Source organism: Garra rufa, chromosome 24, assembly GCF_049309525.1.
Source record: "Garra rufa chromosome 24, GarRuf1.0, whole genome shotgun sequence".
Lineage (NCBI taxonomy): Eukaryota > Metazoa > Chordata > Actinopteri > Cypriniformes > Cyprinidae > Garra > Garra rufa.
This window is the reverse complement of record NC_133384.1, coordinates 38,399,629-38,540,118: the sequence shown is the minus strand read 5'-3', so window position 1 is coordinate 38,540,118 and position 140,490 is coordinate 38,399,629. Positions and strand designations below refer to the sequence as shown.

Sequence of the window (140,490 nt, the reverse complement as noted above, 5' to 3'; positions counted from 1 at the left end):
ACAAAACGACATATTTTAAAGGCATTTAAAAAATAAAAACACTCCAGCGACTGAACAGTAATAGTAGATTAGTGTATTGAAAACGTTAAAATGCTTGCCTATTTGTGCTGCATTTTTGTGGAAACGAATAAGCTAGTAAAGCCTGTTTCATATGGTCTCATCGTTTGAACCACGTTAGTTCAACAAAGTACGGCTGTTGTTAAAGACCTCACCAACTAATAACTTATGCTATTTAACGGATTAGAGTTCTCAAAAAATGCAACTGTATTGAACATAGCACCTAATCACTCATTTCATATTTTTTTGTTCCCTGTCATTTCGCTGTATTTTATGTTTGATTTAGCACAGGTGCCCTCTTACGTCATACTCCGAAAGTCCCCTTAGGCATTTGTGCGCATGCGCACTACTCATAAATGGTGCTTTATAGAGGACGCACAAAAATACTGAATAAAATCATTTATATTTAGGTTAAACGTAGGTTATAGCTTCTACTGCATGTTAGCTTGCAAATTATGCCCAAGAACATAATTTATTAAGCCATATGTCTTGCTAACAAGAAACAATGCCTCTAACCACAGGTCACGTACGAAAAATAACGCCCCATTCCACTCCACTGAAGGGGTGGAGCGGAAAATGAAAATAAATACGGCCTTTTAAAATTTAAATGCTCCAGCGATTTCATTCCGTCAACCCCTTAGAACACACCAAGAGCTAAATTCAGGTGCTTGCGAGTAGTTTTATTTAAAGCGGAGAGGGCTGCCTTCAGCCAGTGTTTTCTGTTGTACTGACATGAGAGTCAAGGCTCCGAGCTCTCGGTCTGCGAACTACATCACCGAGCCTCTTTTAAAAGCATTTAAATAAAAACACTCCAGCGACTGTACGCAATGTAAACATAATATCATTTTAAAGAGCTATATTAAGCGCATATGAGCTGCTTTATATGGTTTACGGATGAGCTTCAGGGCTGGCGTTTCTTCGTCCGTGTTCACAAAACGACATATTTTAAAGGCATTTAAAAAATAAAAACACTCCAGCGACTGAACAGTAATAGTAGATTAGTGTATTGAAAACGTTAAAATGCTTGCCTATTTGTGCTGCATTTTTGTGGAAACGAATAAGCTAGTAAAGCCTGTTTCATATGGTCTCATCGTTTGAACCACGTTAGTTCAACAAAGTACGGCTGTTGTTAAAGACCTCACCAACTAATAACTTATGCTATTTAACGGATTAGAGTTCTCAAAAAATGCAACTGTATTGAACATAGCACCTAATCACTCATTTCATATTTTTTTGTTCCCTGCCATTTCGCTGTATTTTATGTTTGATTTAGCACAGGTGCCCTCTTACGTCATACTCCGAAAGTCCCCTTAGGCATTTGTGCGCATGCGCACTACTCATAAATGGTGCTTTATAGAGGACGCACAAAAATACTGAATAAAATCATTTATATTTAGGTTAAACGTAGGTTATAGCTTCTACTGCATGTTAGCTTGCAAATTATGCCCAAGAACATAATTTATTAAGCCATATGTCTTGCTAACAAGAAACAATGCCTCTAACCACAGGTCACGTACGAAAAATAACGCCCCATTCCACTCCACTGAAGGGGTGGAGCGGAAAATGAAAATAAATACGGCCTTTTAAAATTTAAATGCTCCAGCGATTTCATTCCGTCAACCCCTTAGAACACACCAAGAGCTAAATTCAGGTGCTTGCGAGTAGTTTTATTTAAAGCGGAGAGGGCTGCCTTCAGCCAGTGTTTTCTGTTGTACTGACATGAGAGTCAAGGCTCCGAGCTCTCGGTCTGCGAACTACATCACCGAGCCTCTTTTAAAAGCATTTAAATAAAAACACTCCAGCGACTGTACGCAATGTAAACATAATATCATTTTAAAGAGCTATATTAAGCGCATATGAGCTGCTTTATATGGTTTACGGATGAGCTTCAGGGCTGGCGTTTCTTCGTCCGTGTTCACAAAACGACATATTTTAAAGGCATTTAAAAAATAAAAACACTCCAGCGACTGAACAGTAATAGTAGATTAGTGTATTGAAAACGTTAAAATGCTTGCCTATTTGTGCTGCATTTTTGTGGAAACGAATAAGCTAGTAAAGCCTGTTTCATATGGTCTCATCGTTTGAACCACGTTAGTTCAACAAAGTACGGCTGTTGTTAAAGACCTCACCAACTAATAACTTATGCTATTTAACGGATTAGAGTTCTCAAAAAATGCAACTGTATTGAACATAGCACCTAATCACTCATTTCATATTTTTTTGTTCCCTGCCATTTCGCTGTATTTTATGTTTGATTTAGCACAGGTGCCCTCTTACGTCATACTCCGAAAGTCCCCTTAGGCATTTGTGCGCATGCGCACTACTCATAAATGGTGCTTTATAGAGGACGCACAAAAATACTGAATAAAATCATTTATATTTAGGTTAAACGTAGGTTATAGCTTCTACTGCATGTTAGCTTGCAAATTATGCCCAAGAACATAATTTATTAAGCCATATGTCTTGCTAACAAGAAACAATGCCTCTAACCACAGGTCACGTACGAAAAATAACGCCCCATTCCACTCCACTGAAGGGGTGGAGCGGAAAATGAAAATAAATACGGCCTTTTAAAATTTAAATGCTCCAGCGATTTCATTCCGTCAACCCCTTAGAACACACCAAGAGCTAAATTCAGGTGCTTGCGAGTAGTTTTATTTAAAGCGGAGAGGGCTGCCTTCAGCCAGTGTTTTCTGTTGTACTGACATGAGAGTCAAGGCTCCGAGCTCTCGGTCTGCGAACTACATCACCGAGCCTCTTTTAAAAGCATTTAAATAAAAACACTCCAGCGACTGTACGCAATGTAAACATAATATCATTTTAAAGAGCTATATTAAGCGCATATGAGCTGCTTTATATGGTTTACGGATGAGCTTCAGGGCTGGCGTTTCTTCGTCCGTGTTCACAAAACGACATATTTTAAAGGCATTTAAAAAATAAAAACACTCCAGCGACTGAACAGTAATAGTAGATTAGTGTATTGAAAACGTTAAAATGCTTGCCTATTTGTGCTGCATTTTTGTGGAAACGAATAAGCTAGTAAAGCCTGTTTCATATGGTCTCATCGTTTGAACCACGTTAGTTCAACAAAGTACGGCTGTTGTTAAAGACCTCACCAACTAATAACTTATGCTATTTAACGGATTAGAGTTCTCAAAAAATGCAACTGTATTGAACATAGCACCTAATCACTCATTTCATATTTTTTTGTTCCCTGCCATTTCGCTGTATTTTATGTTTGATTTAGCACAGGTGCCCTCTTACGTCATACTCCGAAAGTCCCCTTAGGCATTTGTGCGCATGCGCACTACTCATAAATGGTGCTTTATAGAGGACGCACAAAAATACTGAATAAAATCATTTATATTTAGGTTAAACGTAGGTTATAGCTTCTACTGCATGTTAGCTTGCAAATTATGCCCAAGAACATAATTTATTAAGCCATATGTCTTGCTAACAAGAAACAATGCCTCTAACCACAGGTCACGTACGAAAAATAACGCCCCATTCCACTCCACTGAAGGGGTGGAGCGGAAAATGAAAATAAATACGGCCTTTTAAAATTTAAATGCTCCAGCGATTTCATTCCGTCAACCCCTTAGAACACACCAAGAGCTAAATTCAGGTGCTTGCGAGTAGTTTTATTTAAAGCGGAGAGGGCTGCCTTCAGCCAGTGTTTTCTGTTGTACTGACATGAGAGTCAAGGCTCCGAGCTCTCGGTCTGCGAACTACATCACCGAGCCTCTTTTAAAAGCATTTAAATAAAAACACTCCAGCGACTGTACGCAATGTAAACATAATATCATTTTAAAGAGCTATATTAAGCGCATATGAGCTGCTTTATATGGTTTACGGATGAGCTTCAGGGCTGGCGTTTCTTCGTCCGTGTTCACAAAACGACATATTTTAAAGGCATTTAAAAAATAAAAACACTCCAGCGACTGAACAGTAATAGTAGATTAGTGTATTGAAAACGTTAAAATGCTTGCCTATTTGTGCTGCATTTTTGTGGAAACGAATAAGCTAGTAAAGCCTGTTTCATATGGTCTCATCGTTTGAACCACGTTAGTTCAACAAAGTACGGCTGTTGTTAAAGACCTCACCAACTAATAACTTATGCTATTTAACGGATTAGAGTTCTCAAAAAATGCAACTGTATTGAACATAGCACCTAATCACTCATTTCATATTTTTTTGTTCCCTGCCATTTCGCTGTATTTTATGTTTGATTTAGCACAGGTGCCCTCTTACGTCATACTCCGAAAGTCCCCTTAGGCATTTGTGCGCATGCGCACTACTCATAAATGGTGCTTTATAGAGGACGCACAAAAATACTGAATAAAATCATTTATATTTAGGTTAAACGTAGGTTATAGCTTCTACTGCATGTTAGCTTGCAAATTATGCCCAAGAACATAATTTATTAAGCCATATGTCTTGCTAACAAGAAACAATGCCTCTAACCACAGGTCACGTACGAAAAATAACGCCCCATTCCACTCCACTGAAGGGGTGGAGCGGAAAATGAAAATAAATACGGCCTTTTAAAATTTAAATGCTCCAGCGATTTCATTCCGTCAACCCCTTAGAACACACCAAGAGCTAAATTCAGGTGCTTGCGAGTAGTTTTATTTAAAGCGGAGAGGGCTGCCTTCAGCCAGTGTTTTCTGTTGTACTGACATGAGAGTCAAGGCTCCGAGCTCTCGGTCTGCGAACTACATCACCGAGCCTCTTTTAAAAGCATTTAAATAAAAACACTCCAGCGACTGTACGCAATGTAAACATAATATCATTTTAAAGAGCTATATTAAGCGCATATGAGCTGCTTTATATGGTTTACGGATGAGCTTCAGGGCTGGCGTTTCTTCGTCCGTGTTCACAAAACGACATATTTTAAAGGCATTTAAAAAATAAAAACACTCCAGCGACTGAACAGTAATAGTAGATTAGTGTATTGAAAACGTTAAAATGCTTGCTTATTTGTGCTGCATTTTTGTGGAAACGAATAAGCTAGTAAAGCCTGTTTCATATGGTCTCATCGTTTGAACCACGTTAGTTCAACAAAGTACGGCTGTTGTTAAAGACCTCACCAACTAATAACTTATGCTATTTAACGGATTAGAGTTCTCAAAAAATTGCAACTGTATTGAACATAGCACCTAATCACTCATTTCATATTTTTTTGTTCCCTGTCATTTCGCTGTATTTTATGTTTGATTTAGCACAGGTGCCCTCTTACGTCATACTCCGAAAGTCCCCTTAGGCATTTGTGCGCATGCGCACTACTCATAAATGGTGCTTTATAGAGGACGCACAAAAATACTGAATAAAATCATTTATATTTAGGTTAAACGTAGGTTATAGCTTCTACTGCATGTTAGCTTGCAAATTATGCCCAAGAACATAATTTATTAAGCCATATGTCTTGCTAACAAGAAACAATGCCTCTAACCACAGGTCACGTACGAAAAATAACGCCCCATTCCACTCCACTGAAGGGGTGGAGCGGAAAATGAAAATAAATACGGCCTTTTAAAATTTAAATGCTCCAGCGATTTCATTCCGTCAACCCCTTAGAACACACCAAGAGCTAAATTCAGGTGCTTGCGAGTAGTTTTATTTAAAGCGGAGAGGGCTGCCTTCAGCCAGTGTTTTCTGTTGTACTGACATGAGAGTCAAGGCTCCGAGCTCTCGGTCTGCGAACTACATCACCGAGCCTCTTTTAAAAGCATTTAAATAAAAACACTCCAGCGACTGTACGCAATGTAAACATAATATCATTTTAAAGAGCTATATTAAGCGCATATGAGCTGCTTTATATGGTTTACGGATGAGCTTCAGGGCTGGCGTTTCTTCGTCCGTGTTCACAAAACGACATATTTTAAAGGCATTTAAAAAATAAAAACACTCCAGCGACTGAACAGTAATAGTAGATTAGTGTATTGAAAACGTTAAAATGCTTGCTTATTTGTGCTGCATTTTTGTGGAAACGAATAAGCTAGTAAAGCCTGTTTCATATGTACGGTGACGCATTGCTGCCGCACACTTATTTTTTTTCCCACTCAGCTATGTCGTTATAACGAGATCTTTTCTCGTAAAAACGACATCTTTTCTCGTAAAAACGACATAATTTTCTCGTTAAAACGACATCTTTTCTCGTAAAAACGACATAATTTTCTCGTTAAAACGACATCTTTTCTCGTTAAAACGACATCTTTTTCTCGTAATAACGACATAATATGTCATAAAAACGATCTGATGTTCCTGTTATAGATGATATGATTATGTTATGTGAGGGAGCTAAGCGTTTGTCCGCGCTGCCTTCGCCACAGTCCTGACCTAAAGGAGGATGCACGCTGCTGGAGTTATATAGAAATACACTGTTTTAATCATTTTAATGTAATGGTTTCAATTGTAGCAGCTGTTTATTAGGATTAATCTCCATACTAATTTGCCCTTAGACCCAGAGGATTTAAGATGATCAGATCAAAAGTGTTATTTCTGACTCTGAGCTTGGAATATTATTTGGATGAAAGTTTGATTTTACAAAAAATTTAAATAGTATCAGAAAATAAATTTAAAAAATGACACACGGTTTGATCGTGTTATGATTATGATGATTTCGTTCTGTTTAAAAAATGAAAATAAATAAATAAAGCCATTCAGATTTTTGTTCATGAAAAGAGTGCTTATGCTTTAATATTTGTGCGTGAGCAGCCCGGAAAAGCCACTTTTCGACTCAGCCTGTCTTTACGGTCTGTCCCATCATGCAGAATAATGTTCGTCTGATGTACCGCTCTGCAAATTAGTCACAATAACGTTTCTTTGCAAGTCTCATATATAAAGCGCACTGCACTTCTCGGGTCGGCGGTACCAGCGCGATCCCTTACATTGTGATTACAGAGCAAAGAAATATAAATGTCTGCTTTATTTTATGTACTTCCACAATAACAACAAAACGTTACAAATTGCCTTTGTAAAAATACAGGGTGCGCTCTCGCAATTTATGTCTCTCTATGCAGCTTGAAAGGTCTACTTCAATAAAAGAATCGAAAACAAAATTGTGTTTATTTAATTCGTATAAATCCAACAAGAGGTAGGTAGTAATGTACAGTCTTTCCCGTGTGAGTTCATTATCTGTAACCATTGTGCTTACACTCAGAGCCAGCGCAGCATATTTCCACAGTATAATCCAGATGAAAAACCGGATTCGTGGCTTGATTCAGCTAAAGATAAAATTTAATAATATATAATAAATAATGTATACTGTGTATATAATCATACTAAGTATCAAGACAGCCCAGGCATGTTAAATTAATATTCAAGCAATAAGCTCATGTGTTTTACCCATGAACAAAAATACGAAGAATCAAGCTTTTCGTTTTTCCGTTTCTCAAACAAAATGAAATAATAATAATAATAATAATAGGCTACTCAAATTGTAGCCTACTCAAATTGTTATTATGCTTATTATTATAATATTATTATTAATATTAATAACTCAAATAACTCAAATTGTTATTGTGCTTATTATTATTAGGCGTATTATTTTTTTATTATAAAATCTTATTTAAGATAATCAAAACTATTAATTCTGAATAATCACATTTTTGATTGATTTAACAGCAAATCGAAATACGAGCAGAAATAAATAAATAGAATTCATAATAAGAAAAATATAATAATAGGCCTAATAATAATTATAGTAATAATAATAATAGGTTATTATAATAATAGATTATTATATTAATCTATTATTAATATAATAATAGATTATTATTATTAATATTATAATAATTATTATTATTATTATTATTATTATTATTATTATTATTTCGTTTTGTTTGAGAAACAGAAAAACGAAATTAAGCTAGATTTGTTTGTATTTTTGTATTTGTATTTATTCTGCATGAGTTGAAAAATGGCTTTTCATTGCCGCCCACTTATAATTAAAGCATAGCTCTCTTTTTACCCACGGACAAAAATACTAAAAGGTAGTTATTTTTAAACTTAATTTTTTTTTTCATTCATTTTGTCCATTTTTGAAACAGAACGAAATTATTATTATCATAATACAATCAAACCGTTTGTCATTTCTATTTTATTTCTTTATAATCGTAGGCCCTATTTCAATTTTCTGTGAAATCAAACTTTCATCCAAATAATATTCCAAGCTCAGAGTTGATTATTCAGAAATAACAGTTTTGATCTGATCATCTTAAATCCTCTGGGTCTGAGGGCAGATTGGAGATTAATCCTAATAAACATGCCGCTACAACTGAAACCATTACATTAAAATTATTAAAACAGTTTATTTCTATATATAGCTGCTAGTGTATTCTAACTCCAGCAGCGTGCATCCTCCTTTATGTCAGGACTGTGGTAAAGGCAGCGCGGACAAACGCTTATAACATAACATCTCATAACATAATCAATGATTGTTATTATTAATCATATCAGATCGTATGACATAATATGTCGTTATTACGAGAAAAAGATGTCGTTTTAACGAGAAAATTATGTCGTTTTTACGAGAAAAGATCTCGTTATTACGAGAAAAGATGTCGTTTTAACGAGAAAATTATGTCGTTTTTACGAGAAAAGATGTCGTTTTTACGAGAAAAGATGTCGTTTTTACGAGAAAAGATGTCGTTATAACGACATAGCTGAGTGGGAAAAAAAATAAGTGTGCGGCAGCAATGCGTCACCGTAAATTTGCTATTTAATTTATATATATATATATATATATATATATATATACACTGTGAGGTCAATAAGTATTTGATCACCCTGTGATTTTGCAAGTTCTCTTACTTAGAAATCATGGAAGGGTCTACAATTTTCAGCATAGTTGCATTTCCACTGTGAGAGACAGAATCTAGAAATAAAAATACGGAAATCACATTGTATGATTTTTTTTTTTTAAACAATTTATTTGTGAATTACTGTGTCAAATAAGTATTTGATCACTTGCTTATCAGCCAGATTTCTGACCCTCAAAGACCTGTTATTTTGCTTTTTCACTGGGCAAACATGGGCAAAACCAAAGAGCCGTCAAAAGACACAAGAGACAAAATTGTAGACCTTCACAAAGCTGGAAAGGGCTACAGGGCAATTGCCAAGCAGCTTGGTGAAAAAAGAACAACTGTTGGAGCAATTGTCAGAAAATGGAAGAGGCTAATGATGACTGTCAATGTCCCTCGGACTGAGGCCCCTCGGAAGATCTCTCCTCGTGGGGTATCAATGATGCTAAGAATGGTGAAGAATCAGCCCAGAACTATACGAGAAGAGCTGGTCAATGCCGTGAAGAGAGCTGGGACCATAGTTTCCAAGGCTACTATCAGTAATACACTAAGACGTCACGGTTTAAAATCTTGCATCGCACGGAAGGTTCCCCTGCTTAAGTCAGCCCATGTCCAGGCCCGTCTGAAGTTTGCCAGGGACCATCTGGATGATCCAAAGGAGTCATGGGAGAAAGTCCTGTGGTCAGATGAGACCGAAGTTTTTGGTCTTAACTCCATTCGCCGTGTTCGGAGGAAGAAGAATGATGAGTATCATCCCAATAATACCATACCTACAGTGAAGCATGGGGCTGGAAGCATCATGCTCTGGGGGTGTTTTTCTGCACAGGGGACAGGACGACTGCACTGTATTAAGGAGAGGATGAACGGAGCCATGTATTGTGACATATTGGGCAAAAACCTCCTTTCCTCAGTCAGAGCATTAAAGATGGGTCGTGGCTGGGTCTTCCAACATGACAATGACCCAAAGCACACAGCCAGGAAAACCAAGGAGTGGCTTCGTAAGAATCATATCAAGGTTCTGGAGTGGCCTAGCCAGTCTCCAGATCTAAATCCAATAGAAAACCTTTGGAGGGAGCTGAAACTCTGTGTTACTCAGTGACAGCCCCGAAACCTGACAGATCTAGAGAAGGTCTGTATGGAGGAGTGGGCCAAAATCCCTCCTGCAGTGTGTTCAAACCTGCTGAAGAACTACAGGAACCGTTTGACCTCTGTAATTGTTAATAAAGGCTTCTGTACCAAATATTAAATTTTTTTGACTCAAGATCGAATACTTATTTGACACAGTAATTGACAAATAAATTGTTAAAAAATCATACAATGTGATTTCCGGATTTTTATTTTAAGATTTTATCTCTCACAGTGGAAATGCACCTATGCTGAAAATTGTAGACCCTTCCATGATTTATATATATATATAATTTTAAAACTTGGAAATTTAAAAACTTTATTTTAATTTTAAATTCAGAGATTTGTTTTTTTACATTTCTAGCATTTTGCAGATTTCCTATTTTTGTGTATTTTCTTTTAATTCAGATGTGTATTTATTTCTTTTTTATTTTTGCAGATTTTCTTTTTTTTTTTTTTACTTTAATTATATATTTACTTGTTGACTTCAACAGGCACTTATTCTTTATATATTTATTTTTGTACATTAAATAAAATATATAATATTACCTATTTTATAAATTTCTTTTATCCCTCAATTTATTTAAAACATTGACATTTAATTTCATTTTCAAAAATTCTCTGAATTTTATTTTTTTACATTAAGATATTTTTATTTATTTAAAGCTATATCAGCTTGTAATACATAAAAAATATATATACAGTATAGCAATTAAATGTCGATTAATATATATTTATATAATTATATAAAATATAACTATACACTTTTATTGTAATTTTATGCTATTTATTTACATATAACATTTATAACATAACATTTATAACATTTTAATTTTAAATTCAGAGATTTGATTTTTTACATTTCTAACATTTTTCAGATTTCCTATTTTTTATGCATTTTTTAATTCAGAGATGTGTTTTTATTTTTTCAGATTTCCTTTATTTATTTATTTATCTATCTGTAATCTTTAAAAAACAGTATATATTTATATTTTTACACCTATATACTTAAATGCATTATTTTACACATAAGTTTTATATACTTACTTGGTTACGTAACTATTTTTTAAATTAATAAGTTTTTTTATTTTTACTTTTATCTCATTTTATTTGTCAGATTGCTTCCAATATTGTTAACTAACGTCAGCTGTTATATCCAAATATATAATGTCCCAAAGATCTTCCATAAGATGTTCAGCAGTTTGTTCGATGGAGATGTTTTATCGGGTCATTTTGTAGAAACCTTGATGTTCAATCAAGAAAAGCAATCATGTTCAGCTCTATATTTACTCCGTTAAAGCAGGAGCTACTCCAGGACTTAATTAGTTGTTTCTAGCAGCCGCTGAGCTCCTAAATAGAGTTTCTGTTGTTGAAACATGGATCTGCTTCACAACTAAAAACTGAAATAAACATGTAAAAAACTATATACATACATACAAAATGCAAAAATTATAAAACAACCCAACAAAATGACTAAAACTTAATTTAAAATGACACAAAAATAAAATATAAATCAAAATATTAGTAAAACATAGTAATAGTTATAATGTATTTTTTTATATAAGTTTCTAATGCTTATTGAGGCTGTTCATTTAATCAAAAATACAGAAAAATTTTATGTTGTGAATATTATTATGATGTAAAATAACGTTCTTCTGTTTTAATATACATTAAAAATCGAATTTATTTCTGTGATCAAAGCTGAATTTTCAGCATCATTACTCCAGTATTCAATGTCACATGATCCTTCAGAAATCATTCTAGTATGCTAATAAACAGATTGATACTTTTATTTTAGGACTTCTTAATAAATACAAAGTTTAGAAGAACATTTTGTAACAATATAAACTTCCATTTAAAAGTTTTGGGTCAGTATTTTTTTTTTTTTTAAAGAAATCGTTACTTTTATTCAGCAAGGATGTGTTAAATTGATGGCAAAGACTTACATTGTTAGAAAAGATTGTATAAATGCTGTTCTTTTTAACATGTTATTCATCAAAGAATCCTGAAAAAAGATTAACTGGCTTTAAAAAATATTTAGGCAGCACTGTCTCCAACATTTGATAATAAAATTAATCATAAATAAAATCATTATTAGAATGATATTTGAAGGACCGTGTGACTCTGAAGACTGGAGTAATGGCTAATAAAAATTCAGCTTAGCATCACAGAAATAAATTATATTTTGAAAATATATTAATATAGAACGCCTTTATTTTAAACTGTAATACTATATTGCAATATTACTATTTTTTTCTGTATTTTTGATTGAATAAATGCAGCCTTGAGGAGCATAATTCTTAAAAACCCAATAAAAATCTTACTGTATTATAACCTCTACTGACAAAGTTAGTCTGTTTTTAGCATGATTAACATGTTATTAACGTCTTGCTAGCATGATTAGCAAGTTGTTGGCATGTTGCTAGCATGATTAGCATGTTAATAACGTCTTGCTAGCATGATTAATAAGTTGTTGGCATGTTGCTAGCATGATTAGCATGTTATTAGCATGCTGCTAGCATGATTGGCAAGTTGTTGACATGTTACTAGTATGAACAGCATGTTATTAACATGTTAGCATAAGCATGTTGTTAGCATGATTAGCTAGTTACTAGCATGTTGCTAGTCTTTTTTTAGCATGATTATCTTATTATCATCTTACTAGCATGATTAGCATGTTACTAGCATGTTGCTAACATTATTAGTTAGTTACTAACGTTTCTAATCTGTTTTTAGTATGATTAACACGTTACTAGCATGTTGTTAGCATGATTAACATGTTACTAGCATCCTGTTAGCATGATTAGCAAGTTAACATGTTTTTAGCATGAACAGCATGTTATTAACATTTTAGCATAAATAGCTAGTTACTAGCATGTTGCTAGTCTGTTTTTAGCATGATTAGCATGTTATTATCATCTTGCTAGCATGATTAACATGTTTCTAGCATGAACAGCATGTTATTAACATTTAAGCATAAGAATGTTGCTAGCATAATTAGCTAGTTACTACCATGTTGCTAATCTGTTTTTAGCATTATTAACATGTTATTAGCATGTTGTTAGCATGATTAGCATGTTGTTAACATGTTTCTAGTTTGAACAGCATGTTAACATTTTAGCATTATAAGCATGTTGCTAGCATGATTAGCATGTTATGTTAGCATATTGTTAGCATATTTCTAGCATGAACAGCATGTTATTAATATGTTAGCATGTTTAGCATGTTTTTAGCATGTTATTAATATGTTAGCATGATTAGCATGTTGTTAGCATGTTTCTTGCATGAACAGCATGTTATTAATATGTTAGCATGTTTCTAGCATGAACAACGTGTTATTAATATGTTAGCATGTTTAGCATGTTGTTAGCATGTTTTTTGCGTGTTATTAATATGTTAGCATGATTAGCATGTTGTTAGCATGTTTCTAGCATGAACAGCGTGTTATTAATATGTTAGCATGATTAGCATGTTTTCTAGCATGAACAGCGTGTTATTAATATGTTAGCATGATTAGCATATTTAAACCAGCTAAAACCAGTTGATTCAGCTAAAAACAGCTAAAACCAGCCTAGGCTGGTTATCTAGTCTTAGCTGGTTTAAGTATGGCTGGTCTTTTAACAGTTCTCCCAGCTTGACAAACTCAGACTAGTCTGACTAGCTTAACATTGGCCAAAACCACTTTAAAACCAGTCTGGGAGATCAGCTTAGGCTGGTTTTGTGTTTTTGTTGGGCTTTGCTGCAGCAATAAACAGTTTAAATACACCTTTACACTCACTGGACAAAAGTTTTCACCCCCTCAATGAAAGTCTATGGGATTTTTGGTGCTTTTCATAATCTTGTTTTACGAAAACCATAAGCCGGATCAGTTAGAGAAGATATAGCAGCCCGAGTCAGACCGGTCTAAAGGTTTGGACCAAGTTTAGTGGTTGTAGCTTAAAAACTCTTTAAAATTTAGTCTCAGAAGAAAAAGTTTAAATAGTAGATCAGTGGATTGTCTTTACATGTGAATCAGATGGAGGGCGTGTCTTGAGCAGAATAAGGTACATAGAAGTCAAGCGTGTGACTCTATAACTCAAGTTCTGGGAGAAGTTGCTGATTTAAAGGTCAGGATCAATAAAATATGTTCTTTATAAATCTGTGCCTTTCAGTAAAGAAGCTCACCTGCAGAACACCAGATCATTCCTCTCCAGAAACGCCGTCCTCCTTCATTAATGATGGCGATGCTCATTTGAACAAAGCTGCATTAATTATGCATGAGACTCATTTCAGGCCGGTAAATTAATTAGCCGCTTCTGTTCGGCGGCTCCGCCGTATCTTCTCAGGTTCAGCGAGAGAGGAGCGGAAATGATGATGAGGAAAAAATGACCAATTTATGTTTTGAGCGGCTCATTGGAGACGACGATTAGCCAGGGTTAAAGTCATTGGAAGAGGCTGATGAGCTTCAGACACCTTCATTAAGATCTTCAGTTCATTCCCGACATAATCACTTTGTGTTGCATGGCGTTTGAGTTGTCGAATATTACTTTTTTTTAGATTATGTTAGTAAAATGGGATGTTAATATTAATAGCTGAGGCACTTATTTGAAATAGTTATTAGGGGTTAAAGATCAAAAGAAATTTACAAAAGTGATTTTATGTACATAGAAAGCACATTAAATGCAAGTAAAGTGTCTACTTTTAAGGTTTCAAATAAGTTTTTGAAGAATAAAATGTCAAAATTTGGTTGAAATAATGTTAGATTGTCATTCAGTGTAACACAATATTTATGTCAAAATTCAAACAACATGCCTATTCTGAAATATATAAAAGAAAGAGGGAGCATATTAAATTTTATTGTGTTTTAAATGAGTGAAAAACCTAGTAGATAGTTACTACTTTTTATACACTTGTCTCTTCACTTTATTCATTTATTTATTTAAAACTTCTTTTATCTTTTGAATTTTCTCCAAAAAAATACCTTGTTTTCATTTTTATATCTTTTGTTTATTTTATTTATTACATTGATATTTCATTTTCTCCTATTTTTTTTAATTATATAGATAGTAATAGATTTAATTCATTAATAGATTTAATTTTTTTTAATTATGTTAATCACTGCATTAAGATGAACAACTGATGCATGCACTTGAAACATTTATAAATATGTAAGATTGTATTTTGTATTTTTTATGTACTTATTTATATTTAAAACTTGTTGAAATTTGATATAATATATTTTATCTTATTTATATTTCAGTATACATTTTTGTATTTAAAAAAAAATATTTTTGTAATCAGATTTGATAATAGTTGTAATTTTACTTTTTGTACATTTGTCTCTCCACTTTATTTATTTTTTAAAACCTGTTAAAATTTCTTTACAATTTTCTCCAAAAAAGTCCTTCATTTTATACCTTTTGTTTTTCATTTTTATACCTTTTGTTTATTTTATTTATTACATCGATATTTAATTTTCTCCTATTTTTTAAAATTAGATTTTAATTTTTTTATAAATAAATATGTAATATTTCTTTATTTAAAACTTTTTCTTTAAAAAAAAAAAATCATAAAAGTAATAATTTTACTACTTTTTGTACATTTGTCCCTCCACTTTATTTATTTGAAACTTTAAAAATTCTTTACATTTTTTTTCCAAACAATAATTCCATTTCCTCAAAGAAATGTGCAGCAAAATCTTCACCGATGTAATTGAGTATGTGAATCTGCTGCTGAAGTTTCTTTGTCTTAAACTTCACACTTGCACAGCTGGAAGGGTTTTTGCACTGAACTTTGACTTTGACCCTTGACCCTTAGTATCCTATCTGCCTAGTTGCCAAGGCAACCGTCTTTGAACATCTTACGTCTTTGAACATCTTACAGCTCTACAGGTCTCTTCTTCCCCTCGTATTATTTTCCTGCAGTTATTTCAGCCGAACATGTAAATGGTGCATCATTTACTCGCCCTCATGTCGTTACAAACCGACATGTTTGTTGTTTTTTATCTTTCCGCTCCGCTGGTGTTTGCTGTTCTTCATATTTTAAATAAGCATTGCTGTAATGAATTCATACAGAAACGCATTCAACAAATCATCTCTTTATTTCTGTGCAAAGCCAATAAGTAGCTCTGCTGGTGGAATTCTATTAGATTTAAACATCAGCAGTGATTAAATGGGTTTTATTTCAAACGTAAGTGGATGATATTATTTCACACATGACACCGAGAACAGGCCAGAAGAGGAAACGCGATCTGCACTTTGTTTGCACAAAGCCACTATCAAATAATTAAAGTTTAATTGCCTTGTTTATCTGTTTAGCAATCTCGCACTAATTGATGGAGCACCGTCGCTTAATGAACTTGACTTTGATTAGGCCGATAAGGATTTCAGCGATCCGTCGTACGATGAAATCCATTAGGATGCGTCTCTGGAGGGTAACTTCTCCTCAGATAGCGTCTGTTTTCATTAGAAACCTCAGAGGAAAAGCAACCCAAAGCAAAAGAATGGACTAAACGGTCTTAAATGTGTGGTTTCAGACGCCCGCAGGCTGTTTATTCAAACCAGTGTAATCGAGAACAAAGTTCTGCTGAAGATCTTGGTGTTTCTTCAGCCAACTAGTGAGTTGTTAGTGAAGACACTGTAATGACTTTCCTCAAACATTCTGTTTAATGGTGTTTATGTCAGTTATCATCACTAGATAGTGCTCATGGTCATTTAAACCTAACCCTAACCCTAACTTCAGAGATATCAGAATCAGAAACTCAAATATTTCTCGTTAAAATGTTCTGAGATGTTATTCATGTTCATTTTATAGCTCTTTTATAGATTTTTTTGAAGCATTCAATTCATAGTAAAAACTAAAATTTTACCAAAATGTCTTTTTAATATAATTAATAAAAAATGCTAATATTTTTTATCACTAATTATGTATATAAAGATGTAGATGAAATGTATTTTAAAGTAGTATAATATAATTTTGGTTGATTAACTTATTTGTGACCCTGGACCACAAAACCAGTCATAAGGTTAAATTTGACAAAACTGAGATTTATACATCATATGAAAGCTCAATAAATAAGCTTTCTATTGATGTTTGGTTTGTTAGGATAGGACAATATTTGGCCGAGATACATCTATTTGAAATCAGAAATCTGAGGAGGCAAAAAAATCAAAAAGACTGAGAAAATCACCTTTAAAGTTGTCCAAATTAGGTTCTTAACAATGCATATTACACATCAAAAATTACATTTTGATATGTTTACAGTAGGAATTTTACAAAAAAATCTTCATGGAACATGAACTTTACTTAATTTCTTAATGATTTTTGGCATAAAAGAAAATTCAAAAATTTTGACCCATGCAATGTATTTTTGGCTATTGCTACAAATATACCCCAGCGACTTAAGACTGGTTTTGTGGTCCAGGGTCACATTTATAAACATTTCTTTGTGTTTTACAGTTTAATATAATTTCTGTGTGTATGTATGTGTATGTGTATGTGTATGTGTGTATATATATATATATATATATATATATAATTTTTTTTTTTTTTTAATTTATTAAAAAATGTTTTGTCCTGAGCAATAAATAACAATGGGTTCTATTTACACTATGTTGCAATAGCAGGATTCTATATTTATAATAGGCTACTTAATAGATGCAAACAGATGCAATTATCTGCAGTAATTACGTACTGAGTGTAAATTAGTTTTAATTAAATGTATTAAATGGTACTGCCTTATTGGGCCAATAGGCCCTCCCTACACCTACCCTTTTTAAGTTTTCAATTCATAGTAAAAACTTAGCAAAATGTCTTTTTAATGGAATTTTTCTAAAAAAAAAATACTATTTTTTTTTATCACTAATTATGTATAAAAAGATGTCAATAAAATTTATTTAAAATTGAATAATATATTTTTTGTTCATATACTTATTTATAAAAATTTTTTTGTATTTTACATTTTAATATAATTTATGTATTATATATATTTATTGTTTTCTGAATTTTTTCAAAAATGTTTTGTCCTAAACAATTAAAACACCTTATGAGCAATAACATTTGGCAGCGGCTATTTGCACTAAGTGTAAATAACAATAGATGCTATTTACACTAAGGACAAGTAGCTATAGATTCTATTTACACTATGTTGAAATAGCAGGATTTTCTGATATTTATAATAGGCTACTTATTGCAAATAGATGTAATTATGTACTGAGTGTAAATTATAGTTTGAATTCAATTTATTAAATGGTACTGCCTTATTGGGCCAATAAGCCCTCCCTACACCTACCCTAAACAATACTTTATTTTCAACTTTTCAAATAAATGCCTTTCTGATATGAAATGAGACTTGAAAAGGGAGAAAAAAGTTTGCCAGACGGGGGATTCGAACCCGGATCAATTGCGTCGAAAAGAGTGAAAAACATGATTTATCCTCTGCACCACTGGAGCCGATTAATGGACATCTTTTGTAGTGTTGACTATTTCAATCACACTGTGGTGCCAACAAGGCGGGCTATTTGCACTTATTGTAAATAGACACTCCGATAATATTTTTCTCTTTTAGATCTCTTCATTTGTTTCATAGGAACATAAATGTTGAAAATGACCACAGGGCATTTTATTCCTGCTTTCTCTCCATTCACTAGACTGGAAATCCTATATCAATCGAAATCGATTGCATCTAGGCCTGATGAAATAGCTTTTTCCTGACAGATCAAAGATGTTGCTGCATCAGGAGTGAAGTGCATTAATGGCCTTATCAATGCAAATGAACACAAATCAATCAGCACGACTCAATGCTGATGACTGCACTGATGAGTTTGTTCACTAATGAAGGCTTGTTTTTATGAATCCAGTCCAGAACTGAAGGAAAGAATTAAACTAATACTTACTGAATGTTCTGTCCTTCCCATTTCTCCAGCTGAAGCCGTGTGGTCACGAGTTGATGTCCAGGAGAGCATTTTATAAACTGTTGAGCCGGGCAGGAGGAGGTGAGAAGCTTTGGGTTGGGCCATTAGAGAACAGAAAAGAACAGAACATCAGCGTCTGATGATTGAAGCAGACCATAAATCCTTCCCTGGATTACTTCAGTGAAACAGCAGCTGTGAGACGCACTGTATATTTACAAACACACACATAATCAACATATTCACATATGCAAACCAGATGAATGCAAAATGTGAGTTGTAGTTCATGTCTATGGTTTAAGGTCCATGTATATTGTTCTGCATTTAATATGGATATATTAACAGTGCCCAGATGATCAGCGGCGTCTCTCAATTGAAAAGAAAAGCACCACACATGTTTGTTTGTTTTTTCGCCATGATGGACTAATGATCCCTTTATCGTTCTGCTTTTTTGTTGTTTTCAGAATTAGATTTTGTTTTGGAAAAGTCACCACCACTACAAAAGTAAAAGAAAACTTGAACGAAGACTATATCCCACCACTCCCTTTTGGGACCAGTCTGTGACTTGCTCATTCACCTGGACCCAACACAGTGCTTTAGAGGCTCTAAACTGCTCTTGTCTGCTTTGGAGGTTAGCACAAGTCTCCAACAGCTGCCATCACCAGCTCCTTTGCGTACCAGATATAAGGTTCAACTTGCCCCCGAGGATTCAGGGCTCACTCCACTCTGAGTATCATCACCTCCTGGGCTTTGGTACGTGGCACCTCTCTAGTTACTCTCACTTTAATCAGACTTTTCCTCTGTCCAGCTGGTCCTGTCCAACTTCCCTCTCCTACCTCCTCTAAATCATGAACTGTGTGTCTACCCAAGCCATGTTGTTTTGTGCTAGTTCTTCGGTACTTCCTCAGAATTTGGTCTAGCCCTCAGCTATTCTTGCTATCCAGTCCTTGCTGTCTCCCATCAGCCCCTCTGTTCCTCAGGTGTCGTGGATCTATCTTGGGCTTTCTGTGAGCCAGCTCCTCCTGGCTGCGTGCATCCCCTGGCTCCACCACCAGCTGCTGATCACTCCACCTCGGACTCCTCCGCCGTTGCTCCTTCCTCCTTTGGCTCCACATGGGGCCATCTGGCTTACAGCTCCACCGGCTCTAACTTTGTCAGACTTCGCCCTTCCTATGCCATCCGCTAGACCCCGTTTCTCCACCCCTACAACCCTGTCTGACTTTGCCCTTCCTCCTACCTCTATTTCAACTCGGGGACTAGTCATTACAGCTCCTTCGTGGCCTTCAAAGCCTATGGTGTCGTTCCGGTCCATTTTGCATTAAAGACTTCCGAAACTTTTATCTTCCTCCTACTGTGTTTGTATACAGCGCAGTTGTAACAGACCTACAATGGGTAACCTAATTGGTGTTACTAACTACAGTTTTCATTATAATCTGAAATCAGTAACAGACGACAAGTTGTTAGCAATCTACCCAGCACTGCGTAACTGTGGATGGTGGCTAGTCACATGACCTGTAGTAATCCTGTAGCAATCAGGAAGCAGTATTACTGCCTTTTTAAGACTGTTGTCCTGCTTCTCTCTATTTTTTGTTTGTCTCAGACTGACATATAGTAGACATTTAATCACAGACATACTTGTTTTACACACGTCAGTCAAACACATAACAGGAAACCGGAAACACACAACCAAAGAGAAAGTGAAAGTGTGGTTGAGCTGTTGTGTGTTTGTGTCTCTGTATTCATGCAGTAAAATGGCAGAAGCCAAATTTTCTCAGGATGAGTTAATGTGTCAAGTGTGTCTAGATCTTCTGAAGGATCCAGTGAGCATCCAGTGTGGACACAGTTACTGTAAGAGCTGTATTACAGACTTCTGGAATAAGGAGGATCAGATGAGAGTCTACAGCTGCCCTCAGTGCAGACAGACCTTCAGTCCAAGATCTACTTTAGCTACAAACACCATGCTGGCTGAACTGGTGGAGACACTAAAGACAACCAAACTTCCTGCTGACTGTGACGCTGGAGCTGGAGATGTTCAGTGTGATGTCTGTACTGGAAGAAAATACAAAGCCATCAAGTCCTGTCTGGTGTGTCAGGAATCTTACTGTCAAACTCATTTTGACCATCATGAGGAATTTCATTCACGTAAGCCACACAAAGTGATCGATGCCACTGGACGACTGCAGGAGATGATCTGCCAGAAACATGAGAAACATCTGGAAATGTACTGTATTACTGACCAACAATGCATTTGTGAGCTGTGTACAAAATATGAACATAAAAACCACAACACTGTATCAGCTGCAGCACAGAGGACAGAGAAACAGGTATTTCAAACTAGCAATCAAGTTAATACTCAGTGTAGTGATCCAGTAGTTTATTTTCTGTGTGATGCAGAAACACATTCAATTTGAAGCTCTACATCGGTGTCAGTTACACTTATAATAATTTAATTTGTAGTGTGAAACAGGCCTGAATCTTTTCAATTCAAGTACACATGGTGATTTAGTCCCAGTAGTTTTCTGTGATATTTACTGTCATCTGTTTGTCCTGCAGAAGATGTTTCAGCAGAGAATCCAGCAGAGAGAGAAAGATCTTCAGCAGCTGAGAGAGACTGTGGAGTCTCATAAGGTGAGTCTGGAGAAGAAGAGAAGTTTGTCTCAGTCTCAGTTCAGACTCTCTTGTCTCTTTCAGTCCCACTGAAGCCTGAATCACTGTGTGTCCTAACAGCGCTCTGCACAGACAGCAGTGGAGGACAGTGAGAGGATCTTTACTGAGCTCATCCGCTCCATTGAGAGAAGCCGCTCTGAGCTGATACGGCTGATCAGAGATCAGGAAAAGACTGCAGTGAGTCGAGCTGAAGAACGACTGGAGCGACTGGAGCAGGAGATCAATGATCTGAGGAGGAGAGACGATGAGCTGGAGCTGCTTTCACACACACAGGATCACATCCAGTTCCTGCAGGTAACAGAGATCTAGAAGAACAGGACCATAGTGGACTTGAGCCAGATCCCAAACATGAAGTGTTGTATATTACCTGTATATTAGCAATTAGTCCCACAAGGATTTCAGGCAAAAATGTGAGTGGCTGCAAAATGCAGTGTTTTCTTTATTTTACAATAAATTTGGCAATGAGAGAATCATGAAATCCTGGAGTGACTGAGTACTGCTTTAGCATATTGAAACCAAACAAAACCTGATCGAACATGAAACATTAAAGGGATAGTTCCCAAAAATGGTATTAACCCCTTTGGGGTCAACAAACATGCCGGCGTATTTTATGTTTTGCATTTTGTCCTGATAATGCTGATGGGAACTTGAATCTATAAAGGGTCTACTTTTTTGTATGCACTCATAATTACAACAAAACTCTGTGCTTTCGTAAAGTAAAGGAAACAAACAGGGTGCACCTTCTGTCTTCTCTGTCTCCTTGAACTTCTTTCAGAAATGCATCACAAAAATGAATCAAAACTCAGGGAATACTTGACACACAGACATGAGAGATATATCTAGAGAAAGCATCTACTTTTAAATGTAAGTCATAACAAAAACAAATACATGAAAATGAAATATTCTTTGATTAAGTAATCTGTATTAAACCATCGCAAGATACAATTTTACGGTCATTGCTTGTAATGTGGTCATGCCCATGAGCACCTCGGCTATTGATATGACAATCGTCCCTGTGAAAATATAAATGCACACATCACCTCTTTAAACAAAACTTCAAGTTAATTTCGGCTACTTTTCTATTTTGGAAGAAGACATGCTGAGAAGAATAAGCCAAAATTGACCTCCAAAAAACAATACGATGCGACGCATGGCTCATTTCTTACATGTCTCACAGTTACACTGAAGCATTGTTTAGTCACTTCAGAAATTTGTGATTCTGCAATTGCGCAATTTTGTGCAAAATCAAACACTATATTTTTTGTGGCACCTTGCATTTTTGTATGAAATCCCGATGAGACTGATTGATAATATACAGTGTCATGTTTTTAAAGTTTCAGTGTCTCTAACCATTCTAAAGTTATAAATAATGGTCAATCTAATCATTGCCTTTGAGCTGTTTTTTTATTATTATTATTATTTTTTTTTTTTTTAGCAAATCTACTCAACCCTACACTGAGACTCTATTATGTTCTTAAGCTGTTAGATGGACATTTATCTTCTTAGCAGATGTTTTATCATCCAACTACTTTCTAGAAAGTTCACATAGAGTGGCAAATACTAGAATCTGTATCTCTAATGTGATAAAATGAATAAGAGAAGAATGAATGAAGTTGATGCTGTGAAAGTGCTGGATTGAGGTGAATTACTAAAGATCAGTCAAGTCAACAAGAGCCGCACAAATCTGATGTTCCCGCAGGTTATTGAGTGAAGTGTGGAGCTGATGAGTTTTGATTTCTGTTTTCTGTAGAGTTCCCAGTCTCTCTCAGCACCTCCTGAATCTCCAGACATAAGTTATGATCCATTCAGTTCTCTGTTCTCTTTTGGTGGCCTAAAAGAATCTGTCCGTCAGCTGAGAGACAAGCTAGAGGATTTCTGCAAAGAGGAGCTCAAGAAGATCTCAGACAGAGGTAAAGTCCAGGAGATTCATCTGCTTTCAGAATTGAGTCCATCATCATCTCATATCATGGACAACATCATCTTAGAAATGTCTTAGGAATGGATGCAGGATCATGAGAATCACACTGTTCATGTCTGTTGATTTCCACAGTCACATCCACCAACATTGTTCCCAGGACCAGGAACGACTTCCTACAATGTAAGTCACTGATGATGCACTGAACATGAAGAGTTCATAAACAGATTCCTAATTCCTAATTCTGATGTGTTTTGTCTCCATCAGATTCCCATCAACTCACTCTGAATCTGAACACAGTGTTTAAACGCCTTCATCTGTCTGAGAGCAACAGAGTGATTACTGGCACTGACACAGTCCAGTCGTATCCTGATCATCCAGACAGATTTGATGAGTGTCGTCAGGTGTTGTGTAGACAGAGTGTGTGTGGACGCTGTTACTGGGAGCTGGAGTGGAGTGGAGGTGAATATGGTGTACGTATATCAGTGTCATATAAGAGCATCAGCAGGAAGGGACATCGTAATGAATGTTTGTTTGGATATAATGATCAGTCCTGGAGTTTGCACTGCAATCCCCCCAGTTACTCATTTATACACAATAACATAAAGACTGATCTCCCTGTAGATTCTGTCAGCAGTAGAATAGGAGTGTATGTGGATCACAGTGCAGGAACTCTGTCCTTCTACAGCGTCTCTGACACAATGAGCCTCATCCACACAGTCCAGACCACATTCATTCAGCCGCTCTATCCTGGGTTTAGGGTTTCAAGGGGATCAACAGTGAAACTGTGTTGATAAATCAAAATAGATTCTACCCATAATGCTTTGAGCTACATGATAAATCAGTAACAGTAAGATGTTATAGACTCTCTTCGTTTCTCTTCATGACATTAATAATGCAGCTGAAGTTCTGTCATTGAAATAACATGTCTGAATGTAAATGTATAATAAATCCCATATATACAGTAAAATCTCTGTGTGTGTGTGTGTGTGTGTGGAAGAGGAGGGTCCTGCTGATTTTGTTGACTGAAATCAATCATTTAGTTTGTAGTGTCAAGTCAGTTATTTACATTAAAAAAATAGTTATTACTCACTTACTTTTCAAATGATCACTCAGTAAATGATTAGTCAGTAAATCATGATTCGTTTAAATTATTATTATTTTCTCTCTTTTAATCATCCCTTTACATTTTTTCTACATTGTATCATACTGTTCAGATTGGACAAAATTTACAAATGTTGTGTAAATAAATGTGTAAATAATGCTTCTAAATTTGGGGGGAAGCACCTTTCAAGCAATTAGACCGTGTATGAGACAAATAATTTCATTTACGTTAAAATCGGATGAAGTGAATATTTTCTGTTTACTACAGATGATGCTGAGTCATTAAGTCGTGACAAAATAAATGATAGTAACTGATATACTTTTTCAGGAGTCTGCAATTTAGAGTTTTTAATGCTACCTAGCTTGTTTGACGAGAATAAAAAATACACATATGTAAATATAAATTGAGAAATTTACTGAAAATATGTGGTATGTACAGTTGTGCTATAGATGATAGAGGGGAATAGGTTAGAATAGAAAGAGATGCAGGGATATATTAGGGTGGAGGTGGTAGCAAATAAATATAAGGTTATTGCACATATTTTTATTGCACAATAGGAGGAACATTTTAACTGTTCATAAGATGGATTGCCTGGAGGAAGAAACTGTTCTTGTGCCTGAACAAGCTGAGCTCTTTTCCTCACTCTGGATGTATACAGTTCTTGAAGGCAGTCTGAACCGTTCTCTGTCTGGGTTTGTAGCTGAGCTAGTCAGTTATTGATGTGCACAGAACAGACTTGATGATGGCTAAGTAGAACTGTTTCAGCAACTCCTGTGGTAGGTTGAACTTCTTCAGCTGGTGAAGGAAGTACAACCTTTGTTGAGCCTTTTTTACAATGGAGTTGATGTTAGTGTCCCACTTCAGGTCCTGGGAGATGAAAGATCCCAGGAACTTGAATGTCTTTCCACTGTAGCCACTGAAGTCCACTATCATCTCTACAGTTTTGAGCGTGTTCAGATCCAGGTTGTTGTGACTGCACCAGACAGCCAGCTCTTTAACCTCCTGTCTGTAGGCAGACTCATCAATTCAATTCAATTCAAGTTTATTTGTATAGCGCTTTTCACAATACGAATCCTTGCAAAGCGCTGTACAAAAGTTTAGGCTACTACAATATATTTAGTAATTTTAATATTTAGTGGTGAATACTGTATGTCAAGTCGATGTACATATGAAATAAATGTTAAAATCAGTAACTGTGTAATCAAACAGATGATGAACACTAATTGCAATGATTATGTGCTGTGATCAAACTTGTAGGAAAATTATGTAGTGCTGAATGTTGTTTCAAGGCTGGCATCATCTGCGGTCCTCTGAGGGGTCGGCATCATCTCTTCTTCTGAATCCAGACTGAATCTTGTGTAAATCCTAGTTACCACGGGATGGAAATCCCGTGGCAGAAACAGAGAAACAAATAGAGAAATAATTAGCGTAGCTGCTGTTCCAACTTCCAACCAAACAAAAATGATGTGTTTAGCCCAAGCTGAAGAATATTAATGTGCATTTGATCAGATGTAACTGAAGTACAACGTTATGAGATACATTATGTGAATGCTTGGCTAAAGAGATGAGTCTTTAATCTAGATTTAAACATAGAGAGTGTGTCTGAACCCCGAACGTTATCAGGAAGGCTATTCCAGAGTTTGGGAGCCAAATGAGAAAAGGCTCTCCCTCCTTTAGTGGACTTTGCTATCCTAGGTACTACTAAAAGTCCAGAGTTTTGCGACCTTAGGGAGCGTGAGGGATTGTAGCGTAGTAGGAGACTAGTTAGGTATGCAGGAGCTAAACAATTAAGGGCCTTATAGGTAAGAAGTATTATTTTGTAAGTGATACGGAACCTAATAGGTAGCCAGTGTAGAGACTGTAAAACTGGGGTAATATGATCATATTTTCTTGATCTGGTAAGGACTCTAGCAGCTGCATTTTGGACTACCTGTAGCTTATTTATTGAAGAAGCAGGACAACCACCTAGTAGTGCATTACAATAGTCCAGTCTAGACGTCATGAATGCATGAACTAACTTTTCTGCATCAGAAACAGGTAACATGTTCCGTAGCTTAGCAATGTTTCTAAGATGGAAGAATGCTGTTTTAGTAACATAGGAAATATGATTTTCAAAAGACAGGTTGCTGTCTAATATAACACCCAGATTTTTGACTGTAGAGGAAATAACAGTACATCCGTCTAGTTGCAAGTTGCAGTTTAAGAGATTCTGTGTACTGTTTTTTGGTCCAATAAGTAATATCTCAGTCTTATCTGAATTTAACAGTAGAAAATTATTGGTCATCCAGTCTTTATCATTTTTAACACACTCTGTTAACTTTGCTAAGTTAGAAGTTTCATCTGGTCTTGTTGAAATATATAGTTGAGTGTCATCAGCATAACAATGGAAACTAATCCCATATTTCCTAATAATATTACCAAGGGGTAACATGTAAATTGAAAATAGTAGAGGACCTAGGACAGATCCTTGTGGCACTCCATACTTTACTGGTGTTAGCTGCGATGACTCCCCATTTAAATACACAAAGTGATAGCGATCGGACAGGTATGATCTGAACCATCTTAAAGCCTGCCCTTGAATACCTGTATAGTTTTGTAATCGATCTATGAGTATGTCATGATCTGTAGTGTCGAACGCAGCACTAAGATCAAGTAAAACTAGCAATGAGACGCAGCCTTGATCTGACGCAAGTAGCAAGTCGTTTGTGATTTTTACAAGTGCAGTCCTAAATGAGGCCGATGAGCGTGGCGTCGTCTGCAAACTTCAGGAGCTTGACAGAGGGGTCTTCAGAGGTGCAATCGTTGGTGTAGAAGGAGAAGAGCAGTGGGGAGAGAACACAACCTTGAGGGGCACCAGTGTTGGTGTTGCGGCTGCTTGACATAAATTTTCCCAGTCTGCAGGGAGTCCAGTAAGGGTCCGGTGATGTCCTTCAGATAAGCCAGAACCAGTCTTTCAAATAACTTCATGACCACAGACGTTAGCGCCACAAATCTATCGTCGTTAATTGCTGTTATCTTGGGTTTCTTTGGAACAGGGATGATGATGGAGCATTTAAAGCAGGCAGGAACTTCACACAACTCCAGAGACCTGTTGAAGATCAGTTAAAAGATGGGGGCCAGCTCGTCAGCACATATTTTCAGACAGGCTGGTGTCACGCCGTCTGGGCCTGTTGCTTTTTGTCTTTTGTTCTTTCTGAAGACCTGGCGCTCATCAGCTCTATTGATTTGAAATGGAGGAGGGGGGTTGCTGGAGGTGTTAATGTTTGTAAACTGGTCGTCAGAACGGGTGTGGGAGGTTTTGAATCTACAATAAACCTCATTCAGGTCTTCAGCAAGTCATTGATTCACCTCAGTGCTTGGGGATGGTGTCTTGTAGTTTGTGATGGCTTTCAGACCTTTCCACACTGAAGTTGGAACATTCGAAGTGAACTGATCTTCTAACATTTTTGCATAGGTCCTTTTAGCCATTCTAATCTCATTATTCAGGGTGTTCCTGGCCTGATTGTACAAGACTCTATCCCCTTTTCTGTATGCATCCTCTTTGGCCTGACAAAGATGTCTGAGATTTGTTGTAAACCATGGCTTATTATTGTTGTATGTTTAATAAGTTCTGGTAGGAAACTGATGTATGAATTTATAGTCCCTGTGAGTTCATCACTGGCCGCAGATGAACCAGACAGTAGTCAGAGAGCCCCAAAACTGCCTGTGGGACAGAGTAATATGCTTCTTTAGTTGTTGTGTAACAGTGATCCAACATATTACTGTCTCTGGTGGAACATGTAACATTCTGTATGTATTTTGGCAGTTCACTGGAGAGATTTGCTTTGTTAAAGTCCCCAAGAATGATTAAAACAGAGTCCAGGTGTTTTTTTTCCTCCCTCGGTCTCTCTGATCTGATCAGTGAGTTTCTGTAATGCCAGGCTCACATGTGCTTGCAGTGGAATGTAGACGTTCACAAAAATAAGCAAAATACTCACGGCGAATTGAACAGCTTACAGTTAATGAAAAGCACTTCTAGATCAGAACATCATGTAAAAATGTCCCCCATTATGACAATTTTCCAGCAGCCACATCTGTCCTGGAAGAAGAGTCTGAGGTCCTGGCTGACTAGGTGTGTGAGCTGGCTATATCGTCTGTACCAGTGGGGATTTTATAGGAACTGGATGTGCAAATGTAGTTAATTGACTGGGAAATGGAGGTAGTGCTTCCACCTTGTTTACCCACGAACCTTCCTCCTGTGTGTTTTTGTCAATGCTGATTACACTCAGCTTACAGTCTTTGTCACTAGTCACATCCAGAGTCTTCGTTGTCACTGATCTTGCTGTGTTCAGAGTCTTTGCTGCTACCAGACCCATCCAGCACATCTCTCACCCATCCCTCAGTCTTCCTCTCCTGTATACTCCACTAAAGCCAGCCATTCCGTCAGCTCCATCATCAGCCTCTGCCATGTATCCCTTATTTGCCTTGAGGCTTCCATGCCCCCAGCTTGAGGAGTCCATTAGTGCCCCCAGTTCCACCTTGGCCCATCAACCTATCAGCTCTGGCACTGTTTCAGTGGTTGGTGGCTGGTCACATGATCTGTAGTAATCCTGTAATAATTAGGATTTTTTTTAAAGGCTGTTGTCCTGCTTCTCTGTAACTTGTATTTTTGAGAGTTTGTCTAAGACTAATATCTAGTAGACATTTCATGATTTAAAGACTGATAGACTTATTTTACACATCACTCAAAACACGGAAACAGGAAACCGGAAACGTGACTTTAGAGAAAAAGAAAGTGATAGTGTAGTTGAGCTACACTATCTCTAACTTGTGTTTTGAATGTTTGTCTGAGACTAACATCTAGTAGACATTTCATGATTTGAAGACTCACTGACACATTTTTATTTACTCACATCACTCAAACAGTAACAGGAAACCGGAAACAGAAAACGTGACTTAAGAGAAAAAGAAACTGATAGTGTAGTTGAGCTGTTGTGTGCTTGTGTCTCTGTATTCATACAGTAAAATGGCAGAAGCCAGATTTTCTCAAGATCAGTTGACGTGTCCAGTCTGTCTGGATCTCCTGAAGGATCCAGTGAGCATCCAGTGTGGACACAGTTACTGTGAGAGCTGTATTACAGGCTGCTGGGATCGGGAGGATCAGATGAGAGTCTACAGCTGCCCTCAGTGCAGACAGACCTTCAGTCCAAGACCTGCTTTAGCTACAAACACCATGCTGGCTGAACTGGTGGAGACACTGAAGAAGACCAAACTTCCTGCTGACTGTTACGCTGGAGCTGGAGATGTTCAGTGTGATGTCTGTACTGGAAGAAAATACAAAGCTGTCAAGTCCTGTCTGATGTGTCAGGAATCTTACTGTCAAAGTCATTTTGACCGTCATGAGGAATTTCATTCACGTAAGTCACACAAAGTGATCAATGCCACTGGACGACTGCAGGAGATGATCTGCCAGAAACATGAGAAACATCTGGAAATGTACTGTATTACTGACCAGCAATGCATTTGTGTGCTGTGTCCAAAATATGAACATGAAAACCACAACACCATATCAGCTGCAGCACAGAGGACAGAGAAACAGGTATTTCAAACTAGAGCTTACACTTGTAGTGTGAAACAAGCTTTAATCTTCATGTTAATTCATGTGCAATGGTGGTAAACAATCAGTAATCCTTTCTGGAATTTACAGCCATTACTTATCAGTTTGACTTTTACTGGATTCATACATTCATACATGATGATTTATTGCAGGTAACTTTCTGTAATATTTACTTTCATTACTGCAGAAGCAGCTGAAAGAGATGCAGAAGACATTCCAGCAGAGAATCCAGCAGAGAGAGAAAGATGTTCAGCAGCTGAGAGAGGCTGTGGAGTCTCATAAGGTGAGTCTGGAGAAGAAGAGAAGTTTGTCTCAGTCTCAGTTCAGACTCTCTTGTCTCTTTCAGTCCCACTGAAGCCTGAATCACTGTGTGCCCTAACAGCGCTCTGCACAGACAGCAGTGGAGGACAGTGAGAGGATCTTTACTGAGCTCATCCGCTCCATTGAGAGAAGCCGCTGTGAGCTGATATGGCTGATCAGAGATCAGGAAAAGACTGCAGTGAGTCGAGCTAAAGAACGACTGGAGCGACTGGAGCAGGAGATCAATGATCTGAGGAGGAGAGACGATGAGCTGGAGCAGCTTTCACACACACAGGATCACATCCAGTTCCTGCAGGTAACAGAGATCTAGAAGAACAGGATCATAGTGGACTTGAGCCAGATCCTGCTGTGACACGAGACTCACAGAGAAACATTTCATGAGTGTTTTATTATATAATCATTAGTCAGACTCTCGTCTGATCTGATCATCTTCTTTTGAAAGAGACACCTCTTACAAATGGATTTCAGCTCTGAAAATCTAGGAATGTTTCCCTCAGCTCTTTCTTCTAGAAGATATATATAGCTGTCAAACAACACTAGCATCACTAATATCTCAAAACTTAACAAACTTTTCACCTCTTTTATAATTGGATCAGATGATAGCAATCACTCATACAAAGATTTTAAATAAAAAAGCAAGGTGCCACAAAATGCAGTGTTTGCTTGATTTTGCCTTAAATTTGGCAATCACAAAATCATGAAATCCTGGAGCGACTAATCAGTGCTTTAGCATATTGAAAGCAATCCAAACCTGATTGTGTCTTAAAGGGATAAAAAATGTTACATTTAATTTAAATTTAAATATGTTTTCTGTTTAATTTACTCACCGTCAGGCAATCCAAGATTTAGGTGACTTTAATAAAACAAAAAAGAAGATTTTTAGCTGAAACCGTGTTCTTTTGTGATTGATATAATGCAAGACAGTGGCTGTATGCAAATCAGGAAAAACTAAATGAATACCCATGACTCCTGACCATATATTGAGGTCTTATGAAGCGAAACAATTTGTCTGTACAAGAAACTGAACATTATTTACAACATTATTACTGGTAATCCAGACCCTCAGGCAATGTGGAAATCCAGGTCTTTCAAACTGTTGGGTTCACGCATGTGCATATCAGTGGCTCATCGATCAAGTGGCTCATGTTAGAGGAACTGGAATGCTTGAAACAGGGATCAAGTACCATGCTGTTTTGGTTGTTGTATATAATGTTCAGTTTCTTACAGACAGATCATTTCATTCATAAGAACTCATATCGTCATGAGGTATTAATTTTTTTTGTTCCATGATATGCTTTTTTTTTGTCTCAATGATGGGAAGCCGCTGACTTCGATTTTAAGAATCACCAAGGACCAAGGACTGTTGGATGGCCTGGGGCTAAGTAAATTACCAGAAATGTTAGATTTTTGAGTGAACTATGCTTTTAAGGTCAGGTTCTGTTTAGTTTCAATGCGGTTAACATTGTTCAGTCACTGCAGGATTTACATTAATGCAAAATCAAATACTATATTATTTGTATCACCTTATAACACTCATGTTTGTGAAGTTTTAGTGTCTATATTAGCTCTGAAATTAAAAAGATTCAGGTGAGTTACTAAAGATCAGTCAAGTCAAATCTGATGTTCGTGCATGTTATTGGGTGAAGTGTGGAGCTGATGAGTTTTGATTTCTGTTTTCTGTAGAGTTTCCAGTCTCTCTCAGCACCTCCTGAATCTCCAGACATAAATTATGATACATTCAGTTCTCTGTTCTCTTTTGATGGCCTAAAAGAATCTGTCCGCCAGCTGAGAGACAAGCTGGAGGATTTCTGCAAAGAGGAGCTCAAGAAGATCTCAGACAGAGGTAAAGTCCAGGATATTCATCTGCTCTCAGAATCGAGTCCATCATCATCTCATATCATGGACAACATCATATTAGAAATGTCTTAGGAATAAATGCAGGATCATGAGAATCTCACTGTCCATGTCTGTTGATTTCCACAGTCACATTCACCAACATTGTTCCCAGGACCAGGAACGACTTCCTACAATGTAAGTCAGTCGGAAAACAACCAGGAAAACCAGTGTGTTCTTGTTCTTCCTGTAGAAAGTCAAAGAAGATTTTTATAGATAATGTAAATAATGAATTGCACAGGATATCTGGTCATCTGTACTGACACACTGATGATCCACTGAACATGAAGAGTTCAGCTACACGAAAAGATCAAACAGTTTCATAATTCCTGATTCTGATGTGTTTTATCTCCGTTAGATTCCCATCAACTCACGCTGGATCTGAACTCAGTGTTTCAACGCCTCCATCTGTCTGAGAGCAACAGAGTGGTTACTGGCTCTGACACAGTCCAGTCGTATCCTGATCATCCAGACAGATTTGATGGTTATTCTCAGGTGTTGTGTAGAGAGAGTGTATGTGGACGCTGTTACTGGGAGCTGGAGTGGAGTGGAGGTGAATATGGTGTATGTATATCAGTGTCATATATGAGCATCAGCAGGAAGGGACATCGTAAAGAATGTTTGTTTGGATATAATAATCAGTCCTGGAGTTTGCAGTGCAATCCCCCCAGATACTTATTTATACACAATAACATAAAGACTGTTCTCCCTGTGAGGTCTATCAGCAGTAGAATGGGAGTGTATGTGGATCACAGTGCAGGAACTCTGTCCTTCTACAGCGTCTCTGACACAATGAGCCTCATCCACACAGTCCAGACCACATTCACTCAGCCGCTCTATGCTGGGTTTAGGGTTTCAAGGGGATCAACAGTGAAACTGTGTTGATGAATCAAAATAGATTCTACCCATAATGCTTTGAGCTACATGATAAATAGACTCTCTTCTCTTCATGACATTAATAATGCAGCTGAAGTTCTGTCATTGAAATAACATGTCTGAATTAAAAATGTATAATAAATCCTATATATACAGTAAAATCAGTGTGTGTGTGTGTGTGTGTGTGTGTGGGAGGAGGGTCCTGGTGGTTGTGTTGACTGAAATCAATCATTTTGTTTGTAGTGTAAATCATGATTCTCTTAAATTATTCTTTTTTTCTCTTTCTTTAATTATCCTTTTTAAAATTCCTACTTTGTATCATACTATTTAGATTGGACTAAATTCACATATTGTGTAAATAAATGTGCAAATCATGCTTCTAAATTTGGGGGGAAACACCTCTCAAGCAATTAGACCGTGTATGAGACAAATCATTTCATTTACTTTAAAATCAGATGTTATTTTCTGTTTACTACAGATGATGCTGAGTCATTACTAAATAAGTCATGACAAAAAAATGATGGTAACTGATATACTTTTTCAGGAGTCTGCGATTTAGAGTTTTTAACGTTACCTAGCTTGTTTGATTGCTTTTCATAGATTGTTGGATAGTAAGTCACCCACAACAACTAACAAGCGATAAACCTGTGTACTAATATAAGGCCAACATTGTAGATCTGTTGTGTTGGGTTTTGCTCAATATGATGTTAAGCATCAAATCAGTGGGAATTGCTGCAGTTCAGTATCTAAGTAGAGGGTGCAAAATAATTATAATATGACCATGTTGTGAACCTATGATCCTAACTCATATTTAAACCATGGCTTTGTGTTTTTAGCCATATTAAATATCAGAGCACAGAAACACAGACATAAGATCATTTACTGTGCACCTAAATGCCAAGTATAATAATCAGAAAGAGCTTTATTGCCAAGTATGCTTGCTCATACAAGGAATTTGTTTCAGTGTCAACAACAATACACAAGACAATAAAAATAAGATGAGAATAAAAAATACACACTGTTATGTAGAGTTGTGTTATAGAATGGAATAGAAAAGAAAGAGATGCAGGGATGTATTAGGGTGGAGGTGGTAGCAAATAAATATAAGGTTATTGCACATATTTTTTTTTACTCAATGGGAGGAAAAAATTAACTGTTCATAAGGTGGATTGCCTGGAGGAAGAATCTGTTCTTGCCTGGTTGTGGCTCTGCATCGCTCGCCCAATGGCAAAAGTTCAAAGAGGGGATGGCTTGGATGTGAGGGATCCAGAGTGATTATCTGAGCTCTTTTCTTCACTCTGGATGTGTACAGTTCTTGAAGGCAGTCCTCTCAGCAGTCCGAACCGTTCTCTGTCTGGTTTTGTAGCTGAGCCAGTCAGTTATTGATGTGCACAGAACAGACTTGATGATGGCTGAGTAGAACTGTTTCAGGAACTCCTGTTTTAGGCTGAACTTCCTCAGCTGGTGAAGGAAGTACAACCTTTGTTGAGCCTTTTTTACAATGAAGTCGATGTCTCACTTCAGGTCCATGGAGATAAAAGATCAGAGGAACTTGAAAGTCTCCACTGAAGTCCACTATCATCTCTACAGTTTTGAGCGTGTTTAGCTCCAGGTGGTTGTGACTGCACCAGAGAGCCAGCTCTTTAATCTCTTGTCTGTAGGCAGACTCATCAGTGTCCTAAATGAGGCCGATGAGTGTGGTGTCATCTGCAAAGTTTAGGAGCTTGACAGAGGGGTCTTTAGAGGTGCAATCGTTGGTGTAAAGGGAGAAGGGCAGTGGGGAGAGAACACAACCTTGAGGGGCCACCAGTGTTGGTGTTCTGGCTGCTTGACATAAATTTTTCCAGTCTCACCAGCTGTTTCCTATCTGTCAGAAATCTATTGCCGGCAGCCATATCAACCTGTAGCCCAAGACTGGTTGCCTACTGAAGCTAAACAGGGTTGAGCCTGGTCAGTACCTGGATGGGAGACCTCCTGGGAAAACTAGGTTGCTGCTGGAAGAGGTGCTAGTGAGGCCAGCAGGGGGTGCTCACCCTGTGGTCTGTCTGGGTCCCAGCACCCCAGTATAGTGACGGGGACACTATACTGCCAAAAAAAATTGGCCTCTGACCATCATGGCCTCCGGATCATCCCCATATTCTGATTGGCTTCATCACTCTGTCTCCTCTCCACCAGTAAGCTGGTGTGTGGTGGGCGTTCTGGCGCCCTATTGCTGCCGTCGCATCATCCAGGTGGATGCTGCACACTGGTGGTGGATGAGGAGATACCCCTGACACTGTAAAACGCTTTGAGTGTCTAGAAAAGCGCTATATAAATGTAACAAATTATTATTATTATTATTATGATTGATCCAATGACAGGTAGGGCTAGGAACAGAGAGTTGGTTTAGTTTGGTTTAGAGGAGTGAAGGAAGGATGGTGTTGAAGGCTGAACTGAAATCCTCAAACAGGTTCCTCACATAAGTCTCTGGTCTGTCCAGTAAGCAAACTGCAGGGGGTCCAGTAAGGGTCCGGTGATGTCCTTCATATAAGCCAGAACCAGTTTTTCAAATAACTTAATGAGCACAGACATTAGTGCCACAAATCTATTGTCATTAATTCTTGTTATCTAGGGTTTCTTTGGAACAGGGATGATGGTGAAGCGTTTGAAGCAGGCAGGAACTTCACACAACTCCAGAGACCTGTTGAAGATCAGTTAAAAGATGGGGGCCAGCTCGTCAGCACTGATTTTCAAACAGGCTGATGTCACACTGTCTGGGCCTGTTGCTTTTCGTCTTTTGTTCTTTCTGAAGATCTGGAGCACATCAGCTCTATTGATTTGAAAAGGAAGGGGGGTTGCTGGAGGTGTTAATGGTTGTGTAAAGAGATTGTCAGAATGGATGTGGGGGGTTTTGAATCTACAATAAAACTCATTCAGGTCTTCAGAAAGTCATTGATTCACCTCAGTGCTTGGGGATTATGTCTTGTAGTTTGTGATGACTTTCAGACCTTTCCACACTGAAGTTGGATCATTCAAAGTGAACTGATCTTCAAACCTTTTTTCCATTATAATCTTGTTATTCAATGTGTTCCTGGCCTGATTGTACAAGGCTCTATCCCCTTTCTGTAGGCATCCTCTTTGGCCTAACAAAGATGTCTTGTGAGTTTTGCTGTAAACTATGGCTTATCATTGTTGTATGTTAAATAATTTCTGGTAGGAATGCATATATCCTCACAGAAACTGATATGTGAAGTTACAGTCTCTGTGAGCTCATCCAGATCGGTGGCCGCAGATGAACCAGACAGTAATCAGAGAACCCCAAAGCTGCCTGTGGGACAGAGTAATATGCTTCATTAATTGTTGTGTAACAGTGATTTAATGTTATTGTCTCTGGTGGAACATGTAACATTCTGTATGTATTTAGGGTGTAGAGATGATTAAAACAGAGTCCGGGTGTTTTTTTTCCGGTCTCTATGATCTGATCAGTGAGTTTCTGTAATGCCAGGCTCACTTGTGCTTGCAGTGGAATGTAAACGCTCACGAAACCGAATGACCAAAACTCTCACGACGAATTGAACGGCGTACATACAAAATGTCCCCCTATTATGACAATTTGCCAGCAGTCACATCTGTCCTGGAAGAGGAGCCTGAGGTCCTGGCTGACTAGGTGTGTGAGCTGGCTATATCTGTCTGTACCAGTGGGGATTTTATAGGAACTGGATGTGCAAATGTAGTTAATTGACTGGGAAATGGAGGTACTGTTTCCACCTTGTTTACCCACAAACCTTCCTCCTGTATGTTTTCGTCAATGCTTTTTGCACTCGGCTTACAGTCTTTGTAACTAGTCACATCCAGAGTCTTCGTTGTCACTGATCTTGCTGTGTTCAGAGTCTTTGCTGCCACCAGACCCATGCAGCACATCTCTACAGTCTCCCTCAGTCTTCCTCTCCTGTATGCTCCACTAAAGTCAGCCATTCTGTCAGCTCTGCCTTGTGCCCTTCAGCTCCCTCATCAGCCTCTGCCATGCAGGCCTTATCTGCCTTGAGGCTTCCAGTCCCCAGCTCTGCTTCGGCTTGAGGGGTCCATTAATGCCCCCAGTTCCACCTTGGCCAGTCAACCTATCAGCTCTGGTACTGCCTAAAAGTGGATGGTGGCTGGTCACATGATCTGTAGTAATCCTGTAATAATTAGGATTTTTTTAAAGGCTGTTGTCCTGCTTCTCTGTAACTTGTATTTTTGAGAGTTTGTCTAAGACTAATATCTAGTAGACTGACAGACTTGTTTTACACACATCACTCAAAACACGGAAACAGGAAACAGGAAACATGTGACTTAAGAGAAAAAGAAAGTGACAGTGTAGTTGAGCTGTTGTGTGTTTATCTCTCTGTATTTATGCAGTAAAATGGCAGAAGCCAGATTTTCTCAAGATCAGTTGACGTGTGGAGTGTGTCTGGATCTCCTGAAGGTTCCAGTCAGTATCCAGTGTGGACACAGTTACTGCAAGAGCTGTATTACAGATTTCTGGAATAAAGAGGATCGGGTGACAGTCTACAGCTGCCCTCAGTGCAGACAGACCTTCAGTTCAAGACCTGCTTTAGCTACAAACACCATGCTGGCTGAACTGGTGGAGAAACTAAAAAAAACCAAACTTCCTGCTGACTGTTACGCTGGAGCTGGAGATGTTCAGTGTGACGTCTGTACTGGAAGAAAATACAAAGCTGTCAAGTCCTGTCTGGTGTGTCAGGAATCTTACTGTCAAACTCATTTTGACCATTATGAGGAATTTCATTCACGTAAGTCACACAAAGTGATTGATGCCACTGGACGACTGCAGGAGATGATCTGCCAGAAACATGAGAAACATCTGGAAATGTACTGTATTACTGACCAACAATGCATTTGTATGTTGTGTATAAATTATGAACATAAAAACCACAACACCATATCAGCTGCAGCACAGAGGACAGAGAAACAGGTATTTCAAACCAGAGCTTACACTTGTAGTGTGAACAAGCTTTAATCTTCGTGTTAATTCATGTACAATGGTGGTAAACTATCAGTAATCCTCTCTGGAATTTACAGCCATTGGTTATCAGTTTGACTTTTACTGGATTCATCAGTTTACATATTGATTTAGTGCAGCTAACTTTCTGTAATATTTACTGCAGATGCAGCTGAAGGAGACACAGAAGACGTTCCAGCAGAGAATCCAGCAGAGAGAAAAATATCTTCAGCAGCTGAGAGAGGCTGTGGAGTCTCATAAGGTGAGTCTGGAGAAGAAGAGAAGTTTGTCTCAGTTCAGACTCTCTTGTCTCTTTCAGTCCCACTGAAGCCTGAATCACTGTGTGTCCTAACAGCGCTCTGCACAGACAGCAGTGGAGGACAGTGAGAGGATCTTTTCTGAGCTCATCCGCTCCATTGAGAGAAGCCGCTCTGAGCTGATATGGCTGATCAGAGATCAGGAAAAGACTGCAGTGAGTCGAGCTGAAGAACGACTGGAGCGACTGGAGCAGGAGATCAATGATCTGAGGAGGAGAGACGCTGAGCTGGAGCAGCTTTCACACACACAGGATCACATCCAGTTCCTGCAGGTAACAGAGATCTAGAAGAACAGGATCATAGTGGACTTGAGCCAGATCCTGCTGTGACAGGAGACTCACAGAGAAACATTTCATGAGTGTCTTATTATATAATCATCAGTCAGGCTCTCATCTGATCATTTTCTTTTTAAAGAGACTTACAAATGGATTCCAGCTCTGGAAATCTAGGAATATTTCCCTCAGCTCTTTCTTCTAGAAGATATATATAGTTGTCAAACCAACACCAGCACCACTAATAGTTCAAAACTAACTTTTCACCTCTTTTGTAATTGGATCAGATGATAGCAGTCACTCCCACAAAAATTTCAAACAAAAATCAAGGTGCTGCAAAATGCAGTGTTTGCTTCATTTTGCCTTAAATTTGGCAATCACAAAATCGTGAAATCCTGGAGCGACTAATCAATGCTTTAGCATATTGAAAGCAAACTAAACCTGATTGTGTCTTAAAGGGATAAACAAATTAAATTTAATTGTTAATTGCCATTTAATTTACCCTCAGGCTATCCAAGATGTAGGTGACTTTAGTAAAACAGAAAAGGAGATTTTTAGCTGAAACCGTGTTCTTTTGTGATTGATATAATGCAAGACAGCGGCTGCATGTGAATCAGGAAAAACAAAATGAATACCCATGACTCCTGACCATATATTGAGGTCTTATGAAGCGAAACAGTTTGTCTGTACAAGAAACTGAACATTATTTACAACATTATTACTGGTAATCCAGACCCTCAGGCAATGTGGAAATCCAGGTCTTTCAAACTGTTGGGTTCATGCATGTGCATATCAGTGGCTCATCGATCAAGTGGCTCATGTTAGAGGAACTGGAATGCTTGAAACAGGGATCAAGTACCATGTACCATGCTTGATTTTGGTTGTTGTGTATAATGTTCAGTTTCTTACACAGGGTTCCATATGTGTTGTGCATGCATTACTTGAAAAAAGAAATAGCTCCAGTTATGTATGAACAGGGAAGGTAACAAACTCTTAAACGTGAAAAACGTGAACTTGAAGAAGTGAAAATTGAACAATATGAACTATGAACATTGAACAAATTGAAGCTATCTATCAAGTGTGAACATGCTTAACAAAATATGGGAACTAAACAAATATAATCAGTGGGAGCCCTGTGCTTGTTTCCCTGCAACAAGAAGGTTCCATCTGGGGGTGATGGAAGACAGTGACACCCTCAGTGTGTTTAAAATTTCCAGTCTATTGCGCAATTTTGTCTTAGTTGCAGTCATTGCCGAAAACCCAGCCTCACATAGGTACGTGGTGGGAAATGGTAGCAATGTTTTCAGCATTTTCACAGCTATCTCGGGATATACCACACATACAGTAAAGGGCTTGGTGCATGCGAGTCATGTGTGCCTATTGCATGTAAAATGTGACATTATTGCAAATTAAATTGAGTTTATTTAGTTTGTATGCATTTTTTTAAAACTCATGTTGTAGGCTATGGCCCGGTGGTTGGGGACCACTGTTTTAGATAAAAATCTTCTTTACTGTTGTAATGAAGAAAAAATTCATCTACATCTTGGATGGCCAGGGGCTGAGCAAATTACCAGAAATGTTTGATTTTTGAGTGAAATATGCTTCTAAGATGCTTTTAAGGTCAGGTTCTGTTTAGCTTCAATGCGGTTAACATTGTTCAGTCACTGCAGGATTTACATTAATGCAAAATCAAAGACTATATTATTTGTATCACCTTGCATTTTTGTCTAAAATCCTGATAAGCCTCATGTTTGTGAAGTTTTAGTGTCTCTAATAGCTCTAAAATGAAAAGGATCCAGTTGAGTTACTAAAGATCAGTCAAGTCAAATCTGATGTTCGTGCATGTAATTGGGAGAAGTGTGGAGCTGATGAGTTGATTTCTGTTTTCTGTAGAGTTTCCAGTCTCTCTCAGCACCTCCTGAATCTACACACAAACATGACATTCCCTTCATTTCTCTTGTCTCTTTTGATGGTCTCAGAGAATCTGCCCATCAGCTGAGAGACAAACTAGAGGATTCCTGCAAAGAGCAGCTCAAGAAGATCTCAGACAGAGGTAAAGTCCCGGAGATTCATCTGCTCTCAGAATCGAGTCCATCATCATCTCATATCATGGACAACATCATATTAGAAATGTCTTAGAAATAAATGCAGGATCATGAGAATCTCACTGTCCATGTCTGTTGATTTCCACAGTCACATTTACCAATATTGTTCTCTGGACCAGGAACGACTTCCTACAATGTAAGTCAGTAAGAAAACAACCAGAAAAACTCACTGAGTGTGTTCTTGTTCTTCCTGTAGAAAGTCAAAAAATATTTTTATAGATAATGTAAATAATGATTTGCAAAGGATATCTGGTCATCTGTACTGAGACACTGATGATAAACTGAACATGAAGAGTTCAGCTACACGAAAAGATCAAACAGATTCCTAATTCCTGATTCTGATGTGTTTTATCTCCATTAGATTCCCATCAACTCACTCTGGATCTGAACACAGTGTTTCAACGCCTCCATCTGTCTGAGAGCAACAGAGTGATTACTGGCTCTGACACAGTCCAGTCCTATCCTGATCATCCAAACAGATTTGATGGTTATTCTCAGGTGTTGTGTAGAGAGAGTTTGTGTGGACGCTGTTACTGGGAGCTGGAGTGGAGTGGAGGTGCTTATGGTGTACGTATATCAGTGTCATATAAGAGCATCAGCAGGAAGGGACATCGGAATGAATGTTTGTTTGGATATAATGATCAGTCCTGGAGTTTGCAGTGCAATCCCCCCAGTTACTCATTCATGCACAATAACATAAAGACTGATCTACCTGTACAGTCCATCAGCAGTAGAATAGGAGTGTATGTGGATCACAGTGCAGGAACTCTGTCCTTCTACAGCGTCTCTGACACAGTGAGCCTCATCCACACAGTCCAGACCACATTCACTCAGCCGCTCTATCCTGGGTTTAGGGTTTCAAGGGGATCAACAGTGAAACTGTGTTGATGAATCAAAATAGATTCTACCCATAATGCTTTGAGCTACATGATAAATCATAAACAGTAAGATGTTATAGACTCTCTTCTCTTCATGACATTAATAATGCAGCTGAAGTTCTGTCATTGAAATAACATGTCTGAATTAAAAATGTATAATAAATCCTATATATACAGTAAAATCAGTGTGTGTGTGTGTGGGAGGAGGGTCCTGGTGGTTGTGTTGACTGAAATCAATCATTTTGTTTGTAGTGTAAATCATGATTCTCTTAAATTATTCTTTTTTCCTCTTTCTTTAATTATCCTTTTTAAAATTCCTACTTTGTATCATACTATTTAGATTGGACTAAATTCACATATTGTGTAAATGTGCAAATCATGCTTCTAAATTTGGGGGGAAACACCTCTCAAGCAATTAGACCGTGTATGAGACAAATCATTTCATTTACTTTAAAATCAGATGTTATTTTCTGTTTACTACAGATGATGCTGAGTCATTACTAAATAAGTCGTGACAAAAAAATGATGGTAATTGATATACTTTTTCAGGAGTCTGCGATTTAGAGTTTTTAATGTTACCTAGCTTGTTTGATTGCTTTTCGTAGATTGTTGATAGTAAGTCACCCAAGACAAATAACATGCGATAAACCTGTGAACTAATATAAGGCTAACATTGTAGATCTGTTGTGTTGGGTTTTGCTCAATATGATGTTAAGCATCAAATCAGTGGGAATTGCTGCAGTTCAATATCTTAGTAGAGGGTGCAAAATAATTATAATATGACCATGTGGTGAACCTATGATCCCAACTCATATTTAAACCATGGCTTTGTTTTTTTAGCCATATTAGATATCAGAGCACAGAAATACAGACATAAGATCATTTACTGTACACCTAAATGCCAAGTATAATAATCAGAAAGAGCTTTATTGCCAAGTATGCTTGCTCATACAAGGAATTTGTTTCAGTGTCAACAACAATACACAAGACGATAAAAATAAGATGAGAATAAAAAAAATACACAGTGTTATGTAGAGTTGTGCTATAGATGATCGAATGGAATAGAATAGAAAGAGATGCAGGGATGTATTAGGGTGGAGGTGGTAGATATAAATATAAGGTTATTGCACATATTTTTATTACTCAATGGGAGGAACAAATTAACTGTTCGTAAGGTGGATTGCCTGGAAGAAGATTCCGTTCTTGCCTGGTTGTCCTGATATTTGGGACTCTGTAGCACCAGCCAGATTGTAAAAGTTCAAAGAGGGGATGGCTTGGATGTGAGGGATCCAGAGTGATTATCTGAGCTCTTTTCCTCACTCTGGATGTATACAGTTCTTGAAGGCAGTCCTCTCAGCAGTCCGAACCGTTCTCTGTCTAGTTTTGTAGCTGAGCCAGTCAGTTATTGATATGCACAGAACAGACTTGATGATGGCTGAGTAGAACTGTTTCAGGAACTTCTGTGGTAGGTTGAACTTCCTCAGCTGGTGAAGGAAGTACATTTGTTGAGCCTTTTTTACAATGGAGTCGATGTCTCACATCAGGTCCATGGAGATAAAAGATCAGAGGATCTTGAAAGTCTCCACTGTAGCCACTGAAATCCACTATCATCTCTACAGTTTTGAGCGTGTTTAGCTCCAGGTTGTTCTGACTGCACCAGACAGCCAGCTCTTTAATCTCTTAGGAGCTTGACAGAGGGGTATTTAGAGGTGCAATCGTTGGTGTAGAGGGAGAAGGGCAGTGGGGAGAGAACACAACCTTGAGGGGCACCAGTGTTGGTGTTCCGGCTGCTTGACATAAATTTCTCCAGTCTCACCAGCTGTTGCCTATCTGTCAGAAAGCTATTGATCCAATGGCAGGTAGGGCTAGGAACAGAGAGCTGGTTTAATTTGGTTTAGAGGAGTGAAGGAATGATGGTGTTGAAGGCTGAACTGAAATCCACAAACAGGATCTCCACATAAGTCTCTGGTCTGTCCAGTAAGCAAACTGCAGGGGGTCCAGTAAGGGTCCGGTGATGTCCTTCAGATAAGCCAGAACCAGTTTTTCAAATAACTTAATGAGCACAGACGTTAGCGGCACAAATCTATTGTCAATAATTCTTGTTATCTTGGGTTTCTTTGGAACAGGGATGATGGTGAAGCGTTTGAAGCAGGCAGGAACTTCACACAACTCCAGAAACCTGTTGAAGATCAGTTAAAAGATGGGGGCCAGCTCGTCAGCACTGATTTTCAAACAGGCTGATGTCACACTGTCTGGGCCTGTTGCTTTTCGTCTTTTGTTCTTTCTGAAGATCTGGAGCACATCAGCTCTATTGATTTGAAAAGGAAGGGGGGTTGCTGGAGGTGTTAATGATTGTGTAAAGAGATTGTCAGAATGGATGTGGGGGGTTTTGAATCTACAATAAAATTATAGATTATGTCTTGTAGTTTGTGATGACTTTCAGACCTTTCCACACTGAAGTTGGATCATTCAAAGTGAACTGATCTTCAAACCTTTTTTCCATTATAATCTTGTTATTCAATGTGTTCCTGGCCTGATTGTACAAAGCTCTATCCCCTTTCTGTAGGCATCCTCTTTGGCCTGACAAAGACGTCTTGTGAGTTTTGCTGTAAACCATGGCTTATCATTGTTGTATGTTAAATAATTTTCTGGTAGGAATGCATATATCCTCACAGAAACGTGAGGATATACAGAAAAAGTTACAGTCTCTGTGAGCTCATCCAGATCGGTGGCCGCAGATGAACCAGACAGTAATCAGAGAACCCCAAAGCTGCCTGTGGGACAGAGTAATATGCTTAATTAATTGTTGTGTAACAGTGATTTCATATATTACTGTCTCTGGTGGAACATGTAACATGCTATATGTATTTTGGGTGTTCACGGGAGAGATGATTAAAACAGTCCGGGTGTTTTTTTTATCGGTCTCTATGATCTGATCAGAGAGTTTCTGTAATGCCAGGCTCACATGTGCTTGCAGTGGAATGTAAATGCTCAAGGCGAATTGAACGGCGTACAGTTAATGAAAAGCACTTCTATATCAGAACAGCATGTATGTACAAAGTACATACAAAATGTCCCCCTATTATGACAATTTGCCAGCAGTCACATCTGTCCTGGAAGAAGAGTCTGAGGTCCTGGCTGACCTGGTGTGTGAGCTGGCTATATCGTCTGTACCAGTGGGGATTTTATAGGAACTGGATGTGCAAATGTAGTGTAATTGACTGGGAAATGGAGGTAGTGTTTCCACCTTGCTAACCCACAAACCTTCCTCCTGTGTGTTTTCGTCAATGCTGATTACACTCGGCTTACAGTCTTTGTTGCTAGGCACATCCAGGGTCTTTGTTGTCATTGATCTTGCTGTGTTCAGAGTCTTCGCTGCCACCAGACCCATCCAGCACATCTCTACAGTATCCCTCAGTCTTCCTCTCCTGTATACTTCACTAAAGCCAGCCATTCCATCAGCTCAGCCTGGTGCCCTTCAGCTCCATCATCAGCCTCTGCCATGCAGCCCTTATCTGCCTTGGGGCTTCCAGTCCCCAGCTCTGCTTTGGCTTGAGAGGTCCATTAGTGCCCCCAGTTCCACCTTGGCCAGTCAACCTATCAGCTCTGGTACTGCCTAAAAGTGGATGGTGGCTGGTCACATGATCTGTAGTAATCCTGTAATAATTAGGATGCAGTATTAATGCCATTTTTAAGGCTGTTGTCCTGCTTCTCTGTAACTTGTATTTTTGAGTGTTTGTCTGGGACTAACATCTAGTAGGCATTTTATGATTTAAAGACTCACTGACACACACACGTCAGTCAAACAGGAAACAGGAAACCGGAAACAGGAAGCATGTGACTTAAGAGAAAAAGAAAGTGACAGAGTAGTTGAGCTGTTGTGTGTTTATCTCTCTGTATTCATGCAGTAAAATGGCAGAAGCCAGATTTTCTCAGGATCAGTTGACATGTCCAGTGTGTCTGGATCTCCTGAAGGATCCAGTGAGCATCCAGTGTGGACACAGTTACTGTAAGAGCTGCATTACAGGCTGCTGGGATCAGGAGGATCAGATGAGAGTCTACAGCTGCTCTCAGTGCAGACAGACCTTCAGTCCAAGACCTGCTTTAGCTACAAACATTGTGCTGGCTGAACTGGTGGAGAAACTGAAGAAGACCAAGCTTCCTGCTGACTGTTACGCTGGAGCTGGAGATGTACAGTGTGATGTCTGCACTGGAAGAAAATACAAAGCCATCAAGTCCTGTCTGGTGTGTCAGGAATCTTACTGTCAAACTCATTTCTACCGTCATGAAGAATTTCATTCACGTAAGCCACACAAAGTGATCGATGCCACTGGACGATTGCAGGAGATGATCTGCCAGAAACATGAGAAACATCTGGAAATGTACTGTATTACTGACCAACAATGCATTTGTGTGCTGTGTCCAAAATATGAACATGAAAACCACAACACCGTATCAGCTGCAGCACAGAGGACAGAGAAACAGGTATTTCAAACTAGCAATCAAGTTAATGGCCAGTGTAGTGATCTAATAGTTTATTTTCTTTGTAGAGCCACAGATTAATGATGCAGAAACGCTTTCGACTTGAAGCTCTACATCAGTGTCAGTTTCACTTTTATAATAATTACACTTGTAGTGTGAAACGGCCGTAGTCTTTATATTAATTCATGTACAATGGTGGTAAATGATCAATCATCCCTTCCAGAGTTTCATCCTACAGGCATTAGTTATCATTTCCACTTTTACTGTTTTCATTTGTTCACATGATGATTTAGTGCCAGTTTTCTGTAATATTTACTGTCATCCGTTTGTCCTGTAGAAGCAGTTGAAGGAGACACAGAAGACGTTCCAGCAGAGAATCCAGCAGAGGGAGAAAGTTCTTCAGCAGCTGAGAGAGGCTGTGGAGTCTCATAAGGTGAGTCTGGAGAAGAAGAGAAGTTTGTCTCAGTCTCAGTTCAGACTCTCTTGTCTCTTTCAGTCCCACTGAAGCCTGAATCACTGTGTGTCCTAACAGCGCTCTGCACAGACAGCAGTGGAGGACAGTGAGAGGATCTTTACTGAGCTCATCCACTTCATTGAGAGAAGCCGTTCTGAGCTGATACGGCTGATCAGAGATCAGGAAAAGACTGAAGTAAGTCGAGCTGAAGGACCACTGGAGCGACTGGAGCAGGAGATCAATGATCTGAGGAGGAGAGATGCTGAGCTGGAGCAGCTTTCACACACACAGGATCACATCCAGTTCCTGCAGGTAACAGAGATCTAGAACAGGATCATAATGGACTTGAGCCAGATCCTGCTGTATCTTATTAAAAAAAATCATTAGTCAGACTCTCATCTGATCATCTTTTGAAACAGACAATACTTAAAAATGGCTTTTTTAGCTCTGGAAATCGGTTGCATTCATTCATTTTTTTCAGAAACATGAAAAACAAGAATTCACCTTAATTTTAAATTTTTACATTCAGGGGTAGAAAAGAGATATGAATGTTCGATCTCCGCTTGTGTGCGCGAATGAAATGCCCTTTTCGACTAATTGGTCAAGAAATTATCAAATGGTGCTGTCATCTTGTTGTCTTTTGTTCCGTGCAACAGAATAAGAGTCCTCCACTGCTATAATTATTGCAACTCCTACAGTACATCTCTCTCTCATCAAACAACCAGACTGACAAATTGCTTGACGCAAAAGCAATACTCGTCTGTGCGTCACTATAATGTAAATGCATTCACTATGCGCTGTCCAGTCACACAGCTTTGCCACACAGATTTTGATAACAGAACAGCTAAATAAAATGTGCAGTGTGCCAAACAAATAGACTAAAAAAGTAATGTGGGTGCAGATCCGAGGTACATGTTTTTTGGAATAAGCACCTAATATTTGCCATAGAGGATCTATGTCTACTCATAAGTAAGCCTTGTCTAGGCGCTGACACAGTATGGTTGTGCCATTTGTTAGTCTGGTTGTTTGATGAGATAGATATATACTGTAGTAGTTGTAATAAATGCTGTAAGTATAGCAGTGGAGGACTATTATTTTGTTGCACGGAACTGAAAACCACATGATGACAGCACCATTTGATCTTTGCTTGGTCAATCAGTGGAAAGGGACATTTATTCTCAACATTCAAACAGTTAAAATCTTAACTAACTTAAAAATTGGACCAGGTGATCTTCAAAGCTGATAAAATATTTTGTCACATTGTGTGGAAAGGAGTTTTGCCCACTTGACCGCTGTTTACTACAACGCTCAAGTTCTGTTTGGTTTCAAAGCACTGAAGCATTGTTCAGTCACTCCAGGATTTCACGATTCTGCGATTGCAGAATTTATTGCAAAAACAAACACTAAATGTTTGTGGCACCATGCATTTTTCTCTGAAATCCTGATGAAACTGATTGCTAATATAGAGCCTCATGTTTGTGAAGTTTCAGTGTCTCTAACCATTCTGAAGATGAAGATCTTGAACTGCTTTTTTGAGCAAATCTACTTAGTCCTACAATGAGACTCCACAAATCTGATGTTTATGCAGGTTTTGGGTGAAGTGTGAAGCTGATGAGTTTTCTGTTTTCTGTAGAGTTTCCAGTCTCTCGCAGCACCTCCTGAATCTACACACATACATGACGTTCCCTTAATTTCTCTTGTTTCTTTTGATGGCATAAAAGAATCTGTCTGTCAGCTGAAAGACAAACTGAAGCATTTCTGCAAAGAGGAGATCAAAAAGATCTCAGACAGAGGTAAAGTCCTGGAGATTCATCTGCTCTCAGAAATGAGTCCATCATCATCATTTCACATCACAGAGAACATAATATTAGAAATGTCTTGGGAATGAATGCAGGATCATGAGAATCACACTGTTCATGTCTGTTGATTTTCACAGTCAAATTCACCAGCGTTGTTCTCTGGACCAGGAACGACTTCCAACGATGTAAGTCAGTAAGAAAATGTGTTCATGTTCTTCTTGTAGAAGGTGAAGCAAGTGTTTTATAATTGATGATGTAGGGGAGAGCGGGGCACAACCTAACACTTTTTGAATTTCGCGGTTTATGTAAATCCACGTGGGGTTCAGAGTACAATTTTTTATCCACGTTATTTTCACACTTGTCTAGTACAAATATATCGCTTTGTTTCATATTTACAGTGTATATGTTTTTCGTTATTTGCCTCAAAAGAAAGGAAGTGAAACGTGACAACATGCCCCGTAGGTGGGGTACATTGTAACATCTGAGGGGCACGTTGTAACACGACCATATGACAGCTTAAAATGTTATCTGATCGAATGAAAAAAATATACACAACAAACTAAAATATTTTGTCAGTAAAATACACGAGTTAACTTTTTCAAATGAAGTAATGACGTTTTTAAAAAAAATAAAAATGATCTAATTTTGGAGTTTGAAAATGAACACATTGCAACAATGCTTTGAACGGCCCTGATCGCAACACACAGCTGTACACTAGTTCAAAACAATGTGGACAGATAGATGAAACACATTTAGACATTCAGAAGAACACTCCACTCCTCCACACACACATAAACCAGCCAAAATGCTTTACATTACTTGAAATAATAACTTCTGAACATTAAACATTGATTGTCAGCCTTTATTCACCTGTTTCTTGAGGTATCTTATCAAAATCCTTAGAAGTAAATAGTGTAAACTGCATCGCTAATGTCATAGAATAGCATAGTATAATACCAGCGGGGCATATTGTAACACAGTGTTACATCTTTCCCCATCTGTGCCACTGGAGTTTAAAACAGGTTAGTGTCTTCTGCTGGTTTGCGAAGCATTAATAAACTATCTAAACTGATAAATAACAAATTGGAGATTAAAGTAATAGCAGATTTGTCTAATTTTAAATGAATATTTAAAACTGAAATGAAAAGTTTACTTCAGCCAGAAATGTACTTTTACTATGGTAAAATAAATATTCAGCGATATCTTCAAAAGGCTTTTGAATTCTGGCGCTCTTTTTTCTCTGCATAGTGTTGCTATGGCAACTAGTAAACACCGTAAATTTGGTTATGCTAGCATGTGTGGAAATATTTAAACCACGCGTGTTACAATTAACCCTGCGTTAGGTTGTGCCCCGCTCACCCCTAAGTGATGATTTGCACAGGATATTTGGTCATCTGTACTGAGACACTGATGATACACTGAACATGAAGAGTTCAGCTACATACAGAGGTCAGATTCATAATTCCTGATTCTGATGTGTTTTATCTCCATCAGATTCCCATCAGCTCAGTCTGGATCTGAACACAGTGAATAAACGCCTCCATCTGTCTGAGAGCAAAAGAGTGATTACTGACACTGACACAGTCCAGTCCTATCCTGATCATCCAGACAGATTTGATAATTATTCTCAGGTGTTGTGTAGAGAAAGTGTGTGTGGACGCTGTTACTGGGAGCTGGAGTGGAGTGGGAATAATGGTTTTTATATATCAGTGTCATATAAGAGCATAGGCAGGAAGGGATTAGGTAATGAATGTTTGTTTGGATGTAATGATCAGTCCTGGAGTTTGTATTGCACTCCTTCCAGTTACTCATTTATACACAATAACATAAAGACTGATCTCCCTGTAAAGTCCATCAGCAGTAGAATAGGAGTGTTTGTGGATCACAGTGCAGGAACTCTGTCCTTCTACAGCGTCTCTGACACAATGAGTCTGCTCCTCATAGTCCAGACCACATTCACTCAGCCGCTTTATCCTGGGTTTGCTTTTGGTCCTGGATCATCAGTGAAACTGTGTTGATGAATCGGAAGGGATTGATGAGAGATTCTCTCCATAATGCTTTGGAATGCATGATAAATCAGCAACAGTGAGATGTTATAGATATTCTAAGGAATATCTCTGAGGAGTTCAAAAATGTAAACATATTTGCATGTTTACAATTTTCTAATGTTCATACCGATATGCATGTAAACAAGTGTGTCCAAACTTTTGACTGGTAGTGTATATTTTTAGTATTTAAGTGTTAAGCCTAGATTATTTTTATTTTACATTTGTATGATTTATTTTTAGCTTCTTATCAACTTATAAATCTACTGCAGTTCTTGCATTAAGTCCAGATGGAGAAACCTGGTGTAATGTCTAACACATTTTAAAATGTTGATATTTATAATGGTACTTTAAAATGCTATGTTTAAAACAACATTTGTAGTTCAGTTTGTTGTTTGTCTTCATTTGCACCATTCCCCTGCCTGCATTTGTCACTGGTTACTGATTTGCGATTGATCAAGTTCAGCTGTGTCACCTTGTTATCCTGTGTATTTCCTGTGTTTTCAGTTCAAGTTGTCCAGTCTTGTCTATTCTGTAGATGTGTTTACACTTGGCATTAATGCACTTGTGGTCAGAATGTTATCCCATCAGTGTGTCCTGGTCCATTGTGGTCAAGGATGCATTGTGATCAAATCTGCCTCAGCCCTTATTCACTCAGATTCACCAGGGACCATAGGGCTTACAACTTCAACAGGTTCCTCCGGACCATCGCATCCACCTTCGTCAGACTTCATACACCGCTGACTTGCAAGCGTCCGCTACACTCCATCTTTCCACCTCTACGGCTCCATCCAGTTCCACCTCAGCCCTTAGTCGCTTGGGTTCGCCAGGGACCAAAGGGCTTACAACTCCAACGGGTTTCATCGGACCATCGCATCCACCTTGGTTAGACTTCATACACCACTGACTTGCAAGCCATCTGCTACACTCCATGTCTCCACCTCTACGGCTCCATCCGGCTCCGCCTCAGCCCTTATTCACCCTGGTTTCACTTCAGCCCTCCAGGGGGTCACTACAGCTGTCAAGGACTCAAAAGCTTACAATGTCGTTCCAGTCCATTGGCTCTCTGTCTGCACCCAGAGCTACACTTTCATCATCTCCATTGCCTTCATTTGTCACCAGGGTGGCGTTGAAGTCCACATCACAATATCTCCTCCCTCCTGCAATGCCACCTTGGATCGCTGTCTTGGCCATTGCCTGGATCACAATTTGCCGCCTCCTGCTCCTGACTTTTCCTCGGTTCACTCCGTCTTCACCACCTTAGTTTCCTCAGTTTTCACCTCTCTCAGATTCCCATCCTCACAAAGTCTCCTCCATCCATCTGCTGGCACAGGGTTACACCTGTCCGAGAGTGTGTACTGTCACTGGCTGTATCCGAAATCACCCTCTATACCCTATTTACTATTTCCTACATTAGTCTACTCATACAGTTCACTTGATGGAGTAAATGAAAACGAGTGAGTGAAATTGGATTCTAGGTGCACCGGAAGGACTGCCGCTTTTGCATAGTTTGCTTGCTGTTTTATAATGATTTGAAATGGGCAGTTCCAGTAGTAAGATAAAAGGATTTATCTTTAACTCTGTCATGGAAATTATGTATGAACCCTAGTTAAACAATTTAATAATCAATTTACAATAAATTTGTACCTGCATGTGTTGTATGCTGGATTATGCCTTGGACGAGTGCGTTGTAAAATGAACGAATGGATGATTCAGCTGTGGGCGTCATCTTCTGGTGAGACGCGGGAATTCAATTTTGCATTTTGGGTCATCTCTAGCCATTGAGTGTACATTGGTTGGACATTGGTTTTTGCGGTGCATTGTGGGATTGAATGAGTGCACTCGAGAACGTCCACTATGGTTTCGAACACCACTAAAAATGGATGTCCCCTCACATAGTGCCCTATTTGAGGGTATAGGGGGCGATTTTGGATACAGCCACTGTTTTAGTTCAGTTTGGACTTTGTCACTATGGTTACTGATTTGATTTGAGTCACAGCTGTCACCTCGTTACCCTGTGTATTTAAGTCACTGTGGTTTCAGTTCTAGTTGTCCAGTCTTGTCTGTTACTTCAGCGTTGTGCTCTATCTACCCTGTGTTTTTGATTAAAGACTTTTGATATTTTCATCTTCCTCCTAGTGCCTTTGTATACAGCGCATTTGTAACAGACCTAAAGTGATTAACCTAAATTACGTTACTAACTACAGGTTTCATCATATATTTTGTAATTAGTAATGGATTGCAATTTGTAGGAATCTACCCAGCACTGCCTAACAGTGGATGGTTGCTGGTCACACGACCTGCAGTAATTCTGTATAATAAAGATGCAGTATTACTGCCCTTTTTAAGGCTGTTCTGCTTCTCTGTAACTTGTATTTTTGAATGTTTGTCTGAGACTAACATCTAGTAGAAATTTTATGATTTTACAGACTAGCGGACATGTTTGTTTCACACACGTCATTCAAACACAGAAACAGGAAACACATGACTTAAGGGAAAGAGAAACTGAAGTGTAGTTGAGCTGTTGTGTGTTTATCTCTCTGTATTCATGCAGTAAAATGGCAGAAGCCAGGTTTTCTCAGGATCAGTTGACGTGTTCAGTGTGTCTGGATCTCCTGAAGGATCCAGTGAGCATCCAGTGTGGACACAGTTACTGTAAGAGCTGCATTACAGACTGCTGGGATCAGGAGGATCAGATGAGAGTCTACAGCTGCCCTCAGTGCAGACAGACCTTCAGTCCAAGACCTGCTTTAGCTACAAACACCATACTGGCTGAACTGGTGGAGAAACTGAAGAAGACCAAACTTCCTGCTGACTGTGACGCTGGAGATGTTCAGTGTGATGTCTGTACTAGAAGAAAATACAAAGCTGTCAAATCCTGTCTGGTGTGTCAGGAATCTTACTGTCAAACTCATTTTGACCATCATGAGGAATTTCATTCACGTAAGCCACACAAAGTGATTGATGCCACTGGACGACTGCAGGAGATGATCTGCCAGAAACATGACAAACATCTGGAAATGTACTGTGTTACTGACCAACAATGTGTTTGTGTGCTGTGTACAAAATATGAACATGAAAACCACAACACTGTATCAGCTGCAGCACAGAGGACAGAGAAACAGGTATTTAAAACTAGATCTTACACTTGTAGTGTGAAACAAGCTTTAATCTTCATGTTAATTCATGTGCAATGGTGGTAAACAATCAGTAATCCTTTCTGGAATTTACAGCCATTACTTATCAGTTTGACTTTTACTGGATTCATACATTCATACATGATGATTTATTGCAGGTAACTTTCTGTAATATTTACTGTCATTCATGCAGAAGCAGCTGAAGGAGACGCAGAAGACGTTCCAGCAGAGAATCCAGCAGAGAGAGAAAGATCTTCAGCAGCTGAGAGAGACTGTGGAGTCCCATAAGGTGAGTCTGGAGAAGAAGAGAAGTTTGTCTCAGTCTCCGTTCAGACTCTCTTGTCTCTTTCAGTCCCACTGAAGCCTGAATCACTGTGTGTCCTAACAGCGCTCTGCACAGACAGCAGTGGAGGACAGTGAGAGGATCTTTACTGAGCTCATCCGCTCCATTGAGAGAAGCCGCTCTGAGCTGATACGGCTGATCAGAGATCAGGAAAAGACTGCAGTGAGTCGAGCTGAAGAACGACTGGAGCGACTGGAGCAGGAGATCAATGATCTGAGGAGGAGAGATGCTGAGCTGGAGCAGCTTTCACACACACAGGATCACATCCAGTTCCTGCAGGTAACAGAGATCTAGAAGAACAGGATCATAGTGGACTTGAGCCAGATCCTGCTGTGACACCAGACTCACAGAGAAACATTTCATAAGTGTAGAGTCATCAGTCAGACTCTCATCTGATCATTTTCTTCTGAAAGAGACACCACTTACAAATGGAAACAACACTAGCAGCACTAATAGTTCAAAACTTAACAAACTTTTCACCTCTTTTGTAATTGAATCAGATGGTAGCAATCACTCCTACAAAGATTTCAAACCAAAAAGCAAGGTGCCTCAAAATGCAGTGTTTGCTTGATTTTGCCTTAAATTTGGCAAATCGTGAAATCCTGGAGCGACTAATCAATGCTTTAGCATATTGAAAGCAAGCTAAACCTGATTGTGTCTTAAAGGGATAAAACAAATTAAATTTCATTGTTAATTACCATTTAATTTACCCTCAGGCCATCCAAGATGTAGATGACTTTAGTAAAACAGAAAAGAAGATTTTTAGCTGAAACTGTGTTCTTTGGTGATTGATATAATGCCACAATAAAGTCGGTGGCTGCATACAAATCAGGAAACACAAAATGAATACCCATGGCTCCGGACAATATATTGAGGTCTTATGAAGCAAAACAATTTTTCTGTACAAGAAACAGAACATTATTTACAACATTATTACCGGTAATCCAGACGCTCAGGCAATGTGGAAATCCAATTCTTTCAAACTGTTGGGTTCACACATGTGCATATCAGTGGCTCATCGGTCAAGTGGCTCATGTTAGAGGAACAGAAAATCAGTTCATTTATCATGGAATCAAGTACAGTACTGTTTTTGTTTTTGAATATAATATTTAGTATCTTACACAGACAGATAATTTCACTTCATAAGAACTCATGATATCGTCAGGAGATATTAATTTTGTGTTCCTTGATATGCCTATTTTTATTCTCAATGATGGGAAGATGCTGACTTGCATTTTAAGAATCACCAAGGACCATGGTTTCAGATAAAAAATGTATTTACTGTTCTACTTAAGAAAAAAGTCACCTACATCTTGGATGGACCAGAGGGTGAGTATATTAACAGAAATGTTGATTTTTGGGTGAACTATGCCTTTAAGTCATGGTCAGGTTCTTTTTAGTTTCAATGCGGTTAAGCATTGTTCAGTCACTGTAGGATTTTGCGATTCAGTATTTGCAGAATTTACAGTAATGCAAAATCAAAGACTGTATTATTTGTATCACCTTGCATTTTTGTCTGAAATCCTGATAAGCCTCATGTTTGTGACAGCTCTAAAATGAAAAATATTGAGGTGAGTTACTAAAGATCAGTCTAGAGCTGTATACATCTGATGTTTATGCATGTTATTGGGTGAGGTGTGGAGCTGATGAGTTTCGATTTCTGTTTTCTGTAGAGTTTCCAGTCTTTCTCAGCACCTCCTGAATCTGCACATATACATGACGTTCCCTTCATTTCTCTTGTCTCTTTTGATGGTCTTAAAGAATCTGTCCATCAGCTGAGAGACAAACTGGAGGATTCCTGCAAAGAGGAGATCAAGAGGATCTCAGACAGAGGTAAAGTCCTGGAGATTCATCTGCTCTCAGAAAGTCCATCATCATCTCATATCATGGACAACATCATATTAGAAATGTCTTAGGAATGGATCATGAGAATCTCACTGTTCATGTCTGTTGATTTCCACAGTCACATTCACCAACATTGTTCTCTGGACCAGGAATGACTTTCTACAATGTGAGTAAGAAATCAAGCAGAAAACTCACTGAGTGTGTTCATGTTCTTCATGTAGAAGGTGAAAGAAGAGTTTTATAATTGATGATGTAAATGAAAATTTGCACAGGATATCTGGTCATCTGTACTGAGACACTGATGATACACTGAACATGAAGAGTTCAGCTACATGAAAAGATCAAACAGATTCATAAATCCTGATTCTGATGTGTTTTATCTCCATCAGATTCCCATCAGCTCACTCTGGATCTGAACACAGTGAATAAACAGCTTTGTCTGTCTGAGAGCAACAGAGTGATTACTTACACTGACACAGTCCAGCCGTATCCTGATCATCCAGACAGATTTGATTGCTGGTATCAGGTGTTGTGTAGAGAGAGTGTGTGTGGACGCTGTTACTGGGAGCTGGAGTGGAGTGGACGTGTGTTTATATCAGTGTCATATAAGAGCATCAGCAGGAAGGGATTGGGTAATAAAGGTTTGTTTGGATCTAATGATCAGTCCTGGAGTTTGTTCATCACTTCCACCAATTACTCATTCAAACACAGTAACTTGTGGACTGATCTCCCTGTAAAGCCCATCAGCAGTAGAATAGGAGTGTATGTGGATCACAGTGCAGGAACTCTGTCCTTCTACAGCGTCTCTGACACAATGAGCCTCATCCACACAGTCCAGACCACATTCACTCAGCTGCTCTATCCTGGGTTTTGGGTTGGTTCTGGATCATCAGTGAAACTGTGTTAGTCAGAAGCTGATGAGATGTTCTACCCATAATGCTTTGAGCTGCATGATAAATCAGTAACAGTGAGATGTTAAGTCTCTTCTCTTCATGACATTAACACTGCAGCTGATCTTCTGTCACTGAAATAACATGTCAGAGTAAATAAATGTATTAAATCTTCGAATAGACAGTAAAATCAGTGTGTGTGTGTGAGTTTTGCTGATTGGGTCTCGTTGGCTGTCTACTACTTCATGGTCCCTCTTTCTGTCATCTCTTCAGCTCTTCTCTTATTTGGTTTCCTGTTCTTCAACAGCTTCTTGTCCACCTTCAGGGACATCTCCTCAGCCATCTCACACTGTGACGATGTGTCTATCTAAAATAAGTAACTTAGATTATGTTTTCATCATGTAATCTGTCATCAATCTGTAGTACAATTTGTTAGTAATCTACCCAGCACTGCCTATCAGTGGATGGTGACAGGTCACATGACCCATCGGTAGTGGCTCCTGGCAGTCAGCTGAAGACTGAAGTCACACTCCTTTTAGAAAACAGATCCATCAGTGTGATCATGAATGAACTGTAACTCTGGACATAGTTTTCAGTCCTGCAGCACAAGTGTGGATGGAGGGTAACACTTTTGAATACTGTTCCATTATTAATGAATAACTACATAGGAGCAAATGACTAATGCACTATTAACATTATAGTAACTGCTGGTAACTAACAAGATCATTTACATTTACATTTAGTTTATCCAAAGCAACTTACAGTTGGGGAATACATAAAGCGATTCATCTTAAAGAGGCAAACAGACATAGGAAGTGCACATAATACCAAGTTTCAGATATTGTTCAAACAGGTACCAGATAGAAAGAGAAGGAATAAATAAAGAGAAAGACAACGTTTTTCATTAAGATAAAATCAAATAGTGTTGAAAGAGATGCGTTTTCAGCTGTCACATGAAGTTTGTCAGGGAGTCAGCAGTACAAATAGGGGTAGGAAGATTGTTCCAACAGCAAGGAATAGTGTACGAAAAAGTGATTGTGTGCCTTTCTGTGATGGTACCACGAGGCGTCGTTCACAAGTGGTTCTTAGACTTCTGGAGGGAATGTAGATTCTTAGTATTGCATGGAAGTAGGTAAGCGCAGAGCCTGTAGTTGTTCTGTATGCAAGCATTAATGTCTTGAACTTGATGCGAGTCGCAACTGGTAGCCAGTGCAAGGAGATAAAGAGAGGTGTAACATGGGCTCTCTGGTAAGTCGTGCTGCAGCATTCTGAATCATTTGTAGAAGTTTGATTGAGCATGATGAAAGTCCAGCCAGAAGAGCATTGCAGTAGTCTAGCCTAGAAATAACAAGGGCCTGGGCAAGAAGTTGTGTAGCATGCTCCATTAGAAAGGGCTTAATCTCTCTGATGTTATGCAGTGCAAACCTGCAAGATCGAGCAGTCTTTGCAATGTGGTGTTTGAAAGTGAGCTGGTCATCGAAGACTACACCAAGATTTCTGACCGAAGTTGATGGGGTAATTGTAGAAGAACCTAACTGGATGGTGAAGTCATGCTGTAGATTTGGAGTGGCAAGAAGCTCAGTCTTTGCCAGGTTAAGCTGGAGGTGATGTTCTTTCATCCAGGCAGAGATGTCTGCCAGGCAGCCTAAGATCCGAGCAGCTACTGTTGGATCATCTGGTTGAAATGAGAGATAGAGCTGTGTGTCATCAGCATAGCAATGGTAGGAGAAGCCATGTGTCTGTGTCACAGGGTGACTAATTTTATAAGAATTAGTAGACAGGGAAAAAGGGGAATATATGATAATGGGATTGAACAATTCATTGGCTCTGGAAAGTTGGGGGCGGGCTTGGAGTTTGCTTTTCTGCTTTTTAGATGGACGTGTGCAGAGTCAGAGGACAGCGTGGGTGAAAGGTGGACGCAGCCTAAATCAGACGAATGGCGCAGCATGAACGGTGAGTGAGAACAGGTGGAACGAGTTCTCCGTTTTGGGAGGAGAGGCGGAAAAGAAAGGAGAGTCCAAGGAAGTGAGAAAAAAAAGGTTGAGTTGTGTGTGAGACGAATACTGCTGCCGAATCCTAGCATAAGGGAATTGAAAATGCCTAGAGTGTCTACAGGGAGGGGCGAGTCATTTGCTCCCCCGGCCAGTTAAGTGCGCCTTCCTTATCCCTTTGTAGATTGATGAGTGTGTCTATGAGGAATCGATTGCGTTGATGTTGTAACGGACCGTGAATGAGTCGGAAGGTGCTAGCGTCTGCTTCATTCATATTCTGAGGTCACCGTAGCCACCAGACCCAGCCTGTATCCAGATCAGATGGTCACTGCAGTCCCCCAGATCCAGTCCGTACCCAGCTTAGATCATGGATCACCACCTGGAGATGACTTCTATAGCCCTGAATGTCAACCAGATGAGCTCCAGAGATGGATCATCAATAAAGACCTCGCCAACCTAGACGGCCATCGGTGCTACACCACGGGAACCTGATGAGTTCTCTACAATCGGACATTGGTACAAACTGCTGGTTTCGTCTGGCCAGAGGAGAACTGGTCCCCCGACTGAGACTGGTTTCTCCCAAGTTTTTTTTTTTCTCCATTTCTGTCACCTGTGGAGTTTTGGTTCCTTGCCGCTTTCGCCACTGGCTTGCTTAGTTGGGGTCATTTTCCAGTGATATTGTATACTATTTGAACTGAACTGGACAATGATATCACTGAATTCATTGATGAACTGCCTTTAACTGAAAATTGATTGTTTACAATAATGCCTTACTTACATACTATTGTGCTGTTGCTTTGACACAATCTGTATTGTTAAAAGTGCTATATAAATAAAGGTGACTTGACAAAGCAGCAAAATAAGAACTGCTAATTTAGAATAGCTTTTGCAATTCGCAAGGCTTCTGTGACTGACAGTAGTGCAGTCTCAGTTGAATTGCCACTCCTGAAACCTGACTGGTTAGGGAGGCTGCAGAAGAAGAGCAGTAGGACTTGCCTTTCAAGGGCAGTGGATGCAATGGGACCAGGTACTTGAGCGCTCACTGTCTTGGAGGGAAATTTGGAGTACCAACCAGTGCAAATTGACCTTCCTCTTGCGGACTGTAGCTGACCTATTACCAACTCCAAACAACTTGAGAATTTGGGGCAAAGATGAGGGTCCATCCTGCCAGAGGTGTGGAGCAGCCTTATGTACCCTCAACCACATTTTGACAGGATGTCCCAAGGCTCTAGAAGGACGCTACAGATGGAGACATAAGGTTCTCGTTGAAATTGTCAAATGGACAGACTTACAGAGGGATAAAGCCAATGAACATAAGAGTCCACTTCCCAAAGGAGTCAATTGTCTAAAGCAAGGAGAAAAGTTTCCTAAGTCAAGAAGAACTGATAGTACTGTGCCCTCTATCCTACTTCAAGTGTTCGATTAGGAGATGCAAGTTGACCTTAAAAAGAAGCTTGTCTTTCCAAAAGAGGTGGCAGTGACTACACTTAGACCAGATATGGTTCTTCTGTCTAGGAGCACAAAAACCATCTTAGTAGTCGAGTTAACTGTGCCTGGGAGGACAGGCTAGGTAAGTTGAAGAAGTCTAAGGAAAGCTTCTGGGGAGGTAGCAGCAGCAGAAGAAACTAGCTCAAGGTGGTTGTGGTTGTTGAGAGATCAAAAGTGGAATCCCTCTTCAGGTGAAGGCTGATTTTGTCTTTGCCACCCCGTTCAGGTGAAGTGTACAGGTTAAGGGGTGAAACGCTTATGACCCTGAGGTACCTGCTGAAGATGCAGAGGGATTCGCAGTATTATCACGTTGCCATTTATGGCTGCCAAGAATATTGCCTCTGTAGTTGCTCTTGCAGTTCCTGCTTGTGGCAAAGCATCATTGATGTTTATTTTCACTAAAGTGTTAGCAGATGCAGCATTAATGCAGTTTTTAAGGCTGTTGGCTTCTCTGTAACTTGAATTCTTTGATTGTTATCTGAGACTGACATCTCATAGATATTTCATGGTTTACAGAATCGGAAACACTCTTGTTTTACACACATCACTAAAAAACACAGAACCAGGAAACAGGAAATATGAGCTCAGGGAAAGTGAAAGTGTAGTTGATATGTGTGTTCGTGTTTCTGTATTCATGCAGTAAAATGGCAGAAGCCAGGCTTTCTCAGGATGAGTTGATGTGTTCAGTGTGTCTGGATCTCCTGAAGGATCCAGTGAGCATCCAGTGTGGACACAGTTACTGTAAGAGCTGTATTACAGACTGCTGGAATCAGGAGGATCAGATGAGAGTCTACAGCTGCCCTCAGTGCAGACAGACCTTCAGTCCAAGACCTGCTTTAGCTACAAACACCATGCTGGCTGAACTGGTGGAGAGACTGAAGAAGACCAAACTTCCTGCTGACTGTGACGCTGGAGCTGGAGATGTTCAGTGTGACGTCTGTACTGGAACAGAACACAAAGCTGTCAAGTCCTGTCTGATGTGTCAGGAATCTTACTGTCAAACTCATTTTGACCATCATGAGGAATTTCATTCACATAAGCCACACAAAGTGATTGATGCCACTGGACGACTGCAGGAGATGATCTGCCAGATACATGACAAACATCTGGAAATGTACTGTGTTACTGACCAACAATACATTTGTGTGCTGTGTACAAAATATGAACATGAAAACCACAACACTGTATCTGCTGCAGCACAGAGGACAGAGAAACAGGTATTTAAAACTAGATCTTACACTTGTAGTGTGAAACAAGCTTTAATCTTCATGTTAATTCATGTGCAATGGTGGTAAACAATCAGTAATCCTTTCTGGAATTTACAGCCATTACTTATCAGTTTGACTTTTACTGGATTCATACATTCATACATGATGATTTATTGCAGGTAACTTTCTGTAATATTTACTGTCATTCATGCAGAAGCAGCTGGAGGAGATGCAGAAGACGTTCCAGCAGAGAATCCAGCAGAGAGAGAAAGATGTTCAGCAGCTGAGAGAGACTGTGGAGTCTCATAAGGTGAGTCTGGAGAAGAAGAGAAGTTTGTCTCAGTCTCCGTTCAGACTCTTTTGTCTCTTTCAGTCCCACTGAAGCCTGAATCACTGTGTGTCCTAACAGCGCTCTGCACAGACAGCAGTGGAGGACAGTGAGAGGATCTTTACTGAGCTCATCCGCTCCATTGAGAGAAGCCGCTCTGAGCTGATACGGCTGATCAGAGATCAGGAAAAGACTGCAGTGAGTCGAGCTGAAGAACGACTGGAGCGACTGGAGCAGGAGATCAGTGATCTGAGGAGGAGAGACGATGAGCTGGAGCAGCTTTCACACACACAGGATCACATCCAGTTCCTGCAGGTAACAGAGATCTAGAAGAACAGGATCATAGTGGACTTGAGCCAGATCCTGCTGTGACACGAGACTCACAGAGAAACATTTCATGAGTGTCTTATTATAGAGTCATCAGTCAGACTCTCATCTGATCATCTTCTTTTAAAAGAGACGCCACTTGCAAGCGGCTTTAAACTCTGGAAATTTATTAAGTTTAAGAAATTTAAGAAGTTTCTTCTTACTTGAGAAAAAAATATTATTACCCTATCTGATGATTTTTGATTTCTGTTTTCTGTAGAGTTTCCGGTCTCTCTCAGCATCTCCTACATCTCCAGATGTAAATGACGATCCCTCCATTTCTCTCTTATATTCCGATAACCTGAGAGAATCTGTCCATCAGCTGAGAGACAAACTGGAAGATTCCTGCAAAGAGCAGCTCAAGAAGATCTCAGACAGAGGTAAAGTCCTGGAGATGCATCTACTCTCAGAAACGAGTCCATCATCATCTCATATCATGGAGAACATCATATTAGAAATGTCTTAGGAATGGATGCAGGATCATGAGAATCACACTGTTCATGTCTGTTGATTTCCACAGTCACCAACATTGTTCCAAGGACCAGGAATGACTTCCTACAATGTAAGTCAGTAAGAAAACAAGCAGAGAAACTCACTGAGTGTGTTCATGTTCTGAAGGTGAAAGATGAGTGTTATAATTGATTGCTTAGCACATAATATCTGGTCATCTGTACTGACACTGATGATACACTGAACATGAAGAGTTCAGCTACATACAGAGGTCAGATTCCTAATTCCTGATTCTGATGTGTTTTATCTCCATCAGATTCCCATCAGCTCACTCTGGATCTGAACACAGTGAATAAACACCTCCATCTGTCTGAGAGCAACAGAGTGATTACTTACACTGAAACAGTCCAGCCATATCCTGATCATCCAGACAGATTTGATGAAAAGTGGCAGGTGTTGTGTAGAGAGAGTGTGTGTGGACGCTGTTACTGGGAGCTGGAGTGGAGTGGGAATAATGGTGTGTTTGTATCAGTGTCATATAAGAGTATCAGCAGGAAGGGACGAGGAAATGAGTGTTGGTTTGGATGTAATGATCAGTCCTGGAGTTTATACTGCAATTCCTCCAATTACTCATTTGGACACAATAACATATGGACTGCTCTCCATGTAAAGTCCATCAGCAGTAGAATAGGAGTGTATGTGGATCACAGTGCAGGAACTCTGTCCTTCTACAGCGTCTCTGACACAATGAGCCTCATCCACACAGTCCAGACCACATTCACTCAGCCGCTCTATCCTGGGTTACTGGTTAGTTATGGATCAGTGAAACTGTGTTGATGAATCAGAATATATTGAGAGAAAAAATAAGCCAAAACCTTTCTAAAATCAGCCTGCTGATCAGCTAAAACCAGCCAACCAGCCTCGGAGAGAATCTGTCCGAGTCCACCATCAGCTCATATCATGGAGAACATAATATTAGAAATGTCTTAGGAATGGATGCAGGATCATGAGAATCACACTGTTCATGTCTGTTGATTTCCACAGTCACATCCACAAGGATCAGGAACGACTTCCTACAATGTTACTACATTAATACTGCATCTGAAGTTTTGTCACTGATATAATGTTCATATAAATGTGCATAATAAATCCTCATATAGACAGTAAGATTACTGTATGCGCTGAGTGATGATATGTTTTACCCCTCAGTTACCTTGTTGCCCCTTGTCTATTTGTTCTGTCAGTTTGGTTCTTTGTCTGGTGGCGTCGAGAGGCCCAGCTCATTTTTACAATCACACCTTCCCGGAAGAGGAGCCCAAAGTCCTGGCTGACCAGGTATGTGAGTCGGCCATATCACCTGTACCAGTGAGGATTTTGAAGGAACTTAATGAGCAAAAATCCAATTGACTGGGAAATGGAGGTAGTGCTTCTACTCTGCCTCAGCTCAGAGTCTTTGTTGTCGCTGATTCCACTCAGCGAACAGTCTTTGTTGCCACCAGTCCCATCCAGCAGTGTTCTTCATCATCTTCAGTCCTGTTCATCGCTGATTCTGCTTCCTTACTCAGTCTTCCTCTCCTGCATGCTTAACTGAAGCCAGCCATTCCATCAGCTTTGACTCGATTGGTGCCCTTCAGCCCCTCAGCTTCACCATTACCCTCTGTTATACGGCCCTGAACAGCCATAGGTCTTCCGGTCCCCACCTCTGCCCTGGCTTGAGGAGTCCCAGGCTCTACCTCGCCCTTTGTTGACCCCAGTTCCACCTTGGCCCGTCGACCGATCAGCTCTGCTCTGGCTACTTGCTTCTAGGCTCCACCTGGGACTGCTGTCCTGTCAGTTCCTCCAGGCTCCCTCATCCCACTGGCTCTGCCCTAATCAGTCGTGGCTCGATTGGTTCCTCCTCCCCCCAGGCTCCAGCATGGTCCTCACTCTCGTCACCACAGTCCTCTGGCACCTCAACCATTAATTGCCAGAACTCTGCCTTAGTGTCCAGGTCCTTCGATTTAACCAAGTGTCTCTGTCCAACGGACGTTCTCGGCATTACCTCTGTTAGTCGGAGTCAAGTTTCCACCTTGGATCCTCCCTCCATGAGTTCCACCATGGGTCACCTCCATTATGTCTGTCTCCTGGGTCACTCAAGGATCTTGTCGGCCATCTACACCTTCATGGTTCTCCACACTGTGTACTTATTGGATTTATCATTGCCTGTCCTTCACCAGCCTCTTGTCCACCTTCGGGGACACCTCCTCAACAATCTCATGCTGCGAGGTTGTGCCTTCCCAGAGGGGGCATTTTGTCACAATTATGTTCTGCTTTAGTTCTGTCTTTCTTGTGTGTCGTTAGATATAGTTTCACAGTTAGTTTGATTAATTGTTCCTTTTACTTTTTGCCTCATTATTTAGCTTGTTACTGCTGTCTGTTGGTTCGGTTCCTTTGTCTGGTGTTGTCTGTGTTTGTGAATGTTATGGTTGTGTTTTGCTTTCTGCTTTGTATCTAAATGTTTAATTGTTCTCATGTCCACAAGCAAGTTGTAATTATTACTAGTAATATTGGCATGCAGGTAACTAATAAAACATTTGTATTTTTAGTGTTCAAGGGTTAAATGTTGATTTTTTTTCCTAGTTTTATGATTTAATTAATTATAAGCTTTTTATTAACTCACAAACAGTACAGTTCTTACATTGAGGCTAGTTTAAGAAATGCTGGTGTAATGTAATGTGTTTTAAAATGTTGATTATAATAAATTAAATATATTATTCTCTTTGCTTTTTATATTAATATGGTACGTTTAATGCAAGTTAAAAACAAGTTTGATAAATAGTTATCTAAAAGAAGTCTAATTAGTAGTCACAATACATTATCTAATATGAGTAACCTAGATTACGTTACTAACTACATTTTTAAATCATGTAATCTGTAATTAGTAATATTTTACAATTTGATAGTAATCTAGCCAGCACTCATGTGGCAGGTCATGTGACCCGTTAGTAGTGGCTCCTGCCAAGCAGCTAAAGACTGAAGCCCCACATTTTATTTAGAAAACAGGTCTATCAGTGTGATCATGAAGGAACTGTAAATCTGGACACAGTTTTCAGTCCTGCAGCACAAGTGTAGTAATTAGGATGCAGCATTACTGTAGTTTTTTACGGCTATTGTGCTGCTTCTCTGTAACTTGTGTTCTTTGAGTGTTTGTCTGAGACTGACATCTAGTAGACATTTCATGCTTTACAGTCTCACAGACACGCCTATTTTACACACGTCACTAAAACACGGAACCAGGAAAAGGAGTTCAGGGAAAGAGAAACTGAAGTGTAGTTGAGTTGTTGTGTGTTTGTGTCTCTGTATTCATGCAGTAAAATGGCAGAAGCCAGATTTTCTCAGGATGAGTTGATGTGTCCAGTGTGTCTGGATCTCCTGAAGGATCCAGTGAGCATCCAGTGTGGACACAGTTACTGTAAGAGCTGTATTACAGGCTGCTGGGATCAGGAGGATCAGATGAGAGTCTACAGCTGCCCTCAGTGCAGACAGATCTTCAGTCCAAGACCTGCTTTAGGAAAAAACACCATGCTGGCTGAACTGGTGGAGAAACTGAAGAAGACCAAACTTCCTGCTGACTGTGACGCTGGAGCTGGAGATGTTCAGTGTGACGTCTGTACTGGAAGAAAATACAAAGCCGTCAAGTCCTGTCTGATGTGTCTGAACTCCTACTGTCAGAATCACCTTGAACAACATGAGAGTTTCTTTAAAGGAAAGAGACACAACTTGATTGATGCCACTGGACGACTGCAGGAGATGATCTGCCAGAAACATGAGAAGGTTTTGGAGGTTTTCTGTTGCACTGACCAGAAATGTATTTGTGTGCTGTGTATGGATGACCATAAAAACCACAACACTGTATCAGCTGCAGCACAGAGGACAGAGAAACAGGTATTTAAAACTAGCTCTTACACTTGTGACACAAGCTTTAATCTTCATGTTAATTCATATACAATGATTGTTAGTAAGTAAGCTTTCAACTGCATTTACTGGACTTATCTGTTCACATGATGATTTAGTGCCAGTAGTTTTCTGTGATATTCACTGTCATCTGTTTGTCCTGCAGAAGCAGCTGAAGGAGACGCAGAAGACGTTCCAGCAGAGAATCCAGCAGAGAGAGAAAGATGTTCAGCAGCTGAGAGAGACTGTGGAGTCTCATAAGGTGAGTCTGGAGAAGAAGAGAAGTTTGTCTCAGTCTCAGTTCAGACTCTCTTGACTCTTTCAGTCCCACTGAAGCCTGAATCACTGTGTGTCCTAACAGCGCTCTGCACAGACAGCAGTGGAGGACAGTGAGAGGATCTTTACTGAGCTCATCCGCTCCATTGAGAGAAGCCGCTCTGAGCTGATACGGCTGATCAGAGATCAGGAAAAGACTGCAGTGAGTCGAGCTGAAGAACGACTGGAGCGACTGGAGCAGGAGATCAATGATCTGAGGAGGAGAGACGATGAGCTGGAGCAGCTTTCACACACACAGGATCACATCCAGTTCCTGCAGGTAACAGAGATCTAGAAGAACAGGATCATAGTCAAAATACTATGATTAAAATATCAAAATAAAATCTGCTGCAAAATAATGTGGTGGTTGCTTGATTTTGCAATACATTCTCCAATCAAAGATTTTCTAAATCAAAATGTAATTTTTTGTTTTCTGTAGAGTTTCCAGTCTCTCTCAGCACCTCCTGAATCTACAGATGTAAATGATGATCCCTTCAGTTCTGTCTTCTCTTTTAATGGCCTGACAGAATCTGCCCATCAGCTGAGAGACAAACTGGAGGATTTCTGCAAAGAGGAGCTGAAGAAGATCTCAGACAGAGGTAAAGTCCTGGAGATTCATCTGCTCTCAGAAAAGAGTCCATCATCATCTCATATCATGGAGAACATCATATTAGAATTGCCTTAGGAATGAAAGCAGGATCATGAGAATCACACTGTTCATGTCTGTTGATTTCCACAGTCACATCCACCAACATTGTTCCCAGGACCAGGAAGGACTTCCTACAATGTAAGTCAGTCAGAAAACAAGCAGAAAAACTCACTGAGTGTGTTCATGTTCTTCCTGTAGAAGGTGAAAGAAGAGTTTTCTAATTGATGATGTAAATGATGATTTGCACAGGATATCTGGTCATCTGTACTGAGACACTGATGATACACTGAACATAAAGAGTTCAGCTACATGAAAATATCAAACAGATTCATAATTCCTGATTCTGATGTGTTTAATCTCCATCAGATTCCCATCAACTCACTCTGGATCTGAACACAGTGTATAAACAGCTCCGTCTGTCTGAGAGCAACAGAGTGATTACAAACACTGGCTCAGTCCAGCCGTATCCTGATCATCCAGACAGATTTGACTATTGGTGGCAGCTGTTGTGTAGAGAGAGTGTGTGTGGACGCTGTTACTGGGAGCTGGAGTGGAGTGGAAATTATGTGTATATATCAGTGTCATATAAGAGCATCAGCAGGAAGGGATCAGGTAATAAGTGTTTGTTAGGATGTAATAATCAGTCCTGGAGTTTGTACTGCAATCCCTCCAAATACTTATTTGGACACAATAACAAATGGACTGATCTCCCTGTAAAGCCCATCAGCAGTAGAATAGGAGTGTATGTGGATCACAGTGCAGGAACTCTGTCCTTCTACAGCGTCTCTGACACAATGAGCCTCATCCACACAGTCCAGACCACATTCACTCAGCCACTCTATCCTGGGTTTATGGTTTCTGTTGGATCATCAGTGAAACTGTGTTGATGAATCAATAAACTGATGAAAATATGATAATTTCGCAAATAGCAGGTTTCAAACAGAGATGTTTGATTTTTTAATAAGAAATTAATAGTTAATAGGAATTATTTTGATGTCTAGTGTGCACAAAAATTGTGATGAAAAATTGTGAATCGTGATTAAAAAAGAAAAATCATGAATCGATTTTTAATTGAATAGTGACCCCAAAAATCATTTGAATCAAATGAGGTACAAAAGATTCCCACCCCTAGTCGACATGGTTATGTTTTAGAAATATTGCTTTGGACATTCCTTGAACTTTTAAGTGTTGAAAAAAATATGTGACACTGGACCACAAAACCAGTCATAATGGTCAATTTTTATGAAATAGACATTTATACATTATAATTTTTCAACTTATTTATGATTTGTTACAATATGACAATATTTGGCCGAGATACAACTATTTGAAAATCTGACAATTTGGAAATCTGGGGGTGCAGAAAAATCTAAGTATTGAGAAAATCGCCTTTAAAGTTGTCCAAATGAAATTCTTTAGCAATTAGCAATGCATATTACTAATAAATTTTTTTGATATATTCACGGAAGGAAATTTTCAAAATATCTTCATGGAACATGATCTTAATATCCTTATGATTTTTGGCATAAAAGAAAAATCATTTTGACCCATACAATGTATTGTTGGCTATTGCTACAAATATACCTGTGATATTTATGACTAGTTTTGTGGTCCAGCGTCACATATGGACTGTTTTGTCTGAGGAATATCTCTTTTAACAGTCTTTTTTAGAATATTATGGACTGTAGTTTTGAGAAGCTGTTGGACTCCTGATCTCCAAAAAAAAGATGGACTGTTGTTGTCTTTGTTGTTTTTGCACTTTGAGACATTTATGGACTGTTCTTTTTCATAAACTGTTGCTTTGATATAAAAAGTGAACTATCATGTTCGGGACAATCATGGGCTGTTAAAATGCTGAACAGGTACAGGAACTCTGGCACAAAAAAAAAAAAATAATTTTGTTAAACACAAAAGGAACAGTAAGACTCTTGTGTTGAAAGAGAATGGTAATGTCGAGACAACATTCATTTTTGTAGGGGAGTGTGTGGTAGATTAAAATGGTAGTTAAGAAATGACATAATACAATCCAAGAAGGAACATGATTAAAAAGAGTTCTTAAAATGCTTAAAACAGTTTGTTCAAATAATATAAATAGAAAGTTAGTTTCCATGTTTTCTTGTGGATCTGTGATCTATTAGTCAAACTAAGGTATGTTGGTGATTGATTAGTTTCGCCTGATGATGCACTGGGGGAAATTTGGCGGGTTTTCTCAATCTGCAAAAAGTTTCAATAGAGAGTACACCGCTGGAGCTTCGTCTCATATTAATATTTTCCGCCTTTTCAGGTATGAGGGTTGACGTTTGGTATAAAGGTTATAATAGGTTAATGCATAATGTTTCTAGTGGCTATATTCATGTGTTTTATGTGTTTAAATGAGAGAGCGTTGGTAAGAGAAAGTGTAGCGAATGTTTAATGTGTAATGTGTAAATGTTTATTTGTGCCTGAAATGTGTTAATATTGGGAGAACAATGGAAATTACATAGAAGAAATAGATGTGAGACAGATACATGTGTATTGAGAAATGTTTGAGTGTGTATATATGAGAAATAAGTAATTGAAGAAAGGACAATAATTTAACAAGTGCATGTTTATTTACATAAGAGAAATGCTTTGATTATTTCAAGTGTAATAGTTGATAGTTAAGCATTTTTACAATTAGTCTTGGTACAGTATGAAACTGTAATAATTCTGGACCCTTAAAGAAACCTTGTAACTTGCATTGACATCTAGTAGACATGCTTCATGCATACAGACTCAGACACGCCTGTTTTACACACATCACTTAAACACAGAACCAGGAAACAGAAATCACATCTTAAAGGAAAAAAAAGCAAAAGTGTATTTGAGCTGTTGTGTGTTTGTGTCTCTGTATTCATGCAGTACAATGGCAGAAGCCAGATTTTCTCAGGATGAGTTCAAATGTCCAGTGTGTCTGGATCTCCTGAAGGATCCAGTGAGCATCCAGTGTGGACACAGTTACTGTAAGAGCTGTATTACAAGCTGCTGGGATCAGGAGGATCAGATGAGAGTCTACAGCTGCCCTCAGTGCAGACAGACCTTCAGTCTAAGACCTGCTTTAGCTACGAACATCATGCTGGCTGAACTGGTGGAGAAACTGAAGAAGACCAAACTTCCTGCTGACTGTGACGCTGGTGCTGGAGATGTTCAGTGTGACGTCTGTCCTGGAAGAAAATACAAAGCCGTCAAGTCCTGTCTGATGTGTCTGAACTCTTACTGTCAGAATCACCTTGAGCAACATGAGAGTTGGTTTAAAGGAAAGAGACACAATTTGACTGATGCCACTGGACGACTGCAGGAGATGATCTGCCAGAAACATGAGAAGCTCCTTGAGGTTTTCTGTTGCACTGACCAGAAATGTATTTGTGTGCTGTGTACAATTATTCAACATAAAAACCACGACACTGTATCAGCTGCAGCACAGAGGACAGAGAAACAGGTATTTAAAACTAGACACTGATGAAATATTGCCAAACAATTCTTATGCTTAATGATAATTAATGTGCAATGATTGTAACCGATTCTCTCCTATCCTCGGCAGTTTCACAAGTTTGAACCTACAGCCTCTAGTTTTCGGTTAAGTGAACTTTAGGTAATAAAGATCTAGAAGAACAGGATCATAGTAGACTTACAAATGACTTTAAAGGGATAGTTCGAGCATTTAAGACATGAAGTTGTATTCAATCCTTATCAGCACTATAGTGTATACACACTGCGTTCACCTCCCTGGTCAGAGTTCTGGCCACTGGAAGTTTTTCAAGAAAGTAGTCACGGTTAGTTTCCGGGGCCTCAAAACTGTGCGTTTTTACGTGAAAAAAATATATGCGTTTCAAAGCTTGATTAATTTACATCACAAAAAACACTCCTGACAAAAATCATACCTCAGTTTTAATCGGCACTATATTCTTTCCGTTTCCATCAATCCGCGCTGCTGTCAGTTCGCACGTTCCGATCAGCTGTTCCATAGTGTTTACACACTCGAATGACAACGACGTAAAAATTAGAAAATTAACAATGGTGCGAACTTGTAAATTCCCAGGTTGTGACCACAAGAATGTGCAGGGATCGCCGTTCAGATTCCATCGTTTTCCTGTTTCTGATATAGTTATGAGACAGCTTTGGCTGGTTGCCATCAGCTACTCTGCGGGAGCTAAAATATCCAGTATCAAGGATTTTCGTGTGTGCAGTGCTCACTTCAGCGAAGACGATTACATCCCCAACCAAGGAGGAAAAATCAAAAAACGGATTTTAAAGAGTTCTGCTGTACCAGTACCACGGGTAAGCTCTATTTACTAACTTTATGTCGCATACGGTTTATTTTGAAGCTAACGTCGGTTTTTAGGCTAACGTTACACTGAGAATATTCTAACCGGGGCAGTGATAGCATCGACAATAATCGACTGTCTATGTGGTGAGAAAATCGGCAAATGTCATAACTAATGAATTTAATTGAATCTATATAACACAACAAAATATGATTATTTGCTATATTTGTTATTGTCTGTAACTATGCGGAACGTGTGTCGGTATCATCGTGTTTATAAGTGTGCTAGAAGTCACATACAGGTAGGTCTAAACCAGGTATCTCCAACTCCGGTCATCGTGAGCTACATTCCTGCAGCTCGATGTTTTCCTATGACAGGACACCTTTCTCAAATGAGACATTCTGTACAAGCCTGCTAATTACCCGTTGATTTGAGTCAGGTGTGTGTTGCATCAGAGAAAAACTAAAACCAGCAAGACAGTAGCTCACGAGGACTGGAGATACCATGTCTAAACTGTAGAGTAAACAATCTGATGTTTAGACTCCTGTGGAAATCACGTGAAACGAGGTCTAACATAAAAACAGAGTAGCCGACGGCAACCAGCCAAAGCTGTCTCATAACTATATCAGAAACAGGAAAACGATGGAATCTGAACGGCGATCCCTGCACATTCTTGTGGTCACAACCTGGGAATTTACAAGTTCGCACCATTGTTAATTTTTACTTTTTACGTCGTTGTCATTCGAGTGTGTAAACACTATGGAACAGCTGATCGGAACGTGCGAACTGACAGCAGCGCGGATTGATGGAGTGCTCTTTTTTCTGGAAGATATATTTAGCTGTCAAACACCACTTGTGCCACCAACAGTTCCAAACTTTACTAACATTGAAGTTTTTTTATACATATAAATCACTTGTATAAGCAGTGTCCCTGTGTGGAGCTGATGAGTTTTGATTTCTGTTTTCTGTAGAATTTCCAGTCTCTCTCAGCACCTCCTGAATCTACAGATGTAAATGATGATCCATGCAGTTCTGTCTTCTCTTTTGATGATCTAAGAGAATCTGTCCATCAGCTGAGAGACAAACTGGAGGATTTCTGCAAAGAGGAGCTGAAGAAGATCTCAGACAGAGGTAAAGTCCTGGAGATGCATCTGCTCTCAGAAACGAGTCCATCATCATCATATTAGAAATGTCTAAGGAATGGATGCAGGATCATGAGAATCACACTGTTCATGTCTGTTGATTTCCACAGTCACATTCACCAACATTGTTCCCAGGACCAGGAATGACTTCCTACAATGTAAGTCAGTAAGAAAACAAGCAGAAAAACTCACTGAGTGTGTTCATGTTCTTCCTGTAGTGAAAAGAAAGAAGAGTTTTCTAATTGATGATGTAAATGATGAATTGCACAGGATATCTGGTCATCTGTACTGAGACACTGATGATACACTGAACATGAAGAGTTCAGCTTCATGAAAAGACCAAACAGATTCATAATTCCTGATTCTGATGTGTTTTATCTCCATCAGATTCCCATCAGCTCACTCTGGATCTGAACACAGCATATAAACACCTCCATCTGTCTGAGAGCAACGGTGTGATTACACACACTGACACAGTCCAGTCGTATCCTGATCATCCAGACAGATTTGACTATTGCTGGCAGGTGTTGTGTAGAGAGAGTGTATGTGGACGCTGTTACTGGGAGCTGGAGTGGAGTGGAGGTCTTGGTGTGTCTATATCAGTGTCATATAAGAGCATCAGCAGGAGGGGATCAGCTTATGATTGTTCTTTTGGATGTAATGATCAGTCCTGGAGTTTGTACTGCTTACCCTCCAATTGCTCATTCAGACACAATCAGATATGGACTGATCTCCCTGTAAAGTCCGTCAGCAGTAGAATAGGAGTGTATGTGGATCACAGTGCAGGAACTCTGTCCTTCTACAGCGTCTCTGACACAATGAGCCTCATCCACACAGTCCAGACCACATTCACTCAGCCACTCTATCCTGGGTTTACTGTTTTTTATGGATCATCAGTGAAACTGTGTTGATGATTTAGAATAGATTGATGAGAGATTGTACCCATAATGCTTTGAGCTGCATTATGGGTTATAGATTTATTTATAACCCATATGTTATAGATTTTCTCGGTTATAGATTTTCTTTTATTTGTGTGTATGGAAGTGTGTGTGTCAGCTACTTAACGCCCAGAGAGAGGCCACTCACCAGCAATCAACCAAATCTAACACATGATTTAACATTTGTCCCCTAAAAGAAACAGAATGCCTTGCTGAGTTCAATGGAAAAAAAAACAGGTTAGTCGCAAATAAAACAGCTGTTTATCACCTGCTCCACTCACATTCGTTTCTACATTGGCAGGAATGCTTTACCTAAACAGTTCATGTTTAGATAATAAAATATATTTATGATAATCACACAAAAGGTGTTTATTTAGCATAGTAAAGCCTCTCCTTCATTGACATCCATTAAAAAAACAATGGCCTCTTGTCTCCATCCCTGCGTGCCGCCAAAGCTACAGTGTCAGCATTAGTCATTACACTTTTTTTGGCTAAAGGTTGCAGGCTTGCATTCCATTGAATGGTTGGGACTCAGAGGACTGGCCTTCCAACAAGCTGTCAGGTCCTTGTTAGAAGCTGCTGAGCAAAGCAGCAATTGGCTCTGGCTGAAACGTAAGGATCCCAGTTGGCCTGCAAAATGACCAATAGGGCTAAAACAGAGGGAGGTGCACCTGGGTAGCCAGGTGTCACTGTTGAGCTTTTGGGATGTTTTGTGAGCCTATCAACGAAACCCACCTAAAGACCCCAATGAAGTAATTACCCTTACTTCCGCTCAAGATTCCAAGAAAATGTTGATTATTTTAAGGGATCGTGATATTGTCTTATACACTCAACTGTCATTTAGTTTTATAAAACAGTCAGTTAAATGTTCTAGTGTTCAACTGTTGATTATTTTGAATTTATATGAAGTGTTGATTATTTTTATTTTAAATTTTTTATGATTTATTATTAGCCTTTTGTCAATTTAACAAACTGACTGCATTATTACATCAATATGTTACGTTTAATGCTTAATTGAAAAAAAAGTTTTAAAAAGTAATTTAAAAAAGGGATCTAAAATTGACCTAAAACGTAGTCAGGAAAAATAAACTAAATTAGTAAACTATATTACATTACTAACTACAGATTTCATCATATAATCTGTAATCAATGACAGACTACAGTTTGTTAGTAATCTACCCAGCACTGCCTAACAGTGGTCATTACTGCCCTTTTTTAAGGGTGTTCTTTGTAACTTCTCTGTAACTCATAATCTTTGAGTGTTTGTCTGAGACTGACATCTAGCAGAGGTTTCATGCTTTACAGGTTCACAGACATGCCTGTTTTACACACGTCACTCAAACACAGAACCAGGAAACACATGACCTTCAGGAAATAGAAACTAAAGTGTATTTGAGCTGTTGTGTGTTTGTGTCTCTGTATTCATGCAGTAAAATGGCAGAAGCCAGATTTTCTCAGGATGAGTTGATGTGTTCAGTGTGTCTGGATCTCCTGAAGTATCCAGTGAGCATCCAGTGTGGACACAGTTACTGTAAGATCTGTATTACAGATTTTTGGGATCAGGAGGATCAGATGAGAGTCTACAGCTGCCCTCAGTGCAGACAGACCTTCAGTCCAAGACCTGCTTTAGGAAAAAACACCATATTGGCTGAACTGGCGGAGAGACTGAAGAAGACCAAACTTCCTGCTGACTGTGACGCTGGAGCTGGAGATGTTCAGTGTGACGTCTGTACTGGAACAGAACACAAAGCTGTCAAGTCCTGTCTGGTGTGTCAGGAATCTTACTGTCAAACTCATTTTGACCGTCATGAGGAATTTCATTCACGTAAGCCACACAAAGTGATCAATGCCACTGGACGACTGCAGGAGATGATCTGCCAGAAACATGAGAAGCTCCTTGAGGTTTTCTGTCGCACTGACCAGAAATGTATTTGTGTGCTGTGTATGGATGAACATAAAAACCACGACACTGTATCAGCTGCAGCACAGAGGACAGAGAAACAGGTATTTAAAACTACAGTCATAAAATATTGCTAAAGACTCATGATTATTAAAGATTCATGATAATTCATGTATGATGATTGTAACTGATCATCACTTCTGAAGTTTGAGATAGGCTGATCATCTGAGATAGGTTACCTTTAAACTGCCTCACCCTATTTACTGGATTCATCTGTTCACATGATGATTTAGTGCCAGTCATTTTCTATAATATTTACTGTCATCTGCTGCAGAAGCAGCTGAAGGAGACACAGAAGACGTTCCAGCAGAGAATCCAGCAGAAAGAGAAAGATGTTCAGCAGCTGAGAGAGACTGTGGAGTCTCATAAGGTGAGTCTGGAGAAGAAGAGAAATTTGTCTCAGTCTCAGTTCAGACTCTCTTGTCTCTTTCAGTCCCACTGAAGCCTGAATCACTGTGTGTCCTAACAGCGCTCTGCACAGACAGCAGTGGAGGACAGTGAGAGGATCTTTACTGAGCTCATCCGCTCCATTGAGAGAAGCCGCTCTGAGCTGATACGGCTGATCAGAGATCAGGAAAAGACTGCAGTGAGTCGAGCTGAAGAACGACTGGAGCGACTGGAGCAGGAGATCAATGATCTGAGGAGGAGAGACACTGAGCTGGAGCAGCTTTCACACACACAGGATCACATCCAGTTCCTGCAGGTAACAGAGATCTAGAAGAACAGGATCATAGTGGACTTGAGCCAGATCCTGCTGTGACACGAGACTCACAGAGAAACATTTCATGAGTGTCTTATTATATAATCATCAGTCAGACTCTCATCTGATCATCTTGTTTTCAAAGAGAAACCGCATACAAATGGCTTTAAGCTCTGTAATATCTTTCAGGAATCATTTCTCTTTCCTCTTACTTGAAAATATTAAATAATATGACCTTGCCCATCACTCAAATGTCTCTCATGTCAGAACAATTTACTTACACTTTTAATCACTTGTATATGCAATGTCCTCGTGTGGAGCTGATGAGTTTTGATTTCTGTTTTCTGTAGAGTTTCCAGTCTCTCTCAGCACCTCCTGAATCTACTGACGTAAATGGCGATCTCTTAAGTTCTCGTTTCTCTTATGATGGCCTGAGAGAGTCTGTCCATCAGCTGAGAGACAAACTGGAGGATTTCTGCAAAGAGGAGCTCAAGAAGATCTCAGACAGAGGTAAAGTCCTGGAGATACATCTGCTCTGCTGATTCATAATAGAAATGTATTGGAAATGGATGCAGGATCATGAGAATCACACTGTTCATGTCTGTTGATTTCCACAGTCTCATTCACCAGGATCAGAAACAGCCTCCTACAATGTAAGTCAGTAAGAAAACAAAGCAGAAAACTCACTGAGTTCACGTTCTTCCTGTAGAAAGAAAAAACAGTTTTCTAATTGATGTAAATGATGATTTGCGCAGGATATCTGGTCATCTGTGCTGAGACACTGATGATACACTGAACATGAAGAGTTCAGCTACATGTAAAGATCAAACAGATTCATAATTCCTGATTCTGATGTGTTTTATCTCCATCAGATTCCCATCAGCTCACTCTGGATCTGAACACAGTGAATAAACACATCCGTCTGTCTGAGAGCAACAGAGTGATTACACACACTGAAACAGTCCAGTCGTATCCTGATCATCCAGACAGATTTGACTATTGGCCTCAGGTGTTGTGTAGAGAGAGTGTGTGTGGACGCTGTTACTGGGAGCTGGAGTATAGTGCTGGTATATCAGGTAGTGTGGATATATCAGTGTCATATAAGAGCATCAGCAGGAAGGGACGGGGTGATGAGTGTGTGTTTGGACGTAGTGATCAGTCCTGGTGTTTGTACTGCACTCCTTCCAGATACCAATTTGGACACAAAAACATATGGACTGTTCTCCCTGTAGAGTCCATCAGCAGTAGAATAGGAGTGTATGTGGATCACAGTGCAGGAACTCTGTCCTTCTACAGCGTCTCTGACACAATGAGTCTCATCCACACAGTCCAGACCACATTCACTCAGCCGCTCTATCCTGGGTTTTGGGTTAGGTCTGGATCATCAGTGAAACTGTTTTGATGAGTCAGAATAGTCTGGTGAGAGATTCTACCCATAATGCTTTGAGCTGCATGATAAATCAGGAACAGTGAAATGTTATAGAATCTCTTCTTTTCTCTTCATGACATTAATACTGCAGCTGAACTTCTGTCACTGAACATGTACATAACATGTCAGACACATAACATGTCTGAATAAATGTGTGTAATAAATCCTCATATAGACAGTAGGATCATTGTGTCTGTGAGCAATGTCTTTATAATAAATTTGAATGGTATGACAATTAGAGATTAGACTGTATAGAAATTGAAATCTACAAGTAACGATAACAAACTGATGGACTGTTTTATTTTAGAAGTATTGCTTTGGACATTCCGTAGACTTTTAAATGTTGAAAAAAAGGGAGTATGTGACCCTGGACCACAAAACCAGTCATAAGAGTCAACTGTGAAAGCTGAATAAATAAGCTTTTTGCAATGGTGTATGGTTTGTTAGGATACAACTATTTGATACAACTATTTGAAATTTGGAATCTGAGGTTGCAAAAAAATCTAAATATTGAGAAAATTGCTTTTACAGTTGTCCAAATAAAGTTCTTACCAATGCGTATTACTAATCAAAAATTCAGTTTTGATATATTTACGGTAGGAAATTTACTTAATATCCGATCATTTTCACCAACAGGCTATTGCTACAAATACACTCGTGGTTGTATTTGTAGTTGGTTTAGTGATCCATAAGATAATAAAATATATTTATGATAATCACACAAAAGGTGTTTATTTAGCATAGTAAAGCCTCTCCCTCCATTGACATCCATAAAAAAAAGGCCTAAGGTCTCCATCCATGTGTGCCGCCAAAGCTGCAGTGTCAGCATTAGTCTTTACACTTTTTTGGCTAAAGGTTGCAGGCTTGCATTCCATTGGCTTTGAACCTGCTTGGCAGACTCACAGACACTCCTGTTTTACACACGTCACTCAAACACAGAAACAGGAAACAGGAATCACATGAGTTCAGGGAAAGAGAAACTGAAGTGTAGTTGAGCTGTCGTGTGTTTGTCTCTGTATTCATTCAGTCAAATGGCAGAAGCCAGATTTTCTCAGGATGAGTTGACATGTCCAGTGTGTCTGGATCTCCTGAAGGATCCAGTGAGCATCCAGTGTGGACACAGTTACTGTAAGAGCTGTATTACAAGCTGCTGGGATCAGGAGGATCAGATGAGAGTCTACAGCTGCCCTCAGTGCAGACAGACCTTCAGTCCAAGACCTGCTTTAGGAAAAAACACCATGCTGGCTGAACTGGTGGAGAAACTGAAGAAGACCAAACTTCCTGCTGACTGTGACGCTGGAGCTGGAGATGTTCAGTGTGACGTCTGTACTGGAAGAAAATACAAAGCCGTCAAGTCCTGTCTGGTGTGTCTGAACTCCTACTGTCAGAATCACCTTGAGCAACATGAGAGTTTCTTTAAAGGAAAGAGACACAACTTGATTGATGCCACTGGACGACTGCAGGAGATGATCTGCCAGAAACATGAGAAGGTTCTGGAGGTTTTCTGTCGTACAGACCAGAAATGTATATGTATGCTGTGTACAATGGATGAACATAAAAACCACGACACTGTATCAGCTGCAGCACAGAGGACAGAAAAACAGGTATTTAAAACTAGAGCTTACACTTGTAGTGTGAAACAAGCTTTAATCTTCATGTTAATTCATGTACAATGATTGTAACTGATCATCACCTCTGGAGTTTGAACCTACAGTCACTAGTAATCAGATAACCTTTAAACTGCCTCACCTTGCATTTATTGCATTCATCTGTTTACATGATGATTTAGTGCCAGCAGTTTTCTGTGACATTTACTGTCATCCGTTTGTCCTGCAGAAGCAGCTGAAGGAGATGCAAAAGTCATTCCAGCAGAGAATCCAGCAGAGAGAGAAAGATGTTCAGCAGCTGAGAGAGACTGTGGAGTCTCATAAGGTGAGTCTGGAGAAGAAGAGAAGTTTGTCTCAGTCTCAGTTCAGACTCTCTTGTCTCTTTCAGTCCCACTGAAGCCTGAATCACTGTGTGTCCTAACAGCGCTCTGCACAGACAGCAGTGGAGGACAGTGAGAGGATCTTTACTGAGCTCATCCGCTCCATTGAGAGAAGCCGCTCTGAGCTGATACGGCTGATCAGAGATCAGGAAAAGACTGCAGTGAGTCGAGCTGAAGAACGACTGGAGCGACTGGAGCAGGAGATCAATGATCTGAGGAGGAGAGACGATGAGCTGGAGCAGCTTTCACACACACAGGATCACATCCAGTTCCTGCAGGTAACAGAGATCTAGAAGAACAGGATCATAGTCAAAATACTATGATTAAAATATCAAAATAAAATCTGCTGCAAAATAATGTGGTGGTTGCTTGATTTTGCAATACATTCTCCAATCAAAGATTTGCAAAATCAAAATGTAATTTTTTGTTTTCTGTAGAGTTTCCAGTCTCTCTCAGCACCTCCTGAATCTACAGATGTAAATGATGATCCCTTCAGTTCTGTCTTCTCTTTCGATGGCCTGAAAGAATCTGTCCATCAGCTGAGAGACAAACTGGAGGATTTCTGCAAAGAGCAGCTCAAGAAGATCTCAGACAGAGGTAAAGTCCTGGAGATTCATCTGCTCTCAGAAACGAGTCCATCATCATCTCATATCATGGACAACATCATATTAGAAATGTCTTAGGAATGAAAGCAGGATCATGAGAATCACACTGTTCATGTCTGTTGATTTCCACAGTCACATCCACCAACATTGTTCCCAGGACCAGGAAGGACTTCCTACAATGTAAGTCAGTCAGAAAACAAGCAGAAAAACTCACTGAGTGTGTTCATGTTCTTCCTGTAGAAGGTGAAAGAAGAGTTTTCTAATTGATGATGTAAATGATGATTTGCACAGGATATCTGGTCATCTGTACTGAGACACTGATGATACACTGAACATAAAGAGTTCAGCTACATGAAAATATCAAACAGATTCATAATTCCTGATTCTGATGTGTTTAATCTCCATCAGATTCCCATCAGCTCACTCTGGATCTGAACACAGTGTATAAACAGCTCCGTCTGTCTGAGAGCAACAGAGTGATTACAAACACTGGCTCAGTCCAGTCATATCCTGATCATCCAGACAGATTTGACTATTGGTGGCAGCTGTTGTGTAGAGAGAGTGTGTGTGGACGCTGTTACTGGGAGCTGGAGTGGAGTGGAAATTATGTGTATATATCAGTGTCATATAAGAGCATCAGCAGGAAGGGATCAGGTAATAAGTGTTTGTTAGGATGTAATAATCAGTCCTGGAGTTTGTACTGCAATCCCTCCAAATACTTATTTGGACACAATAACAAATGGACTGATCTCCCTGTAAAGCCCATCAGCAGTAGAATAGGAGTGTATGTGGATCACAGTGCAGGAACTCTGTCCTTCTACAGCGTCTCTGACACAATGAGCCTCATCCACACAGTCCAGACCACATTCACTCAGCCACTCTATCCTGGGTTTATGGTTTCTGTTGGATCATCAGTGAAACTGTGTTGAATCAATAAACTGATGAAAATATGATAATTTCGCAAATAGCAGGTTTCAAACAGAGATGTTTGATTTTTGATTTGATAAGAAATTAATAGTTAATAGGAATTATTTTGATGTCTAGTGTGCACAAAAAATGTGATGAAAAATTATGAATCGTGATTAAAAAAGAAAAATCATGAATCGATTTTTAATTGAATAGTGACCCCAAAAATCATTTGAATCAAATGAGGTACAAAAGATTCCCACCCCTAGTCGACATGGTTATGTTTTAGAAATATTGCTTTGGACATTCCTTGAACTTTTAAATGTTGACAAAAATATGTGACCCTGGACCACAAAACCAGTCATAATGGTCAATTTTTATGAAAAATTTTTGTAGGGCATTTATACATTATAATTTTTCAACTTATTTATGATTTGTTACAATATGACAATATTTGGCCGAGATACAACTATTTGAAAATCTGACAATTTGGAAATCTGGGGGTGCAAAAAATCTAAATATTGAGAAAATCGCCTTTAATGTTGTCCAAATGAAATTCTTTAGCAATTAGCAATGCATATTACTAATAAAAGAATTTGATATATTCACGGAAGGAAATTTTCAAAATATCTTCATGGAACATGATCTTAATATCCTAATGATTTTTGGCAGAAAAGAAAAATCATTTTGACCCATACAATGTATTGTTGGCTATTTCTACAAATATACCTGTGATATTTATGACTAGTTTTGTGGTCCAGCGTCACATATGGACTGTTTTGTCTGATGAATATCTCTTTTAACAGTCTTTTTTAGAATATTATGGACTGTAGTTTTGAGAAGCTGTTGGACTCCTGATCTCCAAAAAAAAGATGGACTGTTGTTGTCTTTGTTGTTTTTGCACTTTGAGACATTTATGGACTGTTCTTTTTCATAAACTGTTGCTTTGATATAAAAAGTGAACTATCATGTTCGGGACAATCATGGGCTGTTAAAATGCTGAACAGGTACAGGAACTCTGGCACAAAAAAAAAATAATAATTTTGTTAAACACAAAAGGAACAGTAAGACTCTTGTGTTGAAAGAGAATGGTAATGTCGAGACAACATTCATTTTTGTAGGGGAGTGTGTGGTAGATTAAAATGGTAGTTAAGAAATGACATAATACAATCCAAGAAGGAACATGATTAAAAAGAGTTCTTAAAATGCTTAAAACAGTTTGTTCAAATAATATAAATAGAAAGTTAGTTTCCATGTTTTCTTGTGGATCTGTGATCTATTAGTCAAACTAAGGTATGTTGGTGATTGATTAGTTTCGCCTGATGATGCACTGGGGGAAATTTGGCGGGTTTTCTCAATCTGCAAAAAGTTTCAATAGAGAGTACACCGCTGGAGCTTCGTCTCATATTAATATTTTCCGCCTTTTCAGGTATGAGGGTTGACGTTTGGTATAAAGGTTATAATAGGTTAATGCATAATGTTTCTAGTGGCTATATTCATGTGTTTTATGTGTTTAAATGAGAGAGCGTTGGTAAGAGAAAGTGTAGCGAATGTTTAATGTGTAATGTGTAAATGTTTATTTGTGCCTGAAATGTGTTAATATTGGGAGAACAATGGAAATTACATAGAAGAAATAGATGTGAGACAGATACATGTGTATTGAGAAATGTTTGAGTGTGTATATATGAGAAATAAGTAATTGAAGAAAGGACAATAATTTAACAAGTGCATGTTTATTTACATAAGAGAAATGCTTTGATTATTTCAAGTGTAATAGTTGATAGTTAAGCATTTTTACAATTAGTCTTGGTACAGTATGAAACTGTAATAATTCTGGACCCTTAAAGAAACCTTGTAACTTGCATTGACATCTAGTAGACATGCTTCATGCATACAGACTCAGACACGCCTGTTTTACACACATCACTTAAACACAGAACCAGGAAACAGAAATCACATCTTAAAGGAAAAAAAAGCAAAAGTGTATTTGAGCTGTTGTGTGTTTGTGTCTCTGTATTCATGCAGTAAAATGGCAGAAGCCAGATTTTCTCAGGATGAGTTCAAATGTCCAGTGTGTCTGGATCTCCTGAAGGATCCAGTGAGCATCCAGTGTGGACACAGTTACTGTAAGAACTGTATTACAAGCTGCTGGGATCAGGAGGATCAGATGAGAGTCTACAGCTGCCCTCAGTGCAGACAGACCTTCAGTCCAAGACCTACTTTAGCTACGAACATCATGCTGGCTGAACTGGTGGAGAAACTGAAGAAGACCAAACTTCCTGCTGACTGTGACGCTGGTGCTGGAGATGTTCAGTGTGACGTCTGTACTGGAAGAAAATACAAAGCCGTCAAGTCCTGTCTGATGTGTCTGAACTCTTACTGTCAGAATCACCTTGAGCAACATGAGAGTTGGTTTAAAGGAAAGAGACACAATTTGACTGATGCCACTGGACGACTGCAGGAGATGATCTGCCAGAAACATGAGAAGCTACTTGAGGTTTTCTGTTGCACTGACCAGAAATGTATTTGTGTGCTGTGTACAATTATTCAACATAAAAACCACGACACTGTATCAGCTGCAGCACAGAGGACAGAGAAACAGGTATTTAAAACTAGACACTGATGAAATATTGCCAAACAATTCTTATGCTTAATGATAATTAATGTGCAATGATTGTAACCGATTCTCTCCTATCCTCGGCAGTTTCACAAGTTTGAACCTACAGCCTCTAGTTTTCGGTTAAGTGAACTTTAGGTAATAAAGATCTAGAAGAACAGGATCATAGTAGACTTACAAATGACTTTAAAGGGATAGTTCGAGCATTTAAGACATGAAGTTGTATTCAATCCTTATCAGCACTATAGTGTATACACACTGCGTTCACCTCCCTGGTCAGAGTTCTGGCCGCTGGAAGTTTTTCAAGAAAGTAGTCACGGTTAGTTTCCGGGGCCTCAAAACTGTGCGTTTTTACGTGAAAAAAATATATGCGTTTCAAAGCTTGATTAATTTACATCACAAAAAACACTCCTGACAAAAATCATACCTCAGTTTTAATCGGCACTATATTCTTTCCGTTTCCATCAATACGCGCTGCTGTCAGTTCGCACGTTCAGATCAGCTGTTCCACAGTGTTTACACACTCGAATGACAACGACGTAAAAATTAGAAAATTAACAATGGTGCGAACTTGTAAATTCCCAGGTTGTGACCACAAGAATGTGCAGGGATCGCCGTTCAGATTCCATCGTTTTCCTGTTTCTGATATAGTTATGAGACAGCTTTGGCTGGTTGCCATCAGCTACTCTGCGGGAGCTAATATATCCAGTATCAAGGATTTTCGTGTGTGCAGTGCTCACTTCAGCGAAGACGATTACATCCCCAACCAAGGAGGAAAAATCAAAAAACGGATTTTAAAGAGTTCTGCTGTACCAGTACCACGGGTAAGCTCTATTTACAAACTTTATGTCGCATACGGTTTATTTTGAAGCTAACGTCGGTTTTTAGGCTACACTGAGAATATTCTAACCGGGGCAGTGATAGCATCGACAATAATCGACTGTCTAAGCCTTCTGTACAAGCCTGCTAATTACCCGTTGATTTGAGTCAGGTGTGTTGCATCAGAGAAAAACTAAAACCAGCAAGACAGTAGCTCACGAGGACTGGAGATACCATGTCTAAACTGTAGAGTAAACAATCTGATGTTTAGACTCCTGTGGAAATCACGTGAAACGAGGTCTAACATAAAAACAGAGTAGCCGACGGCAACCAGCCAAAGCTGTCTCATAACTATATCAGAAACAGGAAAACGATGGAATCTGAACGGCGATCCCTGCACATTCTTGTGGTCACAACCTGGGAATTTACAAGTTCGCACCATTGTTAATTTTCTACTTTTTACGTCGTTGTCATTCGAGTGTGTAAACACTATGGAACAGCTGATCGGAACGTGCGAACTGACAGCAGCGCGGATTGATGGAGTGCTCTTTTTTCTGGAAGATATATTTAGCTGTCAAACACCACTTGTGCCACCAACAGTTCCAAACTTTACTAACATTGAAGTTTTTTTATACATATAAATCACTTGTATAAGCAGTGTCCCTGTGTGGAGCTGATGAGTTTTGATTTCTGTTTTCTGTAGAATTTCCAGTCTCTCTCAGCACCTCCTGAATCTACAGATGTAAATGATGATCCATGCAGTTCTGTCTTCTCTTTTGATGATCTAAGAGAATCTGTCCATCAGCTGAGAGACAAACTGGAGGATTTCTGCAAAGAGGAGCTGAAGAAGATCTCAGACAGAGGTAAAGTCCTGGAGATGCATCTGCTCTCAGAAACGAGTCCATCATCATCATATTAGAAATGTCTAAGGAATGGATGCAGGATCATGAGAATCACACTGTTCATGTCTGTTGATTTCCACAGTCACATTCACCAACATTGTTCCCAGGACCAGGAATGACTTCCTACAATGTAAGTCAGTAAGAAAACAAGCAGAAAAACTCACTGAGTGTGTTCATGTTCTTCCTGTAGTGAAAAGAAAGAAGAGTTTTCTAATTGATGATGTAAATGATGAATTGCACAGGATATCTGGTCATCTGTACTGAGACACTGATGATACACTGAACATGAAGAGTTCAGCTACATGAAAAGACCAAACAGATTCATAATTCCTGATTCTGATGTGTTTTATCTCCATCAGATTCCCATCAGCTCACTCTGGATCTGAACACAGCATATAAACACCTCCATCTGTCTGAGAGCAACGGTGTGATTACACATACTGACACAGTCCAGCCCTATCCTGATCATCCAGACAGATTTGACTATTGCTGGCAGGTGTTGTGTAGAGAGAGTGTATGTGGACGCTGTTACTGGGAGCTGGAGTGGAGTGGAGGTCTTGGTGTGTCTATATCAGTGTCATATAAGAGCATCAGCAGGAGGGGATCAGCTTATGAATGTTCTTTTGGATGTAATGATCAGTCCTGGAGTTTGTACTGCTTAACCTCCAATTGCTCATTCAGACACAATCAGATATGGACTGATCTCCCTGTAGAGTCCGTCAGCAGTAGAATAGGAGTGTATGTGGATCACAGTGCAGGAACTCTGTCCTTCTACAGCGTCTCTGACACAATGAGCCTCATCCACACAGTCCAGACCACATTCACTCAGCCGCTCTATCCTGGGTTTACTGTTTTTTATGGATCATCAGTGAAACTGTGTTGATGATTTAGAATAGATTGATGAGAGATTCTACCCATAATGCTTTGAGCTGCATTATGGGTTATAGATTTATATATAACCCATATGTTATAGATTTTCCCGGTTATAGATTTTCTTTTGTTTGTGTGTATGGAAGTGTGTGTGTCAGCTACTTAATGCACAGAGAGAGGCCACTCACCTGCAACCAACCAACTCTAACACATGATTTAACATTCGTCCCCTAAAAGAAACAGAATGCCTTGCTGAGTTAAATGGAGAAAAACAGGTTAGTTGCAAAAAAACGAAACAAAAAAACAGCTGTTTATCGCCTGCTCCACTCACATTTGTTTCTACATTGGCAGGAATGCTTTACCTAAACAGTTCATGTTTAGATAATAAAATATATTTATGATAATCACACAAAAGGTGTTTATTTAGCATAGTAAAGCCTCTCCTTCATTGACATCCATTAAAAAAACAATGGCCTCTTGTCTCCATCCCTGCGTGCCGCCAAAGCTGCAGTGTCAGCATTAGTCATTACACTTTTTTTGGCTAAAGGTTGCAGGCTTGCATTCCATTGAATGGTTGGGACTCAGAGGACAGGCCTTCCAACAAGCTGTTAGGTCCTTGTTAGAAGCTGCTGAGCAGAGCAGCAATTGGCTCTGGCTGAAACGGAAGGATCCCAGTTGGCCTGCAAAATGACCAATAGGGCTAAAACAGAGGGAGGTGCACCTGGGTAGCCAGGTGTCACTGTTGAGCTTTTGGGATGTTTTGTGAGCCTAACAACGAAACCCACCTAAAGACCCCAATGAAGTAATTACCCTTACTTCCGCTCAAGATTCCAAGAAAATGTTGATTATTTTAACGGATCGTGATATTGTCTTATACACTCAACTGTCATTTAGTTTTATAAAACAGTCAGTTAAATGTTCTAGTGTTCAACTGTTAAGTGTTGATTATTTTTATTTTACATTTTTATGATTTATTATTAGCCTTTTGTCAATTTAACAAACTGACTGCATTATTACATCAATATGTTACGTTTAATGCTTAATTGAAAAAAGTTTTGAAAAGTAATTTAAAAAAGGGATCTAAAATTGACCTAAAACGTAGTCAGGAAAAATAAACTAAATTAGTAAACTATATTACATTACTAACTACAGATTTCATCATATAATCTGTAATCAATGACAGACTACAGTTTGTTAGTAATCTACCCAGCCCTGCCTAACAGTGGTCATTACTGCCCTTTTTTAAGGCTGTTCTTTGTAACTTTTCTGTAACTCATAATCTTTGAGTGTTTGTCTGAGACTGACATCTAGCAGAGGTTTCATGCTTTACAGGTTCACAGACACGCCTGTTTTACACTCGTCACTCAAACACAGAACCAGGAAACACATGACCTTCAGGAAGTAGAAACTAAAGTGTGGTTGAGCTGTTGTGTGTTCGTGTCTCTGTATTCATGCAGTAAAATGGCAGAAGCCAGATTTTCCCAGGATGAGTTCAAATGTCCAGTGTGTCTGGATCTCCTGAAGGATCCAGTGAGCATCCAGTGTGGACACAGTTACTGTAAGAGCTGTATTACAGACTTCTGGAATAAGGAGGATCAGATGAGAGTCTACAGCTGCCCTCAGTGCAGACAGACCTTCAGTCCAAGACCTGCTTTAGGAAAAAACACCATACTGGCTGAACTGGTGGAGAAACTGAAGATGACCAAACTTCCTGCTGACTGTGACGCTGGAGCTGGAGATGTTCAGTGTGACGTCTGTACTGGAACAGAACACAAAGCTGTCAAGTCCTGTCTGGTGTGTCAGGAATCTTACTGTCAAACTCATTTTGACTGTCATGAGGAGTTTCATTCACGTAAGCCACACAAAGTGATCAATGCCACTGGACGACTGCAGGAGATGATCTGCCAGAAACATGAGAAGCTCCTTGAGGTTTTCTGTCGCACTGACCAGAAATGTATTTGTGTGCTGTGTATGGATGAACATAAAAACCACGACACTGTATCAGCTGCAGCACAGAGGACAGAGAAACAGGTATTTAAAACTACAGTCATAAAATATTGCTAAAGACTCATGATTATTAAAGATTCATGATAATTCATGTATGATGATTATAACTGATCATCACTTCTGAAGTTTGAGATAGGTAACCTTTAAACTGCCTCACCCTATTTACTGGATTCATCTGTTCACATGATGATTTAATGCCAGTAATTTTCTATAATATTTACTGTCATCTGCTGCAGAAGCAGCTGAAGGAGACGTTCCAGCAGAGAATCCAGCAGAGAGAGAAACATGTTCAGCAGCTGAGAGAGACTGTGGAGTCTCATAAGGTGAGTCTGGAGAAGAAGAGAAGTTTGTCTCAGTTCAGACTCTTTTGTCTCTTTCAGTCCCACTGAAGCCTGAATCACTGTGTGTCCTAACAGCGCTCTGCACAGACAGCAGTGGAGGACAGTGAGAGGATCTTTACTGAGCTCATCCGCTCCATTGAGAGAAGCCGCTCTGAGCTGATACGGCTGATCAGAGATCAGGAAAAGACTGCAGTGAGTCGAGCTGAAGAACGACTGGAGCGACTGGAGCAGGAGATCAATGATCTGAGGAGGAGAGACGCTGAGCTGGAGCAGCTTTCACACACACAGGATCACATCCAGTTCCTGCAGGTAACAGAGATCTAGAAGAACAGGATCATAGTGGACTTGAGCCGGATACTGCTGTGACAGGAGACTCACAGAGAAACATTTCATGAGTGTCTTATTATATAATCATCAGTCAGACTCTCATCTGATCATCTTGTTTTCAAAGAGAAACCGCATACAAATGGCTTTAAGCTCTGTAATATCTTTCAGGAATCATTTCTCTTTCCTCTTACTTGAAAATATTAAATAATATGACCTTGCCCATCACTCAAATTTCTCTCATGTCAGAACAATTTACTTACACTTTTAATCACTTGTATATGCAATGTCCTCGTGTGGAGCTGATGAGTTTTGATTTCTGTTTTCTGTAGAGTTTCCAGTCTCTCTCAGCACCTCCTGAATCTACAGACGTAAATGGCGATCCCTTAAGTTCTCGTTTCTCTTATGATGGCCTGAGAGAGTCTGTCCATCAGCTGAGAGACAAACTGGAGGATTTCTGCAAAGAGGAGCTCAAGAAGATCTCAGACAGAGGTAAAGTCCTGGAGATACATCTGCTCTGCTGATTCATAATAGAAATGTATTGGAAATGGATGCAGGATCATGAGAATCACACTGTTCATGTCTGTTGATTTCCACAGTCTCATTCACCAGGATCAGAAACAGCCTCCTACAATGTAAGTCAGTAAGAAAACAAAGCAGAAAACTCACTGAGTTCACGTTCTTCCTGTAGAAAGAAAAAACAGTTTTCTAATTGATGATGTAAATGATGATTTGCACAGGATATCTGGTCATCTGTACTGAGACACTGATGATACACTGAACATGAAGAGTTCAGCTACATGTAAAGATCAAACAGATTCATAATTCCTGATTCTGATGTGTTTTATCTCCATCAGATTCCCATCAGCTCACTCTGGATCTGAACACAGTGAATAAACACATCCGTCTGTCTGAGAGCAACAGAGTGATGACTTACACTGAAACAGTCCAGTCGTATCCTGATAATCCAGACAGATTTGACTATTGGCCTCAGGTTTTGTGTAGAGAGAGTGTGTGTGGACGCTGTTACTGGGAGCTGGAGTATAGTGCTGGTATATCAGGTAGTGTGGATATATCAGTGTCATATAAGAGCATCAGCAGGAGGGGACAGGGTGATGAGTGTGTGTTTGGACGTAATGATCAGTCCTGGTGTTTGTACTGCACTCCTTCCAGATACCAATTTGGACACAAAAACATATGGACTGTTCTCCCTGTAGAGTCCATCAGCAGTAGAATAGGAGTGTATGTGGATCACAGTGCAGGAACTCTGTCCTTCTACAGCGTCTCTGACACAATGAGCCTCATCCACACAGTCCAGACCACATTCACTCAGCCGCTCTATCCTGGGTTTTGGGTTAGGTCTGGATCATCAGTGAAACTATTTTGATGAGTCAGAATAGTCTGGTGAGAGATTCTACCCATAATGCTTTGAGCTGCATGATAAATCAGGAACAGTGAAATGTTATAGAATCTCTTCTTTTCTCTTCATGACATTAATACTGCAGCTGAACTTCTGTCACTGAACATGTACATAACAAGTCAGACACATAACATGTCTGAATAAATGTGTGTAATAAATCCTCATATAGACAGTAGGATCATTGTGTCTGTGAGCAATGTCTTTATAATAAATTTGAATGGTATGACAATTAGAGATTAGACTGTATAGAAATTGAAATCTACAAGTAACGATAACAAACTGATGGACTGTTTTATTTTAGAAGTATTGCTTTGGACATTCCGTAGACTTTTAAATGTTGAAAAAAAGGGAGTATGTGACCCTGGACCACAAAACCAGTCATAAGAGTCAACTGTGAAAGCTGAATAAATAAGCTTTTTGCAATGGTGTATGGTTTGTTAGGATACAACTATTTGATACAACTATTTGAAATTTGGAATCTGAGGTTGCAAAAAAATCTAAATATTGAGAAAATTGCTTTTACAGTTGTCCAAATAAAGTTCTTACCAATGCGTATTACTAATCAAAAATTCAGTTTTGATATATTTACGGTAGGAAATTTACTTAATATCCGATCATTTTCACCAACAGGCTATTGCTACAAATACACTCGTGGTTGTATTTGTAGTTGGTTTAGTGATCCATAAGATAATAAAATATATTTATGATAATCACACAAAAGGTGTTTATTTAGCATAGTAAAGCCTCTCCCTCCATTGACATCCATAAAAAAAAGGCCTAAGGTCTCCATCCATGTGTGCCGCCAAAGCTGCAGTGTCAGCATTAGTCTTTACACTTTTTTGGCTAAAGGTTGCAGGCTTGCATTCCATTGGCTTTGAACCTGCTTGGCAGACTCACAGACACTCCTGTTTTACACACGTCACTCAAACACAGAACCAGGAAACAGGAATCACATGAGTTCAGGGAAAGAGAAACTGAAGTGTAGTTGAGCTGTCGTGTGTTTGTCTCTGTATTCATTCAGTCAAATGGCAGAAGCCAGATTTTCTCAGGATGAGTTGACATGTCCAGTGTGTCTGGATCTCCTGAAGGATCCAGTGAGCATCCAGTGTGGACACAGTTACTGTAAGAGCTGTATTACAAGCTGCTGGGATCGGGAGGATCAGATGAGAGTCTACAGCTGCCCTCAGTGCAGACAGATCTTCAGTCCAAGACCTGCTTTAGGAAAAAACACCATGCTGGCTGAACTGGTGGAGAAACTGAAGAAGACCAAACTTCCTGCTGACTGTGACGCTGGAGCTGGAGATGTTCAGTGTGATGTCTGTACTGGAAGAAAATACAAAGCCGTCAAGTCCTGTCTGGTGTGTCTGAACTCCTACTGTCAGAATCACCTTGAACAACATGAGAGTTTCTTTAAAGGAAAGAGACACAACTTGATTGATGCCACTGGACGACTGCAGGAGATGATCTGCCAGAAACATGAGAAGGTTCTGGAGGTTTTCTGTCGTACAGACCAGAAATGTATATGTGTGCTGTGTACAATGGATGAACATAAAAACCACGACACTGTATCAGCTGCAGCACAGAGGACAGAGAAACAGGTATTTAAAACTAGAGCTTACACTTGTAGTGTGAAACAAGCTTTAATCTTCATGTTAATTCATGTACAATGATTGTAACCGATCATCACCTCTGGAGTTTGAACCTACAGTCACTAGTAATCAGATAACCTTTAAACTGCCTCACCTTGCATTTACTGCATTCATCTGTTTACATGATGATTTAGTGCCAGCAGTTTTCTGTGACATTTACTGTCATCCGTTTGTCCTGCAGAAGCAGCTGAAGGAGACGCAGAAGACGTTCCAGCAGAGAATCCAGCAGAGAGAGAAAGATGTTCAGCAGCTGAGAGAGACTGTAGAGTCTCATAAGGTGAGTCTGGAGAAGAAGAGAAGTTTGTCTCAGTCTCAGTTCAGACTCTCTTGTCTCTTTCAGTCCCACTGAAGCCTGAATCACTGTGTGTCCTAACAGCGCTCTGCACAGACAGCAGTGGAGGACAGTGAGAGGATCTTTACTGAGCTCAACTGCTCAATTGAGAGAAGCCGCTCTGAGCTGATACGGCTGATCAGAGATCAGGAAAAGACTGCAGTGAGTCGAGCTGAAGAACAACTGGAGCGACTGGAGCAGGAGATCAATGATCTGAGGAGGAGAGACGATGAGCTGGAGCAGCTTTCACACACACAGGATCACATCCAGTTCCTGCAGGTAACAGAGATCTAGAAGAACAGGATCATAGTGGACTTGAGCCAGATCCTGCTGTGACACGAGACTCACAGAGAAACATTTCATGAGTGTCTTATTATACAGGTCCTTCTCAAAAAATTAGCATGTTGTGATAAAGCAGGGCAGGGTCAATGCAGCTAGCTATCAGGAGATTTTGGAGCACTTCATGCTTCCATCTGCTGAAAAGCTTTATGGAGATGAAGATTTCATTTTTCAGCACGACCTGGCACCTGCTCACAGTGCCAAAACCACTGGTAAATGGTTTACTGACCATGGTATTACTGTGCTCAATTGGTCTGCCAACTCTCCTGACCTGAACCCCATAGAGAATCTGTGGGATATTGTGAAGAGAAAGTTGAGAGACGCAAGACCCAACACTCTGGATGAGCTTAAGGCCGCTATCGAAGCATCCTGGGCCTCCATAACACCTCAGCAGTGCCACAGGCTGATTGCCTCCATGCCACGCCGCATTGAAGCAGTCATTTCTGCAAAAGGATTCCCGACCAAGTATTGAGTGCATAACTGAACATAATTATTTGAAGGTTGACTTTTTTTGTATTAAAAACACTTTTCTTTTATTACTCGGATGAAATATGCTAATTTTTTTAGATAGGAATTTTGGGTTTTCATGAGCTGTATGCCAAAATCATCAATATTAAAACATTAAAAGGCTAGAACTACTTTCAAATGTGTGTAATGAATCTAAAATATATGAAAGTCTAATGATTATCAGTACATTACAGAAAATAATAAACTTTATCACAATATGCTAATTTTTTGAGAAGGACCTGTATAATTATCAGTCAGACTCTCATCTGATCATCTTCTTTTCAAAGAGACGCCACTTACAAACGGCTTTAAACTCTGGAAATCTCTTAGGAGTCATTTCTCTTTCCTCTTACTTGAAAATATTAAACAATATTACCTTGTCCATCCCTTAAATTGCTCTCATGTCAGAACTTTTCTTTTACTTTAAATTACTTGTATAAGCAGCGTCCCCCTGTGTGGAGCTGAGGAGTTGTGATTTGTGTTTCCTGTAGAGTTTCCAGTCTCTCTCAGCACCTCCTGAATCTACAGACGTAAATGATGATCCTTTCAGTTCTCGCTTCTCTTATGTTGGTCTGAGAGAATCTGTCCATCAGCTGAGAGACAAACTGGAGGATTTCTGCAAAGAGGAGCTCAAGAAGATCTCAGACAGAGGTAAAGTCCTGGAGATTCATCTGCTCTCAGAAAAGAGTCCATCATCATCTCATATCATGGAGAACATCATATTAGAAATGTCTTAGGAATAAATGCAGGATCATGAGAATCACACTGTTCATGTCTGTTGATTTCTACAGTCACATCCACCAACATTGTTCCCAGCGTCAGGAATGACTTCCTACAATGTAAGTCAGTAAGAAAACAAGCAGAAAATCTCACTGAGTGTGTTCATGTTCTTCCTGTAGAAGGTGAAAGAAGAGTTTTATAATTTATGTAAATAATGATTTGCACAGGATATCTGGTCATCTGTACTGAGACACTGATGATACACTGAACATGAAGAGTTCAGTTACATGAAAAGATCAAACAGATTCATAATTCCTGATTCTGATGTGTTTTATCTCCATCAGATTCCCATCAGCTCACTCTGGATCTGAACACAGCACATAAACACCTCCGTCTGTCTGAGAGCAACAGAGTGATTACTTACACTGACACAGTCCAGTCATATCCTGATCATCCAGACAGATTTGATGAGTGTCGTCAGGTGTTGTGTAGAGAGAGTGTGTGTGGACGCTGTTACTGGGAGCTGGAGTGGAGTGGAAATACAGGTGTGTTAATATCAGTGTCATATAAGAGCATCAGCAGGAAGGGATCCGGTGATGAGTGTTGGTTTGGACGTAATAATCAGTCCTGGAGTTTGTACTGCTCTCCCTCCAGATACCAATTTGGACACAATAGAATATGGACTTATCTCCCTGTAGAGTCCATCAGCAGTAGAATAGGAGTGTATGTGGATCACAGTGCAGGAACTCTGTCCTTCTACAGCGTCTCTGGCAGAATGAGCCTCATCCACACAGTCCAGACCACATTCACTCAGCCGCTCTATCCTGGGTTTCTTCTTGTTGCTGGATCATCAATGAAACTCTGATGATGCATCAGAATATTTTAATGAGAGATTCTACCCATAATGCTTTGGGCTGCATGATAAATCAGGAACAGTGAGATGTAATAAGAGTCTCTTCTTTTCTCTTCATGACATAAATACTGCAGCTGAATTTCTGTCACTGAAATAACATGTCAGAATAAGTGTGTGTAATAAATCCTCATGTAGAAAAGCGATCAGTGTGTGTGTGTGTGTAATGCTGAGTGACTTATGTATCTGTGCTTTTCTCAACCTTTATGTGTTTACTGAGTTTAGTGTAGTATCACATTAATATATTTTTATTATTTCAATCAAAATTAAATTCAAATGATTACACAGTCAATAAAAAAAAAATTCATTATTCACCTTATGCCCCTTTCAGTGTTTTGAGTTCTTCTGTCTTGTGTCACAAGACGCTGTTTTTATTGTTATGGATTTAATTGTTAACCATGTCTCAAATGTCCCAACAAGCATAGTGATACCAGTACTTTTTGACCTTGTGAGGACATGTAAGGTTAGGGGGAAGAACATACAGTTTGTACAGTATAAAAAACATTAAAACTATGTAATTTCGATTAATAAAAATTAAACCAATCAGAGTCTCTTCTCCCATTCTCTTTAAGAGCCAGCTGTGCTCACGCCATGGTAGATTCACTATTTACACAGCGGAATTTGGTAGAACAAAGACAGAACGCTTTATGACTTCTTTGTGACTTGTGTTCTGTTTGCCTGACAATACACATGCCCTACTATTCATGGTAATTCATGTACTTTGGTGGTAAATGATCATTCATCTTTTCTGGAGTTTGAACCTACAGATCGGTTATTAGGTCCACTTTTACTGCATCTGTTCACATGATGATTTAGTGGCAGTAGTTTTCTGTGACATTTACTATCATCTGTTTGTCCTGCAGAAGCAGCTGAAGGAGACGCAGAAGACGTTCCAGCAGAGAATCCAGCAGAGAGAGAAAGATCTTCAGCAGCTGAGAGAGACTGTGGAGTCTCATAAGGTGAGTCTGGAGAAGAAGAGAAGTTCAGTTCTGAGGGAACCCTCACCGCGTCCCCTAGGGGTCGCTATTGGGGGAACGTCACAGTGTGACTCGTGTCTGAAGAATGCATATGAAAAAACTACATGAAATGGCCGGCGACAGCGTATGACGTCACCGCGGCGTGACCGCCGCTGCTGGTGCGTCACACATCCTCTTCGTCGTCTTCAGCTTCTCTTTGTCTAGGAGTGCATGTATTCTCTCACCGGAGACCTGCCTGTGACGTGTGTGGTAATCTGATACCCGCACTTTCACACGGCCGGAGCTGTACGTTGAGAACGCAAGAAAGATTAGCTCTCTCGAGAGTGGAATGCAATCGGTGCATTCATTGCTTGTTGGTAACGAGAGGCACGCTCTCATACCCACTTGCACGAGCTAGCAGGCTACGTGGGTGTGGTAAATAACAGCACGTCCAGCTTCCGAGAGAACTAATGTGCTCATCACGAAAACGCATTCGCAAAGGAGGGAAGTGAGTTTCTCTGTTCCTCATTTTGCATGAGTGTGTTTGCCTCTCATGGCATTAACAAACACATTTGCGGCGTCGCCAGCGGCTCCTTGCTTGCTTTATTCCTGAGGGAATTTGGCGCTTGGGCAGAGTATGTTTACTATGTGCTTCGCGTTGCGATTGTGGAGTTAATTAACTTGCAAAAAAAAAAAAAAAAAAAGAAGAGGGGGATTTCCTAAGATTAGTTCAGCCATGATTATGGCAGAACAGACTTATTGACTGCAAGCTGTCTGAGGCTAGCTGTGTGTTAAATTCTCCCCCTTTCAGGGTTTGGAGGCTTTCGGTCAGTTTCACCCCCGGTTGGTGGTCCTACACACACAGATATCTGAGGATGTCTGTGTGTTGGCTTACTGAATGCTCCCCTTTCGGGGGTTTTGAGCAGTTCTCTTTAAGCTCTTGCCTAGATGGTGCTGTCTCCCCTGCTAGGGTTCTAAGTAGACAGCCCACTCTGTTGGTCTGGGCTGCTTTTAGGAGGACTAACCGGAGGTCTTTCACTGATCTGTTAGTCTTCCCAGGCTCATTGGCTCCATTACTGAACCGGATTTTAACTCCTTAAACAGGTTTTGTTTAAGTTTGAGTAAAGTGTAGGTCACTTATGGGTGAGTACAATTCATTTTTTCGTTTAATAGAAGAAAACGAACTTAATACTTTCTCAGGCCTGTGTGTTGTGTTTTTGCTTTCAGAGAAAAAGTATGACGAGTATGGTTACGGCAGTGTTCGCCCTCTCCACGCCACAGGTTGTGTGGTAAACCACCCTTACAGCATATGTTAGACATAGGACTTATGTCCTCTTCAAGGTAAGCTAAGTTTCTTTCTTAGGATTGCCCTTGGCATGTTTAACGCTGTTCTTTGCAGGCCCTTTTCTGAGAATCCCTCTTCCAGACCCTCTCTGTGGACTCCAGATCCTTGGGTGATCTCATCAGCTGAAGGTTCTTTCCAGCACCTCCTGAGTTTTTGTCTCCAAGGAGCAATTTCTCTGGCCTCCAGTTCCTGCTCCAGGAAATTTATGTCCTGTTGAGACAGGAACATAAGTCCACCTAAACTGGTGTCTGTCGATCCCCCGATTAGCCCGAGGGCATGGTCAGTTCGACCTAAGTAGTACTCCCCTTTCTGCGGAAAGGGTTTATTCAGAGTACCGCTTTCGCTGACAAAGCCAGGTTTTCCTCCCGGTCATCTGGGTTAGGAGCCTGTCCTCCCTGTCCAGGTTGATTCTCATTCTCCAGGCCTTATGCATGAGCTGGGCTCTCCACTTTCTGAGGAAAGGGTCCTCAATGAGCGCCCCCTCGGCTGGATGGGCGTTCCTCCCTGGCCTTCAGGGTTAGGAGTCTGTCCTCATGACTTCCAGGAGCTTCACCCCTTCTCAGGACCTTGAGATGACTTTGGTAGCTTCCCTTTCTGCGGAAAGGGTCCTCTCAGAGCACCACCCTCTGGCTGGTTTTGGTATGTCAAAACAAGATTCCCCATTTTGTAGGGTAGAGCCTGTCACTATTTTTTACAGTTTTCTAATGTCAGTTAAAGGTTCTCAGCCTGGTTTCACAGACAGACTGCTGGGATCAGGAGGATCAGATGAGAGTCTACAGCTGCCCTCAGTGCAGACAGACATTCAGTCCAAGACCTGCTTTAGCTACAAACACCATGCTGGCTGAACTGGTGGAGAAACTGAAGAAGACCAAACTTCCTGCTGACTGTGACGCTGGAGCTGTTCAGTGTGACGTCTGTACTGGAAGAAAACACAAAGCTGTCAAGTCCTGTCTGGTGTGTCAGGAATCTTATTGTCAAACTCATTTTGACCGTCATGAGGAATTTCATTCACGTAAATCACACAAAGTGATTGATGCCACTGGGTGACTGCAGGAGATGATCTGCCAAAAACATGAGAAGCTCCTTGAGGTTTTCTGTCTCACTGACCAGAATGGACCACACTGGATCTGAACACAGTGAATAAACATCTCTGTCTGTCTAAGAGCAACAGAGAGATTACTCACACTGACACAGTCCAGTCGTATCCTGATCATCCAGACAGATTTGATAGTTATTCTCAGGTGTTGTGGAGTTCTCGGTTATTAGGTGGTGTGGATATATCAGTGTCATATAAGAGCATGAGCAAGAAAGGATTGGATGATGAATGTGTGTTTGGATGTAATGATCAGTCCTGGAGTTTGTACTGCTCTCCCTTCAGATACTCATTTGGACACGATAACATATGGACTGATCTCACTGTAGAGTCCATCAGCAGTAGAATAGGAGTGTATGTGGATCACAGTGCAGGAACTCTGTCCTTCTACAGCGTCTCTGACACAATGAGCCTCATCCACACAGTCCAGACCACATTCACTCAGCCGCTCTATCCTGGGTTTTTGGTTTCTAGAGGATCATCATTGAAACTGTGCTGATAAATTAGAATAGACTGATAAAAGATTTTACACAAAATGCTTTGAGCCTCATGGTAAATCATGAGAGACCCAGCTCATTCTCACCACAGAGACCTAGTCTGAGACAATGCCTGTTATGGAGCTAGAGCCACTCAAGGATCTCGTCGGCTGTCCACTTCTACATGGTTCCCCACACCTTGGATTTATCAGTCGCCTGTCCTTCACCAGCCTCTCGTCCACCTTCATGGACATCTCCTTAACCATCTCATGCTGTAAGGTCATGCCTTCCCGGAGTTAGTTTGATTATTCTTTCCTTGTACTCTGCATTTACTTTCATGTTATGATTGTGTTTTTCTTGCTATTTCGTATCTAAATCTCATCGTTATAATGTTAATGGTCATATTAACATGCATAAACAAATAAAACATTTGTATTTTTAATGTCCAAGGTGTTACATCCTCTGTTTCTTTAATCCAGGGGTAAATCGGGAATGACGAACAATAAATAGTGGAGAGACTTTGAGGTTCTCCAGCTCAACCACAGATTTCTGATTTTGAATGGCTCCAATGCCTTTTATTTTGAACTCCATGTGTGTAAAATGCCTGTTTTACACACATCACTCAAAGAACCAGGAAATAAGAATCACTTGAGTTCAATGATAGAGAAACTGAAGTGTAGTCGAGCTGTTGTGTGTTTGTGTCTCTGTATTCATGCAGTACAATGGCAGAAGCCAGATTTTCCCAAAAAAATTATTCAGCCCTGTTGGACAATGCAAATGAATGTAAAAGGCTAAAGTATTCAGATCTAGTAGCCTAAGCAGTACAATGTGGTTGACGAACCCAGGTGCTCCCTGTAGAGGTTGGTTGCAGAGGTTTTGTAGCCACAGCAACAGCCAGGCTACTGAAGGGTTGGGACTCAGAGGACTGGCCTTCCAACAAGCTGTTAGGTCCTTGTCCTTGCTGAGCAAAGCAGCAATTGGCTCTGGCTGAAACGGAAGGATCCCAGTTGGCCTGCAAAATGACCAATAGGGCTAAAACTGAGGGAGGTGCATCTGGGTAGCTTATACAACAGTCATTTAGTTTTATAAAACAGTCAGTTAAAGGTTCTAGTGTTCAACGGTTAAGTGTTGATTATTTTTATTTTACATTTTTATCAACTTAACAAACTGACTGCAGTTCTTAAATTATCACATCAATATGTTACGTTTAATGCTTAATTGAAAAAAGTTTTAAAAAGTAATTTAAAAAAGTGATCTAAAAATAACTAAAATGAGTAACCTATATTACTAACTACCGTTTTCATCATATAATCTGTAATCAGTAACAGACTACATTTTGTTAGTAATCTACCCAGCCCTGCCTAACAGTGGATGGTGACTGGTCATTACTGCCCTTTTTTTTAAGGCTGTTGTGCTGCTTCTCTGTAACTCGTATTCTTTAAGTGTTTGTCTGAGACTGACATCTAGCAGAAGTTTCATGCTTTACAGGCTCACAGACACGCCTGTTTTACACACGTCACTCAAACACAGAACCAGGACATAGGAAACACATGAGCTCCGGGAAAAAGAAACTGAAGTGTAGTTGAGCTGTTGTGTGTTTGTGACTCTGTATTCATGCAGTAAAATGACAGAAGCCAGGCTTTCCCAGGATGAGTTGATGTGTTCAGTGTGTCTGGATCTCCTGAAGGATCCAGTGAGCATCCAGTGTGGACACAGTTACTGTAAGAGCTGTATTACAGACTGCTGGGATCGGGAGGATCAGATGAGAGTCTACAGCTGCCCTCAGTGCAGACAGACCTTCAGTCCAAGACCTGCTTTAGCTACAAACACCATACTGGCTGAACTGGTGGAGAAACTGAAGAAGAGGAAACGTCCTGCTGACTGTGACGCTGGAGCTGGAGATGTGCAGTGTGACGTCTGTACTGGAACAGAACACAAAGCTGTCAAGTCCTGTCTGGTGTGTCAGGAATTTTACTGTCAAACTCATTTTGACCGCCATGAGGAATTTCATTCACGTAAGCCACACAAAGTGATTGATGCCACTGGACGACTGCAGGAGATGATCTGCCAGAAACATGGGAAACATCTGGAAATGTACTGTATTACTGACCAACAATACATTTGTCAGCTGTGTAAAGAATATGAACATAAAAACCACAACACCGTATCAGGTGCAGCACAGAGGACAGAGAAACAGGTATTTCAAACTAGCGATCAATTAATACTCAGTGTAGTGATTGAATAGTCTGTATAAAGCCAGAGCTTAATTACAAAGTACACATTGTTAATGCGAGTAGATTTCCGATATTTACTATATCCTGTTTGTCCTGCAGAAGCAGCTGAAGGAGAGGCAGAAGACGTTCCAGCAGAGAATCCAGCAGAGAGAGAAAGATGTTCAGCAGCTGAGAGAGACTGTGGAGTCTCATAAGGTGAGTCTGGAGAAGAAGAGAAGTTTGTCTCAGTCTCAGTTCAGACTCTCTTGTCTCTTTCAGTCCCACTGAAGCCTGAATCACTGTGTGTCCTAACAGCGCTCTGCACAGACAGCAGTGGAGGACAGTGAGAGGATCTTTACTGAGCTCATCCGCTCCATTGAGAGAAGCCGCTCTGAGCTGATACGGCTGATCAGAGATCAGGAAAAGACTGCAGTGAGTCGAGCTGAAGAACGACTGGAGCGACTGGAGCAGGAGATCAATGATCTGAGGAGGAGAGACGCTGAGCTGGAGCAGCTTTCACACACACAGGATCACATCCAGTTCCTGCAGGTAACAGAGATCTAGAAGAACAGGATCATAGTGGACTTGAGCCGGATCCTGCTGTGACAGGAGACTCACAGAGAAACATTTCATGAGTGTCTTATTATAGAGTCATCAGTCAGACTCTCATCTGATCATCTTCTTTTGAAAGAGATGCTGCTTACAATCTCATATCAATTCCCTGAGCTATTTCTTCTGGAAGATATATTTAGCTGTCAAACACCACTAGTGCTACCAACACGTTAAAGCTTTACTAACATTTCAACTTTTTACCTAATTTTTCTTTCTGATTTATTACATCACAGTGAAATCCGTGAACTTGACAGGATTCTTAGTACTGTTCATCAAAACTGGATCAGGTGATCCTCAAACCTGATAACATTTGTGGCTCTTTGTTTGGTAAATGACTCTTGTGTCAGAACTTCTCTTTCACTTTGCATCATTTGTATAAGCAGTGTCCCTGTGTGGAGCTGATGAGTTTTTTTTTAATTTATTATTATTTTTTTTTAATAGAGTTTCCAGTCTCTCTCAGCACCTCCTGAATCCACAGACATAAATTACGATCCTTTCATTTCTCTAATCTTTTTTGATGACTTGAAAGAATCTGTCCATCAGCTGAGAGACAAACTGGAGGATTTCTGCAAAGAGGAGCTCAAGAAGATCTCAGACAGAGGTAAAGTCCTGGAGATTCATCTGCTCTCAGAAACGAGTCCATCATCATCTCATATCATGGAGAACATCATATTAGAAATGTCTTAGGAATGGATGCAGGATCATGAGAATCTCACTGTTCATGTCTGTTGATTTCCACAGTCACATCCACCAACATTGTTCCCAGGACCAGGAACGACTTCCTACAATGTAAGTCAGTGAGAAAACAAGCAGAAAACTCACTGAGTGTGTTCATGTTCTTCCTGTAGAAGGTGAAAGAAGAGTTTTATAGATAATGTATATGTTGATTTGCAAAGGATATCTGGTCATCTGTACTGAGACTCTGATGATACACTGAACATGAAGAGTTCAGCTTCATGAAAAGATCAAACAGATTCATAATTCCTGATTCTGATGTGTTTTATCTCCATCAGATTCCCATCAGCTCACTCTGGATCTGAACACAGTGAATAAACACCTCCGTCTGTCTGAGAGCAACAGAGTTCTTACTCACAATAAAACAGTCCATTCGTATCCTGATAATCCAGAAAGATTTGAAAATTGGCCTCAGGTTTTGTGTAGAGAGAGTGTGTGTGGACGCTGTTACTGGGAGCTGGAGTATAGTGCTGGTATATCAGGTAGTGTGGATATATCAGTGTCATATAAGAGCATCAGCAGGAAGGGACAGGGTGATGAGTGTGTGTTTGGACGTAATGATCAGTCCTGGTGTTTGTACTGCACTCCCACTGAATATTCATTTGGACACAATAACAAATGGACTGATCTCCCTGTAAAGTCCGTCAGCAGTAGAATAGGAGTGTATGTGGATCACAGTGCAGGAACTCTGTCCTTCTACAGCGTCTCTGACACAATGAGCCTCATCCACACAGTCCAGACCACATTCACTCAGCTGCTCTATCCTGGGTTTTGGGTTAGGTCTGGATCATCAGTGAAACTATTTCAATGAATCAGAATAGATTGACGAGAGATTCTACCCATAATGCTTTGAGCTGCTTGGTAAATCAGTAACAGTGAGATGTTATAGAGTCTCTTCTTTTCTCTTCATGACATTAATACTGCAGCTGAACTTCTGTCACTGAAATAACATGTCAGAATAAGTGTGTGTAATAGATCCTCATATACACCGTAAGATCAGTGTGTGGTAGTCATGCTAAGTGACAATGTGTATCTGTTCTTTTCTCAACCTTTATTTGTTCATTGAGTTTAGTGTAGTATAACATTAATTCAAATGATTACAGTGTCAATAAATAATTTTCATTATTTACTTTATGCCCTTTTCAGTGTTGTGTTCTTCTGTCTTTTGGTGTCACAAGCCGCTGTTTTTATTGTCATGCATTCAAATGTTAATCATGTCCCAACAAAGATAGTAATACCAGTAATTGTTGACCTTGTGAGGACGCTTACGATTAGGAGTAAGGTTTGGGGATAGAAAATACAGTTTGTACACAAAATCTATGTAATTACTCCACAAAAGATGAAAACCCAATGTGTGTGTTCAGTAGTTTAGTAGTCACCTCACTGACTGGAGTAGCAGGTCTGATCTGATCTGAATAGCAGTGCTGGATTGTAACTGGTTACATGTAATCTGGATTATGTAATCAGATTCCAAAAAAAATGTACATTTATTAATCTGGCTGATGCTTTTATTTAAAGCAACTTACAGCTGACAACAAGCAATTCATCATAAGATGGCAATGAACTAGGGATGGGAAGATTCCCCGATTCGCACGGTGCATTGGTTTAAAAAGTGCGCATCGGATACAAATTGGCATTTGTATCGCGATGCATCGTTTCTAACATATCTGCATTGGTAAATCCGATTTATTTCTTTATAATTATTAGTAGACATACAATACTTTTATTATTTAGAAAGTGGAAAATATTGTTAGATTGTTTTCTCCTCTCTGAACTGTTTCTCAAGCACGTCTCCCTTCACTGCTGCGTGAATGACGTAGACTATCACAACACTACAGAGACCGGGGCGTGTCCAGAAAGTCACATAGAGCAGGGATTCTCAACCGGTGGCCCGCGAGATGGCTTAAAATTAATTTAAATTTTATCCTAAAATGGTCAAAGCACGGCCTCTTTCGTGTTCTGTGATTGATTGCTTTGGACTCGGTGCAGCAAGCCTCATCGCACTGTTAAATACAGACTGAACGGCGGCTCAAAACTTTCAACCGCGGCACGCAAATATCATCAGAGACCTGCAAGGGACTGATTTTTTAGTCCTGCTCCTGCAGAAATGTATGTTATTTTGTCCAACTCCCACCAGCAAAAGCCCACATAAAAGTAACCCATACCCCCGCGGAAAAACGGGTCTCTACTTCATCTCTTGACTGCATGAAACAAACCCTCGCACAAATGTAAAAGTAAAGACAATAGTAACAATGACACTCTTGCATATCGGAGTCTAGGCACGCATAAGTCCGCTGTTGATTCATGAACTAGTCATGCTTTCGGAGCTCTGATCCATAGTATTTTTGTGTGAAATTTCAAAATATTTGCATAGTTGTCAAAATGAATGTCTTGTGAGTGTTTTATAATGGATGTTCACCCATAGAGGTGGATCTTGTAAGGGCCAGTTGTGTTTATGCACATATGAGCACCAGCATCAACAGATATAGTATGTATTAGCTGTATTTTTCATTCGTATGTTCATTTTATAATGGATACAAACAGATATTCGGTCAGTCCAGTTCAAATGGACAGGTTTAGTGAGTGGTATTTTGGCATCTCCCTGTTGTTCTGTTTGGCAGGTTCACTTACTTTAGAAAAATTACTCTGTAGTTGTTTAGAATGTCTGAATTAAAGAATTCAGGAGCTTTAAATCTGTCTTTAAATGAGTCTAACCAGATGTGTGAGCATTGAGTCAGTCATATCGTCCGTACCAGTGAGGATTTTAGTGGAACTGGATAAGCAAATATAGTTATTACAAATATAGTATTCAACTGGGAAATGAAAGTAGTGCTTCCACCCTGCCTTCCCCTAAACCTTCCACCTGTGTTTTCATGATCGCTGATTCTATTTAGTTTATAGTCTCTGTTGTCACCAGTCACATCAAGCACAGTGTTCTTCATCACCCCAGTCCTGTCCATCACTGAGTCTGCTTCTTCCCCCAGTCTTTCTCTCCTGCATGTTCCACTGAAGCCAGTCATTCCGTCAGCTCTGTCTCCACTGGTGCCCTTCAGCTCCTCATCCCCACCATCAGCCTCTGCCATGCGGCCCTGAACAGCCATAGGTCTTCTGGTACCCACCTCTGCCCTGGCTTAAGGAGTCCCAGGCTCTACCTCTTCCCTTGGTGACCCCGGTTCAACCTCGGCCTATCCACCAATCGTCTCTGCCCTGGCTCCTTTCTTCTAGGCTCCACCTGGGACTGCTGTCCTGTCAGTTTCTCCAGGTCCTCTAATCCAGTGGTTCTCAAAGTGGGGGGCGCACGAGTATTGCAGGGGGGGTGCGGGCCATCAGCAGAAAAATAAATATAAAAACGTAAACAGCCAAAGGACGTAACGAATGGGAGATGGATTGGTGTGTGAAAGAGAAGAGAAAACCATAGATGAATTCGCACAGACCCAGGCAGGTGCTGGTCATTCAAAAGCTCAATGCAGGGCTTCAAAGTTAAAATTATTTGCAACTTTGTCACGTCCAGCAGAGATGTCACTGACACTGCGCTTCGCTTCGATTAATCGGTCGTCTGTCCTTCACCAGCCTCTCGTTTACCTTCAGGGACATGTTCTTAGCCATCTCCTGCTGTAAGGTCTTGCCTTAGATAGCTTGCTACCCCATTCTGTTGGTTCTGTTCCTTTGTCTGGTGTTGTCTGTGTTTACTTTTGTGTTATAGTTGTGTTTTTCTTACTATTTTGTTTCTAATCTGATTCATCATTCTCATGTCCACAAGCAAGTTGTGATAGAGTAATGGTTATACTGACATGCATATAAACAAATAAAACATTTGTATTTTTAATGTTCAATGGTTAATGTGTTGGTTATTTATATTTTAAAGATTTATTATTTTATTAATTATTAGCTTTTATTAACTCACCACAGTTCTTACATTAAGGGCAGTTTGGGAAACTAATCTAAAAACAGTAGTCAGCATACATAATCACATATGAGCAATCTAGAACTGTAAATCTGGACAGTTTTCAGTCCTGCAGCACAAGTGTAGAAATAAGGATGCAGCATTACTGCAGTTTTAAAGGCTGTTTTGCTGCTTCTCTGTAACTTGTATTCTTTGAGTGTTTGTCTGAGACTGACATCTAGTAGAAATATCATGCTTTACAGGCTCACAGACACGCCTGTTTTACACACGTCACTCAAACACAGAACCAGAAAACAGGAATCAGGAGTTCAGGGAAAGAGAAACTGAAGTGTAGCTGAGCTGTCGTGTGTTTGTGACTCTGTATTCATGCAGTAAAATGGCAGAAGCCAGATTTTCTCAGGATGAGTTGATGTGTTCAGTGTGTCTGGATCTCCTGAAGGATCCAGTGACTATCCAGTGTGGACACAGTTACTGTAAGAGCTGTATTACAGACTGCTGGGATCAGGAGGATCAGATGAGAGTCTACAGCTGCCCTCAGTGCAGACAGACCTTCACACCAAGACCTGCTTTAGCTAGAAACACCATGCTGGCTGAACTGGTGGAGAAACTGAAGAAGACCAAACTTCCTGCTGACTGTGACGCTGGAGCTGGAGATGTGCAGTGTGATGTCTGTACTGGAAGAAAATACAAAGCGGTCAAGTCCTGTCTGATGTGTCTGAACTCCTACTGTCAGAATCACCTTGAACAACATGAGAGTTTCTTTAAAGGAAAGAGGCATAACTTGATTGATGCCACTGGACGACTGCAGGAGATGATCTGCCAGAAACATGAGAAGCTCCTTGAGGTTTTCTGTCGCACTGACCAGAAATGTATATGTGTGCTGTGTATGGATGACCATAAAAAACACAACACTGTATCAGCCGCAGCACAGAGGACAGAGAAACAGGTATGTAGAACTAGCAATCTAGTTAATAATCAGTGTAGTGATCGAATAATTCTTGTTTTCTGTGTAGAGTTGCAGCTTAATTGCAGAAACACTTTCATTTTGAAACCCATATCTTCAGCAGCACTTTCACTTTCATAATACTTACACTTGTAGTGTGAAACTATGGGGTTATTTTTGTGTCTTTATTATTCAAACAAACATACTGTGTTTGAGAGTAAAACTAATTATTTTGTAATTAAAAAATAAAAGTTTGCAAAAAATAGTCTTCTTAAATCTCAAAAATAAAGAAATTGATAACAAAATTACTTGCAGTGCGTGTAATTTTTTTTACAATCTTTATTTTTCTTTGTGCACTTCAAACACTTTTCATCGCGAAACCACAAAAGTTGCTCTCTTTTCTGCTGTCTTTTTTTGCGGGTCTAAATTTTTTGTTTGCGAGTTGAAAAGTTTTGCTTGCGAGTAAAGATGAATCTCAGTGGGCGGTCTCTACCTACCAGGATGAAAGGCCTTTTTCTATTGGTCACTCTCGATTGAAGTGACCACGCCCACTACGTTTCCCCGCTCAGGCCCGCTGAGGAACGAGTGAGTGAGGTTCTATCAGCCATGGCGAACAAAAGGGTGTTTACTGAGGAAGATAACTAATTTAACGTCTTAAACTGAGTGACAAGTGAATTTATGTAGTCTCTCTTCTCATGCTCACCCATTTAAATACGTAACATTAGCTAAGCTCGTCTGTAGTTCGGTGATACCGTTGAATTGGATTATTAGCCAGTGTAGCTAACGTTAGCTGCCAGAGCCCCCAATAGTAAAGCGTCAGGCCATTATTTTAATATTTTTAGATTAGTTTAGATTAGCGAGCAAGGTCCTGGCAAATTGCTAGGTTGGGTCCTCACAGATGAAAAAAGAAAAGGGTGTTTTGGAGCGTCTGATGCCCATATGTACATAAACACCACTGATCCTGACAAACTTATTCAAAACACGTGAGCATTCATTATAAAACACTCGCTGTATATAACTACGTGAATATACTGAACTGTGTTCAAGCAGAAATATGATGTATTGTGAGTAGTGCATATACAGTGCGTTTTCTTATCAGTAATAACGGACACTTGTACGGCGTGCGTTACTTCATGTTACGACTCAGAGCCAGTATTAACATTAAGTGACATGGCATCTGACGCACTGGAGCCTCAGTGCCAGTGACACTTGTGACATGTACCGATGGACTTTGTCACGGTCACTGCTGCCGCAGCTTCCGTGCGTCAGATGCCATGTCACTTAATGTTGATACCGCTACTGTACGATAGTGATGTCCGGTTCGCGAACGAATCGTTCTATTTAACCGGATCTTCTTAGTGAACCGGTTGAACCAGTTCACCAAATCGAACTGAATCGTTTGAAACGGTTCGCGTCTCTACTAAGCACTAATCCACAAATGACTTAAAGGTTTTTACTTTTTAACGTGCCCGACACTCCCTCTGATTCAAAATAAATCAATTTCCCGAGTTATTCAGTTACTCAAACAGTGTTTGAACGGCTGTGAAAAGAGAGCTGATGGTGCGCATGAGCAGAGCAGCTGCCAGAGCGGTTGTCGTTCTTGAGTCATGAATCGGTTGCAGCGGTTGTCGGATCACCAGTACACTGAACGAGAACCGGTTTCTTTCGGACGCGTCCGATTTGAGAATCGATGAGCTGATACTGTGCGCATGCGTGTCATTTTTCAAGCGGATGAATTGAAGCACATTAGTCAAGTTGGTCTATTTTGTTAAACGTTTTGTTAATAGTTTACTTAAGGATTCTGTTAGGTTATTGGCTAAAAGGGTTTTTATGATCTTGGTCAGGGAAGTGCCGTGGTATCATAATAAATGAGATGTTTGATTAAAAGAAAACATGTGATTTATGAATTAGCTGCACTGTAATAAAAGATAATGATGACATGCAAAAATTGTGTTTGTATTAAATAAACAATGTTTTAATGAAACTATTCACAACTATAATTTGAACCATGTTCAAACAAAAATTATTTATTAAAAAAAATGTTTTATTTAACTTTTAAAGGTGGTATAATGATAAAAATGACGTAATCAAACTACTGGACAAGCAAACCAAGCGGCACGTTTCAGTCACTCTCTGTGTGAGTTCTCCGATCTCATTCTCGACTCAAGAAGCGGTTGCAGCGGTTGTCGGATCACCAGTACACTGAACGAGAACTGGTTTCTTTCGGACGCGTCCGATTCGAGAATCGATGAGCTGATACTGTGCGCATGCGTGACTCGTGCAGCTGCCAAACAAACAAGCTCCTGCTATGACTGACTCCATCTGAACTGAACTAGTTCTTTTTTTACCACTGTCTCTGTGCTAATGCTATGAGCAGTTAACTGAGGACTTTATGTTTATAACAAATAAGTCTTTATGGATTGTGCATGTGCAGTAAACTGATCGTGTTTCTGATTAGAATTAATTTATCTTATAATTTATTAAATCAAGACTTGTAAAACTTACTCATATGATCACTGCATGTAACTGTATATGGGTGCGGGACGATAGTAACTACGTTAATGACGTCATAGCGTAAAAGAACTGGTGAACCGTTTTTTTAACCGGTTCTTTGAAACGAACTGTCCGAAAGAACCGGTTCGCGGAAAAGAACCGAACTTCCCATCACTACTGTACGACTCCTGCTGGTGGTCATGGTGGTCTTTACCTTGATTACAATCATCATCTATCAAAACTCTACTAACGTGACTCATATTTTAGTTTAAGTTACCCCCCCAGAAAATAATGGCCTGACGCTTTACTATTGGGGGCTCTGGCAGCTAACGTTAGCTACACTGGCTAATAATCCAATTCAACGGTATCACCGAACTACAGACGAGCTTAGCTAATGTTACGTATTTAAATGGGTGAGCATGAGAAGAGAGACTACATAAATTCACTTGTCACTCAGTTTAAGACGTTAAATTAGTTATCTTCCTCAGTAAACACCCTTTTGTTCGCCATGGCTGATAGAACCTCACTCACTCGTTCCTCAGCGGGCCTGAGCGGGGAAACGTAGTGGGCGTGGTCACTTCAATCGAGAGTGACCAATAGAAAAAGGCCTTTCATCCTGGTAGGTAGAGACCGCCCACTGAGATTCATCTTTACTCGCAAGCAAAACTTTTCAACTCGCAAACAAAAAATTTAGACCCGCAAAAAAAGACAGCAGAAAAGAGAGCAACTTTTGTGGTTTCGCGATGAAAAGCGTTTGAAGTGCACAAAGAAAAATAAAGATTGTAAAAAAAATTACACGCACTGCAAATAATTTTGTTATCAATTTCTTTATTTTTGAGATTTAAGAAGACTTTTTTTTGCAAACTTTTATTTTTTAATTACAAAATAATTAGTTTTACTCTCAAACACAGTATGTTTGTTTGAATAATAAAGACACAAAAATAACCCCATATGAAACAGGCCTTACTATTCATAGTAATTCATGTACAATGGTGGTAAATGATCATTCATCCTTTCTGGAGTTTAAACCTACAGACATTGGTTATCAAGTCCACTTTTACTGTATTCATCTGTTCACATGATGATTTAATGCCAGTAGTTTTCTGTGAGATTTACTGTCATCTGTTCGTCCTGCAGAAGCAGCTGAAGGAGACACAGAAGACGTTCCAGCAGAGAATCCAGCAGAGAGAGAAAGATGTTCAGCTGCTGAGAGAGACTGTGGAGTCTCATAAGGTGAGTCTGGAGAAGAAGAGAAGTTTGTCTCAGTCTCAATTCAGACTCTACTCTTTCAGTCCCACTGAAGCCTGAATCACTGTGTGTCCTAACAGCGCTCTGCACAGACAGCAGTGGAGGACAGTGAGAGGATCTTTACTGAGCTCATCCGCTCCATTGAGAGAAGCCGCTCTGAGCTGATACGGCTGATCAGAGATCAGGGAAAGACTGCAGTGAGTCGAGCTGAAGAACGACTGGAGCGACTGGAGCAGGAGATCAATGATCTGAGGAGGAGAGATGCTGAGCTGGAGCAGCTTTCACACACACAGGATCACATCCAGTTCCTGCAGGTAACAGAGATCTAGAAGAACAGGATCATAGTGGACTTGAGCCAGATCCTGCTGTGACACCAGACTCACAGAGAAACATCAGTCAGACTCTCATCTGATCATCTTTTAGAAGAAACATCACTTACAAATGACTTTAAGCTTGGAAAATCTTTTAAGAAACATTTCTCTGAGCTCTTCTTACCTGTTCATCGCTCATATCAGAATTGTTCTTTTGCTTTAAATCACTTGTATAAGCAGTGTCGGTGTGTGGAGCTGATGAGTTTTGATTTCTATTTTATGTAGAGTTTCCAGTCTCTCTCAGCACCTCCTGAATCTACAGACGTAAATGGCGATCCCTTCATTTCTCTCTTCTCATCTGATGGCCTGACAGAATCTGTTCATAAGCTGAAAGGCGAACTGGAGGATTTGTGCGAAGAGAAGCTCAAGAAGATCTCAGACAGAGGTAAAGTACTGGAGATTGATCTGCTCTCAGAAACGTCATTCATCATCATCTCATATCATGGAGAACATCATATTAGAAATGTCTTAGAATGGATGCAGCATCATGAGAATCACACTGTTCATGTCTGTTGATTTCCACAGTCACATTCACCAATATTGTTCTTTGGACCAGGCACGACTTCCTACAATGTAAGTCAGTAAGAAAACAAGCAGAACTCACTGAGTGTGTTCTTGTTCTTGTAGAAGGTCAAAGAAGTGTTTTATAATGGTGGTGTAAATGATGATTTGCACAAGATATCTGGTCATCTGTACTGAGACACTGATGTGACACTAAACATAAAGAGTTCAGCTTCATGAAAAGATCAAACAGATTCATAATTTCTGATTCTGATGTGTTTTATCCCCATCAGATTCCCATCCGCTCACTCTGGATCTGAACACAGCACATAAACGCCTCCGTCTGTCTGAGAGCAATGGAGTGATTAAATACACTGGCACAGATCAGCCATATCCTGATCATCCAGACAGATTTGATTATTATCAGCAGGTGTTGTGTAGAGAGAGTGTGTGTGGACGCTGTTATTGGGAGCTGAAGTGGAGTGGATCTGTATTTGGTGTGTATATATCAGTGTCATATAAGAGCGTCAGCAGGAAGGGACGGGGTAAAGAGTGTTTGTTTGGATCTAATGATCAGTCCTGGAGCTTGTACTGCACTCCCTCCAGATATTCATTCATACACAATAATATCGTGACTGATCTCCCTGTAGAGTCCATCAGCAGTAGAATAGGAGTGTATGTGGATCACAGTGCAGGAACTCTGTCCTTCTACAGCGTCTCTGACACAATGAGCCTCATCCACACAGTCCAGACCACATTCACTCAGCCGCTCTATCCTGGGTTTTGTGTCGATCTTGGATCATCAGTGAAACTGTTTTGATGAATCAGATTAGACTGACAAGAGATTTTACCAATAATGCTTTAAGCTGCATGATAAATCATTAAAGGAGTCGTTCACTTTCAGAACAAAAATTTACATATAATTTACTCACCCCCTTGTCATCCAAGATATTTATGTCTTTATTTCTTCAGTCGTCAAGAAATTATGTTTTTTGAGATATACATATCTGGAAATTTCTCCATATAATGGACTTAAATGGTGCCCCGATTTTTGAATCTTCAAAATGCCGTTTAAATGCGGCTTCAAATGGCTGTAAACGGCGAAGAAGGGTCTTGTCTACCGAAATGTTGCTCATTTTCTTAGAAAAAAATATTTTTACACACTTTTTAAGCACTGAAACTCGTCCAGCACTAGGGCACGTTCGTGCTTCTACGTACTATGTCCACTGTACTCTGTAATGCAGCGAATGCTTGAAGCAGTCCCATCACCTGACTCACCGATTGTTTGTAACAGTGGAACAAATGTGGTCCAGTCGTGACAGCACTGAGATTCCTGCTCCGTTGGAAATGGCTCAGGCAGTCATCCCGTCCTGTCTAAAATCTGCCACAATCATCCCAGTAAGGAAGACCTCTCCCATTACCAATCTGAACAATTATCGGCTTGTGTAGCCGCCGCCGCTGCAGTATTCTCTCTCTGACAGAGTTCATCGTCTGTGTATTCCGGCTCAAAAAGGTAGGAAACGGTGAAAAACTCCACTCAAGTGCTCCTCTAGCTTCAAAGTCATCCGACATCGTTGTACTTTATGCTGTACCTTGTTGCTAAAGAGTGTTTGATTGTGTTGCACTTCTCTCTTCTCAAGTTCGCTTTGTAAACACTGGGTCTGTAGTGTCGCATACGTCACGCGTGACCTTTCAACGTGAGTACGAGGAGTCGCAAACACGCACTACAAGCCCTAGTGCTGGACGAGTTTCAGTGCCTAAAAGGTATATAAAAATATATTTTTCTAAGAAAATGACCGAACGTGTCGGTAGACAAGACCCTACTTCGTCGACTGGGATTGTTTACAGCCATTTGAAGCCGCATTTAAACTGCATTTAAACAGCATTTTGAAGATTAAAAAATCGGGGCACCATTTAAGTCCATTATATGGAGAAATTTCCAGAAATGTTTATCTCAAAAAAACATAATTTCTTGACCACTGAAGAAAAAAAGACATAAACATCTTGGATGACAAGGTGGGGAGTAAATTATTTGTAAATAGTTGTTCTGAAAGTGAACTACTCCTTTAACAGTGAGATGCTACGGAATCTCTTTTCTCTACATGACATTAATACTGAAAAATCCTCATATAGACCCTAAGATTACTGTGTGTGTTAGTCCTGCTGAGTGATGATGTCTATTACTCCTCAGTTACCTTGTTACCCTGTCTATTTGTACTGACAGTTCGGTTCTGTTCCTTTGTCTGGTGTGGTCGAGAGACCCAGCTCATTCCCACCACAGAGATCAATTCAAGCCAATGCCTAATAAAGAGCTAGAGCCACCAACCACATCTGTCCCACAAGAGGAGCTCAAAGTCCTGGCTAACCAGCTGTATGAGCACTGAGCCAGTCATGTCATCCGTACCAGTGAAGATTTTAGTGGAACTGGATAAGCAAATATAGTTAATTCACTGGGAAATGGAGTTAGTGCTTCTACCCTGCCTTCCCCTAAACCTTCCTCCTGTGTTTTTGTTGTTATGATTGCACTCAGCGCAAGAGTCTCCATTGTTGCTGATTCCATTCAGCTTACAGTCTTTGATGTGACCAGTCACATCAAGCACAATGTTCATTGCATCAGCCCTGTCCATCACTGAGTCTGCGTCTTCACCCAGTCTTCCTCTCCTACATGCTCCCCTTAAGTTAGCCATTCTCTCAGCTCTGCCTCCATTGGTGCCCCTCATCCTACCATCAGCCTCTGCCATGCAGCCCTGAAAAGCCATAGGGCTTCTGCTCCCCACTTCTGCTCTGCTCTGCTCAGCTCAATTAACTCTCTGTTATTGTCATGGACTTCCGGGATCTTGGCTACGCTCCTTGTCTTCATCTCTACAAGTCCATTGGCTTATCCTTCCCTCAGGCTCCAGCGTGGTTCTTACTCACTTCATTTTCACCACAGTCCTCTGGCACCTCAGCCACTTATTTGCCGGAGCTCCGCCTTTGGTCTCCAGGTCCTTCGATTTAACCGGGTCACTCTGTCCATTAGATGTTACCTGAACCCTTATCTCCCAGTGTTACAGTCTGGCTCAGGTTTCCACCTTGGATCCTGCCTCCATGAGTTCTGCCATGGGTCACCTCCATTTTGTCCAGTTTGTCTCAGTCTCAGTTCAGACTCAAGAAGATCTCAAACAGAGAAACCGGGGGTAAATGTATTGTTTTATTTCCGTTGATTTCATCTTGACTGTGGCTGAAGTCAGTTGTAGTTCTTGAATTTTTCTTTAAATTGGTCATTCAGCAGGTGTTCATCATTAATGGTCAATCATCACATAATGATCTCCTCAACTCCAACACTGTGTCAATGCTACTTGAACACTCTGTAGAATGGAAACACATGAACACTGAGCAGTGCTTGTTTAACACTGGGAACTATTACATAAATCTTACCTGTTTCATTCACATATGACTGATGCATATGAATCACATTAAGTTTATTAATATGTTTATATTAAAACTATGTAATCCAAATGCATGGAAAATTTGCATGCAATTTAATTACATAAAGTTTATCTTTAGACCAAAGTATTTTTTGAGTGCATAATGCTTTGAGCTGCATTAACTATCTGTAACGGTGAGATGTTATAGTCTCTTCTCTTCATGAAATAACATGTCTGAATAAATGTGTGTAATAAAGACAGTAAGATCAGTGTGTGTGGGAGTGAAAATTCTTATTTGAGTCATTCTTCCAAGACGTAGAATCTGTGATTCCTAAGTACAGTATCCACACCGGTGGATACTCCTTAAAACACTGGATTCATCCAATATGATAAATATGCAAATAATTCTGTAAATAACTGCAGTTGCAGGTTTCAAACAGAGATGGCGACAAAGAGGCAAAACTTGTGGACTGCAGCTTTAAGGTGTCCTTGTTACAGTGTACTGAGTAATATTAAATAACTACATATACTTACTATATGGTTAAGGTTAGGATTAGGGTTTGGTTTAGGGTTACTTGATTACTACCTCTCCGTATGATTGTGAAACTCGAAAGTGAAAGTTAAACACAAGCCCGCAATTTATATACAGACTAATTACCCAACGATATAATTGAGATGGCCTCCTTGGCCGACATAGGATAGGCGAAGTGTTCTGAATTGGAGCTGATGCAGACCCTACCGACCCGGGTGGAGCTAGAGCAGACTCGTGGTCTAAAGTGGGCTGCTCTGGCTGAAACCAGCGGTGGGTCGGTCAAACTGGAAATCAGCCCCAAATATCTTTGGCCGTGAGGATTTAATGCAAAATCAAACACTGCATTATTTGCAGCAACTTTCATTTTTGTCTGAAATCCTGATGAGACTTATCGCTAATATACAGTCTCATGTTTGTGAAGTTTTGGTGTCACTAACCGCTCTAAAGTTATAACTAATGGTCAGTCTTATCGCAGCCTTTGAGCTGCTTTTTTGAGCAAATCTACTCAAGCCTATAAAGAGACTCTATTGATGTGCTTGACCAGTTGGATGGACAAAAATGTTCTTAGCAGATGTTTGATCATCCAAACTATTTTCTAGAAAGTTCACATAATTAAGTGGCAAATACTATAATATGTAGCTCTAATGTGATATAATGAATATGCAAAGAATGAAGCTGATGCTGTGAAAGTGCTGGGTTGAGGTAAGTTACTAAAGGTCACTCAAGTCAACAAAAGCAGCACAAATCTGATGATGGTGCAGGTTACTGGATAAAATGTGGAGTTGATGAGTTTTGATTTCTGTTTTCTGTAGAGTTTCCAGTCTCTCTCAGCACCTCCTGAATACGTAAATGAAGATCCCTTCAGTTCTGTCTTCTCTTTTGATGACCTGAGAGAAATTCTCTGTCAGCTGAGTGACAAACTAGAAGATTCTTGCAAAGAGGAGCTCAAGAAGATCTCAGACAGAGGTAAAGTCCTGGAGATGCATCTGCTCTCAGAAATGAGTCCATCATAATCTCATATCATGGAGAACATCATATTAGAATTGCCTTAGGAATAAATGCAGGATCATGAGAATCACACTGTTCATGTCTGTTGATTTCCACAGTCACATCCAACAACATTGTTCCCAGCGTCAGGAATGACTTCTTACAATGTAAGTCAGTAAGAAAACTAGTAGAGAAACTCACTGAGTGTGTTCATGTTCTTTTAGAAGGTGAAGTAGTTTTATAACTGATGATGTAAATGATGATTTGCACAGGATATCTGGTCATCTGTACTGAGACACTGATGATACACTGAACATGAAGAGTTCAGCTACATGAAAGGATTAAACACATTCATAATTCCTGATTCTGATCTGTTTTATCTCCATCAGTTTCCCATCAGCTCACTCTGGATCTGAACACAGTGTATAAACACCTCCTTCTGTCTGAGAGCAACAGAGTGATGACTGTCACTGACACAGCCCAGCCGTATCCTGATCATCCAGACAGATTTAATTTTTATCAGCAGGTGTTGTGTAGAGAGAGTGTGTGTGGACGCTGTTACTGGGAGCTGGAGTGGAGTGGAGATATTGGTGTGTTTATATCAGTGTCATATAAGAGCATCGGCAGGAAGGGATCAGGTGATGAGTGTTTGTTTGGATATAATGATCAGTCCTGGCGTTTGTACTGCTGTCCCTCCAGATACTCATTCAGACACAATAACATACAGACTGATCTCCCTGTAAAGTCCATCAGCAGTAGAATAGGAGTGTATGTGGATCACAGTGCAGGAACTCTGTCCTTCTACAGCGTCTCTGACACAATGAGCCTCATCCACACAGTCCAGACCACATTCACTCAGCCGCTCTATCCTGGGTTTTATGTTTATAATGGATCATCAGTGAAACTATGTTGATGAATCAGAATAGACTGATGAGAGATTCTGCCCATAATGCTCTGAGCTGCACAATAAATCAGTAACAGTGAAATGTTAGAGTATCTGCTTTTCTCTTCATGACATTAATGCTGCAACTGAAATTCTGTCACTGAAATAACATGTCAGAATACATGTGTGTAAAAAATCCTCATATAGACAGAAAGATCAGTGTGTGTGTGTGTGTGTGTGTGTGCCAATGTAAATATGATAATTCTGCAAATAGCAGGTTTCAAACAGAGATGTTGTGATTTTTAATTTGATGGGAAGTTAATAGGTAACACTGATTTCTTTAGTCAGGACTACCCATACTATAGACTGGTGTGTTTTAGTATTAAAATACTGGTGCATTTGATGTCTAGTGTGCACAAAAAAAATGATGAAAAATTGTGAATTGTGATTAAAAATAGAAAAATCGTGAATAGATTTTTAATTGAATCGTGACCCCAATAATCGATTTAAATAAAAAACGAGGTACCAAAAGTTTCCTACCCCTAGTCGACATGGTTGTGTTTTAGAAATATTGCTTTGGAGTCATAATGGTGATTTTTTATTATTATTATTATTATTATTATTATTATTATTATTATCTGAAAGCTGAATAAATAAGTTTTCCATTGATGTATGGTTTGTTAGGATAGGACAATATTTGGCTGAGATACAACTATTTAAAAATCTAAAATCTGAGGGTGCAAAAAAATCGAAATATCGAGAAAATCACCTTTAATGTTGTCCAAATTAAGTTCTTAGCAAGGCATATTATCAATTAAGTTTAAAAATATTTTCATGGAACATGATCTTTACTTAATATCCTAATGATTTTTGGCTTAAAAGAAAAATCTATTATTGTGACCCATACAATGTATTATTAACTATTGCTACAAATATACCTGTGCTATTTATGTCTAGTTTTGTGGTCCAGGGTCACATATGGACTGTTTTGACTGAGGAATATCTCTTTAAACAGTCTTTGAACTTTGAAATGTTGAGAATACTATGGACTGTTTGCCTTATAAACTGCAGTTTTGAGAAGCTGTTGGGCTCCTGATCTCCAAAGAAGAGATGGACTGTTGTTTCATGCATTTTAAATTTTTTGTACTTTGAGACACATATGGACTGTACTTTACAAAAACAGTTGCTTTGATATAAAAAGTGAACTGTCATGTTCAGGACAATCATGGGCTGTTAAAATGCTGAACAGTTAGAGGAACTCAATTCGAAAAACACGAAAAACAATTGTGTGAAACACAAAAGTAACAGAAAGACTGGAAGTTATGAAATGTCATAATATAATCCGAGAAGGAACATGATTAAAAAGAGTTCTTAAAATGCTTAAAAAGTTTAAAACTGTTTGTTTAAATAATGTAAATTGAAAGTTCTTGTGGATCTGTGATCTATTAGTCAAACTAAGGTATATTGGTGATTGATTAGTTTTGCCTGATGGTACACTAGGGGAAACCTTCGCGGGCTTTCTCAATCTGCTTAACGTTTCATTGGAGAGAACACCGCTGGAGTTTTGTCTCATATTAATATTTTCCCCCTTTTCAGGTAGGAGGGTTAACGTTTGGTATCAAATGTAAAAGGGGTTAATGCATAATGTTTTACTGTTTCTAGTAGCTATTTTTACAGTTTTATGCATTTGAATGAGTACTGATGCACAGTAAAGGGTGTTGGTAAGAGGGAGTGTTGCGAAATAATGTGTTGTCTTGATACAGTATGAAACTGTAATAATTCTGGACCCTAACGGAGACCAAGCAATGTTCGGAAAATGTGCTTCATTGAAATCGGTCTCATCAATCTGCATACATTTTCAGTAGAGAGATCACCACTGGAGTTTTGTCTCTTATTAACATTTCCCCCTTTTCAGGGTATAACATAATAATCCTGTAGTAATTAGGAAGCATTATTACTGCCGTTTTTAAGGCTGTTGTCCTACTTCTCTGTAATTTGCATTGACATCTAGTAGACATTTCATGTTTTACAGACTCACAGACATGCCTGATTAGGCGTGAAAACAGTATTGTGAGTCTTAAAGGAAAAAGAAAGTGAAAGTGTGGTTGAGCTGTTGTGTGTTTGTGTCTCTGTATTCATGCAGTACAATGGAGGAAACCAGATTTTCCCAGGATGAGTTCAAATGTCCAGTGTGTCTGGATCTCCTGAAGGATCCAGTGAGCATCCAGTGTGGACACAGTTACTGTAAGAGCTGTATTACAGGCTGCTGGGATCAGGAGGATCAGATGAGAGTCTACAGCTGCCCTCAGTGCAGACAGATCTTCACACCAAGACCTGCTTTAGCTAGAAACACCATGCTGGCTGAACTGGTGGAGAAACTGAAGAAGAGGAAACGTCCTGCTGACTGTGACGCTGGAGATGTTCAGTGTGATGTCTGTACTAGAACAGAACACAAAGCTGTCAAATCCTGTCTGGTGTGTCAGGAATCTTACTGTCAAAGTCATTTTGACCGTCATGAGGAATTTCATTCACGTAAGCCACACAAAGTGATCGATGCCACTGGACGACTGCAGGAGATGATCTGCCAGAAACATGGGAAACATCTGGAAATGTACTGTGTTACTGACCAACAATGCATTTGTCAGCTATGTACAGAATATGAACATAAAAACCACAACACTGTATCAGCTACAGCACATAGGACAAAGAAACAGGTATTTAAATCTAGCGCTTACACTTGTTAATTCATTTACAACAGTGGTAAACAATCAATAATCCTTTCTAGAGTGTATAGACTTTTACGGGATTCATCTGTTCACATGATGATTTAGTGCCAGTAATTTTCTGTAATATTTACTGTCATCTGTTTGTCCTGCAGATGCAGCTGAAGGAGACGCAGAAGACGTTCCAGCAGAGAATCCAGCAGAGAGAGAAAGATGTTCAGCAGCTGAGAGAGACTGTGGAGTCTCATAAGGTGAGTCTGGAGAAGAAGAGAAGTTTGTCTCAGTCTCAGTTCAGACTCTCTTGTCTCTTCCAGTCCAACTGAAGCCTGAATCACTGTGTGTCCTAACAGCGCTCTGCACAGACAGCAGTGGAGGACAGTGATCAGAGGATCTTTACTAAGCTCAACTGCTCAATTGAGAGAAGCTGCTTTGAGCTGGTGCGGCTCCTCATTCCTGATATCAGAGATCAGGAAAAGACTGCAGTGAGTCGAGCTGAAGAACGACTGGAGCGACTGGAGCAGAAGATCAATGATATGAGGAGGAGAGACACTGAGCTGGAGCAGCTTTCACACACACAGGATCACATCCAGTTCCTGCAGGTAACAGAGATCTAGAAGAACAGGATCATAGTGGACTTGAGCCAGATCCTGCTGTGGATTGGTGGGCTTTCTAGGAAATGGAGTCTGGGGTGAGAAGGTGAAGGTAAGGGATGGAGTGCCCTCATGGGGGAGGGATTGAGGGCCAGGTCCCTGTGAAGGACCTGAAGACTAAGGCAGAGACAACAGAATAGGGGGCCAGGGCAGAGCAGGTGGAGCCAAAGACCACCAGGGTGGAGCTGAAGACCAAAAGGGCGAAGCTGGAATGGACACCACCGACTCGGGAGGTTCTGCAGCAGAGGCGGGTGGAGCTAGAGCAGTCTCATGGACTGGAGTGGGCTCTGGACCAGATCCACAGACCGAAGCAGATCTGTGATCTGTGGACTGGAGCAGACTCAGGACAGGTAGTAGAGCAGTGTCTAGTCCAAACATACAGGATGGCTACTGCCATTACCGGGAGCACTGAGGGTAGGGAACAGCCTCTATAACAGCCACTGCTGAGGCCCTTGGAATGCCAGCTGCTCTGGCCGAAACCAGCGGTGGGTCCACCAAATTGGAAATCAGCCCCAAATGTCTTTGACAGTGAGGATTTAATGCAAAATCAAACACTGCATTATTTGTGGCACCTTGCATTTTTTGTCTGAAATCCTGATGAGACTGATTGCTAATGTACAGCCTCATATTTGTGTAGTTTCAGTGTCACTAATCTTTCAAAAGGTCAATCTAATCTTACCCTTTGAGTTGCTTTTTTGAGAAAATCTACTCAACTCTACATTTAGACTCCATTGATGTGCTTGAGCCGTTAGGTTTCTATTTTCTAGAAAGTTCACATAATTATGTGGCAAATACTAGAATATGTAGCTCTAATATGACAATACATATGCAAAGAATGAAGCTGATGCTGTGAAAGTGCTGGATTGAGGTGAGTTACAAAAGATCAGTCAAGTCAACAAGAGCCGCACAAATCTAATGTTCATGCAGGTTATTGGATGAAGTGTGGAGATGATGAAATCCGATTTCTGTTTTCTGTAGAGTTTCCAGTCTCTCTCCGCACCTCCTGAATCGACAGATGAAAATGAAGATCCCTTCAGTTGTATTTTCTCTTTTGATGACCTGAGAGAAACTCTCTGTCAGCTGAGAGACAAACTAGAAGATTCTTGCAAAGAGCAGCTCAAGAAGATCTCAGACAGAGGTAACGTCCAGAAGATTCATTTGCTCTCAGAAATGAGTCCATCATTATCTCATATTATCATAGAGAACATAATATTAGAAATGCTTTATAAATAATTGCAGGATCATGAGAATCACACTGTTCATGTCTGTTGGTTTCCACAGTCACATCCACCAACACTGTTCCCAGCGTCAGGAACAACTTCCTACAATGTAAGTCAGTAAGAAAACAAACAGAGAAACTCACTGAGTGTGTTCATGTTCTTCTTGTAGAAAGTGAAAACACACATGATATCTGGTCATCTGTACTGAGATAGTGATGATACACTTGACAGGAAGAGTTCAGCTACATTAAAGATCAAACAGATTCATAATTTCTGATTCTGATGTGTTTTATCTCCATCAGATTCCCATCAGTTCACTCTGGATCCAAACACAGCGTATAAACGTCTCCAGTTGTCTGACAGCAACAGAGTGGTTACTGTCACTGACACAGTCCAGCCGTATCCTGATCATCCAGACAGATTTGACTATTGGTATCAGGTGTTGTGTACAGAGAGTGTGTGTGGACGCTGTTACTGGGAGCTGGAGTGGAGTGGAGACCTTGGTGTGTATATATCAGTGTCATATAAGAGCATCAGCAGGAAGGGACGGAGTAATGAATGTTTGTTTGGATGTAACGATCAGTCTTGGAATTTGGAGTGTTCTTCTTCCGGATACTCAATCACACACAATAACAAACAGGCTGATCTCCCTGTAGAGTCCATCAGCAGTAGAATAGGAGTGTATGTGGATCACAGTGCAGGAACTCTGTCCTTCTACAACGTCTCTGACACAATGAGCCTCATCCACACAGTCCAGACCACATTCACTCAGCCGCTCTATCCTGCGTTTGGTGTTTATAAAGGATCATCAGTGAAACTTGTTGATAAATCACAATACACTAATGAGAGATTCTTCCCGTAATTCTTTGAGCTGGATGATAAATCAGTAACAGTGAGATGTTATAGAGTTTCTTCTTTTCTCTACACAATAAATGTGTGTAATATATCCTCATATAGACAGTAAGATCAGTGTGTGTGTTTGAGTCCTGCTGAGTGACGATGTGTTTGTGCTATTTTCAACCTGTTCGTGTTGAGTAAAATCAGTGTTTTAGTTTTTCATGTAGTCATATCAGTTATTTTTATTATTGCTATTAAAATTACCTTTCAAAATAAATGATCACACTGTCTATAAATTATTTTCATTATTCTTTCTTATGTAGCAGTTTTATTTGTCTGTATTTGTGTGTGTTCATTATTAAGTAATTGTAATTAGAGTATATTACATTTTAAAATGCTCAAAGTTTCTTTTGGTTACACTTTATTTTAAAGCTGCAATCCATTACTATTTTGGGTTATCAATGATTCGAAATCCATCATTGAGCAAGTACATAATTAGCCAGTGTTCAAAATCACCTAACTTCAGGCTGATGATACACTAGGGGGACTTTCGGGGCTTTTTCTCATTCTGCATAAAGTTTCAGTAGAGAAAACAGCGCTAGAACTAGAACTTTGATATAAAAAGTGAACTATCATGTTCGGGACAATCATGGGCTGTTACAATGTTGAATAGTTTCAAGAACTCTGGCACTACAAAATTTGTGTGAAACACAAAAGGCAAAAAAAAGACTTGAATGCTGATGTCAAGATGACATTTATTTTGTAAGGGAGTGTGTGATGAATTAAAATAGTAGATAAGACATGTCATAATATAATCCAAGAAGGAACATGATTAAAAAAAAATCACAAATTGTTTTAAAAGTTTAAACCTATTGAAATAATGTAAATGGAAAGTTCTTTTGGATCTGTGATCTATTAGTCAAACTAAGGTATGTTGGTGATTGATTGGTTTTGCCTGGTGGTACACTAGGGGAAACCTTCGCGGGCTTTCTCAATCTGCATAACGTTTCATTAGAGAGAGCACCGCTGGAGTTTCCTCTCGTATTAATATTTTCCCCCTTTTCAGGTATGAGGGTTAACGTTTGGTATAAAGTGTAAAATGGGTTCATGCATAATGTTTCACTGTTTCTACTGGCTATTTTAACATTTGAATGAGTACTGATGCACAGTAATGGGTGTTGGTAAGAAGGAGTGTAGCGACTCCATTTCATGCATGGAAAGGAAATTGTGTGTTAAGAAGTTGGACTTTCATGTTTAACGTGTAAATGAATTTGTATCAATTTTCATAATGTTTCAGTAGAAAGCACACCACTGGAGTTTTGTCTCATATTAATATTACCCTCTTTTCAGGGTATAACACAAAGTAATTCTGTAATAATTAGGATGCATTATTACTGCATTTTTATGGCTGTTGTCCTGCTTCTCTAACATTTTTTGAGTGTTTGTCTGAGACTGGCATTTAGCAAACATTTCATTCTTTACAGACTGGCAGAAATGATTCTTTTTACTCACATCATTCAAACACAGAAACAAAAAGTGAAAGTGTGGTTGAGCTGTTGTGTGTTTGTGTCTCTGTATTCATGCAGTACAATGGAAGAAGCCAGATTTTCTCAAGATGAGTTCAAATGTCCAGTGTGTCTGGATCTCCTGAAGGATCCAGTGAGCATCCAGTGTGGACACAGTTACTGCAAGAGCTGTATTACAAGCTGCTGGGATCAGGAGGATCAAATGAGAGTCTACAGCTGCCCTCAGTGCAGACATATCTTCAGTCTAAGACCTGCTTTAGCTACAAACACCATGCTGGCTGAACTGGTGGAGAAACTGAAGAAGACCAAACTTCCTGCTGACTGTGACGCTGGAGCTGGAGATGTGCAGTGTGACGTCTGTACTGGAACAGAACACAAAGCTGTCAAGTCCTGTCTGGTGTGTCAGGAATCTTACTGTCAAAGTCATTTTGACCGTCATGAGGAATTTCATTCACGTAAGCCACACAAAGTGATCAATGCCACTGGACGACTGCAGGAGATGATCTGCCAGAAACATGAGAAACATTTGGAAATGTACTGTATTACTGACCAACAATGCATTTGCGAGCTGTGTGCAGAATATGAACATAAAAACCACAACACTGTATCTGCTGCAGCACATAGGACAGAGAAAGAGGTATTTAAAACTAGCTCTTATACTTGTAGTGTGAAACAAGCTTTAATCTTTATATTAATTCATGTAAAATCGTGGTAAACAATCAATCATCCTTTCTGGAATTTACAGCCATCGGTTATCAGTTCCACTTTTACTGGATTTATCTGTTCATATGATGATTTGGTGGCAGTAGTTTTCTCAGATGTTTACTATATCCTGTTTGTCCTGCAGAAGCAGCTGAAAAAAAAGCAGAAGACATTCCAGCAGCAAATCCAGCAGGGACAGGAAGATGTTCAGCAGCTGAGAGAGGCTGTGGAGTCTCATAAGGTGAGTCTGGAGAAGAAGAGAAGTTTGTTTCAGTCTCAGTTTAGACTCTACTCTTTCAGTCCCACTGAAGCCTGAACCACTGTGTGTCCTAACAGTGCTCTGCACAGACAGCAGTGGAGGACAATGAGAAGATCTTTACTAAGCTCAACTGCTCAATTGAGAGAAGCTGCTTTGAGGTGATACAGCTCCTGATTCCTGATATCAAAGATCAAGAAAAGGCTGCAGTGAGTCGAGCTAAACGACGTCTGGAGCGACTGGAGCAGGAGATCAATGATCTGAGGAGGAGAGACACTGAGCTGGAGCAGCTTTCACACACACAGGATCACATCCAGTTCCTGCAGGTAACAGAGATCTAGAAGAACAGGATCATAGTGGACTTGAGCCAGATCCTGCTGTGACACGAGACTCACAGAGAAACATTTCATGAGTGTCTTATTATATATTCATCAGTCAGACTCTCATCTGATCATCTTTTTTTAAAGAGGCGCTGTTTACAAATGGCTTTCAGCTCTGGAAATCTCTTAGGAATCATTTCTCTGAGCTTTTTCTTCTAAAAGAAAAAACTCATAAGATATATTTATTTGTTAAACACCACTAGTGCCACCAACAGTTCAAAACTTCGCTACCTTTATAACTGTTTTAAAATTGGATCAGGTAATCTTCAAAGCTGCATGATAAATTTGACCATGAAGACCCCAAACATGACATGATGCTGTATATTAGCAATCAGTCTTAGCTGAAACTATGTTCCCTTGTGATTGATATTGTTTCGGGCAGTGTGACAACAAAGTAGGGGAACCAAGTGCAAGCTTTATTAAGGAGTGTAGTCGAAATAGGCAGGGTCAAACACCAGCAAACAACTATGTCTCAGGGCAAAACAAAAGAGTAATTCAAATAACAGGCATTGGTCAGGGCAGGCAGCAAATGATCACTAAAGGGAACAATCCAAAGACAAAAACACAAAGGCAAGGAAACAAGGACACACTTAGAAATGTCCGCTAACAGCTAAACAAGTCTCAGCAATGTGTGAAAGTGTGAGAGTGCAACTTAAATAGTCCTCCTGATGGGAAACAGATGTGTCTGTGACCTTAAGGTGCCAGGGGTGGTCGGAGCTGAAGAGCACCAGGTTGGAGCTGAAGACCTAAAGGGCAGAGCTGATGGAGCTGAAGACCTAAAGGGTGAAGATAGTGGAGCTGAAGAGCACCAGGTTGGAGCTGAAGACCTAAAGGGCAGAGCTGATGGAGCTGAAGACCTAAAGGGTGAAGATAGTGGAGCTGAAGAGCACCAGGGTGGTGACCTAAAAGACCTAAAATGTGGTACTGGTGGACCTGAAAAGCACCAGGGTGGAGATGAAGACCTAAAGAACGGAGCTTGTGGAGCTGAAGAGCACAAGGACGGAGCTGAAGACCTAAAGGGTAAAGCTGGTTGAGCTGAGGAGCAATAGGGTGGAGCTTAAGAACTAAAAGGTGGAGCTAAAGGTCTGAAGGGCAAAGCTGGTGAAGCTGAAGAACACCAGGGTGGAGCTGAATACCTAAAAGTTGGAACTGGTGGAGCTGAAGACCTAAAGGTTGGAGATGATGGAGCTGAAGAGAACCCAGGTGGAGCTGGAGACCTAAAGGATGGAGCTGGTGGAGTTGAAGACCTAAAGGTTGGAGATGATGGAGCTGAAGAGAACCCAGGTGGAGCTGGAGACCTAAAGGATGGAGCTGGTGGAGTTGAAGACCTAAAGGGTGGAGCTGAAGAGCACCAGGGTGGAGTTGAAATCCTAAAGGGTGGAGCTGAACACCCAAAGAGTGGAGGTGAAGAGCAAAAGGACGAGCTCTAAAGGGTGGAGCTGCTGGAGCTGAAAAACACCAGGACGGAGCTAAAGACCCGTAGCAGACTCATGGACTGGAGCAGGCTCTCTTGTGAACTGGCTCAAGTGCGGCGAACCGTAGCTGGCATAATCTAGAAACTGACTAAGCAACCCTCAAGGACCATCACAACATGAGTATTTACAGCGGTTCATTAAGTCCACAATAGAAAAAGTCAATGAGTGCGAAGTCTATGAGATCAGACAGATATGCAGTGTTCAAAAAGTCTTGAATGTGATCCTCGAGGGAATGCATTCCCTGACGGAGGCAAACTAACCTGATTGCTGGGGCCATGATTGGCCTGGAAACACTTAAAAAGTCACTAAATACGGTTGTTGCTAAGTCTTCTGTTAGGGGTGGTGTGAGGTGAGAAGGTGAAGGTCCAGGATAAGAAGGTGAAGGTAAGGGATGGAGAGCCCTCTAGAGGAGCTCATGAACACTCCAGCTAGAGATCATGACAGATATAATGCAAGTCACGGCTACACATTTTAAGAATAAAAATAAAGCAAATCAGAAAACACAATATGAATACCTGTGGCTCCTGAACATTATTATCGGTAATATACGTGGAAATTCTTGACTGTTTGTCTCAATTTACTAGTTAATTCATTTAATTGCATAATGTACACTGTTGGAATATTAAAGCACCCAATAATGATGTGAAACATGGATGTAAATCATATAAAGTGAATAAACGTGTCGCTCACCTTTTTACATAAAAGATGAGAAACCATAAAAACATTAATTTCGTCCATTCATTCATCCATTCACTAATTTTTGACTGTAATCCTGAAAAATGAAAAATGAAGCTGATTGAGGTGAGTTACCAAAGATCAGTCAAGTAACAAGAGCCGCACAAACTGGATGCTATTGGATGAAGTGTGGAGCTGATGATTTTTAACTTCTGTTTTCTGTAGAGTTTCCAGTCTCTCTCAGCACCTCCTGATTCTACAGATGAAAATGACGATCCCTTCGGTTCTGTCTTCTCTTTTGATGATCTGAGAGAATCTGTCAATCAGCTGAGAAACAAACTGGAGGAATCCTTCAAAGAGGAGCTCAAGAAGATCTCAGACAGAGGTAAAGTCCTGGAGACTCATCTGCTCTCAGAAATGAGTCCATTATCATCTCATGTCATGGAGAACATCATATTAGAAATGTCTTGATGTTCCTGTCTGTTGATTTCCACAGTCACATCCACCAGGATCAGGAACAACCTCCTGCAATGTAAGTCAGTAAGAAAAGAAGCAGAAAAACTCACTGAGTGTGTTCATGTTCTTCCTGTAGAAAGTGAAAGAAGAGTTTTATAGATAATGTAAATGTTGATTTGCACAGGATATCTGGTCATCTGTACTGAGACACTGATGATACACTGAACATGAAGAGTTCAGCTACATGAAAAGATCAAACAGATTCATAATTCCTGATTCTGATGTGTTTTATCCCCATCAGATTCCCATCAGCTCACTCTGGATCTGAACACAGCACATAAACGTCTCCGTCTGTCTGAGAGCAACAGAGTGATTACTAACACTGGCACAGATCAGCCATATCCTGATCATCCAAACAGATTTGATTTTTGGTCTCAGGTGTTTTGTAAAGAGAGTGTGTGTGGACGCTGTTACTGGGAGCTGGAGTGGAGAGGAGGTGAACATGGTGTACGTATATCAGTGTCATATAAGAGCATCAGCAGGAAGGGACAGAGTAAGAAGTGTTTGTTTGGAAATAATGATCAGTCCTGGATTTTGCACTGCAATCCCCCAAGATACTCATTCAGACACAATAATGTGGTGACTGTTCTCCCTGTAGAGTCCATCAGCAGTAGAATAGGAGTGTATGTGGATCACAGTGCAGGAACTCTGTCCTTCTACAGCGTCTCTGATACAATGAGCCTCATCCACACAGTCCAGACCACATTCACTCAGCCGCTCTATCCTGGGTTTTTGGTTTCTAAGGGATCATTAGTAAAAATGTTGGTTATTTAGAGTAAACTGATGAGTCTCTTCTTTTTTTCTTCTACATTAATACTGCAGCTGGACTTCTGAAATAACATGTCAGAATAAATGTGTGTAATAAATCCTCAGATAGACAGTCAGATCAGTGTGAGTTGTGCTTAGTGATGATGTGTTTCTTTACTTTTTATGTGTATCAGCAAAATTTTCAATTCAAATGAATACTCAATAAATCATTTTCATTATTCACATTCTGTAGCTCTGGCATTCTGTGTTCTTCCAGTGTCACAAGTCAGTGTTTTTCGTCATGCATTTAATTGTTAACTGTGAAATTCATTTTTATTTGTGTGCGTGAGTGTGTATTTTCTGCTCACCTGTTCATCGCAATGTTCAGGTTTTTGGAAGATTATATTATTTTTAAAAATGTCTATCCTACTAAGTTCTGTTTATTTTTTGTAATTTAAGTTAAAGTCTTAGTTTTTTTTTTTGTTATATATATATAAGCTAATATGACAACAAAAAAACCTAAAACTTTAACTTAAATTAAAAAAAAAAAAAACAATAATAAAAAAAAATATATATATATATATATAAATAATTCAAACTGAAATAAATATGAATAAAAAAAATTTAGTACATCAGTTTACAGTAGAAAATGATTTTTTTTTACTTTAGTTCTAGTAATTTTGTTTTTATTTTTGTCTTTTTTTTAAATGTCATATCTTCTCTAAGTTTTTCTTTTAATATTTTGTTTTTTTTATTTGAAAGATTTAGTGATTTTTTTGTTTTTCTCATTTATTAGCTTTTTGTGTATGTATAGTTTTTAATTCATTTTTATTTCAGTTTGAATTATTTTAGTACATCAGTTTAAATAAATGAGAAATGTTGCATTGGCAGTTAACTGAAATAATTTTTTAAATAGCATATATCAGTTTGCTTTTATTTTATTTCTATTTTTTTATTTGAATAAACTATGATGACTCTATAAATATTGATGAAAATGTATTTAAATAGAAAACTATTTTAAAAATAGAAAATAGTCAAATAGAAATCCTATTTCAAATTATATGATCTCACAAAATACAAATTTTATTTAATTAATTTTCCTGTATTTTTTAATCAAACAAATGCAGACTTGGTGAGTAGTAAAGTCTCAAAAACAGAAAATTATTTTATTTATATATATATATATATATATATATATATATATATATATATATATATATATATATATATTTTTTTTTTTTTTTACTTTAGGCCTAGTATGTTTGTTTTTAATTTTGTCTTTTTAAAAATGTATAATCTTCTGTAAGTTTTTTCTTTTTCTTTATATATATATATATACATACTTTTTTTTAAAGATTTAGTATTTTTTGTTTTTGTCATATTATCTTTTTATGTATATATAGTTTTTAATTCATTTTTATTCCAGTTTGATTTATTTTAGTACATCAGTTTAAACAAATGCGAAATGTTGCATTGACTGTAAATATATTGATGAAAATTTATTCAAATAGAAAACTATTTTAAAAATAGAAACTAGTAAAATAGAAAACCTATTTTAAATTAAATTATCTCACAAAATACAAATTTTATTTGATAAATTTTACTATATTTTTTAAATCAAATAAATGCAAACTTGGTGAGTAGAGACTCAAAAAGATTAGAAAATGATTTTTTTATTATTATTTTAACTTTAGTCTTAGTAATTTTGTTTTTATTTTTGTCTTTTTTTAATGTTTAATCTTCTGTATGCTTTTTTATTATTTAGTAATTTTTAGTTTTTCTCATTTATTAGCCTTTTGTGTATATAGTTTTTTTAATTCATTTTTGTTTTAGTTTGAATTATTTTAGTACATCAGTTTAAACAAATGAGAAATGTTGCATTAAACTGAAATACCTTTTTAAAAATATTAGATCAGTTTTTATTTTACTTGTATTTGATTTCTAGTAACTTTTTGTTTTAATTTTGTAAATATATTGATAAAAAAGTATTGAAATATAAAACCATATTAAAAATAGAAAAATACAAAATTACAAAAACAAAATTACTTTTACAAATTTTAAATGACTACTTTTATTTGATTAATTTTATGGTATTTTTGATCAAATAAATGCAGACTTGGTGAGTAGTAGAGACTCAAAAACATAAAAAAAAAAATCCTAATTATTTTCTTTTTTATTATAAAAATAATATAATTTTATTATGTTGATTTTCATCTGTCAAATACTGTTTACCGTTTATTTAAAATAGTGTGTTAGTGAAGCACTGGTTAGTTTTACAGTGAATATGATGCAGTTTGTGTGTGTCTTGGCTCTGTTGATCTGTGATCAGTGTGATCTGTGTGACGGTGTTGAATTATGAGGCCGGTCGTAATGACTCTGCTCAGGTTGTCATATTAGTTATTCGGTTAAGTGCTGTTTGGCAGAGCTGCTTAGCAGAGCTCTCGCCTCTCATCTCTCAATCTCGGCCGGCCGCTGTGGTTTTAAAAGCACTGCACTGCTGTCACTGTGAGAAATAACTGTCTGTACGAGCCCTAAAAACTCCTCAGATTTATTAAACACGCCTGAGACCCTCTGAAAGCAGTCATATTTACAGTGCTTAGTGTATCTGCTCATATTAAATCCCAAAGGTTTGTCTTCTTCTCCGCCGTGACACCAGGATCTGATTCTTCACAACAATATAATTATCAAAATAATAGCGCTGCGTTTGTACAATGATTCAGTGTGGAAGCGGTTCGGTGTCAACAGTAATTATCCACAATATATTTTGACACATAATTTGCTAAAGCTTTGGCTTTGGAAAACAGCCTAATAAAACTCATTTTACAAGAAATGTGACTTTCTTTGCCTACTTAATAGCTTCTTAACTTCATTTAAAATGAATGTTTTGTCTTGTAAGTTAATAAAAGAGAAACTAATCTTATTTCTAATTATTTAGCTGAAATATTGGCTTGGAAAGCCACAGTTTTGTAATCTTAAAAACTACAATAAATTGTTCCAGTTCTGGTTTAAATAATTTTCTTTTTTTATCCTGCAGTGGTAGTGTATGTTTCAGGTATTACTTACCTGTCATGTGGTTCATAATGTTTAGAGATTCTTCAACAGGAGATACGCTCCAACTCTGGTGCACAGCCATTAGCATGAAAGAATCTAGAAAGGAACATAAACAATTTGTCGCAGGGCCAACAATATTTATTATACACTCTTAAAACAGGGTATATGCAGGAATCCTAAAGGTAATTTCAATACCTTTTGAAGACTTTTTAAAGACCTTCTCAGAATATTTTAAGACCTCATCACCACTTCAAGTTCTAATCAGTATCAAACCTTTAACTCAGTGGTTCTCAAACTTTTTACAGTGGCGTACCCCCTGGGGCATTTAACATTCTTCCGAGTACCCCCACAGTATTTAAGGGATAAAATTTCCCCCTTTAAATTGATTTACACATGAATTTTTACTTTTTACAGAGGCATCTTTTATGTCAAATTCTTAACATTCCATTAAGTGTATTATTAATATGTGATCCTGGAGTCTTAAGTAGCATGGGTATATTTATAGCAGTGGCCAAAAATACATTGTATGGGTCAAAATTATAGATTTTTCTTTTGTGCCAAAAATCATTCGGATATTAAGTAGAGATCATGTTCCATGAATGTATTTAGTAAATTTCCTGTGAATATATCAAAACTTTATTTTATTAATAATTATATGCATTGCTAATAACTTAATTTTTTTACTTTAAATTTGATTTTCTAAATATTTTGATATTTTTTTCACCCTCAGATACCAGATTTTCAAATAGTTGTATCTCAGCCAAATATTGTCCTATCCTAACAAACCATACATCAGTGGTAATGGTTCATTTCATACTATGTATAAATCTCAATTTTAAAAAAAACCCCTTATGACTGGTTTTGTGGTCCAAGGTCACAAAAAAGCAATAAATAATGACAAAATTTATAGCTAATATCACCAGTAGGTGGCGGCAGTCACTGTCTTAATGAGTGAGGCGTCGCGTATTTCATTCATTCAGTAAGGAAGCAAAAGGCTCTCCGAATCGTTCAAAGCCGCAGATTTCTTCATTAACGAAACACCGCGGTTGCTTGGAGACACAAACCAGTTCTGTTGCGGATTTTGTTGCAACCAGTGGTGTAGTGGTGCCTGAAGAAGTGGGTATACGCTTCATTCACCTACTTCTTTTTATTTGTAAGGTATTGTTTTCGTTATATACTCACTTAAATCAGTAATCGATAATAATTATAACTTTACCATTACTTTACTTTGCACGCCCTTCCTGACATGCTCTGGCATATGAACAGGCTGGGGTGCGAGACACGGAGCTGGCACGGCCGCAATCGCCAAACATATTCAAAGCAAGCCGCGCCACGGCCCTGACCGAATCATCACTGTCTTTACTGATTGTTTTTAGCAATTATATTCATTTATTCACATATGACTGGATGTGGTGGACTGTCATTGTTTTGGCTAATGCATCAGAAGGATTGAAGTGGATATGCGCAAAGCCGCCTGATAAAGAAGTGGGTACTCCACTACACCACTGGTATTGATTTGTTGAAAAATAAAACAAACAATATTGACAATATTGTGTTTAAAACGTAGGCAACATTTAAAATGTAAAATGCTCACTTAATGTTACCTTTTTGTTGAACTGTTATATAAAATCAACATTTGCAATAGTTTGGATATTCAGAGAAAACGGCGTTCTTGCTCGTATTTTAAACATGAAAAATAACTCGCACAGAGCATGTTTCTGTATTGAAGAGTGTTTCTTAAATCGATCTTTATGTACAGTCTGTCAATATTTGTTCTTTGTGTGAATACAGTCAGTTTTGAGCGCAAGAGATGAGGTAATTTGATGTCATTTGATTGTTTATGGCACTCCCATGTTCCTGTTTGATAATAAAAGCTGCATTTTGCTTGTCAGAAATATATGCTCGGTTTTAATGTAACTTTAAATTGGGGTAGAATTAAATGAATGGCAAAGCTCAGCATTTTGTTGGCGTACCCCTTTCCGTCACCTCACGTACCCCTGTTTGAGAACCACTGCTTTAACTTAATAAACAGTTGTTAATAAACAGTTGGTGGCTGGTGGTGCATAATAACTGGCGATGGACGGCTGCAGCTGTTCTCTGCGGCCAACAGCAGCCTTGTGGCTAGCACCCTGCATGTGGGACATAACAGCGTGTATGCCCATCAACGATATACTAATTTTCTTTTTGCAATACGTATAGTAGGCCTCGCGGTTGTTTTCAGCAACAGCCACTGTTTAAACTCGTCTTTCTCCAACCAGGATTCCCCAAATTACATTTTCCCATTTTGCCGTCTGTTTCGGTCTGTGCTTTCGCTGCTACATGTGGAGAGCGTCACATCACCTTCCCGCGTTTGTCGCAAATTACGTGAAAAAAAAAAACGCGATTAAGACTTTTTAATACCTTTTAAGGGCCTTAATTTTCTCATAATTGATTTATCAACTTTTAATACTTTTTAAGACCCCACAGACACCCTGTAAAAATAAATGTGCTTCACGATGCCATAGAAGAACCTTTTTTGTCTAAATGGTTCCATAAAGAACCTTTCTGTTTCACAAAAGGTTATTTGTGGTGAAAGAGGGTTCTTCAGATTATAAAAAAAGTAGGGATGTACCGAAATGAAATTCTTGGCCGAAGCCGAATAATAATGAAATGCTTGGCCGAAGGCCGAATACCGAACGCGATGTTTCGCATTTTTTTCAATTTATTTTGCCAATTTCTTCACCATTACAATAATTAAATAGTAAAAATGAGTTTTTTACTATTTTGCATTGCTTTTCAGAGAAATTAATATTTTAAAATTGTATTTTGTTATTTAATTTATTTAACACTGAACTAGTTTTTAATATTAATATTTTTACTAGAAATTAATATTAAAGTTTCAAAGAATAAATCAATTATATTAATTTAAACAATTGTTATCAATAAAATATTATATTACTTAAATAACATATACATATATTTTACTGCCTTCGTTTAAATTGTTTACATTTTTATAACACATTATCTTGTGGATCCATCAGTTCACATTTACAACTCTATGCGTTTCTCTTCCAGCAGGAGGCGCTGTCAGAATGGTACACAAAGCAGCGCAGCAAATGACTTTGAAACGTGCAGCGCTCATATTTATTCAATGGATAGCCTTTTGAAGTTTCATCGCAATTCTTGTCTTTCAGTCCCCACATTTAAGACCACCTGAAATTATAAATAAGACTTTTTTAACCCCTAAATAAAACTGCAGTCATCAAAGAAAATTAAGAGCTTTATTTAAGTCTTTCAAAAAACAAACCTTACACAAAATAGGTTTCTTTTTATTTTTTCTTCACCATGTTCAGGGCACAAGAAAAATATTAGGGTACTAAATTAATATCAGCATGTAAAGTATAATCGCCTCTTATTGTCTCTGAAAGAATGCACGTCAGATGCTGAAAGCACTGTCAGTTTTCACTTTCACTTTAACATTGGCTCACCTCCAGCCAATGTTAAAGAACCTTTGACTGAATGGTCCTATGTGGAACCAAAAATGGTTCTTTTATGGCATCGCTTGAAAAACCCTTTAAAGCACCTTTATTTTTAAGAGTGTACAATGCCAGGTTTATTAGAAATTAACCAAATTGGAGGTGAAATGCAGACAAGATAAAGATTTTACATTTTTAGGTTTACTTATTTAGTAATGATCATAGTGTTACTTACGTTTGGACGTTAAAGCCCTTTTAAAATAACTAACAATCAAGCAAACAAACAAACATACGTATATAGATATATATAATTTTGCAAAAGAAAATTACAGATGAATGGTGATATAGGCAAAATATATTATGAAAGATGCACGAAAAGTTATTTGATAAGCTTTCTCATATCACTTGTGTTTTCTGCATCCTAATTTTAAAATTTCTGAAGGGAGCTGCTTAAAGTTCCTAACTTTTAAGGGCAGACACTGCAGGCAAAAACACTTTTTTATGCATCTGTCAAGTTTGAGATTTTGGGTTTTTGGTGTTTCATAAAGTGTTTTTTCAGACTAGTGGAAAGAAAACACCCAAAAGACACTGTTAAGTGTTTCTTTTATAGCAGTTTATCTATTTGTGCCAATAGATTTCACTTGTAATAAATATTTTAAAGGCCATTTTCTTAAAGTGAGTTTTTTTCTCCTACACTGAGCCATAAATCTCTACTTCAGTAGCACTTACACACACCAACTTTTACATTTTTATTCCTGTCTATATTCTAAAGGGTTTTACAGAGGGATTTGTTCATATATAATTTGCTTGAGTTTATACAACTTTTTATTCCCCCCAAAAATATAAAAATACATTGTTTTCTGTCTGTTCTAAGTTTTTTCTGAATTATGGAGTGACAAAATGTGTCAAATATGTAAAAAAAATTAAAAAAGAATTAATACAGTGTTTAGATTTTTGTACTAGAAATGTAAATTTCTTTAATTTTAAGACCTTGAAAGTGGCGTGATTTTATACAAATTTTTATTCCACCCAAAACTGGGGGGAAAAAATACATTGTTTTCTGTGTGTTCTAAATATTATCTAGATTATAGAGTGACAAAATGTGTCAAATATGTTTAAAAAATAAATAAATAAAAAACGAATTTTGAAACTGACTTAATCCAGTATTAATATTTTTGTACTAGACATGTATGCAAATTAGCACATATTTAATCAAATAATGCCTCAATTGCATATTTAGACCTATTTTAGAAAACTTGTTTTGAAAAATGTTTGCAGTTATCAATGTAATCAATTAACTGAGTAAGTAAGGTCATAACTATTAGTTCTTTTTTTTTTTTACCCTGTTCACCTGCAGTGTCTCGCCTTAAATTAGGAACTTCTCCTGTGTTGTAGAGGTTTTTTCTGACACTTTTGATCATGTCATGTGGTATCAATATTTGTTTACCATGAAAGACAATGTGTTTTAAGTACTTCCAGTCCATTTTCAAGGTCGATTAAAAGTACAGAACATATTTTTAGGTTAAATAAATTAGCTTTCTTCCTTTTATCCAATGACAAATTGCCTAAAAAACTTTTTTTTTTAAATCAAAACCGCTCACCTATACTTAAGATGACATTAAAAGTCCAAACATTCATAAACAAGAGCTCAAGTCTATAGTTAACCTATAGTTAGCATTACGGTTGAGATGCTAACGGACTTTTCCCGAAGACACTCAACCATTTCTATAAAGTAAATATTCAACAGAAGCGTGTTATTTACTTGAAAGAAAGTGTCAGAAACACTTGCATGTACTATTTGTGTAATTTTAGAGACTAAACTTACCTGAAATTAGTGAAAACAACAGTGAGAAACGGTGTTCTGGTGCTTGACTGTCCTGTCCAGTTGCCTCTCCGTTTCCATGGTAACTCCCTCCATTCCAGTTCAAATGAGACGCGCGCGTCCATTTAAAGCACGTAGAAGTCACGCAGAATAAACGTAAATATAATATATAATATTATATAACATAATGTAGCTTTAGAAATGGTAAACATGATGTAGAAGTAACATTTAAAAAACGTTGATTAAAAAATATAAGGCGTGAATATTTTTATACAGGTTTACATGTTTCATGTTTTTTTAAATATGTTTTCGAAATTTATTTAAATATATATAACAGTGCTTTAGATATATGTAAATATATATTACATGGGTGTAATAACGTGAATTAATAAATAGGCTAGATAAGGACTGTGGTTTTTTTAACTACGTTGATGTTTAATAGGTTTTTATGGATGCATTATAGGCATAAATGTAGTTATTGTCAACAAATGTTCAAAAAATAGGTGTACAAATACACAGCACAAGCATTTTTAGCCCACTAGGGGGCACTTTTTGCTGGATTTCTGCCATGCTAATTATACAGTATTGTTTGCGAATGTAATTTATGGGCTGTGCAGTGATACAGAACTTCTATTTCTATACTTATTGCTACATATATGTTTATGGCCATATAGGGCTATATGTGGTCTGAAATAAACATGCTTAAACTTGTTTAGGCTAAATCGCGAATCATTTGATTTAGATGGGAATCGTTTAATTCAGATAGGTACTTTGGAGCGGGTTCGTTAATCATTTCGCAAATTGAATTATTTGTGATCCGACTCTGAGTCCTAATCTGAAATGACGGTTCGCGAAAACAGAAACAGACAAACCGAATCAATTGAGTGAGTCATTTACGCTGGAACGCTGGATTCAAACTAAGCTTTACGAAACTCTGAATCAGTTAAACATTGCGTCGCAAAATGATTCACTGATTCGAAGTGCTTCAATCGGATCGCGAATTGTTTGATTCAGATCAAGACTTTAAATTCTTGTATATCACGAATCATTTATTCTAGATGGGAGAGGGTTCGAAAATATTTTTCTTAGATCGGTACTTCAAATCGCGAATCATATGATTTTCATCGGAATCATTTGATTCAAATTAGAATGATTCGCGATCTGGGCTCCAAATCCTGTTCTGAAACGAGGGTTTGCGAATTGGACTTTGGAACTAAAAATATGGAAACTTTGGAGCTAATTTGCAAATATTTTGCTTCAGATCAGAGCTTCGGATCGCAAATCATTTGATTAACATGGGAACTTTGGAGCTAATTCACAAATCTTTTGTTTCAGTTCAAAACTTTGAATCGCAGATTGCAAATCATTTGATTCAGATTAGTTAATGCTTCAGAATGAAAAATCATTAGGATATTAGCAAAGATCATGTTCCATGTGCATTTTCTACCACATATCAAAATGTAATTTTTAATAAATGACATATGCATGGCTAAGAACTTAATTTGGACAATTTTAAAGATGATTTTCTCCATATTTTGATTTTTTGCACCCTCAGATTGTAGATTTTCACAAAGTTGTTGGCCAAATATTATCCTATCCTAACAAAAAATACATCAGTGGAAAGCTTATTTATTTGTAAAGCTTTCAGATGATGTATAAACCTCTAAATAAAAAGAATACCCTTTTTTGCACCTTTAGATTCCAGATTTTCAAAAAGTTGTATCTCGGGCCAAATATTATCTTATCCTAACAAGCAATACATCAATGGAAAGCTTATTTATTTGGAAAGCTTTCAGATGATGCATAAAAATGTATATGACTTGTGGTCAAGTTTCATCTCAATAACTAATATTCAGGTGAATAAATCAATGAGGTTCACCTCCAAATCAAAACAATAACAAACAACACGAAGCATAGAAACAAAAACAAAGCCTGTCTGGTAAAAACTAAATACGTTCCTATTCACATTTGCAGCAAAATACCGCAGTGTTGGCTTTAAAACAGTCGTGTTTGAGTAAATTGTGTAGCCTGAGCATATGGACTCAAAGGCTTTGCATTTCTCTCTTTGTGTTTCAACATCCGGGTTTCCCTGCTGCGAAATTCCCAATCCTACTACGGCAAAGCCACGCCTGCTGAATATTAAGTAGGCCGTGCTGACGTTCCTCGACAGCTTTCAGGGAGCGTCCACTCACGCAAGCGATTTAATATTCATGAGCCATGCCTACGCCACAAACTCAGCCAATCGGAGCGCGGCGCCGCGCGAGCGTCACGCTGAGTAGTTAATATTCATGAGCCGAAGCTTCGCCTTAGTAGAATTGGAAAATTGGTTTCCCTGCTGGCTGCGTTTCGCTCTCCGAAGCCATTTTGGACTCAGTTCAGTTCCGTGCATGTCAGAATCGGACCCTGTCCAGCCATTCTCGCTCTGCACGAGAGAAGCGACGCACACGGACGGGATTTGAGTGGAAATCGCCGCTTCTTTCGGACCGGAAGGCGTTTCTGTTGGAATATCCGCTTTTCCTGATGGATT

At 39.2% G+C, this 140,490-nt stretch overlaps 14 protein-coding genes across 14 annotated transcripts; all 14 read left to right on the top strand.

Annotated features, from left to right (window-relative positions):
• Positions 1-19,896: 19,896 nt before the first annotated feature.
• Positions 19,897-24,349, top strand: LOC141300971 (tripartite motif-containing protein 16-like). Its single transcript, XM_073831242.1, has 6 exons — positions 19,897-21,219; positions 21,428-21,502; positions 21,602-21,835; positions 23,292-23,451; positions 23,592-23,639; positions 23,724-24,349. The coding sequence occupies exons 1-6, from the start codon at positions 20,626-20,628 to the stop codon at positions 24,248-24,250; spliced, it is 1,638 nt and encodes a 545-aa protein (XP_073687343.1). The 5' UTR covers positions 19,897-20,625; the 3' UTR covers positions 24,251-24,349.
• Positions 24,350-29,566: 5,217 nt separating this feature from the next.
• LOC141300117 (tripartite motif-containing protein 16-like) lies at positions 29,567-33,256 on the top strand. Its single transcript, XM_073830431.1, has 6 exons — positions 29,567-30,139; positions 30,345-30,440; positions 30,540-30,773; positions 32,162-32,357; positions 32,462-32,509; positions 32,730-33,256. Exons 1-6 carry the CDS (start codon positions 29,567-29,569, stop codon positions 33,254-33,256), a joined length of 1,674 nt encoding a protein of 557 aa, XP_073686532.1.
• A 4,372-nt stretch (positions 33,257-37,628) lies between these two features.
• LOC141300039 (tripartite motif-containing protein 16-like) lies at positions 37,629-41,968 on the top strand. The gene is made up of 6 exons (XM_073830339.1): positions 37,629-38,201; positions 38,395-38,490; positions 38,584-38,817; positions 40,711-40,870; positions 41,011-41,058; positions 41,284-41,968. The coding sequence occupies exons 1-6, from the start codon at positions 37,629-37,631 to the stop codon at positions 41,808-41,810; spliced, it is 1,638 nt and encodes a 545-aa protein (XP_073686440.1). The 3' UTR covers positions 41,811-41,968.
• A 3,744-nt stretch (positions 41,969-45,712) lies between these two features.
• LOC141300390 (uncharacterized) lies at positions 45,713-56,933 on the top strand. The gene is made up of 12 exons (XM_073830661.1): positions 45,713-46,285; positions 46,620-46,715; positions 46,815-47,048; positions 48,370-48,575; positions 48,701-48,720; positions 50,030-50,546; positions 53,135-53,705; positions 53,911-54,006; positions 54,106-54,339; positions 55,734-55,936; positions 56,052-56,071; positions 56,295-56,933. Exons 1-12 carry the CDS (start codon positions 45,713-45,715, stop codon positions 56,810-56,812), a joined length of 3,288 nt encoding a protein of 1,095 aa, XP_073686762.1. The 3' UTR covers positions 56,813-56,933.
• A 3,985-nt stretch (positions 56,934-60,918) lies between these two features.
• Positions 60,919-64,213, top strand: LOC141300389 (tripartite motif-containing protein 16-like). Its single transcript, XM_073830660.1, has 8 exons — positions 60,919-61,491; positions 61,697-61,792; positions 61,892-62,125; positions 62,397-62,556; positions 62,697-62,794; positions 62,954-63,075; positions 63,871-63,961; positions 64,070-64,213. The coding sequence occupies exons 1-8, from the start codon at positions 60,919-60,921 to the stop codon at positions 64,211-64,213; spliced, it is 1,518 nt and encodes a 505-aa protein (XP_073686761.1).
• A 1,714-nt stretch (positions 64,214-65,927) lies between these two features.
• On the top strand, positions 65,928-83,296 carry LOC141300387 (tripartite motif-containing protein 16-like). The gene is made up of 10 exons (XM_073830659.1): positions 65,928-66,271; positions 66,729-66,821; positions 66,921-67,148; positions 67,323-67,473; positions 78,972-79,579; positions 79,812-79,907; positions 80,007-80,240; positions 80,400-80,559; positions 80,700-80,747; positions 80,976-83,296. Exons 1-10 carry the CDS (start codon positions 65,981-65,983, stop codon positions 81,494-81,496), a joined length of 2,430 nt encoding a protein of 809 aa, XP_073686760.1. The 5' UTR covers positions 65,928-65,980; the 3' UTR covers positions 81,497-83,296.
• LOC141300197 (E3 ubiquitin/ISG15 ligase TRIM25-like) lies at positions 70,408-78,146 on the top strand. Its single transcript, XM_073830532.1, has 6 exons — positions 70,408-70,551; positions 75,453-75,890; positions 76,121-76,216; positions 76,316-76,549; positions 76,897-77,083; positions 77,419-78,146. Exons 1-6 carry the CDS (start codon positions 70,408-70,410, stop codon positions 77,946-77,948), a joined length of 1,629 nt encoding a protein of 542 aa, XP_073686633.1. The 3' UTR covers positions 77,949-78,146.
• Positions 83,297-83,640: 344 nt separating the features above from the next.
• LOC141300386 (tripartite motif-containing protein 16-like) lies at positions 83,641-87,860 on the top strand. Its single transcript, XM_073830658.1, has 4 exons — positions 83,641-84,075; positions 85,622-85,772; positions 85,894-85,941; positions 86,171-87,860. The coding sequence occupies exons 1-4, from the start codon at positions 83,641-83,643 to the stop codon at positions 86,692-86,694; spliced, it is 1,158 nt and encodes a 385-aa protein (XP_073686759.1). The 3' UTR covers positions 86,695-87,860.
• A 240-nt stretch (positions 87,861-88,100) lies between these two features.
• LOC141300385 (E3 ubiquitin/ISG15 ligase TRIM25-like) lies at positions 88,101-91,475 on the top strand. Its single transcript, XM_073830657.1, has 5 exons — positions 88,101-88,712; positions 88,925-89,011; positions 89,686-89,845; positions 89,953-89,988; positions 90,211-91,475. The coding sequence occupies exons 1-5, from the start codon at positions 88,143-88,145 to the stop codon at positions 90,738-90,740; spliced, it is 1,383 nt and encodes a 460-aa protein (XP_073686758.1). The 5' UTR covers positions 88,101-88,142; the 3' UTR covers positions 90,741-91,475.
• A 273-nt stretch (positions 91,476-91,748) lies between these two features.
• LOC141300384 (uncharacterized) lies at positions 91,749-103,793 on the top strand. The gene is made up of 19 exons (XM_073830656.1): positions 91,749-92,371; positions 92,604-92,699; positions 92,799-93,032; positions 94,091-94,250; positions 94,391-94,446; positions 96,997-97,012; positions 97,413-97,466; positions 97,585-97,639; positions 97,753-97,809; positions 98,075-98,169; positions 98,641-98,977; positions 99,312-99,394; positions 99,958-100,042; positions 100,720-101,296; positions 101,433-101,528; positions 101,628-101,861; positions 102,366-102,525; positions 102,666-102,713; positions 102,938-103,793. Exons 1-19 carry the CDS (start codon positions 91,799-91,801, stop codon positions 103,468-103,470), a joined length of 3,549 nt encoding a protein of 1,182 aa, XP_073686757.1. The 5' UTR covers positions 91,749-91,798; the 3' UTR covers positions 103,471-103,793.
• A 3,114-nt stretch (positions 103,794-106,907) lies between these two features.
• LOC141300195 (tripartite motif-containing protein 16-like) lies at positions 106,908-115,713 on the top strand. The gene is made up of 6 exons (XM_073830531.1): positions 106,908-107,509; positions 111,137-111,232; positions 111,328-111,561; positions 111,844-112,006; positions 112,150-112,191; positions 112,413-115,713. The coding sequence occupies exons 1-6, from the start codon at positions 106,940-106,942 to the stop codon at positions 112,937-112,939; spliced, it is 1,632 nt and encodes a 543-aa protein (XP_073686632.1). The 5' UTR covers positions 106,908-106,939; the 3' UTR covers positions 112,940-115,713.
• Positions 114,941-118,002, top strand: LOC141300383 (tripartite motif-containing protein 16-like protein). Its single transcript, XM_073830655.1, has 5 exons — positions 114,941-115,103; positions 115,165-115,295; positions 116,871-117,024; positions 117,165-117,212; positions 117,435-118,002. Exons 1-5 carry the CDS (start codon positions 114,941-114,943, stop codon positions 117,956-117,958), a joined length of 1,020 nt encoding a protein of 339 aa, XP_073686756.1. The 3' UTR covers positions 117,959-118,002.
• Positions 118,003-119,438: 1,436 nt separating this feature from the next.
• LOC141300194 (tripartite motif-containing protein 16-like protein) lies at positions 119,439-123,629 on the top strand. Its single transcript, XM_073830530.1, has 7 exons — positions 119,439-119,524; positions 120,072-120,642; positions 120,807-120,902; positions 121,002-121,250; positions 122,280-122,439; positions 122,583-122,630; positions 122,824-123,629. Exons 2-7 carry the CDS (start codon positions 120,076-120,078, stop codon positions 123,381-123,383), a joined length of 1,680 nt encoding a protein of 559 aa, XP_073686631.1. The 5' UTR covers positions 119,439-119,524; positions 120,072-120,075; the 3' UTR covers positions 123,384-123,629.
• A 753-nt stretch (positions 123,630-124,382) lies between these two features.
• LOC141300881 (tripartite motif-containing protein 16-like) lies at positions 124,383-129,813 on the top strand. Its single transcript, XM_073831166.1, has 7 exons — positions 124,383-124,424; positions 124,945-125,521; positions 125,732-125,827; positions 125,923-126,168; positions 128,598-128,757; positions 128,869-128,904; positions 129,130-129,813. The coding sequence occupies exons 2-7, from the start codon at positions 124,949-124,951 to the stop codon at positions 129,660-129,662; spliced, it is 1,644 nt and encodes a 547-aa protein (XP_073687267.1). The 5' UTR covers positions 124,383-124,424; positions 124,945-124,948; the 3' UTR covers positions 129,663-129,813.
• Positions 129,814-140,490: the final 10,677 nt, after the last annotated feature.

Coding starts and splice junctions, on each gene's coding strand:
- LOC141300971 (XM_073831242.1), top strand. CDS start 20,626: ATGGCAGAAGCCAAATTTTCTCAGGATGAGTTAATGTGTCAAGTGTGT. Junction 21,836..23,291: donor ATCACATCCAGTTCCTGCAG/GTAACAGAGATC, acceptor TGTTTTCTGTAG/AGTTCCCAGTCTCTCTCAGC. Junction 23,452..23,591: donor CAAGAAGATCTCAGACAGAG/GTAAAGTCCAGG, acceptor TGATTTCCACAG/TCACATCCACCAACATTGTT.
- LOC141300117 (XM_073830431.1), top strand. CDS start 29,567: ATGGCAGAAGCCAGATTTTCTCAAGATCAGTTGACGTGTCCAGTCTGT. Junction 30,140..30,344: donor CACAGAGGACAGAGAAACAG/GTATTTCAAACT, acceptor TCATTACTGCAG/AAGCAGCTGAAAGAGATGCA. Junction 30,774..32,161: donor ATCACATCCAGTTCCTGCAG/GTAACAGAGATC, acceptor TGTTTTCTGTAG/AGTTTCCAGTCTCTCTCAGC.
- LOC141300039 (XM_073830339.1), top strand. CDS start 37,629: ATGGCAGAAGCCAGATTTTCTCAAGATCAGTTGACGTGTGGAGTGTGT. Junction 38,818..40,710: donor ATCACATCCAGTTCCTGCAG/GTAACAGAGATC, acceptor TGTTTTCTGTAG/AGTTTCCAGTCTCTCTCAGC. Junction 41,059..41,283: donor CAGGAACGACTTCCTACAAT/GTAAGTCAGTAA, acceptor TATCTCCATTAG/ATTCCCATCAACTCACTCTG.
- LOC141300390 (XM_073830661.1), top strand. CDS start 45,713: ATGGCAGAAGCCAGATTTTCTCAGGATCAGTTGACATGTCCAGTGTGT. Junction 46,286..46,619: donor CACAGAGGACAGAGAAACAG/GTATTTCAAACT, acceptor TTTGTCCTGTAG/AAGCAGTTGAAGGAGACACA. Junction 48,576..48,700: donor TCAGAAATGAGTCCATCATC/ATCATTTCACAT, acceptor TGTTCTCTGGAC/CAGGAACGACTTCCAACGAT.
- LOC141300389 (XM_073830660.1), top strand. CDS start 60,919: ATGGCAGAAGCCAGGCTTTCTCAGGATGAGTTGATGTGTTCAGTGTGT. Junction 63,076..63,870: donor GACAGATTTGATGAAAAGTG/GCAGGTGTTGTG, acceptor TTGTTCTGTCAG/TTTGGTTCTTTGTCTGGTGG. Junction 63,962..64,069: donor CCAAAGTCCTGGCTGACCAG/GTATGTGAGTCG, acceptor ACTCTGCCTCAG/CTCAGAGTCTTTGTTGTCGC.
- LOC141300387 (XM_073830659.1), top strand. CDS start 65,981: ATGGCAGAAGCCAGATTTTCTCAGGATGAGTTGATGTGTCCAGTGTGT. Junction 79,908..80,006: donor AGACTGTGGAGTCTCATAAG/GTGAGTCTGGAG, acceptor GTGTCCTAACAG/CGCTCTGCACAGACAGCAGT. Junction 80,748..80,975: donor CAGGAAGGACTTCCTACAAT/GTAAGTCAGTCA, acceptor AATCTCCATCAG/ATTCCCATCAGCTCACTCTG.
- LOC141300197 (XM_073830532.1), top strand. CDS start 70,408: ATGGCAGAAGCCAGATTTTCTCAGGATGAGTTCAAATGTCCAGTGTGT. Junction 70,552..75,452: donor ATCAGGAGGATCAGATGAGA/GTCTACAGCTGC, acceptor TGGGATCAGGAG/GATCAGATGAGAGTCTACAG. Junction 75,891..76,120: donor CACAGAGGACAGAGAAACAG/GTATTTAAAACT, acceptor CATCTGCTGCAG/AAGCAGCTGAAGGAGACACA.
- LOC141300386 (XM_073830658.1), top strand. CDS start 83,641: ATGAGAGTCTACAGCTGCCCTCAGTGCAGACAGACCTTCAGTCCAAGA. Junction 84,076..85,621: donor CACAGAGGACAGAGAAACAG/GTATTTAAAACT, acceptor TAGAATTTCCAG/TCTCTCTCAGCACCTCCTGA. Junction 85,773..85,893: donor GAAGAAGATCTCAGACAGAG/GTAAAGTCCTGG, acceptor TGATTTCCACAG/TCACATTCACCAACATTGTT.
- LOC141300385 (XM_073830657.1), top strand. CDS start 88,143: ATGGCAGAAGCCAGATTTTCCCAGGATGAGTTCAAATGTCCAGTGTGT. Junction 88,713..88,924: donor CACAGAGGACAGAGAAACAG/GTATTTAAAACT, acceptor CATCTGCTGCAG/AAGCAGCTGAAGGAGACGTT. Junction 89,846..89,952: donor CAAGAAGATCTCAGACAGAG/GTAAAGTCCTGG, acceptor TGATTTCCACAG/TCTCATTCACCAGGATCAGA.
- LOC141300384 (XM_073830656.1), top strand. CDS start 91,799: ATGGCAGAAGCCAGATTTTCTCAGGATGAGTTGACATGTCCAGTGTGT. Junction 97,467..97,584: donor TCGCCCTCTCCACGCCACAG/GTTGTGTGGTAA, acceptor TGTTCTTTGCAG/GCCCTTTTCTGAGAATCCCT. Junction 100,043..100,719: donor GACTGGCCTTCCAACAAGCT/GTTAGGTCCTTG, acceptor GTATTCATGCAG/TAAAATGACAGAAGCCAGGC.
- LOC141300195 (XM_073830531.1), top strand. CDS start 106,940: ATGGCAGAAGCCAGATTTTCTCAGGATGAGTTGATGTGTTCAGTGTGT. Junction 107,510..111,136: donor CACAGAGGACAGAGAAACAG/GTATGTAGAACT, acceptor TTCGTCCTGCAG/AAGCAGCTGAAGGAGACACA. Junction 111,233..111,327: donor AGACTGTGGAGTCTCATAAG/GTGAGTCTGGAG, acceptor GTGTCCTAACAG/CGCTCTGCACAGACAGCAGT.
- LOC141300383 (XM_073830655.1), top strand. CDS start 114,941: ATGGACTTCCGGGATCTTGGCTACGCTCCTTGTCTTCATCTCTACAAG. Junction 117,025..117,164: donor CAAGAAGATCTCAGACAGAG/GTAAAGTCCTGG, acceptor TGATTTCCACAG/TCACATCCAACAACATTGTT. Junction 117,213..117,434: donor CAGGAATGACTTCTTACAAT/GTAAGTCAGTAA, acceptor TATCTCCATCAG/TTTCCCATCAGCTCACTCTG.
- LOC141300194 (XM_073830530.1), top strand. CDS start 120,076: ATGGAGGAAACCAGATTTTCCCAGGATGAGTTCAAATGTCCAGTGTGT. Junction 121,251..122,279: donor ATCACATCCAGTTCCTGCAG/GTAACAGAGATC, acceptor TGTTTTCTGTAG/AGTTTCCAGTCTCTCTCCGC. Junction 122,440..122,582: donor CAAGAAGATCTCAGACAGAG/GTAACGTCCAGA, acceptor TGGTTTCCACAG/TCACATCCACCAACACTGTT.
- LOC141300881 (XM_073831166.1), top strand. CDS start 124,949: ATGGAAGAAGCCAGATTTTCTCAAGATGAGTTCAAATGTCCAGTGTGT. Junction 125,828..125,922: donor AGGCTGTGGAGTCTCATAAG/GTGAGTCTGGAG, acceptor GTGTCCTAACAG/TGCTCTGCACAGACAGCAGT. Junction 128,905..129,129: donor CAGGAACAACCTCCTGCAAT/GTAAGTCAGTAA, acceptor TATCCCCATCAG/ATTCCCATCAGCTCACTCTG.